Source organism: Ictidomys tridecemlineatus, chromosome 3 (genome assembly GCF_052094955.1).
Source record: "Ictidomys tridecemlineatus isolate mIctTri1 chromosome 3, mIctTri1.hap1, whole genome shotgun sequence".
Classification (NCBI taxonomy): Eukaryota; Metazoa; Chordata; class Mammalia; order Rodentia; family Sciuridae; genus Ictidomys; species Ictidomys tridecemlineatus.
In genome coordinates, this window is record NC_135479.1 from 184,463,924 (window position 1) to 184,596,222 (window position 132,299).

At 35.5% G+C, this 132,299-nt stretch overlaps 1 long non-coding RNA gene across 1 annotated transcript; it reads right to left on the reverse strand.

Moving 5' to 3' along the window:
- Nucleotides 1-43,550: 43,550 nt before the first annotated feature.
- On the reverse strand, nt 43,551-117,297 carry LOC144376457 (uncharacterized). The gene is made up of 2 exons (XR_013436960.1): nt 117,116-117,297; nt 43,551-46,333 (listed from the first exon to the last, which is right to left on the reverse strand). It is a non-coding gene; the product is annotated as an uncharacterized LOC144376457 (long non-coding RNA).
- Nucleotides 117,298-132,299: the final 15,002 nt, after the last annotated feature.

Here is a 132,299-nt window from a genome sequence, read left to right on the forward strand (position 1 = left end):
GGGAAATCTGAGGAGACATCAGGCATCCTCTTTCTGTCTCTTCAAACATTTTATTTAATCAAAAAAGAACCTGCTGACAAGATATGTCCTAAAATAACTTCTTTCCTGATGCCAATAATTTAAAACAATCCTAGATTGCTAAAAAACATACCAAGATTTCAAAAACAGAGGTTCTCCCACTCAGGAAAAAAAAAAATAGGATCTGGTAGGGAAGTAAATTTCAGCCTTTAGTTATGGCTACTCTAGCTTTTCCAGGCTTATTTCTTCTTCAGACAAATTCCATTCCCCCAGAAGCTACTCTATCAAGAGCTTCTCAACCATGCTATTAATGTGAAAATGAAAAATCTGCTTTACAGAGGCAGCACTCATGGCAAGTAGCATGCTGGCTCAGTGAGCTTCTAAGACTCTTGATTACCTGGAATTCCTGAAGCCTTTGCAGTTGCTAATGTACCTCTTGCAAAATAATGAGATTTCAACCTTTTCCAAACATAGTGGTTTTGCTTTTTCTTAGACAAACTCTTGCACACATTTTACACTTCTAACTCCAATTTCCTCTGGCCTTCTTCCCAGCAATTCCTACCTACATTCTACCTGCATTTGATTTTAATCTAGAAACTAAAATAACAATAATTATTCTTTCATTGGACAGGTGATGTTTCTAAATATATAGCCCAGGAGAGATATTCTTCTTTGACTATTCCAAGTTCAAATGCTGGTTAATTCAAAGAAAGAAATTGTAAAATTTAACTTTTAAATTTATCAAATAATCATGCAAAGAAATAGGTGTTTAAGGAGATCCCTACTTCTTGGTAGCCAAAGTTTGTTATGGTTGTTCACCTTGATTTCAGAGAAAGGAAAGTTTTTACTGAATTCAAATATTTGTAGATTTTGTACCTTATCTTACTAAACTTAGCTTTCCTTCCACATAATGAGAAAAAAAATATTCCGATAGTCAAAAATATGATCTTAATGTCTGAGATCTCTGCCAAGGCATAGCATGTTCTTTGAACTTCTATATTTGGGGTTTCTTAAAATTTTCAAAAATTTTCCCTTGATTTTATTAGAATGTTTGATGTTTCTCAAGCAGAATCCTAGAAGGATATACCCTTATATGCACAAAATTTCTTTCACCTTGAGCATGTCACTGAAAGGAGTTCAGGGTCTGATGTTGTAACTTTCATCAATGCTTAAGGTTTGGGAGACTAACCAAAAATCGTGGTTTCTCTGTCTTGGTATTCCGATTTCTTCATTTCCCTTCTGCTGATTTCCAGGGTGTGCTACTTACAATTTAAACACAAACTGAATTTAGAATGAAAAATATATTAAACCTCAGTAAAATTCACCATAGGAGATCTTTAATATGGAAGATGAATACGAATTTGTGAGTAAAAATCATCAAACCTCATTTGATAGCCTGGAAAATACTAGGAGAAATATGGATGTCTGATCATAAAAATATACTAGTCTGTTTTTGGTAGAAACTGGTTATCTCTAAATTCCAATTCATAGGAATTATAAAATACATATGATGGCAATATTATAATCTTTAGAATGTTAGACTTTATACGTTTGATTCTATTGTTGAATGGATAACCAAATGTAATTTACGTTTTTACATAAAATGATGTTCTTCTACCCTAGTGAGTGAAGAGTGTTCCACATATGTCAATCTTCTAGGTAACTGAAGCTTAAATTATTATTTTCCTGTTGTTGGTCTAAGTTTTACAGTTATAAAATGAAGTATATAAAGGTAAATCTCCCATTGTTTGTCTGAGTGATCTTAATTTATTCCACTATTTTTCATTTCTGAAAATTAAAATTTCTGTCTTGCAAATTATAGGTTAGACATAATCATTTCCAATTTAAATCTTAAGCATTTTGAGACCAACACTAGTCCATTCAGTATTTCATCACTCCTTTCTGGACTTCCTTCTTCCCTAGATAGCTCTAACTCTAGGGAAGGTTGCGGCAGAAGGTGGATGTAGCATTATGACACGGAGGGAAATATAGATGGGAGGAAGAAGTGGAGAAATGCTATAGGCTTATGGTCATCTCTATCCTCCACAGATTCTGTTGAGTGTGTTTTATCTCCATTCATCCTCTGAAGATGTCTGAGTCCCATCATGGACTCTATTTTGCAAGAATACATACCTTATATCCTATTTGTTCTAAATGCATTCATTAGCTGTTTTCTCTGCACAATCCTGAGACAAATAAGACCACCACAATGTGATCCTACTCTTAGGACCACAGTCAAGGCTACTAGACTGCTCAGGCATCATGATGGAGGTGGGGCTTCTCTGTAAATGCTTGCTGTTTTCTTCAACACAGAGGGCCAGCACACCTAATCCTAATAACACCTCCAATTTCCTTCACACTCTTGCTGGTCTAACCAGTGTCTACTTGGAAGATCTTATATAGTTGTGGCTAAAACTATGCTGAACCTGAGGCCTCAAGAGCTGTGGCTCTTGATATTTTAAACCAAACATTTAGAAATAAATATTATTCGTTTTTTAAGCACATATTTGACGATAGCATTAAAAAAATGTGGGCTTTCAAGTTTGTAGTATCTGCAAGAGAATTTGAAAAATTAATTTCAAATTTAAAGCAAGAATTTTTGTTTTGTCTTAAATTACACTGTTTTAGTCAGCTTTCTCACTGCTGGGACTAAAAGATCTGACCAGAAGAACTGTAGAGGAAAAAAGGTCTATTTGAGGGCTGGATCCATTTCTTTTCTTTTTTTTTTATTTAATTTCTTACATACATGGTAATAGTGGAATGCATTACATTCATAATTATCCATTCATAGCACGATTTTTCATAACTCTGTATATAAAGTATGTTCACTCCAAATTATGCCATTATACATGAACTCTCTTTTTTTGCATTACAATTCTTAATACATCTTTATACCATAATTTATCATATCTCTGTTTGTATATAAGATATGTTGACACCAAATTCACATCTTCATACATGTATTTTGTATAATGATGACCATCACCTTCCACCATCCTTGTTATTCCCCTTCCCCCTCCCTTTCCCTCCCACCCCTCTTCCCTATCTAGAGGTAATCTTCCTCCCATGCTCTCCCTTCCTACCCCACTTTGAGTCAGCCGTTTATATCAGAGAAAATATTGGGCATTTGTTTTGGGGGGGTTTGGCTAACTTCACTTAGCATAATCTTCTCTAATGTCATCCATTTACCTGCAAATGCCATGATCTTATTCTTTTTTAGTGCTGAGCAAAATTCCATTGTGTATAAATGCCACATTTTTTTATCCATTCATTTACTGAAGGACATCTAGGTTGGCCCCACAGTTTAACTATTGTGAATTGAGCTGCTATAAACATTGATCTGGCTGTGTCCCTGCAGTGTCCTATTTTTAGGTCCTTTGGGTATAGTCCGAGAAGAGGAATAGCGGGGTCAAGTGGTGGTTCCATTCCCAGCTTTCTAAGGAATCTCCATACTGCTCAAAGTGAGGCAGAACATTATGGTAAAAAGAAGTGGCAGAAGGAAGCAGCTCACCTCATGGTTATCAGGAAGTAGAGAGGGATTCCACTCACCACATACAAATAGATACCCAAAGCTACATCCCAATTCCCACCTCCTCTAGTCACACCGTAGCACTTCAGTTACCACTGGGTTAATCCCTATGAGGAGATTAAATCACTGATTGGGTTAAGGCTCTCAGAACACAATCATTTCTCCTCTGAACCTTCTTGTACTGTCTCACACGTGAGCTTTTAGGGGACACCTCACATCCAAACCATAATATATATGTTTTCTCCCCTTTAGGAAGTAAATTTTCCTGGTTCCAGTGGACAGTGGAATTATTCCAATAATAATAATAATAATAATAAGAAGAAGAAGAAGAAGAAGAAGAAGAAGAAGAATATAAAAGAAAGAAAATAACTAAAACTTTTGCCATGACAAGTTTTATAAAACAAACTTCCTTAGCAAGACATTTAATTGCTTCCTAAACTAATTTAGTCTCTTATTTATGGATCAGGATTAGTTTTAGTTATATCTTTAAAAATATGTATTCTGTGATTTTAATGTCCTAATTTAAAACTATCATTCATTTGTATAGCATAGTTGAGTAGCTTAGACTTGTGTAAATTAGGAATGACAGCAGTTTCTATTGCATAAGATACTTGCCAGGAATTAGTAAAATAATTAGATAAAGCACCTAGCACAGCGTCTAAATGTAAATGTTCAATAAATGTTAACTATGGTTGCTTTAAAATTATCAACTATATTTGTATCTGGTGAGTGGAGACTGGTGAGTGGATACAAATATAGACCCCATAGCCATGCCCCAATGAACCACCTCCTCCAGTCACACCCCACCTGCCTCCAGTTACCACTCAGTTAATCCCATCAGGAATTAATCCGTGACTTGATGTAGGAGCATATTGAATGTAGGCTCCTACACTGAATAAAGCCCATAGAGGCTTACAGTTTGAGTTCCTCTTTTCCAATCTGTGTTGGCTGCTACTCCCATATTTTTTCAGACCAGGTGATAAGATAAGTGAAAATTAATGAAGAAAGAAAGGCCTTGGATTCAAGGTTGATAGAATAAAAATTGGTCTATGGAGGGCAGTTTTTATACTGGAGCAAGGACTAGACATATTACAGGAGAGTGAGAGCTCCAAACTTTGGTTCTTGTGTTCTAATGAAAGAAAAGTTATACAGGCACAAAACATCAATTAAGAAAATTTAATTTTGAGTGAAAGTAAAGAAAGGTTTAGCAAAGAACATTTTCAAGAGAGTGGATCATCCCCAAGCAGGGAACAACAAATGAAGCAATGCTGCTTCCAAACTTATTACTGCTTGATAGTTGCTTTGAGAGTTGGACCCCCTTTTGCAGTTTTTACCAAGGAGATGTCTCACTCTACCTTTACTTTGGATGGGGGAGTTTTGATTCTAGTTGGTCCTCTCTGGAACTGTCATGGCAACCATCCTATTCAGGAGGACTTCACCTAAAAGTCAATCCTATGTTAATGCAGGAGCTGGGTGGTATCAACACTAGACAGATTTGATCTTAGTGCACCTTTGCTATTAATGAAATTTCCCTCTTGAGATACCTTGAGAAACTTATGGCCATAAATCCTAACTTTACAAGGACCTCAGTAGAGCCTGTCAGGAGTTAACCCCATTGCGCTTTCCTTCTTGATCTTTTTAATTGACTCCTCTTGTTTCCTCATGTTTATTCTCAGGGTAAGTACACCTGTTGTTGTTCTACAAGTTACCTAATCATCCATTAAAGGCAATTTCAAAGAAACCTGTGACCCTGCTATGTTATTGGGTGATGTGTCATTGCTTGTTTTAGTCAGCTTTTACACTGCTGTGACTAAAAGATCTGATGAGAACAATTTCAGGGAGAAAAGTTTATTTGAGGGCTCCCAGGTTCAGAGGTCTTAGTCCATAGAAGGCCGGCTCCATTCCTCTGAGTTCAAGGTAAGGCAGAACATCATGGCGAAAGAGTGTGCTGGAGGCAAGCAGCTCACATGATCATCAGGAAGCAGAGAGAGAGCGACTTCACTCACCAGATACAAATATAGACCCCATAGCCATGCCCTCAATGAACCACCTCCTCCAGTCACACCCCACCTGCCTCCAGTTACCACTCAGTTAATCCACGAATTAATCAGGAATTAATACACAATTTGATTAAGGCTGTAGCTCAGTAATTTCTCCTCCAAAACTTCTTGCATTGTCTCACACATTTGCATTGTCCCCTGCTTTGGGGGGACATCTTACATCCAAACCATAACATTGCTCATTGTTAACTACTACCTAACAGATGATACCTTAATTTTGTTCATCATAAATTATTGCAAATACTGCATATCCTGATTACTGATTTTTTGGACACTCTTTTACATTTTTGGTCAAAGATAAAATCATCTCACACTAATCCCAACCCAGTTTGAATACTTAAGGAGAACCGTGGGTAGAACCCTAGTGCAAAAAAGAAGACTCCTTACATGACAGGTCAGAACAAGAGCTGCAAACTCACATATAAAGAAGCAGGTATAAATGAACCAAATAAACTTAGAGAAGGATAGAGAATAGGAATGAAGTAAACTTTTGAAGATCTAACATTCCATTTCAGATTTTTAAGACACTAGCCAGTCAAAAAAGACTAACGGATGAAATTTTGTGAGTGTGGCTTAAAACATTGGGTTTTTTCACTCTCTCACCTAAAGTCTAAAGGAACTGGGTTGAGATTTTTACTGTTTTGCACTTTTAATAATAGTGCTAAATCCTACAGAATGCCGTACTAGGGAATAAAAGCTTACATTATTTCCAAGGTATGTCATTGTGTGTCTTCCTGTGACCTTGAAATGGAGAGGTTGCCATATCTGCATTGAGCATTAATACTTTCTCCTCAGTAGCTCATACTGTTGGCTACAAATATCAGTTAAACAAGCAGTAAGATTTATTTTTAATAAAAGGAGTGGCTCTGAAATCCAAAATTCCTTCTATAGATAAAACTGCACATAATTCAAAAATCTTTCGCCATCTACTTTAAGAGATACGATACCACTTTAGAGAGAATATGTATAGTTTTGAAGTGAGCTCTATCTGGGTTTAAACCCCCATTCTGCTGCTAATTAATTGGGGGAAATTCTTAGAGGTGATTTTAATTCTATTTTTCCCATGTTTCTCATCTGAAAAGAACTACAAACTCCTATCTCACAGTGTTATTGAAAAAACAGCAGAATATAAATAAAATGGTTTGCACATGACAATATTTGTTGGCACATAGTATTATAGTTATTCAGAGAGGTATTTTACTTACTCTTACCTCTTGATTATACTACAAATTGATACGTGTGCTGACTGATGACCACTGAATATCTGATGGGCTAATGTGTATTAAGAATATGGAAAACCATCTACTATGTATGATTCTAGATGTAAGAGGAAGACAAATCATAGGCAATTCTATTTTTAAATGTAACTTTAAACAAATTGTGTGGGCAAAGCACATTATGTTTAAAATACATAATTACGTCTCAACTTTTACTTTGTCAAGATTATGCTTTTGGACTTTCCTTTGAGGGTAAGTAGAATCTTTCTTTAAAAGTGTAATTTCCCAAAGTCATTACATATTATATAATGAATATTACACTCAGTTCATAAATGTGTTGGTGAGCCCTTTAAATCATAGATTCATAAACAAATATTCACTAAAAGAATCGAGAGTTCAAAGTACACCCAATTAGAATTCAGAAAAGAGATGAGTTTTTAAATGCAATTTTAAACTTGGAAAGAGAATCTATCAGGAGGTAATTGATTCCACGAAAGAGAAGTAATGATTGAAAATGTTCTGTCACTAGAGAATCCTCTGGAATATAAAAATGCATGGAAAAAGCAATAAGTAGGTTACACATTTGAAAACACATCAGAAAAATAAAGCTTTTTAGTGTATTCATTAGCAAACATCAGGAATCCCTAAAACAGTGTGTAATTATTCAAACACTTTTTTTTTTCTTAAGCAATATTCCAAGGAGAATAGTGGGGTGGCAAATAAATGTATAATCAATTAGAAGTGTCTTCAGCTACATGAGTACACATTATGGCATGTCTTGTTATACTAGGGACATTCCAGCCCCTTGTAAGCACAGTAGCTGGTTTTACAAGATACATGATGATATGCTGCCTTGTATAAGAGAACCAGGTGGGCACTGTAGGGGTTAGAGGGGTGCCTAAGGGACCAAAACTGTCTGTACCTTTGTAGATCTCCATAGGAAAAAAAAAATCTTGCAAAATTTGGAAAGAGTGGAAGCACTGATATGACTAAAGTATATTTAATTCTGGTCTTTTCCCCTTAGATTTCTAAGGTGAGGTTTCTAAGGTACCAGGAAGTATTATAGTAATCAGAAATAATTCTCACTAAAAGAAAAAGAGAGAATGTTTAGTTAATACATTAAAAATTGAGGGCTTATAACTTCTAAAAAAGTGGGCTCCCTTAAAAGGTTTGAGATGTCAAGGGTTATTTTGTGAGGGCACTTTCAGAAATCCATTTTTGTTAACTAAATTTAAAATGATCTTCCTATTTGATGGTGTTTCTCTTTGCTAGTTTAAGGCTTTGCCCTTGCTCTAATCAACCCTTGTGCAAGCACTCTAGTTATAATATTTAAAATGTTATAAATATTAAAATATAAAAGGGTTTCTTCCTCTCTTAACCTACAGTTCCTCTACATACCTATCTCCTGCCCAAACCAATCATCTTGCCTCATCTCCTTTGGCCTCCAGAGTCACTGTTCCCAATTCAAAAGACTTCATTAAATGTGATTTGGAATGCTGTACCAATGTCTTCTTTAAGGGAAAATATACTAAAGAAGTAGATATAAATAGATGTATAAAATCGTATTGGAGAAGCTCAGAAGTGCTGCACTCAAGAAAAGCACGGCGATTGACAAGCAATTTAAGCTGGAGTGTGAAAGGATGCAGAAATAACAAGATTTGCATGAAAAATATTGAGATCATGAGAACATCAAATTTAAACGAAAAACTCATGTGCCTCATGATTTAGTCATGAGGGCTGACATTACGGTTATAACTTTCAATATCCTTGGCTTTTGAAATAGTTCTATAATGAGGGTGGAGCATATCCATCTATATAGAAAACTAGCATTATTTTATCCAGTCAGCTCATTACTATGAGAAAGAAGGTTACAAGAATCTTAAATCTTTTTATATGGGGTGGGGGAAGATCCCAATCACTTGGCTGTGACGGTGACCTTATTTTGGGACATAAACTTAAACCAAAAGAGGAAAATTAAGCTGGGGTAAGAACAAAATCCATTACTCAATCAATTATGATTTAGCCAAATCACAAAAGAAGAACTTTAAATTGATGCTAATATCTGTTTAATCTTATGAAAAATTTTAATTACTGGTTAGGAGCAAGGAACTGTCCACAGAGAAGTCATTTAAAGGGCTCCATGTTGACCAGGTAGGTGTCATTCCCATGAACAAGGCAGCTGGCTTAGTGTAGGTCTTATTTTATTTTCCCTTTTATTTTTTATGGCATAATAGGCAGTGTGAAAGTCTAGTTGCACTTGTTATCTCAGAGGAGAAATGCAGTTCTGACTTCTGTTTATACTTTCATATCATAGTGTATCACTGTGAACCTGGACGGCACTTCCAGTGGGACGCCATGTTTAGCCCATGAATGAGAAGACTGTCACAATCAAAAGTGCTTCAGGCACAAACAGATTTGAAACAATCTTCCTACTGACTGGGAAAAAAAAAAAGGCTGGTTCTGAAGATCATTAAAGGTTCTATTGATGTGGTTTTGGGGGCACACATTTAGATTTTCAAATGTGTTTTACATTTGGAACAGTTTTACTTGCATGAAAGCTCAGCTGCTTTCCCTGACAACTCTCCTTCTTGTCATCATTTGCAGAAGCTTTCACAGAGAACTTACTGTTCCAACTGGGAAGGAGGTGGGAGAGGTGGGGAACGCAAAGCAGGCGATTGAACTAGCTCTCTTGACTCAGAGATGCGAGGATCACCTGCTCTGCAGCATTCTGCAGTGTGAAGCACAGAGATGAAAGGGGCCACCTGCAGTGTCCCAGAAAGGGGAAAAAAAATTTTTGGCATTTAAATGTGCTAGCAATCTCTGATTGAAAAAGTAAAAAGACTTTGGATCGATATAAATTAGATTGAAAGTAATTAGACAACAAGTTGCTTGGTGTGTGTGTGTGTGTGTGTGTGTGTGTGTGTGTGTGTGTGTACTCATTAGTTCTTGTGACATACTGTTGACCATGTCATCCTAAGGACATCTTGTTATACAATGTTTTGTTGTAGGGACACTTTTCCACACGACATCTTGTCATTGACATTTTATCATCAATGTTGTCAGGTCATTTCATCATGCAATATTCCACCATTGACATTTCATCAGAAAGGCAGGGCATGATAATGGTTCTGGGCTGACAGTTAGCATTCTAAACTCCTTGGTTACATTATTACACGTCATTAATACACATGCTGGTTAGTTTTCCTGTCCCTGACATAAAAATTTCTTACATCTCCCTACTCTGAATCTTTTAAAACAATTGAATTGTGCTTAACTAAATATTCTATATCAAAATGTTTTCCAAGATCACTTGAAAAAGAATAGAGCCTGAATTTCTGCCTTTCAACAAGCGTGCCATGGGAGTTTTGACCGAGAACACACAGTTACAACTGGGGAGAAGGTGAAAAAGGCAGGGAATGCAAAACTCCAAATTCACAATAAAATAATTTGAAGAAAATTCGTAGCTCATCTGATTTATTCTGATGCTTAATGTCCTCAGTCTCTTTACAAAAGAAAGTAAAGGTAGGGTATTCATTTATTCATTACCTAGCCAATTAATTGGCCCTGTAGCTTTGATGAAATTATAAATTAAATGATACACAAATGACAGATGAGAACATTTAAGCTTTGGAAAAATATTGTCTGTTAAAATTAATAAATAGCTGAATATTTTTAGAAAAATCCAAACAAAACTGATAAAAAAGTAATCATTGAAATTCCCTTTTTGCCCAAGTCCTCTATTTCCATTTCCCAATGGCAAAAAAAAAAAAAAGTGTATCCTTCCAGAATCTGTTTCTTTTAATCTCCAAGGATTTTCTCTGAACGTTTCGATTTATAAGGTCTTCCTACGCTTTCCACATTTACATTTCCCCCAAATGCTAGATGAATTGCATATTGAGACTCATTCAGCTGCCATGTTGACTAGGAGCCAGACTCTGCTGGGATACAACCAGAGCCCAAGAAAGAATAGCTGTGGGCTGCACTGGAAATCAAGAGGATTTTGATACAAATATTTTTTCCCACAATTTTTGACTCACTCCTTTTTTTTTTGTCCCATAGTCTTTTATCTTCTTGGCATTTCCTTGCTTTAAAAACTAAAGATTTTCTGCTTCCCCAGTAGATTTCTGTTTTCTCTTCCCCTTTCTATTTATCTCCATTCTCTTTCTTCCTTTTGATTTGATTGGTTTTTGAAACTCAGATAACCTACACATTCTCCCCTCAGTCTTGTCACCTCTTCCAAGAGTCTTTTTCCATGACTTCTTTAGCAATAGATGCTGCTGTGCCTCCTCTTCTGTAAACTATCTCCTGCAAAGGTATTTTATATCTGCTATAGACATTTATAGCAATTTAACTAGTAGCTTTTTTGCAGAGCAGGACATGTGCCAACATTGCTTTGTCTACTTTTCACATTCATTCACCTTCTTGAAATAAAAGATATTAATATAGTCTTTCTTTCCAACACCTCAAATTAATAAACCATAAAATGTTCTGCAAAAAGTATCACTTATAATGTTATATTTTTATTTTAGAATCTATTTTTTCCCTCCATGTTATTGTCTACTTTGGCTTATCCAGTTGCTGAATAGTATTTTTTTATCTTTTCCCATCAAGTGATGAAACTTTTGACCCCAGTCATATTACTCTGCTCAACTACATTTACATACATTTAGTATTCACCTGTTAAATAAATCTGCATTGGTGAAACCTGGTTCTTCTACATCAATTGACAAATATTAGCTTACTATTTTCAATTCACCTTATACAGGTAAAAATTTTACAGAAAGGAAATTATGCACCAGAACATGACTCATTATTGCTCTGCTTTCAGAAGCTTCTCTTTTCATACTTTTTCTTTCTCTTACTTCCTATATTGTACATTAAAAAATTGTCACCAGCGTATTTTATTAGAGCATATTTCTCATCCTCTTTCTCCAATTCCCATAATTTATAATTCTAGAGACTTTTAAAATGGACACTCTTCTGTTCTTTGTTGGAAATGACAGAAGGGTTAGGGGATTTATAGAAAAACTGCCATCAAAGGGAAAAATAATAATAAAGCAAGAGCAAGAGGGTGGCTTAAGGGAAAGAATGTGTAAAAGTACAAACCCAGAGCCTGCGAGTATCATTAGCTTCTTTGATAAGAGAGCCATGGTGACAAACTAAGTGAATGGTATAATGTAAACTTGCCAAAAATAACGACATATGATTACTACAGTCAATAATAAGTTAAAAGTCAGATCATTGTTATGTTTATTTCCTGAATAAAATCACATGATGATTAATAGAATGTTAGGAGAGAGCTTCATAGCTCTCTCTAGTGTATAGCCTACAGATGAGAATGATAAGGGAAAGGTTTGTTTCTTGTAATCTACATGGATAAGAGAAGAAAAAGGAGAGGAGCACTCTCTCTTCTGCCTGTCATTTGCCTGCCTTTATCTCCCAACTTGACTGGAATTGGTCCCTTGTGCCTCAGTTGTACTTGGTACAGTTCTCAATTACATAACTTTTCTCGCTACAGTGCGGCTGTTTGTGTACTTGTCTGTCAGCCTTACTAGACTAGGAGACACATCAGGAATTGATCCTAATTTATATTTTCATTCCCCTAGCACCTACCTTTTTTTTTTTTTTGAGGAAATGTTTGACACGTGAGTAGGTGAAAGGATGGATGAGAGAACAAGAATGAATGACAAAATGATCATTGTCTTACTTTTGCTATGTTAAGAAGTGATTAGAATATAATAAATGTATAAGTTACACTATATTGTTGCTACTCATTTTATATTCTTGTGTGACACTAAATCACAGAAGCTGCTCAAAAAGAAAAAAAAAAGCATGAGAGAATAGACCTCTTTGTATTAAGAGGAAATAGTTGCTAGGACTAGGACTATGATTCACTAAAATAGTAACAAGCAACAACAATAATATAGTATTGCTATGTTTACATAGTCTGAATGTTTATGCCCCTCCAAAATATCTATTTTGAAATTGTCATCTTCAGGGTGATAGTTTTAGCAAGTAGTAACCTTGAGAGGAGATTAGGTCACTGGGCAGAGCCCTTAAAAAATGGGATTAGTACCCTGACAGACCTGAGAGAAACCCCTTACCACTTCCACCTTGTGAGGTTACAGCAAGGAAGTTTCTTGCAGAATCCAGAAAAGCAGGCCCTCACCAAACACTGAATCTGCTTGCACTTTATTTACTCTTAGACTTTCTAGCTTCCAGAACTATGAGAAATAAATTTTTGCAATTTATAAGTCACCCAGTATATGGCATGTATATAGCAGCTCAGACTCTGCAGATAGCTAAAATATATTGTTTACCATATGACAGATGCCATTGTAAGCACTATATGAATTAGGTTACATTATTTTCCACATTATACCCCCAAAAAAGAAAAAAATCTGAAGCAACAACTGTTAAGTAATTGCCCCAAAACATAGCTAGCCAAAGAAGTTACAAAATAATAAGCCAGCATCAACATTATCAGATGAGATCTATCATGATACTAATACTTTATAATTATACATTTAATTTTTAAATATGAGACTAATATGTAAATTAAAAGAATGTGTACATTTCTACAATGATCAACATTTCATAAAAGTACAATCCTTTCTGGTTTTACTCACAAAGGACCTAAGACATGGTCGGCACTCAATATTTCTTAAACTGTGTCTTAGTTTTCTATCACCATGTCAAAACACCTGAGAGAATCAAGTTAATAGGGTAAAAGAATTACTTTGGTTCATTATTTCAGTGGCTTCAGTCCATGATAAATCGTGCAGCCTGTGGCAAAGCTGTACATCGTGATGGGAGCATATGGGAAAGGAGACTGCTCACCTCATGATACCCAGGAAGTGAAAACGAGAGACAGAACAGACTGAGGTTTCAATACCTCATTCAAAGATATTCTCCCAGTTGCCTAACTTCTTTCTACTAACTCCACCTCCTAAAGATTCCACCATGTCCTAAAGGTGACACAGATTGGCAACCATGGGCCTTTGGGGGGACATTAGAGATCCAAACGATAGCACATGACAAGGCTAGCTTCTACTCAAAAGCCAGTACCCTATTGATGTGGTACAATGTAAAAGTTTATTGCCTAGGAATTCCAATCAGCTAAGCATTCTTTGAACGTGAGGATTCCTTAGTAGCACTTTTGGAAGGAGGCCTGAGGCTTAGATAAGACACACATGAGACTTCCAGTTGTATGTTCTGAACAACTTGGAAATCCCCAAACACAAGCAACCTGACCGCGGCACATTAGTTTTCTTTCAAATTGGGTGGAAAGACACTGAAGTCTCTTCAGCCTTTCTTTCTGTCTTTCTTTTTATATGTTAAAGATATCATCTCTTCACTTTTTCTAGCCCATTCTCTTCTGCTGCCCACCCCCAACCTTTATTCTCATCTCATCTATCCTTCAGCACAATTTCCTTCACATATTCTGAAACTGAAAATTTCTCAGTACTGGAGTCCAGTCAAAATGAGAGTCCTGCCTACTCAATTAGCAAGCCTCTTTAGATAGGAAGGGTAGTTTTGTCCTTATGTCAGAGTGCTGAAGTTTTGCTTATGTTCTTTTACCTCCAGTGGATTTTAGGGTCATCCTGTTGACCTGGCTCCCACTGGTCCCATGCAGGTTTGGTGGTCCCGAGGTGAGGACAGCCAGGACCCTAGCTGGACCTGTCATCCTTCCTCAGACAGGCCTGGCATGATTCAAAGGTCTCCTGCAGCGCACCACTTGGAGCTACAGCCATCTGAAGACCTAAACATCCCACTTCCTGACCTGATGCAAGAAAATCAAAGTGGGGCAGACCTGAACGGAAGGCAGGACTTGAGAATTGACCAATAGTGTTAGGCTTCCAAACCCCAATTAGCATAAATTTGGACCAATAGCGTTAGTCTGTTTCCAAACACTAATTAACATAAATTTGAACTAATAGCTGTTGGTACTTCTCTCAAACCCTAATTACCATAATTTTGGACCAATAGCAGTGACTCAAGTGCCATAGAAACCCCCTAGACTAGTACACTATCAGAAGAAAACCTGCTATTCTGTCCCCTCTTACACAGCAGGAGTTCTGTTCGTGTTTTATTCTTCAATGAATCCTACTCTTACTAAACTCACTCATCCTGGTCTGTGGATTTCACTCTTTGAATTCATGAGACAAGAGCCCAGAATTGTTCATATTAAAATTCTGGTTTCTGAAGTAGTTGAAGGACTTCTGTTCATCCCACCTCATTTCCACGTGCATTCTTGTAACCCATCGTGTCCAATGTGAGCTGTGTTTTACTCTCTGGACCATTAACATCACAGTGCTTTTCAATCCAGGTCTTATTACTTTCTGCATCTGCTTTAATTCTGGAGAATTCAATCCAAATAAATATTTTGCTTTGCATTGCTGTGCAGAGGAGGTGGCTCCATTGTGATTTTTAAAATGTCTAAGTAAGAAATGAGTGGAAAGAATTAACAATTCAGATAGAAGGAACTCCACTAGCAAAGTCAAAAGTATTGTAGAGTCCAAAATGCATTAAAATTCTAGTAGTTAGACAAAGATAAATCTGGGATCATGGATTGTTAAAGGTCTCTCTCGATGGGAAATTTAGACTTTATAACAATAAGAAGGCATCAAAAAGTTTGAGTAGATATGTGACATAATTAAGACCCCAGTCTAAGAAATTATGTTAACGTTATGTATAACATGCAAATTCGAAAGGGGTTAAAATGGAGACAAGACGTCTAATTTTAGTAGTTTAATTGAGAGGAAGTCTGTATGAGGGCAGTAGCAGTAGAAGGGAAAGTGGGGATGGATGAGAGGCCCTAAGGAAGTAAATTGACAGATTTTTAAAAATTAAGGAAGAAAATAAGTAAATATGACACTATGTTGTTCTGTACCTGAACAGGAAAGTCCTTTCAAATTCCTTTGATGGTCTGCACTTTTTCCCCTGGTACTTTGTCCAAGGAACTTTCATTATAGTCCTTGCCACCAGAAGTCATACAAACTTCCCTGCCAAAGGCAAATTGCTATGGAGTAGTTCACATGAAAAGAAATGTTAATCTTCAAGCTGAAAAAACCCTAAGCTCTAGGAGAACTTTAGAGAGCCTAAAACACCTCTCTTCTTTTGTACTTAATAAAATTCAGGTATAGAAAATTAGCAAATGCCAATACATCTAACACACGACTACTGTCTTTTGCACCAGGAATATTTCCATTCATTTTCCCTGTTTCTGTAATTTAAGAATCAACTTCTTAGAAGAAATTAGTTAACAGCCAGCCAGTATGAACAAAACCTAGACACAGAACAAATTATCTGAGAGAAGAGACAGACCTAAGTAGGGAGAGTCCTGAAGGTGGAACAAGAGGAAGGGAAATTAGACAAATAGAAACCATTCAATATGTCACATTGAGACCCTTGAGGAAGTGCCTGTCAAAATTGTGTCATAACTTCAGAGCTAATGTCTGCTGCTAGAAAGCATTTCTTTAAATCCAATCAACCATCCAAGCAATGTAAGTCTTTGTTAATATGGAGAATGATTATTTAATACCCTTTTTAACTTATCTCTTCAAGTACCTTATGAAATACTCTCTTATTCCAAATATATTGCCATAATCCATTGATTATTGTCTTACAAGATGTAGGTTTGCTTGTCTTCTCTATTTCCTCCATTGTTTTTGAGCTTGCTCAATCAAGTGAAGAGAACAGGTTGTTAGACGATGTTTAAACAGGGTCTCATCCCTATTGAGAAAAGATGGCTTATTTCCTGAGCTATTATTGTCTTACATGCAACATGCTGGGAAAATTTTTCAACTGATCATTTTATTAATTTATCCCTTATCTTTATGTAATTGCATTTTTTCTTTTGACCACACGTATGCCTTAGTAAAAATATTAACTTGCTCTGCATCATGTTAGGGTCCCCATATTTTTGCATTATCATTTAAGTTTGTATTTACAGTTAATTACTACCAATCTCATGGTAAAAACAAAACAAAATAAAATATTTGACATGAAACTTGATACTGGAACTCTTTACCCACCACCAACCCTCACCCCTTCCTGACACATGTTGGGCTGAACTACAGTTCACCTTCTTTATACTTCAGTCTTTAATTAGGAAAAAAAGGAGAGGGTAGAGGAATACAAAAAATGGAATTTTCTATATGTTTATTATAAGTATCTTCACACAGTCAAGTCAAGATTACAGTTTATACTGAATTTTTTAAACATCTTTGAAACCGTGGAGTGTGTTCATGGTTTCCCCTTTACTTCTATTCTACCTCTCGGCTTTACCTCTCTCCTTAATTTCTGACCATAAGCCCAAATACCTACTTACCCATTTCTTTATAGATGTTCCATAGGCATCATAACTAATCTTAATTTTTCATAGTTTTATATCTTCACAAGTTACCTCAGCCCTCTGACTCTTCTTTTCCTAATCTATAAATTATCAAGAATAGAACTACTATGGTACGACCCCCAAAAGCTCATGGATTGAAAGCCTGGTGGCCAGTGCAGCAAATTTAAGGATACAGTTTTTAGGCAAGGATTGGATCATGGGAGCTTCGACCTCATCCTCCATCCATTTGATGAATAATCCATTAATAACTGAATGGAGTCCTGGGATACTGGGACCTAGGTGGAGGAAGCAAGTCACTGGGAGTATGCCCTGGAACGGCTTATCATCCTCCAACCTCTCCCCCGCCATTTCTCTGCTTCCTTGCTGCTATGAGCTGAGCAATTTTCCTCCACTATGAGCCAAAATAAACTTTCTTCCAATAATTTGCTCTTCTCAGGTATTTTGGTCACAGTGATGCAAAGCTGACTAACACAGCTACCTACTTCATAGGATTGATGTTAGTATGAAATTTGGTCATAATCATAAAACACAAAGTATTGTGTAGAAATTAGGATATAAAAGATACCCAATGACTCTTCTTCCCATCCTGAATATTCTTTCCCTTGGTTTCAGTTCATGCCAATCATTCTGTTTCCTTTTCCAATACCTCAGAACCATCTTACTCTTTGTTTCCCTGACCCCTCATTCATGAGTTGCTGTATATCAGTGTCCCAATAATAATGATGCCACCTGTCCTCCCACTTCCTCACCCACCAAAACCCACCAGCAACTATTTACAAAAAAAAAAAAAAAAGGAGTGGATAGCAATGTTTTTAAGCTTTTTTTTTTTGGTTATATTTATCATTGCTTTTGTATTCTTTTGAGATATATTTTGCTGTGTATATAACACTGATGGTTATAACTATGCTTGAAATTTCAGCACTTTCCCATTATAACTGAACAAAACTGCAGAACATTAGTTTCTACTTTGAATGATGCTATGTTAATTATTGTAACCGCCTAATCTGCATATTCTAATACATTACTTTGCTAATCCATGACTGGGCTTTTTCTACATTACCCTGAGAAATTGAGAATTAGCTACTCTTTAATAAATGTCAAAACTACATTTGAATAAAAAGAAATTATTTACCCAACATAAGCGACATCCTTAATAAATACACAGATAATGAGCACTAATGATAAACTCCAGTACTGCAATGAGGCAGCTTAAAACCCGTTTAGGCTTTCCTTTCAAAAACACCACTCTCACTAAAAAATGAGAGAAGTTTTATCAACAAAGAAACTCTTTGGACAAGTGGAAACGTCTGCAGCTATGCTTGCCAAGTAAAGAAAAGATAATGCCCAAGACATTCATTTCCAAGCATGTTGGGTAAAGAATAGATTTCAAATGTGTTTCCAAAAACATTCATTACACAACAGTCAGGTTTACATTTTTGAATTGTTAGTTGCTAAGTCATATAAAAAGTTCATATACCAAAGATTTTTTAGCTTGCTGTGAGCAAAATACTGTGTGTCAATTCACATTTGACACACTAAAATACTTTTAAAATATTCTGAATTGGCCTTTTAAAAACAATTCAGGCATTCAACTTTATGTATTCACCTCTATTCCTACTTAAATATGAACATGTGGAAAAGAAGTTCACCAGGGGAAAGATAATATGCAGCAATCTGAAGCTAGGAAACATGACTTGACATCTTGTCTGGTTGACAGAAAACCAAATAATAGACAGCTCACAATAGCAAAAACTGATGCTAGAACTGTTTCGGAGGATTATGTCCTGAAAGCATAAGTAACCCTTTGAATCAATTTCTAAGACTAGATGCAGCAACCTAAGCTTTTGCTTCACAGCCAATAGATACCAGAGGAAAAAATAATCCTCGGTTACACCCTTTCATGAGCTGCAAGCTCTACAATGGCTATATGGAAGTACTGTCCTCTAAGAGATAAAATGTCTTCTAGACTCTATAAGCACTCTGAGCTGGTACTATCATTACCCCGTGGTTTTCCTTGCCAGAATTGGGGTATCCCCTGTGCTCTTTCATGTAGCCAACATGTATTTCTTCCCTTGCCCAGCTAAACATCTTGTTGTACATACCCATAAATATCAATAAACAAGAATGGAGGTGGGATCTCACAATTAATGCACATATGTCTTAACTGTACAGAAATTTAGATTCAAAGCATATTTGAGCATAATAGAATTCATTCATTCATTAAATAGGTTTTATTAAAGAGCTTCCATGTTCTGCATCTCCAGTCTTTAAATAAGATCCACACTTCCTACAGTGAAGGTTTATCTAGTGGACTATTTCTCTCAAGGAATGACCCTGTGCATTCCTTGTTAGGTGATTTAACTCTCAGGAAATATTCCTTTGTCATCTAGTGGAAATATATATATTTATCTTTCTTAGTATCACCCTTTAGAGGAGACAATAAGTCTGTTTCTTCTATTTGAAACTTTGTCAAGTATTTGAAAATCTTGATACCATGATTATGGGGGATTTTTAAAATTTTTTTTTTCCCCTCCATTTCTGCTTTTGAATTTTAAGGCCAAACTTCCTCAGTTTGTAGTAATCATTTCCATTTTAAAATGCTTTTCAAAGCCTCACCACTCTGATCACACCTCTGGATTTTTTCTGATTTATCAGCATCCTTTGGTGTTGTTCAGAATGAAAGCAGTATTAAGCATACTGCAGTCCAAGAGAAGCATCATTCTCCTGAATTTGGTTGCCACAGTTACATTTCTTTTAACGTGACCCATAGAGCATTAGCTTTTGAAGAGTTTTGTTATGTTTGGACTCATGCAATGTTTTGAATAATGAAAATTTTTGAAAACAAGATCATGGCTGTATCCCCAACAGAAAATAATACTTGGCACAAAGTAGTCACCAAATAATGGCTAAGAGCTGAAACAAATTAGATACCCAATTTTTCTCACATAAACAAAAGTCCAAAGATAGTAGCCCAATGCTGGTACAGTAGTCCTCAGAGAATCATAGATCTTTCTGCTCTGTCGTGTTTAGATTGTCTGTTTTTACCCGTATATGTCACCTCATAATCACAATATGACTACCATGTCTACAGTGCAGGTAAGAAGTAGAGAGACGGGCCAACAGACAAGTCAACCTAGTTTACCCACTTTTATCAGGAAAACAAAAACTGAGCCAATCCATTGTTACTTACCTCTCATTAATCAAATCTGTGTCACATGACCAATCTTGATCTGAGAACTGCCAAAGAAAGGGCTGGCTGTGTGGGTGTGGGTGTGGGTGTGGGTGTGTGTGTGTTTGTGGGGAGGGGGGTTATGCACACATGTATACATGTAGTATATGTAGTTAGGATGTGTGTCTATTCCAACTCCATACACAATATTAAAACTGCACCAACTACAGTGACCCATCTAGATATTTACTTAAAAATAAAACCTTAAGGGGGCTGGGAATGTGGCTCAAGCGGTAGTGCGCTCGCCTGGCATGCGTGCGGCCCAGGTTCGATCCTCAGCATCACATACCAACAAAGATGTTGTGTCCGCCGAGAACTAAAAAAACTAAATATTAAAAAAAATCAATCTCTCTCTCTCTCTCTCTCTCTCTCTCTCTCTCTCTCTCTCTCTCTCTCTCTCTCCTCTCACTCTCTCTTTAAAAAAAATAAATAAATAAAACCTTAAGATAAATGTTCTTGATAGGATGGAGTAAGACAGACATCAGCTGCTCTCATCTGGCTCTTCTTAAAATGGATTTTACATTTTATTCTATTTTATAAGGTACTTATTCCAGGCATTCTTAGAACTACCAGCTGAGCCCAGGAAAACTATGAAAGACTACTTTGTAAGATTCTGATTATGTGTTGGCCTTGAAAGAGCTTACAGTTTTACAGGGAATATAAGAAGAAAGCATTAAAAGGAAAAAGAATATTTTTTCTTTACAGTGTATTTATGCTTAGATGTAATTGTATGGTTATCCGTACACAATATATTTCCTGAGTCGTCCTCCCAATTGAGCGCAATAGGCTATGGCCCATTTTCTTCTATGAATAGCTGTCTTCATTCTGTTGAACACTTAAATAATAATTCTCTTCAAGGTAGCTGACATTATTATTTGGGAGTTACCCAGCATTTTTCATTTCTCTGGACTTCAGGACGCCTTCTGTGCCTATCCAGAGTCCTCCACATTGTTAGGAATTGTGCCAGGTTTTCTGTTATATATTCAGTTGCATCTGCTCCTTCCACACATTTGGGATACCAGGAACACAGATGTTCTTGGCTCCCAGCCACTTCCAGCATTGTTTCCTCTGCAAGTAAATTTTTCATTACATATTTATCAAAGCACGTTACTTCCTGTTGGTCCTCATCCTCAGTGCGAGATAAGCCATATTGCAGCAATTGCCCTTTTTGTTCTGGTTTTCCTCTGCTCTCTTCTAGCCATCATGAGTAAACAAAGACCCTAAAATCTCCCCTCAGAGAAGATTATAGCTGAACAGAGGCAACTTCCATTCTGCAATGAAAGGATCCCATAGGGATGACAATGGTCGTTGTGGAATCCAAAGCCCTAGGAAGAAGAACGTGAAATAAATACTGATATTCACTTCAGAATATCAAGTGACTGTCATTAACTTGCCAAATTATGGGGGAATAATTCAATATTTACCAAACTTAATCACCTGGATACTAAGAATCACCTGGAGATATCATTACATACTGATCCCAAGCACCATCCTGGACTTACTAATTCCAAATATCAGAGAAGAAAATGGAAACCTTTATTTTAAATTTATGTTTTAATTTCTATGATCAGAATTTTGAGAAAGGCAGTGATACTTGAACGTTCCTTGGCAGCACAGGTGAGATCAAAAAAACACACTTTTCCTTTCAGCATTAAGATGACTACCCTGTGGTGCTCAGATAAAATGCAGATAATGTAACAATGGAGAGTAGCTGCCCTATGTGGAGAGTTCTTCCCTTGCTGTTGAGTCTTAAGATTTTCTTTCTTTCTTATGTTTTTTCATATCATATCAAATGAAAGATTGATTGGAAGCACAATAAGAGGGGTGAAAGAATACTTCATAAGGGTTTTCTCAGGAAGGAAAAGAAAACCCAAGGGAAAGAATCAGAATGTCCTTCCACTTGAGTGAGCAAACCCTGCTGATCAGTAAGCTGGCTCCACAGAAGTCTAAGCTTTCCCTCCACAGGACGCTGCTCTGCAGGAGCAAGTACAGGGCCACACACAAAGGGTGGGGTTTCTGTGAAAGGACCAGAGGTGGGATGCATGGGGAGTCAACCCCAGAGGAGGGAAATCTGCTCCTTTAATCCTTTTCAAAATACTTTTCAGTTGAAAGAAAATCAAAATCACAATATTCTGATCCTCCTCTTTCACACAAAATTAATAATATTATTTATTATGGCCAATATGAGAATATCACTCAGCCCCTTAAATTTATTTAAATGAAACTATTCCATTTGATTTGGCACTAATGCTCAAATGGTTTTAAGAAGTAATAATAGCTATTGGGGGGATTTTAAATGCAGAGTTAGAAAATCTCTGCTGGTACAGTGCTTTCTATTAAACAGAGGTACAGAAGCCTGCTGTCCCCATTATAACTGTAACTCACCAGGAGGCAAAGAGCCAGTAATATCAGCTCTGCTCCCTGTGGAAATCTGCAGGGCGAAACAAAAATTCAAATATCTTCTATATAACTTTGGTTGGTAGATATATACGAAAATTTCAGGACTTACTGATAATAGATGATTGATAGATAGATAGATAGATAGATAGATAGATAGATAGATAGATAGATAGATAAACACATTTTAATTGTTATTCTGACATTCGGCAGTCCCTGGTAACGTATGCTTCTTATCTGTAAGCTCTCCAAATCTACTTTCAGCATCTCACAAAGAACAATAATTGTTTATTGATCTAAGTGTTAACAACGTATCAATGAGGTCTAGAAATGAGACTCAAGGGCAATAACTGCTCAGTACAGTGATCTTCAGGTAATTCTCTATTATCTGGTAATATAAGTTTAAGTAAACAACGTGTGTGTTTGTGTGCACATAAACACTTTTTTAAAAAATCTCATGATTTTTGTTACAAGTTACTGTTGAAACTATGGTAAAACTTAGCATGAGTTATCATAAATGAGTTACCTAGCTCCTTTATGATCATCCTTTTCCTTTTGAATAGAGTAAATACCTCTGTTGGAGAATTCTTAAGGCAACAGATATAAAATCACCATGAAAATGTAAAGTGTCCTTATTCGTTGTGATAATAAAGTAAATAGCACCTGGAACCATTTTGTCTGTATGAGTCATTCAGAAAATATTTTCTGTATTAGAGGGAAGATGAGAATAAGAACAAGTTCAATTCTCCCTAATCTATGCCACAGAATACAGTCACCAAGTATGTTACAAGGGAGAAAGCCTGATAACATCATATATTCAAACTATGCAAAGATTTAAAAATAAAAACATCAAGCTGAGCACATTCTTGCACATCCTATTCCCAGGAGCCTCCGGAGGCTGAGGCAGGAGAATCCTGAATTCAAAGCCAGCCTTAGCAAGTTAGCAAGACATTCAGCAACTCAGTGAGAACCTGTCTCTAAATAAAATATGAAAAGGGCTGGGGATGTGGCTCAGTGGTTAAGCACCCCTGGGTACAATCCCCAGTACCAAAAAAATAAAAATAAAAACACCAAATATCTCTCCAGGTATATTGATTTTTGGTTTGCTATATATGCAGCAATGTACAGAGATCTACGTTTTGATAAATATGGCTTTCCCAATATGCTTTCTTGTACCCCTAATTCTAGAAGGAGTATGCCAATCTTTCTTTCTATTCTGCTTTCTCTCATACAATATAGTAAGATAATCAGTCACAGGTTGGATCACCTTCTGCCAGCAGAGATGAACACTTGATCCAAGTTCTCAATCCCCTAGGGATGTAACTGAGTGGATTGGGTGGGGAGGCATAGAACACTTTGGGGATGAAGTGGAGCTCCTGTATAGAAGATCCTATATGAATACTGGAAGGAAAGGGTTTCTTTTCTGTTTATACTAGAGCTGCTTATAGCCATGTTTCCATCATATGAAAAGAACCAGTCTTTGGCAGGAGAGAATAGAGGCAACACACAGAATATGCAGAGGCAAGCAAGAAGAGAAAGAAAAGGGAGATGGGTGAATGATACAGAACAAGAGAAAATGAGATTGAAGTCCTGAATCTAGCCATGCCTGAAGATGTCCTGGCTTAAGCTTGTTTGACTTCAGCATATTTCACTTGTAAGAAAAAATGTTTGGACTAGTACAGACACAATAATCTATCTGGATAGATCTTTATACACATCTGCCTGGATAAACATTAGGAAACAAGTTTTTCTCTTCTCAAGACAGAAATTCTGCAGAGATGATTTCTTTGAGATCTATTTTCTCATTTTCCCTTTCCTCTAAAGAAGATCATTAGGTGGGTTCATGTCTCACTGGGTTTCCTTTAATGAGACAAGAAGAAGAAGAAGAAACAAGATTTGGGGGGAAAAAAAAAGAGCAAGGCACTAACACTGCAAAGGATAGTTCCCATGGTTCTACAGTTTTGCTGTGAGGCCCATACCAAGAACTGAACATGTCATTCTCTTAGAATTAAAATGTAAAAGGAAAAGAAAAAAGAAAAGGAGGGCATTGAGAAAGAGACAATTGTCAGCCACAGAGACATCTCACTGAAAATGCCCCTTTCTTTCTTCCTTCTCTTTTTCTTAGTCATTTCTTGACAAGTCAGGGAAGAGGAAGGACCAACGCGGTGAAAGAAAAACCCAAGCAAGAAAAGAAGTGAGTCTAACTTTCACGATAATTAAGTTTCTGAAGTCCTAAGGCATTTCCAAGATTATGTCAAAATTAAAGTAAAAGTCACATGAAACACCCTTCATATCTATGTCCTAATCCCATTTGGGTGCCTGACAAACCTTGAGAAACCAGAGTGACAATTACTGATTTACCTTTCTGTGCTGAAAATGGAAATTGAAAGTTAAGTGGCAACATAAAGCTGAGCACCTCAGAGACTGAGTTTCAAGTCTGGACTAGACAGAAATGACAGAAAATCATTAAGAACAGAAGGCATTAAAAGGTCAGAAATAAATTGTTATCAAGCCCTGTTTGACTATTTTATCAGTCAGATTTTTTTTTCCTTTTTGCTCTTAAGAATGCAGTAGTATTTTCTTATCTCTGGAAATGAAGAATGATATTATCAGGGTTGTAGGAACACACTGATAGAGTCTGAGAATGTTTTCTGGAAAAAATACTCATACACATACATACATTGTTTGCAACAAAGTGAGAATCTCAAATAGGTTTTTCAGTTGTTGTTTTTTAGGTTTGTTTTTTTTTTTAGGTTTTTATTTTTTTGTTGTTGTTATTGTTTTAGGTTTGTTTGTTTTTTAATACCCAGTTTTCTTATTCCATCTGTCTGGAATGTTACTTTGTATGAAGATGCTTTGATGTTTATCCTTGGTGGAGGAGAAAGCCAGTCACAGCTTCATGGGTTTAGGTTTCAATGAGGTTTTTGGTGGAATAGAAGTTATGTCAAGATCATTGTACTGTCATGTGTAATGAATTAAAGCAAATTAAAAAAAAATAGAAATGTTAACTCCAAATCAGAGTCCCAGGTAAGCAGATGAGTCTCCAGCTTCCCTCCCAGCCCCTCCCCTTTCTCTTCTCTTACTCCTATTCTTCTAGTCATCTATCCATTTAAGCAAGGATCCGGATTTGCCATCCAAAAGAACAGGGAACCTCATGCTAATCTCTTAGAAACAAAATTGATCTTCAGCTAAATAAGCATGTTAGCGAATCAAAATATGGATAATCTGTATTTAAATTGTGGAAGTGGAAAATGATGGGTTAAGGGATTGAGTAAAGGAGAGGAAAGAGCCTTAATCATTTTAGCAATTAGTATGTAATGTCCTAAAATGATTCACTAATCACTCCACAGCTGGTATGCTGAAAAAACACAGGGTACAAAAGCATTCCTTAAATGTCATAGTCCATGGGAATTCACACTTTGTGGAGCTATAGACTTGTGCTCTGAAATTATGTAACAGAATCCCTGACTAAAGCCATGTGACCTATGGCTTAGTTTATTTTGAATAACATTATTGTATTTTCATGAAAGCTACTTACAGTTTCCCTATTATTAAACAGGGTATACATTCACCAAGAGGAATACTTATAGTAAGTAGTCCAGGGTCTTTTCCCGGGCCTCTTCATTCACCATCACAGAGGCCAGTTCAGTATTACTTCTTTGGATCTACTAAAGCAAAATCTCTAAATGCTACTTAAGTAAACAGTTGTATCCACAAGATTGTCCAACCCAGAAAGGAAGAAGGAAAGAAAAGCAAATGGAAGTGCAGAAGAAAAGAAAGAGAACAAAAGGGAGGGAATGCCCTGAAAATAATATTCAATGATTACACTGGAGTTTTTGCTTCATGTATCACAGAATATAACATACTGCCCAAAAGATATGTTTTTCTTTTAGAAGTTAATAATTTGAAGTCACCAAGAGAAAGCTGACAAAAATGGAAAATTTAAATAATTTTATACCTCTTATTACCCCATCTTGTTCCTCAGATGATGAGCACATTAGGGTACTTTTTATTTTGTTATATATTGCATAGTAAGCTTACCACTAGCTTCAGCATATTTCTAAATCTACCAGGCTCTCTGCCTTGCCCCAGAGTGATCAAAAAAGAAAAATGTTCACTGGTCAATAGCTATTTGGCTCTGAGGTTGTCTTTCAGACCACTTTATTATCAGAATTGGTATCCATTTACCTATTATTTGTTTGTGACAGTGACAAAATTTATAGGTGTTATGCAAGATGTATAGTAGACTGACAGTTGTCAAGGTTGCTTCTATGGCTGTTAGGAGCCATACCTAACTGTGCATTGTAAAACTGATCCAAATTACCCAGAAGCCCAAAGATTGTAATGATTGTTCATTTTTAGATGTGTCTTTGTTCAATAATTCAAAGTGCTGTGCTAGAAGTCACTGTCACAAAATCATCCTGACTAAATTACAGAGCTGTGTATGTATATATAGTTAACTCAGGCAAATAGCATCTAAGTTATCAATTCATGTGAAAAAAATCTAGTATCATATTAATTATACAGTGATTTTTAACGTATGGTAGACAAGTATGGTTTTTCTTAACTTACGTGATTTAAAAAACAAAAAGATTAACACATGCGTGTTCTCCCATACATTTTGCCACACAAGGCTAAGAGCAATTCGTAGATATTCTTATAGTTGAATTAACCTACAATGCATGCACTAGAGCTAATGGGTTCCTATAAATCTTCAGCTAATTTATTCTTCCTGTCATCTGAATAAATAGTATGAGTCATTTCTGGAGAGAGGCAGTACTTCTCTCCTCCTTTTTTTTTTTCCACCTGTTTTGCCTGAGGTGTGCTTCAGTGCCTGTGGGTCCTGTCACTGGAAGGAAAGAGATACTCACTCCTTTATAAATAAGAACACAAAGTCTTTCTCTTTCTATTAGATCTTTTTCTCAGCTAAATGGATTATTTTGGCCAGACTAAGTTTACTTAGAACTAGAATAGCTCTAACTTCATTGATCTTTAGTTCCTTTAAAGAAGGAGAAAACAAATTCAGAAATGAAGGAGACAGTTCTCCATTCCATGCATAGAGACTGCAGGAATTGGAGGTGAAGAGGACGCAGCTGCATTTCCTAACTTTTGAATGAAAAGCAATTATGCCAAGAGCTTCATTTTAGATTGTCAGCATGGGCCTATGTCATACCCATCCCAACACTCCCAAACTGAAGATTTTAAAGGCCTCCTGCCTTTGTCATTGAGACACCTGTCACCAACTACACTGAATCAGCATCTCTAGATGCTGGGAAATACATATTCAACATGAATCTATGTAAGATGCAACAGTAGGGAGGCTGGAATTCTTCAGAATCCTTAAAGGGAAAAAAAATGAAAGAAAAATTTAGGCCTAAAAAAGAAACTGAAGTTATGAGGAAATTTTCCATCCTGTAAAAATACGCGTTTGATTCCATCTTCACTTGTTTGTGATTGAAATCACCAATCTTAATGTCAAGTTCACAATAGTAATTTCTGCAATCTGTTTTTAAAAGTATATATTGTCTACAGGTATTACTGGAAGAAAATCTTAGGGAAAAAAATGCAGATTTATCCTTTGGCTCTATAGTCATTAGGGTAATTGTTATAGCAGGAAATATTTCTAAAGACTTACTTTTATTTTATGTTAGAATAATATTTAGTAATGTTGAATAATCTATGAGTTGCATATTCTATTCCTTAGTAAGCAGTATTGAAACAAAAGAAACTGACTCTTCAGAACACTGAAAATTTTTCAGTATTCTCTACATGTTAAATCTCATTTTCAAATGCATTTATTATTCATTCTTACCCTCTTCATCCTTGTCCTCCTGCTTAGGATCACATCTATGAGTCAATTGCAAAAGCAGTACTCATTTCCTGCTTACTCAAGTATATCAAGATATTCAATTTATGACTTCTGAATTCAAAAGAGAGACATCCCCAGAACTCCAAGTGACACTCAGAAGAACTCAGAATTTTATAGTTCACCAGTTTAGATATCTTCCTAAAGAAAGGCTAATGATTTCTTTACACCTTATTAGCTATTTGATGGCATACTTGCATAAATGTATTCAATGTGAAAAAATTGTGTAGAACTTATAGAGTAACAAAATAAAAATGCATCATATAGTATGAGCCATTACATGAAGCTGTAAATCAAATCTCCTAAAACATAAGATTTTATGCATATTAAAATTAGAAATATGACAGTACATGTAGTTTCTCCAATGGTAGGTTATTTTATCTTGGCAAATCATGACCAGCCAAAATATTTTAAAAATTAATTTTTCAATAAAAGAAATATTTAAGGCAGTCATCTGAAATGTGCCTACTTCAAATTAATTCTAATAATACCTGACATCAAGTGCAATAATGAAATTATAGTATTAGATCAGATTTTTGGGCTTCAGATAAACTCCAACAGAATGCAGAGGACATAGAATAATACATTTATTTACACAGCAAAACCAATGTGAGAAAAATTGAGAATAAAAGAAATTTTTGACCAAAAATTATTGTCAATTTGTCTTAAGCTTAAAAAAATTATAGTGTAGACTTTAATCTCCATCCATTTTCTCCTAGCTATGACAACAATCTATAAACTAACTAAAACACCTTACTGGTTCTCATTTGTTCTACTTTTTCAAGAGAATCTATTTAATTGAAGACATTAATGTGATTAATGTCCAGCCACCACCCTGTGAGATCATAGACTTGATACTCTCTGATATTAAACACTTTGCATTTCTTTCCGAGGAAGCTAGAACTTTCCACCAAATAGTGAATTAACAAATGGGATGATTCATTTTTCCCCTATCTACCTTATTATAGTAGACAAGAGTTGACATGTAATAGAACATTCATGTATCCTTCTTTTCAAGGCCACAAGGGCCTTGAAAATTCTAAATGTCATTTTGAAGTTTGTTTAATGACTAACTCAAGTACATACCAAAAACTGTAGTGACCATAAATTAATGACTAACACTTTAACTCTACCTTAATGTTAATGAATTCATAGCCAAGAAATTATAATGCAATGTTTTGATTTAAAAAAAAACTTTCCAAAAAGTCCTCTTAGTTAGCCATTATAAGTTTATTATCCAGGTAACAAAATTGAAGACTAGAAAATGTACACAGTAAATGCTCAGCCCTGGCATGATTCAACCCAGGACAATTGTAATTCCAGTTATTCCATGACACAAATCATTGCATTTTCTCAATTTTTGATTTTCTTTGTTTTGGTATTGAAACAAGGTTCTGTTTTTCTACTTTGAAAATGAAAAATTTTATTTTCGGTGTACAGTAAACAAAATAATGATCCCCTCCAAAGATGCATATGACCTAGTCCCTGAAACCTGTGAATATATTACATCACACGAAAAAAGGAACCTCACCTTTGCAGATATAATTACGGTAAAGGAAATTGAGGTCATAATATTCACCTGGATTTTCCAGATGGGCCCAATGTAGTCATAAGTCCTTACAGGAGGAAGGAAGGAAGGTCAGATTAGGAGAGGGATTCAAAGATGCTACCCTGCTGGTTCTCAAGATGGGAAATGGGACTCTAAGCCAAGGAATGTAGGTGGTCCCCAGAAACTAAAGAAGCCAGAAAGCAGATTCTTTCCAAGAGTTCCGGCAGATTCTGATGACTTTGGCAGGCTCTCCCTACATGATTTTAGCCCAGTAAGATTTGTTTGGAACTTCTAACCTCCAGGACTGTAGAATAATACACTTTTGTTGTTTTAAGTCACTATATTTGGGGCAATTTTTTATAACAGCATTAGGAAATACTTGTAGTATAGGGCTATTTACAGGGTGCACTTTCCTGTGGTCTTTGCAGTCATGAAGCCACTAAAAGCTTATAAATGTCATAATTTGTATCAGTACTCCCACCAAGGATATGGGGACAATCCTAGTTACTAGTGGATCTCTGTGCAGCATTTAACTCTGCACTCCACCTCATGTCACGGAGGCCACTTTGTGCTTTATTATAATACTATCCCCAGAACATATTACAAATTGGAACTACCAAAACATCAGCTCTCTGTATCTACTTAGATACAATTAGTGAGCAAAAAAGAGATTAATCATACCAGTTTTAACTGCTTGGCCTTTAGATTAGTGCAACTTTCTGCTTTCTTACTTTGGAAGGTCATCATAATTCTACTTTAAAATCCTAAAAACCACAAAACATTTAAAATGCTTCTCTGAAAATTTTGAAAGCTCCCAAAACCCAGTAAGGTTAATAAAGAATTATCATTTAATATTTGTTAAGCACCCACTGTCTGGAAAATATCACACCAGATAAAGAAAAAGAGACAAACATGGTAAAGAAATTATGAGCACTTCTTTTAAAGAAAATAACCCTCACCTGTAGGTCCTGGGAGGCGATAATTCTGATTGATCAGAAATAATGATTCTGCAACCTGATTACAACCAACAAGACATGATGAAAAACCCACACTAATCTCTATTCCTGGTTAAATGTCGAGGTCTATGATTAGACTACAGGTGTCAAAGATCTGAACTACTGTCTGATCATTTTGAGAGAAAGGTCAGTGTATTACGTTATGTGTACTTCAGTAATAGCCTTGCAAATTTTTTGAAAATGATTTTCACATCCCCTGTACTTGTGGCCAATCTCTGAATTATTTTGGATACCAATGATGACCAAATCTTTGTGCTACATATCATAGGGAATACAATAATTAATAAGAGATTTCTTTTGAGGATATCACCAAATAGAAGAGAGAAAAATGCTTGTGTGTGTGTACTCACATATACAGATACATATGCACATGCTTCTTCTGTTTCCTCACAATGCTTAGCAGAACATTGCCTCCTTTTGCTTTATAAAAGAAGATCCTTAATAATGACTAATTATATAATTATGCTATAAGGTAAAATGTGATCAAGCTTAGTTAGAGGCACAAAGTGTTATATAGTAAAAGTTTCCCAATATTTGAAGAACAGCTAGCTTGTATAATTGCCATTTGCTAAATGATAAAACTGAATTTTCAACTTATATAACTTGCCTAAGGTCAAAACCTTTTAAGCTGAAACAAAAGCAAAGAAATTTTAAAAATTTAATGAACTTTTGGCTGGACTTTAAAGAAATCCCCCACTTAGATGTGGTGACAAGATTTTTGCAACTCCTCCTCTTTATATCAGAGGAGAATCTGAATCCTAGGAATTAATTTGAGGCTGATGCCATTCCCATCCAACAGAGAAACCAACCATTAAAAGCTACTGTGGTTCTTTGTGCCAATGCCAGACCCCAAGCACTCCATTGTGCGATCCTACAGACCCTCTGGCACCTCACAGTATTGATAATAGAAGAAATATTCTTTCCTCAATTTAGTTTTAAATCATGCTAGCTTCAAGATAGAAAAAAATAATTTAAAATATATTGAATGAACAAGTTTATATATCTAGTGTACTACTTGAGTACTATAGATAATAAAATTGTACTGTATTTGGAATTTCTACTAAAAGAGTAGATTTTAGCTGCTTTTAACACAAAGACAATAAAACACGGGTTAACTATGTGAGATGATGAATATGTTAACTTTCTTCACTGTATTAACCTACTTTACTACCCACATATGTTATATCTTATAACATTGTGTTGTAAACTTTATGTGTACAAGATAAATTTCTTTAAAAGTCTGTGTTTCTAAGATGAGCTTTCTTAAAAATTTGTATAACAATGAAAGTAGCAGTGTAAATGGAGAACAGTAAAAACTGCTCTTTCCAGGGAACCTGGAATGATGTCCACATACACATCCACTGTTATGGTTTGGATATAAGGTGTCCCTCAAAAGCTAATGTGTGAGACAATGCAGGAAGGCTTAGAGGAGAAATGATTGGATTTCAAAACCTTTGATCCAATCAGTGAATTAATCTCCTGAGTGGTAACTGAAGGCAGGAGAAGGTGTGTACCTGGGGGCATGGCTTTGGGGTATATATTTTGTATCTAGAGCATGGAGTCCGTCTTTGTGTCCTTATCATCATGTGAGCTGCTTCCTTCTGCCACACTCTTCCACCATGATGTTCTGCTTCTCCTCGTGCCCTAAGGAATGAAGCCTACTGTACATGTCCTCTGAAACTGTAAGCCCCCTAATAATTTTTTTTTTCTCCTCTACAATTGTTTTGGTCAGGTCTTTTAGTCACAACAGCAGAGAAGCTGACTAAAACACTCACCTATCCCAAGTGAGAGAACAGAAACTATAGGACTCAGGGAGGACACAGCTCAATCCATTAGGAGTGTCAGCATTTTCAAGAGGGAGACTGAGTGGAATTTCAGCAAGAAACCTGAAGGAGTAGATAAAGAGGATAAGCCAACAAACCTAAAGTCAGGAGAGGAGGAACTAACTATGGAAGTTCCCACCCATCTTAAGATGTGTCTTTAAAGCCCAGACAGGCAAATCATAAGGAAACCGTACGTCTAAAATACTGACTTTTTCTCTCCAGTGTTGTCATTTTCTTATGAAATTTTTCTGACCACATATACCTGCACTGGATGTATTAGTTTTTTGGAGACTACATAACACATGAAAGCAATGGAAAATATATGCCCCATCCAGTCACTCCCAGATTCCATAAAGAAAAACCATTAGATCTCCAAAAGGACACTGACTTGCAAGCACCAGTGTTAATCAACAGCACATAAAAGCTGTCCCAGAGAGGATGAATGGAGACACACATAGCTACAGAGGAGCATTCTGAGACAGACGATGAAGAGACATTTAAGCTTAAACTTCTAAAAACCTAGTAGAATAAAAGAAGCTATTCCCACTTCCCAAAAGTAAAGGGAAGACACATGAAACCTCTGGTTTACATAATATCAATAGTAGGCTTCCATTTTGAAATAGCAACCTAAAACCTTATAAAGAAGGGGACTGGGTGATCATTTATCATTATCAGTAATGTGTTATGGGGAAGACCCTAGGGACTGAACACAGGAGCATTTTACACTGAGCCCCACCCCTACCCCCTTACCCCCGCCGACTTTTGAGGTTTGAAATAAGGTCTCCTTATATTGTCAAGAACCTGCAATCTCTTGCCTCAACCACCCAAGTAACTGGGACTATATCTCAGCAATGCCTTTTACTGTGGTACTTTCATTACTTCCATAGTTAAAATTAGACCTCGAGGATGAAATTCATAAATTTAAACAAGAGTCAAACTAGGAAAACAAAGTGTTGTATTCTAGGTCTTGACTTGCAAAATAGATTTTTTTTAAATTTTTTAATTTTTTTTTTTTTCATGTGGAGGTAGGAATTGAACCCAGGGTCTTGCGTATTCTAGGCAAGTGCTCCACCACTGAGCCAGGTCCCCAGACCTCAAGATAGATTCAGAAAGTCCAAAGAGAGATCACACTTTTAAAAGCCTCAAAATTGGTTTGAATGAATCTGCTTTCTTACTAAAATTATTTGAGGTCTTAACTGGCTCAGAGATTATAATTTATTATGACTTTCCCACCCACAAGTATATAAAGTTCAAACCAACCAGAGGAGAAGGAGTGCTGAGGTGACAAATGTGGCAATATGATTGTCTTTTATGAATCTTGAGATGCTTCACCCCTAAACTGAGCCAGTAAAGTGTGTAAGTTTATTCTGATGTGCTTTCAATAATCTCCTTATTTTTGTCATATGGTTAAATTATCCTTTTAACTTTAATTTAGCATCTCTTATTTTTTTGATAATAGTGTTCTTTTGACCATGTTTTGCTTCAATCTTCTGATCACATTTCTGGATAGCCTACTCGATGTTGAAACATAGCTTAAAGGGAGGTATCTCAAAATTAAGGGGAAAATAGTTTTTATGTTTTATAGTAATGCCAGTGCTAACAGGATTTCTGATGCTCATTTTTCACACAATAGTGAGACTATTGACATCACAGCCTAAGAGCTGTTATAAGTTATCAAGTTTCGTCATTACTTTCTGTTTTCTGTTCCTTCGGGAGCACTCTTCATTTCCCTGGTTGCTGGAAACCCTGAGAGAAGCAGAGTTGCACACCCTTTCTTCTGATTCACTGTGCTTCTTAGGATGTGTGCAAAGGGCACCAAACGAAAACACAACTAAACCTGATCTAAACAATAAAAAGAGACTCGTTGGTTTTGTTAGTTGGAAGGTCCAAAGTAAGGTATTCTTCAGATGTGAATTAATCCACTGCAGGGTGACAGGGTGATCTTACCAGGAACCTATTGTTGATTTTTCCTCTATCATAGATTTGTCTGCCAGAATTTCTGCTTCATTCTAAAGCTAATTTATACAACACAATATGGTCACAATTGTTTCTCAGAACTATCTGCTTCCTAATCTCATCCCATGGGGACAGAGACTGTCACTTTTGAACATTCTCTCAAAGTCAGACTCAATTTATCTCCCAGAAGTATACAGAAACTCTTTTTTTTTTTTCGTGTCCCCTTAGTACAAAAGAAATCACACAACTACTCCTGATTTTGTGTCTCAAGAATCGGTCTCTACTGATGGACTTGGGGTTAAGTCTCTAGATGCAGAGATAAACCAGCTACTTCTAAAACACTTAGTCTTTCTTAGATATATGGGATTTACTCAGATAAAAGAATGGATTTGTAAAAAGAATCCCAGTGACCGTTGTGTATATTCTCCTTTGGCACTCATCTTGCATGTCCTTGTGTTTTAAAAGGCATGTCCCCTTGTCCCACTCCTCTCCAATTCAGCTAAGGGTAAGAAGGGGAGGAAAACATTGATGTGACATAAATACTAAGAAAGCACATAGTGTTTTAACATCCAAGTGATTTGCAATTGTATAAATAAGCTAAAGTGTGATTCACATAATGAAGCATAAATAAGACATAATTAATTTTTAAAACTCTTCAAGCTTCAAACCTAAGGAGTTAGTTTGAAATTTTTGCTTAAAGGGTTTTTTTTCCTTTTCTTCCCAAAGGAAAAAAAAAAGAAATATGTTTTGAAAATATTTTTGTGGAAAATAAGTTAATATAAAGGTCAACCTAAAGAGTCATAAACAATCTATAGACATAAGTCAGGACAAATAAATTCCTTTGAATTTTACTCATAATTTTTTTTGCTTCCATTAAGATAGCCAGGAATGTCAAAATACAACCATCTAGAGACAACCTGAAGTATCCGGACTAGGGTGTTAGCACCCAAGATAGAAATGATGTGGACAGGTTATAAATAAACTAGAATAGATTATATTGGGCAAAATGGAAGGATTAGACATAGAAGGTTGTAAAAAGAGAAGAATCAAGATGAACTCTAAATTTTTTTTGCTCATAGACATGTGATTTCATTTTTTTGATCTGGAGTAGAGAGGGGATTGAGCAGGTATTTGCCTTGGACAAAATGTTTAAGATGATGAAGAGTGAAGATGTTGAGAAGACTATTGGCTGTATAAATCCAGAGGGATCATGGCTAGGAACACATTGGAAAATCACCTACATAAAGATCACATTTTGTCATTTTTTGCTATAGGACAGGTCCATCTGAGCAGAGAGTATGTCAGAAGGGAGATCAAGGGCTCAGGAAAGAGCCCTGAAATGTTTTGTAATTTAAAGATACATTTTGAACCCCAAAGAGGTTCAAAATGAACCACTAATGAAGAAAGAAAAAGAAGGGTGTGTATGTCATCAAAGTACAGAGAAAGAAATGTATTAAAAAGGGAAGGCGGACACTAGTAAGTTCTGCTGAGGTCAAGATGAGGACATAGAAGTGACCACTGGACTTGACTATGAGTAACCATGACACGAACAGTATGTGTGGAAAAGAAGGAAGAGAGCTTGGAAAGTTGAGAAGAAAAGGAAAGAGAAAGTTTGACAATACACACAAACAATTGCTTTGAGACATTTTACACTATAAAGGAACAGAAAGGTGGTACAGTAGCCAGCACAAAAAGTGAGAGATAACATATCACAGCACACAGACTGAGGACAGGTATCCAGCAAAGGGAGAGAAATCAGCAACACAGGAGATACAATGCTGAGGGCCATTGCCAAGCCCAGCCAGACTGCGGCAATACAAGACACACATTCATAGAATGACAATCATTGAGAAGGCCTAGTCACAGAGTATTGGTCTTGTTCTGGAAACTGTATTCCTGACCACAGGCCTGTTTGAAAACAATTAGGTTACATTAATCACGTTAAATCAGAATTCTTAAAATGTTTGATTTGGGACAATTATATTTCTATAGTTATGTTGACACTGAACAGGTTTTTTTTTTTCTCTCCTACCTTATAAATTATAATGAAGGATTGAAATCTTGAGAACAAGGAAGCATCAAATCCTAATATTCTAAGCTGAAGAACAAATAATTGGGGAGCAGACATCTTGATTGTGGCAAACCCACTTTGCTATCCACACCATCAATCCCTACTGCCCTATTCTTTCCCCCAAAATAAACAAGGTTATACCTGCAGTCCCTTTTAATTCTCAAACATGAGCTGTTTCAGACAATGAAATTTATAGTCACACTATTCCACAGTAAGCAAGGAGTAATTCTTCCCAGGAGGGGAGATTGGCAGCTAATTTCCTGGATAAACGCTGGTTTATGGCATGAAACAGTTAATCTTCCTCCGGAACCTATTTTAGCAGGTAGCCATGAGAATTGCCTAGAAAACTATAGTAAAAAGGCAAAAATGATGCAGCAGCCTGAATTTCCATGAAGGAATTTTCTATGAATTAAGTGGACATTACAGAAGGTAGCCAGGATTGAGTTACCCAGTTACCAGTGAGGGATGGCCCCAGGGGAAAGAGAGGCAGTGAGAACAGAGTTGGAACCCTGGTGTGAGGGCAGACAGAGGAAAGGCAGGGAAGTGGCTTGGACAAAATAGAACCAGTGACTCTCCTGGCCCTGGGAAGCACTGCCTGGTGGCCTTCAAAGAATCATCCCTGTGCTCTGGAAGAGCAACGGGTCTGATACCTGCTGGACAGGGGACACCCACTGCTGGCCCTTGTTATGTGCATCAGGACTCACAGCAGTGAAAACACACCAGGGAGGCTAACAGACTGTTGCATGTTTCTGTAGTGCCTTCTATGGCCACTATCAATGGAGCGTCAGATCCAGAAGGAAGAGAGAGGGAGCAAAGCAGTCTAGTGAAAATGCAAGGCTCCTCCGTCAGCACTAGAGGAGAGAAGCTGATGAAATTGAAGTTTTAAATTGGACAAGACCAGATTGCACTTTTTAATAACTGAAAGTGACAGGAAAGCTATGGTTCTCCCAGGGTGTCATTAAGTATCAGGAAAAGATAATCAATGAAACATGGTTGAAGAAAATGATTGGAGAGAAATAAAACTGTCTTGGGTTTGTACACCAACAGCTGAGATTGCCCAATAAACATATTTGATTAGCAATTCTTCAAACCTACCCCCTAATCATTTCATTATTACAAGCTATATTTGGGGCTTCAGGGATTGGTGTGTGTACAGTTTGCTGTGTAAGATCACTTTTTAAAATATTTGACTTTATGGGATTTAAAGGGTGATTGGCCATGAACTCTGAACTCTAAATAAATCATTTCCCTTTCTAAAGTATAATATATTCAAACATCAAAAGCAATAATATCTGACCCAGAAGGTAGAAATATAAAAGCCCGATACCTTAGGAACCTGCATTTCCATCTTGCCCTGAAGTGCACTAAATAAATGCAGAGGTTTCAACTGTTATCCATTTTAATTCTCAGATACAGAAGGGCAAGTCAAGTAGGTAACTAGCTTGTATAGATCTCTCCAAGAAAAACTGAAATGATCAACTTCAGGCAGCTAATCTAGCACTGGATCAAAACCCCTCAGGGAAATATTTATGTTTTACTAGTTTACTCAGAGAAACAGCTCTAGGGATCTGCAGATATCCTCTGTGATTTTGACTGAAGGAAACACTGATGCCAGAGCTGAAGCTTGTGATTTAATCATAGAAGCAATTCGGCCTTTAGCAATCCTATCTCCTAAGAAATCAATAGCTACACTTTCAGTTCTATTAAAGGATTTTTTTTAACTTCTCCACCTGACCAAGATATTAATTTGTATATGTTCTATTGTCTGTGTTTCTGGTTGATACCTTGAAATGTTGAAAGACTAATTCGATGATCCTGGTAAAGATTCTTTTCCCAAAGGATTTCCTCTGTCATCATCATCATTATTTAAATTATTTATTGATTCACATACTGCCTTTCAAACACGGAGAGCTTTGAAGAATTATCCACAACATCCAAAGATAACATTTCACATTAGCCTCCCAGTCCGTTGGAGGCGGCACAAAATAGCCTCCAGAAACAGGGATTTCCATTCAATTTAAAAACAACAACCAATAGACAAACAAAAATTCAAACAAAGAGGTAGAGATATTAGGCAACTAAAATTCACTCCCTGAAGACAGATCTCCAAGGCCTGTCATAATGCCCATTTTGCCCTCTGCACTGAAGTTCTGAAAACGTCCACAGGGTGGAGATCTAAACAGTGTATGCATCATACAGAGACACTGGTCTTCTACCAAGAAAACATGGCTTCCTGCCCCAAATTGCTTGAATCGTTGTTATTTACCTTGAGACATTTCATTTCCCATTAAATGAATTGCAAATTAATAATTAAGTAATTCAAGTATGTAACATTTGTGTGTATTTGTAATTCATTAAGTTATAGAGTATCCTGAGCACTATGGGCACACTGAAACAAATATAATGAGCAGCCAGGAGGTATGGATTCTGTTCCAGGGACTAACAACGTTTCATGTGTGCTTACTTAGCCGCTTAAACACTCTGCATCTTATTTTCTCATATAAAAATGCAAGGCCTTGAAAATAATGATTTTCTAAACTAAAAATTCTAGCTCTAAAATGTTAAGATTATTTGATGCCCATAAATTTTATATATTGCCATTAGAGCAAAGCATTTTCTTTGTAATGGAAGCTCTGCAAACAGCTCAATAAACACTTGATTTCTCTCTTGTTGACAATATTCATAATTACATGTCCTAGAAAATGTTTCATTATTTTCAATCAAAGTTCAAACTGATTTATTAGAGAAAACTGAGTGCCAATAATCATATCAGTTTGACCTCTGGACTTTGGGGATAGAGACCAACACTACTCTACATGCTAGGTCTTGTAATTAGTTTGTCTTTATTAAACACCAGACTAAGAACTGAATAAAAATATTTCAAATTTTAGCAGAAAGAGTGTTTACTGAAACAGCATAGCATGTGTATTAGTGATTTTCTAGTAATTTAGGTGTAAAAGCTACAAAATAGGGACCATATATTTAGTTTCCATATATGAACTACCTTAGTTATACAAACATGTGTATCCATCCACAAATATTTATTATGTCTCTACTATGTGTGAGCCACTGTACTAATTATTGAGGAAATTATACCTCTCTCCAAATCCTTATCTGAAAAAGACAGAAAGAAACAGAGACAGAGATAGAGAGAAGGTAAAAAAGTGTGGATGCTTAGGAATATCAGTAGAAGAATAATTCCCATTTCTTGATTAGTTTCACTCGCAATATACCTAATAAAGGAAGACATACATTTAAAATCACAAAGTATGAGAAACAATATTCAATTAGAAGTAAACTTGTGTTTGAGAGCTGAACTCTTGGTATATCACTATCTTAAGGGTATGCAATAGATCTGGGTACAGATTGATAATTGATATTCTAATCTCTCTGACAGCCTTGTTTGCTTATTTATTAAAGGTCATGTAAGGGCAACTAAAAACACAATTTCATTTTTGAAATCCTTAATTTGAATGATTTTTTTTCTATTTTTCCCTAAACAATGGCTTATGTAGGCGCAAGTTACAAAATGTTTATGTTACAGTTTTCTCCTCAAAATATTTGAATCTTACAGTTTTATTAACCTATAATTTAAATCTGTTTTTGGTTACTTTTCACACTTCATTTAATTTTACATAAGGAAGTAATAATAAATCATGAAGGCTGAATATAAATGAAGAAATAACAAATCATTTATTAAGATCAAGATATGGACTGTGACCCTTCTTGTTCCTAAGGATATAAATTTCTGCACCTTCACATGTATTTTGAAACTGTGACTGCTTGCATCAGATATTGAGCATATTGCTGGGAATATGATGGCTGAAATATGGTCCTTGCCCCCACCATCACAATTAACATGGAGAAACAAAGACATAAACAAAAGGGTAAGATACAAACTGATGAATTCAGCAGCACTCTAAGTTATACAGGATCATGACAAGGAAACAGGAAATGTATGAATAACCAGACTCCAAAACCTTCAAAGAGAAGACTTTTTTCTTGCCCTTTAAATAATAAGTAGAAATTCACCAGGTAGAGAAGAAGAAATTGATGGCAATTTTAGCCAATATATAAAGATTTAGAAATAGGTAGGTAATCGTGAGTAGTACAGAATGGATAGATATTAAATTTTAAATGGACACTAAATACAATAATTCTTGCAGGCAAATTTATTAATAAATGGAAGATAAGTTAAACTATTCCATGTATCACCTTTTTGAGACTTTAATATTAAACAAAGATCTTGATTACTGTGGATAATCTTTAGAAGATGCTAGATTTTATAATGTTTTCAGTATCCCTCAGAATGGTCTGTTGGTGCCACCATGTTTTCCTTTTATGATTCCTCTCTTCCAAAAATCTGGATCTTCTACCCAAAAATTATCTCTATGATTACTACTGAGATTACAAAAAAAAAATATATCTCTATGTCAAGGTTATTACTTTGTACTCTGAAAATGTTTAATATTCAAATTTTACAGGAGGAGGAGGAGTCATTCAGGTCAAGTCATATTTTTTTTTTTTTGCCTAGTACATTTATACTTAGTTTTATTGACTTCCCAATTCATGTTTGTGTCCTACTATGCAACCAGCAAGAAAAAAAATCTTACATTGGTTCATTTTCTTCAAGCTGCATTGATATTTTCTACTACTTATATAGGGGAAGGAAAAAGAAAGGAGAAGGTAACACAAGGAATGGAACTGAAGGCAAGGTCTTATGATAGAAGAGTTTTATTCCTATGTTTAATAGATCTCTAAAGCTTCCAAAAAATTCCTGCAATCTTTCTCCTCAGACAGATCAAGGAGGCATTATAAGAAACCTACAGCAGAAAGAAAATGTCAAGGAAACATCACAGATATAAAACAGATTTTTTCCATGAGCAAATCGTTTCTAGGACACATTTTCTATAAATGTCCAGCACTTGCCTTGTGCAGGTGTTCTTGACAAATAATTCAGACACAGAAATTTTAGAAAGTTAAAAATCTGATTTTTGATATAGCTGTTCAATACAAGTGAATTTTAAATTCAAGTTAAAATGCTGATGAAGTATATATCCTTAATTTTAGCTTCTGTCATTTGAAAATGGAGAATTTAAATGTCAATACAAATGATTTTATAAATATGCAATGCTTTGGAAATCACAAATTCTGAAAGTTTTTGAATGCAAGGAGATGTCAGCACTTTTAAAGATTCTAAAATACGTCATTTGCTCTTATTTCTGTTATATGGTTTTATAACTGTTTTAAGTAGCTAGAGACCGTTTCTCTAAATTGAGTTTCACAGAAAGAGGTTTTTTTAAACCATAATAACAACAAATTTATTACTAAAGAGAAAGGATTTATTCCCTAAGTTTCTTTGCAAAAGTCAATCATGCCTGCAGAGGAATTTGATTAATGGTGCATAATCTACAGATGTTATGGAAGCATTGTAAGTGAGAATGTTAATTATCTAACTTTTTAGCAGAAAGATAAGAGTTTAACCTTTAGAAAAGAAAGACAGGGCTAAATAACTCATGGGAATTAGTAATGGGGTAGTGAGCTTTTTATATTCACAATGGCAACTGAAATCTATCCCAGGTGACAAGTGACAGAAACACATGAACATCAGTTTTTACCAAGGCTGACACATGAAGTGTTGGCAGACTCTTCTGCTTCATCCTAAATAAGAGTCTACATCTCTAAAGTGCTCAAGAATACTAGCGCGTGCACACCGGAGGACATCTATTACTGGGCCCTTACTTGAAGACAATTGAAACTCTTAATAAAGACTCAAGAATTACCAACCTGCTAAACCTCTAAATTTTCTGGCTCCTCTGTAATGTAGCCGTTTATGAGGAATCACAGCTTTCCAAAATCTAATGCACATTATTTAACATCCTTTTGGTGTTTCTATGTTCCTTATTTAGGAGAGATATATACTGGTTTGTTTTACTTTGTTTTTAATGAAAGGCCATTGAAATATTTCTGTGTACTAACATTCAAATTCCCCTTTCTGCCTGAAGTCAAAGTTGACATAAAACAAAGAATTGCAGGACTCAGTGAGCTGAATTATGTGAATGATGAAAGGAAGGAAAGATTTTATTTTAGCAATGTACATGATTCTTCATGAAACAGATATAAAGGGTGCTAGTTCTCTTAAAATGAAATGGGTTAGCCCAGTTACACAAGGCCTTTAGGCTTAGGCCTCCCTAAAAAGGTTTTCTCGGTATTGTTTAAAGAGCGCTTTTCTTCCATTTATTTGAATTTTGATGTGCTTCAGATATTTTGCTCTCAACTTTTTTTTTCTCTCTTGCTCTACATGTTACGGTAGGAATCTGATTCTTGCTAAGCTTTCAGCTCCCACAGATACATTGACCACTTCCACTCCAATACCTACATATGAGTTCCACAATTTGTATCTCAGGATAGCATATTCAGTTATCTACTGTACCTAGCAAGTATGAATTCCCACCTACAAGATGGCGTGTCCAGAAAGAAATGAATTTTATTAATTTTTGAACAATTGAGCATAATCTCTCATTTAAGACAATAAAAACTTAATTTTAAAACAGTTGAAGGAACAACTTATCTTCTCCCCAATATCACATTTAAATCCTGGGGACATGGTAGGATGGAAAGACAATCTGTTCACATGTTCACTTTGCCATTTGTTGAAATGTCCCTGTACCTGGTTTGGATTTTGCTCGTTGATCCACAGATACCAGCACTGCAGCGCCTCTTCCTTGAAATCATGAAGCTTGGCCCTCTTTCAGCCTTTTAGTAGACTTCTCAGGGTACTTGCAAAATGCTCTCTTGATGCCAAAGTACTAATGGCTGTGGCAGAGTTTGTGAAACTCTCTGCACTGTCTCCTAAGACATAGCAGAAATGGTTTCTATTCTGGTCTTTGCTTGCTGTGAGAAAACATGGTAATTTGCCCAATCTCCAGACTCAGGAGTTGAATTAGTTCCCTTTCTTCCATTTAAAGCTTATAATTTTTTCTCTCTATATTCTAGGGAGAGGGGGAGAGTGTCAGAAAAAGAATATTTTTATCTTTTATTATGATGCATTTCTTCAAAATCTTTCTCTATGGCAAGGCCTATGCTTATGGAGGCGAACTTAAGAAATAACTCTTTTGACCTCTTTTGTGTTAATCACCTCTTGTGTCAGTGGGGAGGGAATACTAGCTTCCCAGGCCAGGACAAGTCCAGTCGGCTCCAATAAAGACAACTAAGATACCTTGATACCTTGGAATCTTTGATACCTGGAACTGTTATCCTACTTCTTCATTCTCTTCCTATGTGTCTTCCACAGATAATATACACTCGATAGGTCTGCATCTTCCACCCAAACCTAATAGCTTCCTGCGTGCATCCCTCAGTGAATGGCCTGGTTTTCCATCTGATAACCCTAAAGAGAACTGTCTCAGCAGTCCATGAGTACTCTGCCTCCCTTAATGGGCAGGAAGCAACAGTAATAGCAGATAAATTCCTTATTTTCCCCCTACTGCACCAGAGTCCATGGATTCATCCCTCTTAAAATTTTCTGCATATTATTGAGACAGCACCAAACTGAGCTACTGCCTCCGCATTTGGTCTCCTTGTATTCATTTTTTTTTTCTTTTTGTACCAGAGATTGAACCCAGGGACATTTAACAAGCTACATTTCAGTCCTCTCTCTCTTTATTGTATTTTATTTAGAGACAGGGTATCACTGAATTGCTTAGAGCCTCACTAAGTTGCTGAGGCAGGCTTTGAACTCACGATTCTCCTGCCTCGGCCTCCCAAGCTTCTGGGATTACAGGAGTGCACCACCACACCAAGCCTTCTATTCATTCTTGATAGCACTGTAAATATTTTGTGAAAATATTATAGGAAACTACTCAGTAAATACTAAGTCTTTGTTTGAAACTCCCCTCCTCCAATTGCTACCTGTCCCCTAGGAATATTCAAGTGAGAACTCAGAAGCTTTTCCTGATTGACCATTAATGCTACCACACTCTTTCTCAAATACATTGTGACATAATTTTTGGTTATTTCCTCTTTATCCACACTATAATGTGACATGTAAGGATTGGAACATATTGAAAATGAGTGAGTTTATGTCCAAAGGGCATAACACAAAATATACTTCATGAAACTAATTGAACCAAAGTGACACCTCACCTCTCCATCAACGTAACTAATTCTGGATTCTCCTGCTCCATCCCCAGATTGTTTTTCCTTAAAGTTTTTTCTCAGTCTCATGAATGTGGGTGCTCTTATCCTACTAAATATCCTATATAACTCAACACTGTATGTATTCCCCAGGGTTTCAGTGCAATTAACAAAATTTTTCACAAAAAAAGTATAATTAATGTCATGAAAAACAAAATCATTTCTGGGAATAATAGTTAACTATCCTAAATGGCTCAGCAGTGAACAGCATTTACATAGTGAAAACAATACAGATTTCATATAGTAATCATCCAATGTGACCAAGACACTACCAGAGATTTAAAAAAAAATGTGTAGGGGAAAATATATAGCTGGAAGTCAAAGATAATACCTAAAATTGAAATGTGAGGAAGGAGAATATTAGAGTGTTATTTAGAAATACAGAGGCATGTACTGGGGCTATGAAGGATAACCTGGAGGGAATCTAGGGACTCTAATGGCTTTAAACAGACTTTTGACAATCCTCTTGGCCCACCCTTCACCTCCACTTCTTCAGGGCTCTGGGCTAGCCAACTTCTGAGCCTTTTAGTAATTCTCTAATGAAATCGAATTGATTGCCGGCACTCCCACTGTGTAGGATTCAGACTTCTTGGCTCTTGTTACCACTTCTCCTGCTGCTTTCCAGCCTCTAAGGCTTTTGCTGCTGGATCTGCTATTGTCTCCGCTCCATTCTCTTTGTCCCAGTGGATTTATTCCTTTATAATATATGTGTATTTACTGAACTCTTAGTGGGCATTTTACGTAGAGAAGAGGTAAGTCTGTAGATGCACACTGCCTCTTTTTCTGTGGGTGTCTATGATGCTTCGCATCACTTTCAAAAGTTCTCTGTCACTCTTATTCACAAAACATTTTTATTCAGGTAATTAAGTTGTGCAGGACATGTAATAGCAAAATTCAGAAATTCATGTAAATTAGCATTCATTCCTTAGCTCAGCTCTGACATTCTTCCTTGGGACCTGCCCATGAAGGAGTCTGCAGGTCAGGCTTCTTCTTCACCTCATGCTTGTCTTGTCTTCATCCCACCATTCATCACTGAGGTCCTGTGGGGACTGGGAAAAGAGAAAAGGAAAGAAAAATAAATAACAAGAAAGGTCTTACTGTGCTGAGCTACTGGTACCTGAAGAAATTGGTAGTCTCTCTACACCTGTGCACTCCAAGGGGAATCATTCCTTTGTGGTTTTCCTATATAGAGTCTTTGAAAAACACTACCCCACTCCTCATTCATACACCCTGGAAACATCCAAGGGCAGCTCAGCTGGCCTGGCAGTGACTCCCCTCTGTGGTGTTGCTTACCTCTTCCTCCTCAACCTTCAACAGTCCACCCTGTACAGATTCTCCATTCCAGCCCAACCTTCTAGCACAACTCTCTCTCTAGAGCCCAATACAGTCTGTGGATCTTTTGACTTCCAAATACCGTCTAGGGCAGCCTCATCTCTTCTGTGCCTCACCAGAGCACCTAAGGCTTTTGCTGCTGGATCTGCTGTCCCGACACAGCCTTTTCCTCTAAGGTTTTCTAGGAGTGAACCCGGTCACATCCTTTTGTCTGATGCAGAGGCCCAAGTCAAGCTCTCCTAAGCGTCCACTGCAGCTCCTCAGATTCAACAGGAAGTGAGAGAAAAACACTTTATTTCTTCACTCCCTGGGTGGTGAGAATACTATCAAAATGCAACAGATTTCTCCAGAGAAATATTTTCATTAAGCCCTTTCATCTCAACACTTTATTTCTGCAAGTGAGAATTCGGTTAAAAGTTTGAAAATCCTAGCCAGGCACAGTGATGCACACCCATAATCCCAGGGACTTAGGACACAGAGCAGGAGGATCTCAAGTTCAAAGCTAGCCTCAGAAATTTAGCAAGATGCTTTCTCAAAATGAAAAATAAAAATGGCTGGGAATATAGATTACTGGTAGAGTGTACCAGATTCAATTCCCAGTACCATCAACAAACAAACAAAGCTATAAAATCCCATTTGGGATATTTCAGCAAGTTATGAATAAATGATAATCATTCCTCATCTTGAAATGATTTGCTTATTATTGTATCTTTCTCTTGTCTTGGGCCCTAAATCAAACAAGAAATTCAAAGAGCCAGATATTTTATGCCCTATTGTCCTCTAAATAGCCACCATTAACAAATCACTTAACCTCCATAAAATGAAAAGATCAAAAGTAATGATCTATGAGAGTCTTCTCATCTTCAAAAAAAAGCAAGTTTACATTTTCTTGCATGATAGGTGAAAAGTATCAACACAAGAATATCTTACTGTAGGAAATAATAGAAAATAGCTTTAGATATATTAATTTAAGTTTTATCTTCATTTAAATCTTTTAAGACTCACACAAGAAAACCAAGTGCTAATATCATCTGGGATACTTATTCACTGATGGTGGGACAATAGAGTAGTACAATTACTTTGGGAAACAATATGATGTTATTAAATAAGCCTGAAAATTCATGTGGTTTACAGGTTTAGAGTTTCACTCATAGTCATATGTTCTAAAGAAACTCTTACCTGTATGTACCAGGAGACAGATATCACATAGTATACTTTATAGTAGTGTACTGATAAGGATGAAAACTAAAAATGAACTCCTAAGTATATCAATATGAGTGAATCTCTCAAAAACATAACGTAAAAAAAAAGAAGAAGAAGAAGTCACAGGAGAGAAAACATGTGTGATTCCATTTACATAAAATGGAAAACTGATAAAAGTAAACATATAGTACTTAAGGGTATATAAGACATAAAACCATTAAGGAAAAAGGAATACTATAGTGATTACTTCTGGGGTTGGATGGGAGCCATAAACAAGAAGGAGTACTCAGGGCTTCTAAGGTTCAATGATTAGGCAATAAATATGAAAAACAAGAAACCACTACAAATAGTTGATCAGAAATTTAATCAGAAATTACTGATGGAAGAGTTGAGAAACCAAACGGGAAAGAGTAAGATAAGGCAGAAATTAGCGAAAACAAGAATCCCACTACTAATTCTGGGTCAAAGACAGAAGAGAAGAAAACAGTATCATTCAAGTCCAAAAGGGAACATCAGGAACTCTGAGGAACAAATAATCACCATGAAGGAAGTTAGCCAAGGTGGGTAGAGGAAAAGAGACAGGGCAGCTTCTCCTTCCTCCTGCCTTCCAGTCACCTGCCATGGTTCTTTCTGGCCTAACACAGGAGCAAGAATACTTGGTAAAGTAATCTACAAAGATCATCCCTCCTTTGACACCAGAGCAATGTATCCCAGGGCCAAGAGGTACAGGACAGGCATGTCAGAAAGGTCACTCTCTTCCTTAAGCAAATGTCAAATAGGTGAGTATCAGTTTTATCATTATTCTTTCTCCATATACATGTGCATGCTCTCCTTTATGTGTGATACACTGTGTAATATTTTTTAAAAATTATTCTGCTCCTAGCATGAGGAGAACTATTTTGCTTAGTGGATTGCATCAGTAATTTTGGTACCCTGCAAGAATATCTGGGTTTTCCAGACTGAATTTTTTAAATATAAGACCTTCTAAAATTCTAATCAGTCTCCACATAAGTAAAATTGGCATAATAATACCTATTTTGCAGTGTTATATTAATGCTAAGGGAGTCAGTAGCATGAGAGGCCTAGCATCTTGCTTGGCCTCAAGGAAAGAAATGATCAAGCCCTTTTCCTACTGTAAACTGTGAAAAAGCTAGTGAGGCTATTTCTGATTTCAGAACTTGACCAGAAAAGAAGAAATAATCATAAACTTCCTTTCTTATTCTTATGGAGTGTAATTAATATGGTTCCATGAGTTTTTCACATTGTATTTGAGCTTTGCTATTGGTATGTTTAAAAGCAGGAGCCAACTTGAAAAATTATTTCAAAAAGATGCCACTGTTAGTGTGCCCATTGTTCAAGGGGTTCAAGGAGAAAATATGCTAAGCACATGAGGAAGATTGGCCATTCCTCCCTAAAGAAAAGATTTTAAAGGAAGCAAGAGAGACTTAAAATCGCTCCCCATAAACAATAGCAGGAATGTGTAGTTTATCGAGGGCTGAAATAATTCCCCCGCAGCAGTGCATTGAATTTTCATTGATATATAAGTGGTTACCTATTATTTGCAACAATGAAGAGGACTAATTTAACACAAGAATGTAGCAGGAGAGGCAATGCTGGCTTAATAATAGGTTCATTCTCTGCAGGAATCCCTATGAGTGAGTAGGGGAAATAAGGATTGTTGCAGGGTGGGGAAGGGAAGGCAGAACAAGAAGACGGTAAACCGCATGGCCTCTTTGCTTAGAAGTCTGTTACATGAATGTGCCAAGAAGCTGTTTCAGTGCCCTACTGTGTGAGTCAAGAAATGTGACTTCAACTTGACAAAGTACAAAAGGTAAAGACTGGGTAAAGCTGACAGACCTCAGGGATCTCCGTTACTGGCTGTTACCTTCAGAGTGTCGTTGGCATAAGATGAAAGTAGCCCCTGGCACACATAGCTGCAGGTGCACAACCTTCACTTGGGTACAGAGCAGCAGGGGAAGGAAAGGTGTGCCCTTCACTGGAATCCAATTTGTTAAAGGAAACTGTACATTCTGTGAAACTATTTACCCTGATTTGGAAATTAGTGGTTGCCTTAGCAACACTTGAATCCCACGAGGCTCACACACAGTGCTAATTTCAATTCATGGACACCTTCACGGGTGAAAAATGCAAACAGTAACTTGAGCATCCCATTTGGCATGCCTCTCATAGGAAATGAGATTTTCCTCGGCCTCTAAAAGTATCCTGATAATAACTCCCATTTATTGATACTTTCTACACACCTGGTGATATACTGCCGGCCTCACATTTGATCTCATTTGATAGTCACATGCCAGCCTGCAAGATCAGTGATATGACTCCATTTTACAGATGAAGATTGAGCTTCAGATAAGCCACATAACTCCCCCAGGGTTATTCCGTGGTGGTTTGAGAATTTTATCTCAGATATGACTAGTTCCAAAATTCTTTCAGCATTTCTAACTTGGTTTATTAAGCATAATTTAAGGTTTTAAAGCTGCATAGTGTATTGTGGATTATTAAGCACAATATCCTTGATTAAAACATAATAATAATAAACAATAATAATAATATAAGAAGGCCAAGAGATTCACTTGAGATAACATGGCCAATAATGACAAAGCTGAGAAGAGAATTTGGGTTTCAGGATTGAGCATTTGTATAATGAAGGCCACCTCTAAGCCACCTATTTGTGCCCGACTCATTTTTGCTTGACTTTTTCTTTCAAAGATGTGCAATGAGTGGTTGTTGAAAGAAGGAAGAAATAAATGGCACTTTCCCACACATCCCTCATTCATTTCTCACACAAATGCCGTGGTATAGGTGTAACAGGGTGGGATGACAGTGAGGCAAGAAAGACACCCAGGGTGCAACATTCAGGAGTGACCCACAGTCAGGGTCACCTCACCTATGGCTCTGAGGTATAATTACCTTTGCCTGCCACAGTTGAGCAAACTGTTTCAGTATTTTTTGTTGTTGTTGTCCAAAATAACTAAGCAAGACCAAAATCTTGTTCTGATTCCCATTTATATTTGCCTCAACGCTTCAGTTTCTTCACAGATCAACAGTTTTTTATTATTAGATGAACATAGTAAGGTCTTTTATCCTAATCTTAACCCCCTTATTTCTATAGCCTCCTAATGGTTTAAATCAGGGTATTTAAACAGGAAAAGTTTTCTTTGGAAAAGAAACCAGTGCTCTGTAACAATGCTTTTCAAAAATGTTATGTGCATATAGGTATTTGGGGGGGAGGAAGGTTATGTCACATGTAAATTCTGATCCAGTGGGTCTGGGGTGAGACCTGAAACTTTGTATTTAAAATAAGCTTTCATATGAGGCCAGTAGTGTTGTTCTGTGGAGCACACATTGGGAAACAGGATTTATAAAAAGACTACAGTATAAAAGACACTCCTGTCATTAAGCAATTCCTTTTATATGAAGCACATTTTCCTAAAAATTGCTATTGTCCTTCATTCTTCTATCTACCAGTAATAAATTTACGAAGGGCTTTGCATCAAAAAAATCTTGACTTCACTATGTGTATGAAGCTCTAAAATATTCATATATATTTGATCAGACATTTATAAATGCAGAGAGATAAGTATGGTAATAACATAATTCTCATGGGAACTATGCACTGCAAGAAAAATAAAACTGAACTTTGAATCTAGAAACCAGAACCCTGGACCAGCTTATTGCGTTCTAGCTGGGACACTTCCAGCATACCATGTAATGTCTCTTTGTTTCCATTTTCTCATCTATGAAATGAAGTCATTGAATTACCTCATCCATCGGCCTTTTCCAGCTCTGATATTCTAAGTTTCACGCTGTGTTACGGATATTGCATGATCTCACCAACTGTAATATTGGTAAAGCAAAAGTAGATAGAAATAAAAACTGGTAGACTTATGTTGAGATAGTAGAGTAAGAGTTTAACATTTTAAATCCAAAACATTAAAGGTTACTGATTCATATTTCCAAGTTGTGTGTCTGCTCAGCTGTTCATGTCATAAAGTGCTCTCAAACACATTTTCTTTCCATAGTGCGAGGACTCACATTTGTGAGGGGTCCCATCTGTATCTGCAGCACTCCGCCCGTAGTTGACAGGAATACAAGAGTCAAATGGCAGATTTACTTTGCCTCTGGGTTTTCACAGGGCTAAATGCTTTTTTGTGCCACTGTCCCACTTTCATGGGCTGACAGTCTCTTCCCCAAATCACCAGAATACCAGTGCCACTACAATGTCATTCTTGCCATATTGTTATATAGCTATCCAAAGTCCCCTGCTTCAAAATCCCATTAAGACCTGGCTTCTTCCACGGGTATCCTTATGCTCCCAAATTACCTTTCATTCTTTCTCTCCCTATCCTTATCAAAACTTCCATTTCCTTAATTATTTCAGCAAGTCATTTTAAAAAGATATTTCTGGTTAATTTTGAAGCAAAATAAGAGAGGTGATCTTTACCTAAGATTCCTGATGCATTATGTAGTGAATTTTTGTTTTGAATCATTCACTGTCCTCCTATGGATTAGTATCTTTTTAATTCCCATATGTAAAAGTTTGCCCTGTTTTTTTTTTTTTTTTTTTTTTTTTTTTTTTTGTTGTTGTTGTTGTTGCAAATACTGTAACCCAGTGCTGGTTTCAGACTTCCAGGACTTTGATAGGTGTTCAGCCAAGATGGGAAAAGCAGAACTGTGTGCAGGGTAAAGAAATATGTCTGGGGACAGAAGATTCAGGAAGCATGCCATCAAACTAAGAGAAACTGGCTTTTGTTCACAAGGTCATTGAATTGGTCAAGACTTGTTGACCCATTCATCTGTCAAACATTTACCGTGTGCTTACTATGTGCTGAATACTGGATTAAGGTGCAAGAGATCTAAAAGCAAAAATGAATAAAGAATAAAATTAACCTTCAAGAAATCTATAATGTAGGTAAAAGGACAATAGATAGTTAATTACAATTCTTTATGATGAGAGGCAATTTGGTGAAAAGGTGGGCTTAGATGTAGATCAACCTGAACTTGAGTGCTGTCCCTGACACAAGCTCTGTGGGCCCCAGCAAGTCACTTAACTTCCCTGAGCTCTAATTTCTTCATCTTAAATTATTTTTTAAATATATGTGTGCTTTGTAGATTGTATAGAGGGAAAACATATAAGGAATCTATTCTAGTACCAGTGTGCTTTTCCCAGCAGACATTATGTGCCTGGTAATCATAATCATTGTATTATTATAATAATAAAGATAAAGCTGGAGTATATTATACATACATTCACAAATGAATCGAATTAATGCATCCAGGGAGAGTTACAGAACTTGACAATGACTTTAAAAGACAGGTATAAATTTGATAAAGAATAGTGAGAAGAGAGTAGGATTGTAATGGTTGTCAGGCAAAGAGGGCAGCATGTAGATGCACAGAAAAACATGCTCGTTTAGGGACTACTCGTGGGTCTGCATGACTGTAGCAGTGCACCAGGAATCTAGCCAGAAGTAAGAGACCAGACCACAGGAGGACTTTATATCCATGGTGACCATATGTCCCCATTTGCTTGGAATAGACCTAAGTTATTTCTTTGGTGCAAGGTAATTAATAATTGTGTAATCTCTTATTCTTTCCTTTTTTTTTTCTTTTTTCTTTCTTTTCTTTCTTTTTTTTTTTCTTGGTACCAAGGAATGAACTCTAGGAATGAACTCTTAATAATGAGCCACATCCCCAGCCCTTTTTAATTTTTTTTTTTTTTTTTTTTGAGATAGGGTCTCACCAAGTTGCTTAGGTCCTTGCTAAATGCAGAGGTTGGCTTCAAACCTACCATCCTCCTGCCTCTGCCTTTCAAGCCACCAGTACTACAGGCATGCACCACCACCACACCCAGCTCTCATTCTTAATCTTTGATGATAAACCTGATGGTCACCCAACTTACATTGTGAGTTGGGAAATTTTGGTTTAACCTAAAACCTATAAAGAGTTAAGAAAGTTAAGACATTCACAAAGACATGATCAATTCTGGTTTTAAAGAGTAAATTCTTGCAATTGTGTGATCAGGAATGGATGATGGATTAAGGAAGGTAAATTGGAGGCAAGTAGAATGTGAAATCAAGTCAATATAGGCTGCCTTTTTATCACAGGGTCTGGATGGCATTTATAGCTAACATATATCTCCATCTGCTTCTTACTTTGTGGTAAATTCTGTTGTAAAGATTTCATGTATTATCTCAATTTAAACTTCTCCATGTCATTACAAGATGGCATGGTCTCCTTTTATAAAATGAAATAAATTATTCACTAAAAATCAGGAGGATATAAAACTTACAGAATCTATCATTAGATCCCACGTTTATAACCACTAAATTACACCGCAGTGATACAGGATTTACTCAATGATGGTCAATGTCAGGATCCCAACCAATACTTGTTTAGGTAATATGAAGACCAGTTTTTATTAAATTCTGTCTTTATTTAGCCCTATTATGCCCCCAAAGTATTATCATTCATTGTGGAGTGAGGTTTTTTATTGTTATTTTGTTTTGTTTTGTTTACTTACCCAAAAGTTGGAACTCAGATAAATTCCCATGACCTATAGTAGACTAGAAATGTTATCCTGGATTCAGGCTGCTCAGGAACCTTCTTCCCTCCTCCTCCTCCTCCTCTTCTTCCTCCTCCTCCTTCTCCTCCTCTTCTTCCTCCTCCTCCTCCTCCTCCTCCTCTTCCTCTTCTTCCCCATCCTCCCCCGACCCCTCCTCCTCTCTCCTGCTTCTACATACTATGAAACCAACTACAGAAAAGCTAAGGTTTAAGTTTTCCATTCCAGGAAAAGAAATCATGAGTGAAATGTCTAACTTTTTAAAAAAGGACATTTTTGACAACTTTCGCATATCTAAAAATGAGGCAAAATTGTCTGTCACCACCAGTCTAATGCAAAACAAAAAAATCGCTCCTCACCTTTGTTCTCATCCCTATTCTTACTATTCCATAATTAACAACCCCAGAATGATTGAAAGTGGTAATACTTAACCTTTTGTGAAACATGCATCCTTACTATCATAAAATATGGTGGCATTGTTATTTTTTCCTGAAGTCTAGGTTACACCATACTTTATTCATTGTCACTTTCATAGGGAAGGAATACTACTGCTGGATTTGGAAAGAGGATGACTGATCTGTGATATTTGGAAATAGAATCAAGAAGATTGAGAACTGATTGCATGTGAGAAGTAAGTGAAAGGAAAAAGTCAAGAATGATTCTGAAATTTTTGTCTTGAGTGTGTAGATAGTGATTTCATGCAATTAACTAGGGAACATAGTCAGAGAACATACTTAAAACGACGGACAAGGGGTAATGAGTTCAATAAAAATTTGTTGGTATGAATGGATGGGTGAATGAATGTAACAATTAAAGATAGCATCACTAAAATGAAAAGATGATGGAGAAGTTAATTTAAAACAGAATCAGTTCAATCAATTATTTCAAGGTTACTTGACAAATTTGAAGAAAAAATGATTTGGGTGTATTCCATTAGCTGAATGATGAGTAGGACAAATGTGAAATGTTGACATATGTGCATGTGAGTATGAAAACATACCCATCATCTTAAAAATGTCTAGAAACTGATTACAGTGGATATTTAGAACACCTGCTTGATTCTGTTTCATGAAATGATCTATAATTGTAATTTTGGTCAATTAAAAATATCACTTTTATTTATTTATTTATTTATTTATTTATTTGCTTTGTTTTAATACCCTGCCTGATGCTTTGTTAAGAGCTTGGTCTACATCTACTCTCCTTGGCTAAATTTCTCAAGTGTGTTTTTTTCATTAATTACTAAGTCTATGAAAGTCTTAGCTAAAATTATAGTGAAAGTCTTTCTATTTCAATTATATTTTCTGTATATTTCTAAAGATACGTAGATCCTTGGTTTAGATGAAAACTTGTAAAGTTATTTCTAAAATATCTCCAAATTTTAATTTCCCTAGATATCTTTCCTCAGCCAATGAAAACATTCTTGCTGACAAACTCATATCATCTATTTCTGTCCCAAAGGTGATGAGGAGATCTGACAGATAGAGACACATCAGCAGCCATGCCAACTGGCTGCCAACTTGGACATATGTACAGAGCAGAGAGCATACTAAAGTTCCTAACGCAGAGAGCCAAGAGCCCACTGACATTCACCAATGACTGAAGAACATGTCAATATCACTACAGCATAGTCCAGTTTGGAGTGAGCCATGCTAAAGGTTCTGGAAGGCAGAAGATGACCACCTGGGTAGGGCACCCCTCTGCTGTGTGTATGTGCCTCATTTGGCATCCACTTTGCATGTCTGCTGCTGGGCTTCCATCTGTCGAATCTCAACATAATGTCAGAGATAAAAACTGGAGACTCCATGGCTTCAAATTGCATTTTTCTGCTGGCTGCCTGATGACTGTCTGGGGACTAAAAATTTAGAAAGCATTCCTTTGCTGACTGACCCTCTTATATGGTATGTACATTTTAATCTTAACTCTGCAGAATGTCTACTTAATCTAATCAATATGTAGCTTCAGAATAAGCTTTGCAAATTCAAAGATTCAAAAGTAGGAGGACATAGTCCATCATTTTATCGGAATTAGATCATATGTAAGTTTGAGTTAAATTTTAAAATATTTTTTCTTTGAATGTGTACTTAGAAAAATATAGTATTCACTAAAATGGAATTCTAGTCAATTTTATTTTTTTTCTTTTGATTCCTATAATTTAAAAATATTCTTATTTTTCTTTTCCATATAGTTGTGGATAATTTACCTTTATTTCAAGTGTAGACCAGAGATATTTAAATGCATATTTTTTTATGTACAGGGAAAGGCAGTAAGTTCAATCACAGACTAAGAAAAATTGAAAAGCCAAAGAACCTTTTTTACAAATGGCAGTGGACATCCCAGGATCATGGCTAGGTTTAGGAGTAACTCATCTTCTCTAGGTAAATATAACTTTATACTCTATCTTGAGAGCTTGATTATAACAGGGTTGCAAACTCCATAATGCTATTATGATTTTTAATTGAACTGTTGATTTGCTATCTGTGTCTGTTGATAATGCTTTTTTTTTAAAATTAAAAAAAAACTAAGCAAAACAAAACAAAAACTGCATTTTAAGTATTATGGTCAACCTACTCTAGAATTATCCCCAGTCAGCTAAATTCCAGTGTAAATACTTCCGCTAAAGGGTGGGTGGAGCCTGTGAATTTATTTAACTGACAGGTTATGGGATATTACTAACATGATTACTGTATATTACATAAGACTATCTTTGTAGTCTAGAGTGACAATCATTCTCCTGATGGTCTCATAAAACCAAAGAGCCATGGTGTGAGCTTGCCGGCAAGAAGGCACCAAGCATGGAGCAGCAAACTACCTTTAGGGGCTGAGAACAACCCCCAGCCAGCAGTCAGCAAAGCATGGGGAAACCTAGGCCATATAATCACAAGGAAAGAATCTGTCAACAACCTGAAAGAGCTTGGAAGTCCATTCTACCTCAATCAAGCTTTCCAAGAAGAAAGTATGCAGGCGAATACCTTGATTGCATCCTTGGGAGGAAACTGAGCAGACGACCAGATGATCTGTGCCTGGACTCTAGACCCACAGAAATTGTGAGATAATAAGCCTGGGCTATTTTAAGCTGCTAAATTTATTTCACAGTACTAGAAGCCTAATATAAGCTAATACAATTCCTCGGAATTTGTATTTCAATTAGCAAATAGATTGATAGGATTATTATAAAAGAATACCACAAACTGGTGGTTTAAGCAACAGAATTTTATTGACTCGCAGTTCTAGAAGCTAGAAATTCAATCTGAGGTTATTCACGGCTGATTTTTTTTTCTGAGGTCTCTGAGGGAGAACGTAGTCGAGGGTTCTTTCTTGGCTTTTGTATTTTGTTGGCAAGTTTTGTCATTCTTTGGTCTGTAGATATATCATCCCAATCTCTACCTCAGCCTCACATAGTGTTCTCCCTGTGTGTAAAGTTGTGTCCAAATTTCCCCTTCTTGTAAGTATACCAGTCATATTATATTAGGGGCCCAGTTTACTCCAATATGACCTCAACATAACTAGTTAGATCTGTACCTACCATATTTCAAAGTTCACATTCTGAATTAAAACTTGACATACAAATTTAGGAAATTCAAAATCGAACATGTAGTAGGTATTTAATTCTTGCGGTAAAAGAAACATCTGACAAAGGAAGGAAACACCACAGTTTTAAATAAGGTGCTATTTTTTCTAAATAATAATCCTTCCTTTTACCCCTTGCTTTTTCTGTCATGGCTAGAAGACAGTGGAGATCCAAAGCACTCAAATATCCATGAATCTTTTCAATGTATTTCTTTAAACAGTTTTTACAGGGACAGGAATTATGAATATACATTATGACATTTAAAAGTTATGGTATCAGCTTCACTTATTAAAATGCAAAAGTATGGTCAGGCTCAATGGCACATGACTTTAATCTCAGTAGCTTGGGAGGCTGAGGCAAGAGGATCACTAGTTCAAAGCCAGCCTCAGCAACGGTGAGGCCCTAAGTAACTCAGACCCTGTGTCTAAATAAAATACAGAATAGAGGTGGGGATGTGGCTCAGTGGTTGGATGCTCCTGAGTTCAATCCCTGGTTAAAAAAAAAAAAAGACAAAAGTATTTATTTTGTTTCATGAAAGTCAACGCACTCAAGTATTTTGACTTTGGAGAGTACTAAAAATTTGTAAACTACCAATAATTCCTTAATAGCAGCTTACTTTACACCATACATTTGGAACAGGAAATATGAGAATACCTTTGATATCTTAAATTTAAAGACAGCATCCATTTCCAAATATGAAGAACTTAAATAGTGAAGAGAATCTTATGGCTATAGAAACTACTATTAGCAATGAAGCACCTCATACCTGTCAAGTCATGTGTTCCGGTAAACAGTTTATGCATTTTTTTTTTTTTACAGAAGTCTTGTAAAATAGATGTTAACATCTCCATTTTATAAATTAGGATAAATGACAAGTCCAAAATCACACATAGAAGGTTAGACCTAAATTTTACTCCTATTCACCCTCATTTCAAAATACTTTGTGTTGCTTTCTCTTGATAATTTAACATTCATATATTTCACAAAATCTGAGTATTTTTCAGTGCTTAACTTACATGCTTCCAGAGCCACTCTGCTGATTTTCTGTTTTTCAATTTCACATTTTTTAGCTCCTTTTCCCTTATTGTTTTTCCTTACTTCTTGATCTCAACTATGAATGGTTTTGGTTGTGTTTGGGGCCTTCATTCTAAAACAGGCTATGAGTTATCCAAGTTATAAGGGATTCAACTCATGTTCCCAAGCCCTAAAAATATCCCCACACATTAATAGAAGTTAGTTACTTGAGAAGGTTTCCACGATTTAGTATCTATCGCCCAGTAATCAAATGATCAGATCTGTTTCCTTCATCATCACAGCATGACCTGAGAAGCAGCAATCTTTCTCTCTCTCTTTCCAAGCTTGGGCTGTGATTAATTTGATTGGTTTCAAAACCTGTTGTGTATTTCCTCTGTGCCCTGCCTGAATATTGGCACAATATGATTGTGGTAGGTTGCTTTATCCCATTTTACATTACATACTTGAATTTCAGGCCACTTAATCCCAACATGTAAATTTCTGTAATATTAAATGCCACTGAACATTTTAAGCCAAAAGCCCTAGCCTTTTTGTTTTTTGTTTTTTCGTTAAGACTATGTTACTGCTCTAAAATTAACATGCAGCATGCTAACACAAAGATATTGCAAATAACAACATAAATGACAGGAAATTCAAATGATTCTTAGAAATAAAATTCATGCATTTGGTTCTACCATATGTCATGTCCTGTTTATTGTAATATCAATGCTGATCTCCAATCAGTATAGCTGAAAATGTGGTGATTTTCTATGATTACGTTTCTGAATTAAATTGCTACATTAATTAAAGTGAAACCTGTTTCTTAAAAAAAAAACATACATTTAGGACCTATTATAAGGCAGTTATTCTTGGAAGAGCAAATGAGTCAATAAATATGATAGTCATAAACCTTACTGTTAAAGAACATATAATTTAACCAGAAAAAAGAAATGACTAACTTCCCTCTAATTGCTGTGCTCCAACTTTGTCAGTATGTTTTAATTGTTTGTTTGGTTCTTGAATTACTAATTATTTTATGGGGTTTATTTTGCCAATGTCTAAAGATTATTGATATTTTTTTTCATTATTTTTAGTCAATGAAAATAGCAAATCTAGGTCAGGTTTGCACTAGACTTCACAAATAAATGCTGTTTTCAACAGCTTTAAAATTTAGCTGCTGAACATAAACCTTGAAGAAAAAGATACTCTTTATGGAATGCTTAAAAGTTTAACCCCAGTAAGGAGTAGAAAGGCTCATAAATCAGTATTTTTCTCTCTCAAACAAAAGAAAATAATTATATCACTCCTATTGCTTTAGCCACTTGTGATTTCAATTCAATAGTCTTCTGAGAGCGAATTTCTAGATACACTCTTGGTTTGACACATTCAAAGTCCTTGTGATGGCAGCTACAGACTTGGAGGACTAGCGGTCCTGTCACCTTTTCCCTCTGCCTGCTCTCCCACTGCAAATTTTCTCCACTGCACGTCAGATCTGTGTATGTATGTATGCATAAAATAATTAAAAGCTTACAAAGTTTGCCATAGACAAATGACACTGTTCTGTTTTTCTAATAAGTGCTATTTTAATGCATTTTATTCTTTTTCTTGATTTCAATCCTATTTCATAATTATCTTTTTATACTTTATCATTATTTTCTATTATTTTTCTCTGTAATTTTTAACATTTACATGTGATTGGCAACATAGAGCAATCATGGTTGAGAATTATGATTTCCAAACATAAGCAATACCTAACCACTTAGTTTTAAAAATATATAATATACCTTTTAAATAGATAGATTTACATCTAATGAGATAAACTCACTTTGATTGTCATTACTTTAGATGTCTTATACTTACTTTGATTGTGTATTTGTCACAAAGTAAGACGTTACTATTTCTAATGTTTATTTTTGTGAACTTGTGTGTTGTAGCTGTAAAATTATCATTTGTATATACTGCAACCAGCTGTAGTAAACAAAGAAAATACAATAACATTAACTGCAGATGCTCAAATTTTACAAAATGAGTGAATGACAATTGATGATGGAACAGTGAACATGATTAACTTACCAAGAAACTAAAATACAAAGAATAATGGTGTTATCCTTCTGTGTCACTCAAAACCATACAATATATTGACTGAGATTATTCCATTATTAGCCATGTAAGTATTACTATATTTTTCCTACAGAATACACACAATGTGGTGTAATCAGCCTTTATACTTTCAGAAACAATAGTCATAGAATCCCCATTTTATGTATTCCACTAAAAAGAACTATTTTTGTTTGTATCTTGAAATTTGAAATGTTTCCTTTCTTCTTCAGATGTTTTTAAACTGCAAAGTAAGTAATAATAAAGATAAATAAAAAATACAGTAGTAAACATTAAAATAATTTACTTTTAGCACTAAAAATTGATCAATAAATTATCCCTTTTTTTTTGAAGTGTCATTTAAACTAAGTAATTAAGTTTCTGCTGTCACAAATGGACTTAGCAGTTTGGAACTATTAATACCATCAACAGCAAGGTTGTTATATTTTACAGGAATATTGGAGTGTTTCACATATTTTTTTAATTAGAAAAATAAGGAACTTAAAGTTTAAGGCTGCTTTTTAAGAACTAATACCAGAGTACTTATAAGAATCATAACCACAAGTACCCTATCTTAAATTATTATTTTTTAATTTTTTAGCAAGAAGATAGATCTTTTTAAGAAAGTCTGAAGTTCTGAAGCCCACCAAAAAGTAATGTGTGACCTCCCCCTACTGGTTTAGAAGAATAATAAAAATAAGAAAACCCCTTATGAGTATTCTTAAATACTAAAATCTTATTAATTTTAAAAAATTAAGAGACACAGCTTTGGGAAGTTATAAAACATCTACCAATAGCAGCAATATCCATTCATATATTAAATGCATAGACCTATTGAGGTTCATAGACAATTAGATGCCTCATTCACATCCCAGTAGATCCCAAAATGCATTAACCCAAGGTCACATACAACATGCGTGCGCACACACACACACACACACACACACACACACACACACACACCACACAGAAAAACATGCAAGAATCCCCTCTTGCCTAGTGCTAGTTTGAATCTTTGCTTTCCTCTCACTGGTGTTCTGCAATCATCTCTAGTCCATGCCAACATGGGCTGGTTTCCAGATCCCATCCTCTGCCTACTGCCTGTTGGATCTTGTATCTGAGCATGTACCTGGAGCTTCATGTGCATCCTGGCAGTCATTGCTACCGAGAAACTAGTTCAGTATTAAATTATATATTTTAAATCACTTAATTATTGTTGCATCTTATTAAAATTAAAAATAACCCAATCTGATGAACCAAAAATAATAAATGCATATTTTATATAACTTTGAATAAAATTTGCATGTTAATCAACTAATTGCTAAATGCCAAGAAATAACTTTTCTATTGCCTCCTCTTCCCCTACTTTGCAGTGAGTGCCAAATAAAGATGACCCAAATTAGAAACATAAAACTTTGAGTTACACATAAGAATCAGAACCCCTGAATACAATACAGTTATTTGGGCTTCATTCTTTCAGAAATTGCTGCAAGTGAATTTGCCCTTTCTAGAACTGAAGTAATGTCCATGTAGCCAACTAGTACATACATTTTGTAACTGAGTCAAAGGGTCTGAAATAAATCAATATTTTTTTTTTACATTCTGTGCCTTGTTCTGTTAATAATGTGGCTAAATAATTAGCTAGTTTAGCAGTTTAGTAACTGATCTGCCCATGATTAAGATTACATTTTATATTAATTAACCCATCCCTAAAGTAAAAACATAAGATAGTTACTGTTGCAGATGGGCCTATGTCTTCCAAAAGACATGTTAATGCCCCAATTTCTGCTTCCTATAAATGTGACTTGTTTTGAAGCAGGGTCTTTGCAGATGTAATTAGATTAATGTTGTAGGCTGGGTTCTAATTCAGCACTACGGTTTCCTATCAGAAGAGAAGAAACACAGACACATGCACAGGAGGTTGGTTGGAGTAACTGATGTATGTACCACCCAAAGACACCAAGAATTGCCAGTAACTTCGAGGATACTAGAAGAGAAGTTTGCAACAGATTCTTTCTCAGAGTCTCCAATAGGAACCAATCCTGACAACAACTTGCTTTCAGATGTCTAATCTCCAGAACTGGATAAAATAAATGTCTTTTGTTTTAAGCCACCCAGTTTGTGGTGTTTTGGGTATGACACCCTAGGAAACTGAAAGTTGTTTAATACAATATTTATTGGAAACCTACCATAAGCAAAGGACTAGGCCTTCAAGCCTGTAGAATATAGTAAGATGTTTGTTGGCCTCTCACTCTGGGACACTTCCCCTAATGGATGACACATAAATGAACCAACCATTAAAATTAGGCATGAAACTGTTTTCAGTAGGTATCATACAAGCATAGAAGAGCCTTACCTGAGTCTTGTAGGGGTAGGAGCAATATTCCAGAGAATATGATACATCAGCTAAGGTCTAAAAACAAATAAAAATGAGCCAAGAAATCTTAGGAGCCCGGTAGGCCTGGAGGCATACAGAAATGGTGAAATCATTCTAAGTTGAGCCAATGGCCTATTAAAAGGCTCAACAGAGAAAGAATGGGCCATATGAACAATTTGTTAAATTTCCCAAACTCCAAATTTACTTACTGGGAGCTAAGAAAGACTTCTTTTCCTTTACATGATTTGAGTTAATAAGACAGTCTACCAATAACAAGATGTGATGTCTCCTATAGAATTCTTCAGCAAAACATCTTCATCAAATGAGTGATCCTTTCTAGTTAAAAGCATTTTCTGAAAATTGAAACTCTTAGGTCCACACTTACTTAAACAAATATTCCACCACCACCACCATTTCTTTGTTATGCCCAAAGTCTTTCTGAAAGTGCTTCTAAATTATTTCCACCTTTAAAATGTCCCAAAACATTCAAGGCACTTGGTCCTGATTATAAACAAATTGTCTAAAAATACTCAGATTTGTATAATCAGTAAAAAATCATTTTTCCTTTATAGTTTAAAGTGCAAGAGAGCATCTGAAATCAGTGTAGCTAATGGAACAGTTCAGATAAAAAACTACTCTGAATCTGAGGTTACATAAGCAGAGTATTCAAAGTATAGTTACCATGGTAGTCTCATTTTTTATTGATTAGTAGAGAAAACAGTCTTACAAGTCTTCAATAATTTGTTGACAATTTAGGATTAACCAGAGTAAAATTAAACTATAAAAATCTCTTTTTTAACAAATATAAGAGAAAATTAGTGGCTGTTTTCAAAAGAAAGGTCTCTATATACTTACATAAAGATTAAATTGTCTCATTTAAAGTACTGACTTAGCATTCATGATATTATATAAGTTTAATAGCTATGTATTATTGAAAATTGCTTGAATGCATATGTTGAGATTCTTCCCTTTTTTAATCATCTAAAGGCATACCTGCCTATGTTGGCTTTCCATTAAAAAAAATTAATGGGATTAATACAAGAATTCCAAACAAATATTGCTATACTACAATATAACTTTTCATATACCAACTGTTACTTTTTATCAGCATAAATAATATTATCACATTCTATATACATAAAAATTTTGCATACCAACAGAACATCTGTTAATGTCATATTTAAATTTAAATCAATAAAGAGGTAAATCATTTTATCTTGCATACATAAGAAATTGCTGAGGGCCATTGCCAAGTAGGAATGACGCATCGAAATTTCCTTGCCAGCATACCCCATGTTGCTTAGAGGAAGGACTCGTGGAAATGGACTTGCCTTGGACATTCGCTGTGACATTGCATGTGTGTTTGAGAAAGGTGACCCTGATCAAGGACAGGGTGGATTCAGGTTTAGGGTGTAGACTGCAAGTTTTAGGAAGTATCCCGCTCCTTGGGTTTAGGGCGTTCCCAGTTTAAGACAATCTGGGTTTAGGGCAGTTCTAGGTTTAAGGTTATTCCTGCTGGGAATAGGGCGTATCCTGCTGCCTGAGTTCCCGTTGAGTTCTTGTGGAATTCAGAAAGTATTTGGGATAAAAAGCCTGGTGGAGTATGTGAATTGGGTGGCAGAACTTGGATTTCCCCAGAATGTGTGTAGAGGCAGGTGTAAGTTCGGGAATAAAGAATTGCTGTTTGAATCTACAAGGTGTGAGTGGCTCGTGATCTTGTGCCCAGCCAGACTGCAGCAAGAAATGTTAAAACAAAGACTAAAATTTTCGGTCAATGGATAAATTTGTTCTCAACATTTTCTTTCAGGAACCTCTTTTTGAGGACCCTCTTTATATGTATGTGTAAAATATGTCTGAAATATTCCCTGAACTCATGTTTCGCAGCTAATGTTCTTGAATCAATCGTTCCATCTTGCCTAATAGTTTCTCTTTCTAGCTATCAATCTCTAAGTAAGTTTTAATTCTCATTGTCATTCAAAAGTTTTCAAGTATTTTCAGAATTTTATTTAATCAACTTGTAGTATTTTTGGAAGCAAAGGAACACCTGTGCTTAATTCTCTTTCATTCATTTATGACAACTTCAGTAATAATGCTACGTCCAATGGCTTTCATTCCAAAAGACTTTTAGGCCATTTACTTGCACTACTATTTTATAATTCATATGATATTTGTTATGTACACACATACATATAGAAAGCATATAGTCATTCTATGTAATTTAAAGTGGATAATAATCTTCAATCTTCAGTAAGTTTGTAAGGATACTTAAACACCTTCATACACACGCACACATACACATAAGCATTCTTGTCACTGCAAAAGAAAGATTCCAAAGTAAACAGGTGTATCTTATTTAAAATCTCAAACATCCTTCTATTTTCTCAGTGCATGCTTCTTCCTGAGGCCAAATGCATTTGCTTTTAGACTCAGGAGGGAATGAGGTTTGGCTCAAAAGGAAATGTTTTTAAGTCAGAAGTTCAGATCTAACCCATTTGCCATCAGTAGATTGCATGACCAATACTGTTATCTAAACATTCAAAGAGTATTTAAAGAAGTGAAACTAAGAGAAAATCAGTAATATGTGCATCTAATAAAATGAAAAAGTAGGAAATGTTAGTGTTCATTATATAACTATCACACACCAGCAATGTGCCTGCTATTTCCAATTCTATTCAGGAAGGCAACTTTTTAATTATTCAGGAGGCTGGATATTTTTGTTCATTTTTCAATATTAGCTGGTGACAGTCTTCTAAAGCATAGTATGCTCATGTAATTCTCAGTTACCTACTCTGTATTCCCATAATTGTCTTCCCCAGATCTTTAAAAATGGGCTCATTTATAGGCTCAGTTTCTTTTCCATTTTTCTTTCTGAAATATTTACTCTTTAGTATCTTTTACTATTTATTGAACACTTGATATGGGCCAAGTATTTAGACAAAGTGTCCTATTATTTGTCAGAAAAGTAAATAATAATATTACTCTTTTTTAATTCTGGGGAAACTGAAGTCTACCTAGAGAGATTGACTTCATTGATTTAGTGAGGATGGCAGTTATAGACTATATATAGAGATGTGTAGAAAGTCACTTAAAACATAGACCTCTTTAAGTCCAAAGCCAAGGCTCTTAATCTCTCTGTTAAGAGTACTCAAACTTCAGCCTGGTTGTAAAAATGCTGACTGTTGGACACAACTCTCAAGAGTTTCTGAGTCAGGGTCTTTGCATTTCTAAGAAAGTCTCAGTTAAGACTGTTGCTGGTAATCCTAAACTATACTTTAGAAACCTTACACTATACTACATCTCACCTACCACCCCCACCATTATGTAGCAGTGGTTCTTACCCAACTATACCTTTGTTTGAATTTCCTAGAGATGATTCAAATCTCACATGTCCAATTCAAACATCACATATCTATATGTCACTGATTTTTGCCTTCCCAGGCTTTTGGCGATGCCTGGGAGGTATGACTGGGGACCTTGGTGACTTGTCACTGTTTCTACCACCCTGGATACTGCCCTCCCTGCAGCCAGCTTCCAGCCAGAGAAACATCTGACCACTCTTATTTAAAAGAAGATCTGCCACTGTTACAGCTACACATAAAGGGGGTTCTCAAAAACACGACAAAATACATGGGAGAAAATGCTGAGAACATTTTACCCATTGACCTAAAAGTTCAGTCTTTGGTTTAACATTTCTTATGTATGTAGGATAGAATGATTTACCTTTTTAATTTATTTATATTTAAATATGACATTAATAAGTGCTCTGTTGGTATGTGTAATTTTTATGTATATAGTTTAGAATGTAATCATGTCATTTTTGCTGAAATAACAATCAATGGATTGAAAATTATACTGTAATATAGCAAATTTTGATTTTGGATTTTGTTATTGATCCCATTAAAGTTCTTTTTTTTTTTTTGTACCCCCAATGGAAAACACAACATAGGTAGTTATACATTTAGAAGAGTTTAACAAGTTCCATCAGGGTATCTGGGGGTGGTACATGGAAATCAGTTATTTTTAAAAGATTCTCAGGATTTTTTTTTTTTTTTTTTGGTACTGCCAGTGTTGAGAACCAACTAAAAATAGTGAAAAGAGCATGAACTTTGCAATTAAACACTCAAGAGTTTAAAGTTCAGTACTGAGCACTTCCAAATCATGTGATACTGTGAACATTATTAACTTCCCAGTTTCTACATATTCGATTTATCTACCAACTTTTAATAGTATTATATAGGTTAAATGAAAATGGATATACAATGTCTGGTAAGGACAAAATTCTAGATAAGTAGTTTGATACTACTAAGTTAATTACAAGAAAAAACAGATTGTATTTTCTGGATATGCCTTCGCCTCTCCTCACTTCTCTATTGCCGGTCTTGGAATAAAGCCATGTTCCCTGACTCAGCCCTAATGAACCTTTCCTATCTCTTTATTATCAGAATGTTGTAAATTTCAGAGCACAAATGGTGTCCATGATGTCCTCAGAGTCTAAACACACCCAGGCTTCTCTTCTTCTTCTGTCATCTGCCTCTCTGGTCCCAGGAGGTAATAACAAGGCCTCTCTCTTGTGTTCTCAATCTCCTCTCTTCCTGGTTCTTCAAAGAGTCACCTTTAGATCTTGTCTTGGAAAGTCCCTGGCTTGTGCTCCTATGGATTGTCACTGAGGTCCTTCAGCACCATCTTACCTAACTCTTGATTCTCCTCTGCAGTGCTCTAACTTTTTTTGGTAAGTCAACTGTCAGTATCAAAGACTTTGGAATTAAAACTTGGAAAGTTGTACTAATGGAAACCTTTGCCCAGAGACCCACTCTCTGCCTCCTGTACCTGCTTGGGCTAGTTTTGCTAGGCTCTGCCATACCCTATGGAAAAAGAATTATTCTGACATGCATTCTCTCCCTATCATTTCTGTGTTTCCAGCATCCCTGTTAAAGATACCCACTGCAATCCTCCAAATTAAATAGTGAAATTGACTTCTCTATAGGTTGGAACTATAGTGTGTGTTGAGAGACTACATTTTCATAATTTAACTACAGGGTTTCAAACTTTCTAAATAAACCATTCCATTTTTTTCATTGAACCATCCATCTTGCAACTATTTTCTGAGTGCCTGCTATGTGCCAAACACTCTTCTATGTGTTGGGAATACAACAAAGAAAACAGATTTTTTAAAAAATCATTCCTATCAAAAACCTATATTCTGGTACAGAAATACAGATAATGAAAATAAAACATGTCAAATTTTAAAAACCTGACAAGTATTACTGAGAAATACAGAGATGGGGTGGCAGGAAGAAAAAGAGGTGAATGCTATTATTTACAGGATTTTCAAGGATGTCCTTAAAGAATTAGTGACATTCATTAATGTCAAGATCAGAGACAAATAGGAAACAAACCACAAAGTTATTTGGAGCCAGGGAGCATCTCATCCAACTGGAAGAACACATTTGGCCTGAAGAAGCAGCAAGAATGGCCTAGAGGACACTCTTCATTGAATAAGCCACGTGTATAAGGTTAGAAAGAGGGTTGGATTTCATATCTTACATACCTCTACAGCTATTTCAAACACACTGCTCTTTACTCTGCCAAGAAAAGCCATTGGAGAGTTTGGTCAGAGTGACATGATCTGGACCATGTTAACAGTATTATTTTTGCTGTCATATGAAGAATAGAATACAGGAAGCTAAGTATGGAGGCAGGGAAGGAAATGGTAGTGATAATCCAAATGAGAAATCACACTGGTTTGGGTAGTAGTAATGGAAGTGGTCAAAGTGCTCAGTGCTTCAGTCAAAGGACTGAAGGACTCTTCTAAGATTTGGGGTCTCAGCAACTAGAAGGAGATAGAGTTGCTGTTGACCAATAAGGTAAAGAAACAAGCTTGAGGAAGAAAAATTGACTTCAGTAATGGACAGGTTAAACAGAGATAAAAATTTATAAATTAAAAGCTACTGGCAAAATGACACTGATGTTAAAAGAGGATGTTACAGTATGTTGATACAAATGTGCACATCAGATTGGAAGACACTAAATGAGATCATCTAGGGAATAGTAATAGAGAAGGGACCCTAGACATGAGCCTGGGGCACTCCAGCGACCGAGGAAGAGAGGACAATAAACACATATGTTGGCCCACAAACCAAGCAAAGAAAGTGTTTTCAGGACAAGGGAATGCAGCTGACAGGTAGAGTGGTGTTCATGGAGGCCATGGAGCTCACTGGAAAACATGAGAATAATTTTATCAGAGATGGAGGACAAGAGCCCAAGTTTTGGTGGGCTTATCCATTTTAAGTAAAGTTAACAGAGCATCCTCCATTTTGTTTTAGACTCAACATTTTCAAAGTAGGTCAGACATGGTTTGACACTGATATTACAAAGACAAAGAGGATCCCTCAAAGCGATCATAACCTAAGGAAAACAATATAAATAAACAGATTTTAATTATTCATTATATATGAAAACAGAGGGATAACACAGTGATGCAGTGTGATGACGTCAATGAAAAGAGAAAACCATCTTTTCTCTTTCTATTTTGGATTTTCATATACAGATTTCCTTAAAATGTGCTGTTTCTTTAAGTGACATAAGGACAGCCTCACTTACCAAGGAGAAGTGGTAGGCAAGGCACCTAGTGTCTGAATTCCAGGAAGGCGGTGATTCCAACACCCACACTACATTCTGTCCTGATCAGCAAATTAAGGATATACAGCTGAGACAATGTTGGTGTCTTTCATCTCTCCAGTGTTGAGCTCAAAGTAAAACAATTTTTTTTTTTTTTGGTCATATCCACAGCCAAACTGAAACCCAGTGACAGAAAGCAGATCAGATGCTGCACAGGTTTTGTCACCCAGACCCATCCTTTGTCTTGATTGTTTGTTTTCTTCTCAGCAAACAGAGTCCTTCCTCAGCCCTTAAGAGATCCAAAACTTAAGTGGAATTCATGGCTGGGATTTTTCTTTCAAGTAATACTGCCTTCAGCAAGGGCGTCCCTCAAAATGGATCAGCTCCTCCCTCTGTAGGAACTCCTCACTCTTCAACTCTCTAGCTGTCTTTCCTCATAGGGGGCCAGGGGAAGGTTAATTGGTAATTTCTCTTTGAATATGAAGCCTATTTAGCTAATTACTTGGGGTTTTTTGATGTTATTTTTAGAAAGCTGGTTTAGAGGGGAAAAAAATTTAGAGGTTTTTTTTTTCTTCTTCTTTTTCTTCCATTTACTTTCAGATATGTTATTAAATTTAAAGGCAAATAAAATAAGTCTGATTTGATTCCAAATTAATTAATCAAATGGATGAGCCCATTGTAAGCCTGTAGAAATTAGATCCTCCTTTTATAGAGGGGGGCCGGAAACAACTCTCTTTCTAAATTTTCAGTGATGTTTGAGACTGAGAAGCAGGAAGCGAGCTGTAAAATATCAGATGTGAAAATTCATACCTTCTATTTAACAGAAGTTGAAGTGAACTCAAGTAAATGTCACTTTCTCAGAGTCACCTCCTGTGATCACACTTTCTTTATCATGTCACCTGTTTTTCTGTAGCAAGAACCCTGACACTTTTTCATATAACCTTATTATGGCATGAAGTTAGGCTTGGTAAGCTTGGTGATTATATATTTCCTCATTAGAAAGTAGACTCCATGAAATCAGTAACTGTGTTTTTCTCATTTTCCTTGTAATTCAAACACGTTCACCAATACTTGGAGAATGCTAAGAATTTAATAAATATTTGTTGAACAACAAAAAAAAATGAAAATAAATAAATAAATAGCTCGACCAACCAAGTGGGTAACTCTCAGATTATAATTATGCAACTTTTTAAAATAGTAGCTTTCAATTTTTGGACCATGAGACCAAGGTAGAGAGCATTATATATTGGCATAGTTTATTACATTGTTATAATTATTTATAAACTGTATTTAACTGGAATTGAGGAAAAGGATTAGCCCACTCTCAGTTCTATCAATAAGAATGGTATTATACATTTGCTATAATTATTTAACATATTTATTTTATTTTTTCATCTTCTTTCATGTTTATTATTTATCTTACATTGTTGCTCTCTATTTTCTTATTTTTGCTGGTTTACAAAAGTGCCATACCTCCTTTTTCCTGGCAGGAATGTTCAAGTCCTATTATACTCTTGCTTCCATAATGGTGATGTTCATGTTACCTGCACTCACAATCAGCCTTTATTCTTCACTAGTTGGGAAGAGGAAAATTCCTTCTCCTACCAGCATGTATTATTGTCTCCACAAAGATACTTGTTTCCATCCCTTAGTTCTGCAATGTTCCTATAAGACAATTTTAAAATACAGTCCTGTGCTGAATAATGACATTTCAGAAAAGGATGGTCTATATTTATAAAATCCCGTAAGATTATAGTCACCTCACAGCATCACAGTTTGTGCACGTACACTCTAGCATGTTTAAGCAGGGCCTGAATCACCTAGTGACACTTTTTCAGAATGTACCCCATTCTTGGGCAACATATCACCTTACCAGGTTTCCCCATTTTATCCCTCACCTCCAGCATTCAGTTACTCTAACCACAACTCCTAGATGTTATTGAAAGTTTCTGGAATTAAGAGTTCCAAACTACTGTTGGAATTTCTTTCCTTATATACCCCTTCCATCTTAAGTATATACTTGATTCTAGGCTCATCCATTGTCATTTTCTGAAGCCACAATTACAACAGCCTTTTCTGCCAATTCTATTCAATTTCACTTTTCTAAAATGCTGGTCACATATCCCTAAGTTGATTGTGTCACTCTTAAAAGGATGTGTCCCTTTGCTATACGGTGAGCAAACCCTGCCTCCTTCTTAAGAGGAATATACCCTCTGCTCATACACATCACTGACATCAAGAGGGCTGATAAAAAACACAAGAATCAGCATTATTTCTCTGTCTGTTGAAACACCTCCCCAGACATCAATCCTAGTCCCATCACTGAAATACCAGTCACACCAAAGTAAGGGCTTTAGATTGTCATTTCCTCGATAGACCTCGAAAACTCGATTACTTCCCCCAGTGGGACACAGTGTCTCACCTGGACCACATGCCAGCTTTTCCATTCAGCTTTTCTGCCCCATTCTCCAGCTATCTCATTTAATAGCACATCTCCCCGCCCTTACCTTCAGGTTTGCCCAGATCTTAAGGGAAAACATCGTCAGAAATCTCAAGGAAAAAAAATTTCTGACTTGACAAATCAGGCTATCTAGTTTGAGTAAAATGGAAAAAAATAGTTATTTAAAGATTAGAATGAAATTAATCTGTAAATTTTGTCTCTTTATTCTTTGTTGCTGTTGTTGTTCTGATTTTGATTTTGATTTGTTTGTTTATTTGGTACTAGAAAATGTACCTGTAACTTTACCACTAAGCAAGATCTTGATTATTTACTATTTTTATTGCTTATTTTGAGACAAAGCCTCACTAAGTTACCAAGCCTCAAACTTGTGATCCTCCTGCCTCCGCCCCTGAAGTTGCTAGGATTACAGGCATAAACAATACTTCCCAGAATTTAGCTACTGCACCTGGTGGAATTTTCCCTCTTTTCAGTGTTAAAAGAATATTTTTTAAATGCTCAAAATGATTTTAGGAATCATTTCATAAGTTATCAATTATTTTCAACTATGTTGAAATAACCCAGTTACCTTCTTATTTTTCTACAACAACAACAACAACAACAAAATATACAAATTAGTGGGCTCTATATGCACATTTTTCAATGTATCAGCAGCTATTTCTGCCTCTTTAAAAATAGGAAAATATGTTTCATTGGGATATTAGACAATGCTTCTTAACTTAGGCTGCACAATAAAATCACTGCAGACTATTTAGATAATAATTTGGGAGTGTGACTCCACATGAGTAGATTTGAAAGCTCTTCAGATCATGTGAAACCTGGTTTGAGAACCACTGCTTGTTATGGTTTGGATGTGAGGTATCCCCCTCAACAGCTCACATGTGAGACAATGCAAGAAGGTTCAGAGGAGAAATGACTGAGTTCCAAAAGTCTTAACCCCATCAGTGAATTAATCCCCTGATAGGAAATAACTGAGTGGTAACTAAAGTGATAGGGTGTGGCTGGAAGGGGTGGGAATTGGGGTATGGCTTTGGGGAAAAATATTTGTATGTAGCCAGTGGAGTCTCTCTCTCTCTCTCTGCTTCCCGATCATCATATGACTCTCTCTGCCATGATGTTCTACCTCACCTGGAGCCTCCAGGAATGGAGCTTGCTGTCTGTGGACTGAGACTTGTGAAACTGTGAACCCCTCTATAAACCTTTCCTCCTCTACAATTGTTCTGTTTGGGTCTTTTAGTCACAGCAGTGAAAAAGCTAACTAAAATGCTGCTTTATTCAATTAATTACAGAGGCTCAAGAAAGAAGAGGAGGAAGAAGAAGGAAGGGGAGAAGAAGGGAGAGAGGTGGGGTACACCAGCCTGGATAGACAAGGAGGAAAGAAACGCAGCACTAGGAAAACAAAGCGAAATAAAAATTCTCTGAGGTATAAAGCAAGTGATCTTTTAATGATCCCTCCTTTCCTGACCCCCAAGAAAATATATTTAAATTCACAGACAAGGGAACTAGCTATAAAAGGAATCTTTTAGTTACCCTTGCCTGGTAGCACTTAACAGTTACACTAGAGGGGATGTGCTAGTCAGCTTTGTGTTGTGACCAAAATACCTGACAAAAACAACTCAGAGGAGGGAAAGATCACTTAGGCTCAAAGTGTCAGAGGTCCAGCCGTGATTGGCCACCTCTGGGCTCTGGGCCCAGGTGAGGCAGAACATCATGGCACAAGGGCAAAGGAAAGCTACTCATCACTTGGTGTCCAGGAAGCAGAGAGAGGGAGAGGGGGACACAGAGATTTTAGGAATCATTTATTTGATTTTAGGAATCATTTATTAAGATATTAATTATTTTCAACTATGTTGAAATAACCCAGTGACCACCTTATTTTTCTACAACAACAAAAATTATGTACAAACCTGTGGAGAAGACAAACCTTTCTAGGGCATTCCCCCAGTGATCCACCCTCTCCAGCCACACTCCACCTGCATTTCACCTCTGAACATTCCTGCATTAACACAGGAACTTTGAGGGAACATCTCATATCCAAAACATAACAGGTGAGTTAGTTAAAAAGACTACAGTCTTTGTAAAAGTATCTTATTGTGATTCTTAACGAGATGTGTAGGATGAAATGAAAACAAAATCAGTTTAGAAGATTCTCCTCTTGGGGTTAGGTAAACCTGTAGGTCTTCTTCTTGTACCAGTCCCCATGGCTACCAGGAGTTTCTGAGCTGCAAAGTTCCAGGTAAGAAGGGGAAGTCAAGTTGTAATCATGAAGCATTTCTACGTAAGCATTTCTAATAAATAACCTAAAAAGATCTGACAAGAAGGGGATGTGATTAGTTTTACTTTGTTCTCTCATTCAAAATAAAAAAAAATTCACTTTTATTTCTAACTTTGTATTTATAGTAATGCATTGTTTTCCTCAATGAGGGCCCTCCAAAGTAATTAAAATTGTGATTCCACAAATCTGGATACAGTTTTGTCCACAACTAACATTGCCTGCTTAAAAAAAAAAATTATACAAGAAAGAACAAATAATCCAAGTTACTTTCATCTTACACATATTTTCTGAAATGAGAATACAATTTTGTGCAGTTGCTCAATGAACACATCAACAACACTGGAAGTGTCAAAGAGAACTATAAGGGGAAAGGTAGGTTTCTTTATCCTAGAGTCAACCCTGATATTTGGAAAAGTATAAAGAAAATAGTCTATGTTTTGTTAAAACTGAGTTATCCAAACAATACCTATGACTTCATAATAATTTTTCACCATGAAAAATGAATTAGTTCTTCAGAGAAACAATTAGACATTATAAAATATTTATTGAGTGTTCTAAACCTTGAACCACTGGTTTTCAGACACCCACTCATACCTAAGTAATGAGTCCTCATTAACAAAGAACCATCACACATCATTCAATGTAGTTCTCACAATAAGCATAGGAAGCATTGAAGCTTGAAACACTTCAAGCATTTTTGTCAGGACCTGGGGTCCTTCTCAAGGCCCATGAAGAAAGTGAACCTCCAGAGGTTGAATGAATTGTTCCCAGAAACACATAAGGACATGGTGTGAATTGAAACCTGGGAACTCTAGCTCCAATTTCAAGGTTCCTCCCACAGGTGTGAGACAGCCCTGTTTCCCACCTTCCCTTTACCCTCCACTGCCTTCTCCATTACTACTTCTGTGTGCCCAAGACCATGACAACTATTCCGAAGAGTATGTTAAATGACCTCAGTATATGGAAATGCTTGATTCATGGAGGTGTTGGCTTAGTAAAGAAAGCAAAATGAGTGGAGGCAAGCCAGTGAACATGAAATGGAAAAACTAACAGGAGGGAGCAGCCTTTTTCCACTCAAAGGCCAAATTCATTTATTCTATTCAACTCTCTGCCAGCAGTAAGTACTCAATTCTTGATTCTTTAGCAAGAAGTCAATTTATATATGTTTTAAATAATTACCTCAGAAACCACAAAATATCCATGAAACTAAAATGAGTTACTGTCTTTTCATTAACTTGGAATCTAAATTTGGCTATTTTCATCTATTTAAACGTTTTTTACATAAGGTTTGGCTGTCTAAAACACATTTTACCCTCTCAGACCAACTTGCCCTTATTTCATAACACTAACTCACATTTTGGTTACTGAAGATTATTTCATGATAAACAAAAGATTCAGAGATAAAGTGCCTGGTCCTAGTACTTAATTGCTCATCACATGCTTGAATATAGCAATGTTATTTTTATATATAAAAAGAAAAGAAGAAAGAAGAAAGGAAAGAAAATTGAACATAACAAACTTTGTATGGCCATAACAATGTCAACCTATTACCAGAAAAGCAATATTTTATTTTTCACTTTTCCTTTTCAATTTTCAAAATGTGTCATCTTCATTTCAATTTTTAAATATAATTTTATAGAATTAAATTGAAATTTCCCTTAGAGTTTGTATTTATTTTACCATCCTGAAAACTCTCTTGAACTTTAAAGATGACCTCTGATTTCTGTAATACATGCTTGGTTTCCAATGTAAAAGTGCAATTAAAATTTTGAAAGACTTAATAACAAATATAATATAACAGAACTCTGTGGTATTTTTAGCTTAAAAATACCGAATATACCATGTAGAGAAAAATGCTAAGAAATATAATTGGACTAATACTGAAAGTCTTTAATTACCACAAGAGTGTTAAGTGTTTTTTATGTATATATAAAAACACCAGTATGGTAAAGATTTGCTGAGTAATAAAATTTGAACTAATTTTCCTATGTTTAATTCAAAATAACTATGACGATTAAAATCTTAAAAATTTTCTTATTTAAGAAAGATTAAATGAATACATAGAGTATACAAGAAGAGGGACATAATCATATTTGACAAAAAAATGTTTGACTCTTTGCAAGATTTTCTCTGCAGGAGAGAACAATAATTAGAAATTTTTAAAATTGTTATTCTTGTATGTGCTTTAATTTGGAAGGCAAATTGTTTATTTTAAATGTTATGCTTTCACTATGAGCCATATGGTGAGCAATAAGTGATACTATAACTAAGTTTCTAGTATATAAGGATCTTTTGTCTATTTTTACAGTATACAGGAGGAGCTAAAGATCAGCTATCATTTTATACACTAAGTTCATGATTAAGGTCTAAGGCTTTGTTTAAGGAAAATTAGATACGGGATTCAATAAGAGGATAATTCATTCATTTATAAACTGGTAGCACCACTGGCCTTTAAGCATAAAATTATCAAACAAGAACTGAGTTATCATGATTAGAACATAGAGAGACTGACTGTTCCCAGCCCTAGTTACCTATATGGAAGTAAAAAGAGGGTCTGCAAGTTAGATTTAAGTAATTGAACAGGAAAACAACACACGATTACATATCATCAACATGAAATAAAGCATAGAGACCAGAGTATCAAAAATTTGACCATGAAGCCAAATACTTTCATCTAAAGTTGTCTATTATGTAACCAAAATAACTTAACATTAAAAGTCAATTGATTAAAAATCACAGCTTCAAGACCCAAAAAACTCTACCAGAAAACCTCCAAATGCAGCAAACTAGCAGGATATAAAATTACAGTAGATGGGGTAGAGAGAGAAGATGTGAGGGAAGGGGAGGGGGGATAGTAGGGGATAGGAAAGGTAGCAGAATACAACAATTACTAATAGGGCATTATGTAAAATTGTGGATGTGTAACCAACGTGATTCTGAAATCTGCATTTGGGGTAAAATTGGGAGTTCATAACCCACTTCAATCTAATGTATGAAATATGATATGTCAAGAGCTTTGTAATGTTGTGAACAACCAATAAAAAAATAAACAAATAAATTTTAAAAAATAGTTAAATTTTACATTAACCATGTTTTTCAAAATAATGTCATGAACTTAAGAAAGATAACCCAGATCTGCTGTGTGATGCAATTTAAAAATAATAATGCTACTATTTCATACTCACCTTTATGATCTATCCATTATCCTTGGAGTTAGAGAAACACACTAATAGAGCAGAGATCACATATTTAGATGTAGACTAATTATTTTCACCTACTAAAAACAAATAAAAATGTACAACAACTATAATTATGCCCAATACTTGCTAGCTTTTTATGAATGATGAATAATCCTCAAAAAAAAATATACTAATTAAGGAACGACCTTTGGGGCCACCCTGGGTGGGCTGGAGTGTCCACTGCAATGCTTGCTGACTATTTTACCTTGATTGGGGTCAGTGGCTTTTCTGTGCCCACAGATTCATCAACCTGTAAACAGGGGTGATAACATTATATACTTCATGGAGGGATAGTTGAAAGGCTTGATAGAAATATTCCTGACATGAAAGTTCAAAATTAAAATAGGAGCTCAAGTATTACTACTACCACCGTGAAACATGACAGTACTGTGAAGTATTCCTAGTGTGGACAAGTAAGACCTTTCTATTTAGCCCAACAACTGAAACATTTCATTATAAAGTGCAAATATCAATAATTACTTTTCCTTCAGTAAGTGAGATGTTCAATTAATAATTTATAGTCTGATGTCGTGCTGAAGGATCAGCTATTAGGAAACCTAAAAACTGGAAGCAAATCAACTGCCACAGGGGTGGATGCTATCATTCATGACTAAATGTGATTTCAAATTGTCTTTTTCTATTATTTGATATTTTAAACATCTAGGTTAAAAAAAAAAAAACTACCATGTTTTTGCAAGTGTTCAGTTGGGGTCAATATTATTCAACCTATCAGACTCCCAAGGTCAGTTGATTAGGAACGAAAGAAAAAAGAGAGCACAGGTACCCTGCTTCAGTTTCTGCTTCTCTGCCTCCTCTTGTCAGTCAATAGGCCTATGGAAATGTTTCCTGTAGTTCAAGTAAGAATTTTATTATCAAAAATAACATTTAAAACCCTTATCTTGACACCTCAAATCCCAATCTGCCTTTCCATCTTCATTTCTAGTTACATCATTCTCCAGATTTTACTCTCCATTACTGAAACAGCTCTACTTTCTCATTTCCTTGTTCCCCACCCGCACTGTACTCCTCATATAGAATGTTCTCCTTTCCCCAATTCTAACTACAAAAGACCGACCCTCTATGTGAGACCTTACCAGTCGCTTATGATCCATAATCCCTTCGTGACCTACTTCTCCCCTTGTTACACAATGTGAACTTGAAACCTAAATTTCCAGTGGACTTGTTTCCAGCTTCTGTCATGGATGCAACTGACCATGTATGCTGGTTATTTACTACATGTTGTTCATCACCTAAGTAGTTGCAATATCATAAATATAGCATATCTGCAGGATGTTCTATGAAAAAGCAGAATAAACTAAATCTCTCCAGATTAATTTATGATAGAATACCAAGGAAGTTGACTAAGTCAGTCCTGAAATTAGAAAATGCAGGTGCTATGTGTAGTCTGAATGTTTGTGTCCCTTCGAAATTCATGTTAAAATCTTAACCTTCAAAGGATTGGTATTAGGAGGTGGGACCTTGGGAGGGGTGATTAGGTCATGAGGGCAGAGCCACTATGAATGGAATTAGTAGCATTGAAAAAGAGGCCCAAAGGAGCTCTTCAACCCTTTTATTAAGTGAGGATGCAGAAAAAAAAAGGTATTATCTATTAACGAGGAATTGTGCCTACCCAAACACCAAATCTGTCAACACCTTAATCTTGTATTTTCCAGTCTTAAAAACTGTGAGAAATAACTTATGATTTTTTTATCAGATACCCAATTTATGGTATTTTGTTAGGAACCCCTAACAGAGTAAGAAAGTAGGAGCATTGAAATCCTTGCCAGGTGAAATCAAAACACTTATGGTAATCTTTATTGTCAGGTATAGAAGAAAGCTTTCACAGAGTCTGTAGTTGCATCCCAGTTACCAGATACTGTTCAAGAGTAAAAAGAACACATCTGAAACAGCAACTGAAGCTAGAATTGCAAAGACACTATGGTTATGTTTATGATAATCCACTATCACTCTTCAGAATTCATTTGATATTGCAAACGAAACAGGCAAGTTAACAGGGCTGTGTCTTTCAAGTCTTTGATGAAGGCACAAATACCCACATTTTACTTAGGATGAGATATTTATTTATGTTTGCTACTTTGTAAGGAGAGGAAGTTCAAGGGCTTAGGGACTTGATTTTTTTTTTTTTTGGCACGAATACTACCATAATAGCCCACATACTATTTTGGGGGGAATAAATGCAGTTATTTTGTCAGCATGCAAAAACTGATTGAGTTTTAATATTGAGAACTGGCTTTTCTCACAGCCGGAACACAGAGGCAATGCCAGGTCTGGGGTTCTTTATTCATACTAACTTTGCGTGTCTCACTCTGTGAGGTACTCAGGTATTGTAGACCACCTTCATTCCGTACAGCTTTCAAGAGCTATCCCTTAAGCACATAATATAACTTGATTTCTCTTTTTAATTAAATGAAAACTTGTAGGAATACACCAGTCCTTATTCATGCTCTGCATATATACTTTTGTTTGGTTTAACTTGGTTTGGTTTTACTTTCATTAAAACATAGCATAACTACATTGCAATTATGATCACTGTGATGATAAATTAACATTTTTGATTGGATACTATGAAACATTCACTCTGCTAAGTACTCCATACATGTTATCATCCTACTTATTCTTTAATATAATGCCACTAATAATAGCAAAAACTTACATAGTGTTTTCATGTGCCAGGCATAAAATTATTTGATTTTACCAAAAAAATCTTTGAAGTTCATGTACACTACTATTTGCATTAGTTTACAGATTTGAAAAATTGCGTAATAAGTACCCGATACAAGTACAAGTAACTATGAAATTGATTTAAATTAAGTATACACTATGAAATTGATGCAGTCTGGATAGAGTGGCAATATTCAAAATCAATTCATTATATGGTCTCTCCAGCCTACATCCAATTTTTAAAAATATATTCCTATTTTATTTACATGACCCTTGATTGATTTTCCATGAACTTCCTTACAGTAGTTGTGCTAAAGATGTTCTGTACCATAACCAATAATGAGTTCTTTGAGAACATGGCATAATATTTATTTTTGTATTTTTGTAACTAACACAGTACCATTATTATATTTAAAGTGCTCAATAACTTTAAATTGATCAGCTAATGGTGCTAATATTAGAAAATGTTGTGAGATGAGGATTTGTGTTGGGATGGATTTTCTTACAGACAGGTTCTCATCATAATTGAGAGTAACCAGCTTTGAAAGTTACCATGTGCTGTTAAAGTTCAGACAGGAAATCCCAACTTGCCAACTTTTAATAATTTAAAGAAAGAGTTAGTGTCCTGTGGTAGAGGCTTTGAATAAATAAACTCAAAGAAGAGTTTAAATGTATTTAAATATTTACAGACCACCTTTCATATCTATAGGTTACACATCCATGGATTTAACCAACCTTGGATCAAATATATTGTAAAAAATTCCAGAAATAACCAATAAATAAAACTTGAATTTGCTGCATGCTGTGCACTGTGTTGAGTCTATGGAAATGAAGTGATTCCTAGGCACACCTTGCTGCCATTCACAGTTCCTGGGTCTCTCTCCAGCCCCAGCATTGTTTATCTTACGTCTCATTTTTTTCATATTTATTTTATTGGTGCATTATGATTGTACATAATGATGGGATTGTTACATATTCATACATGCATACAATATAACAATATAATTTGGCCAATATCATTACCCAATATTTTCAATTTTCTTCCCTTCCCTATCCCCTGGTACCTTACCTCTACTTTACTGATCTCCTTTCAATTTTCATGATATCACCCCACCTTTCTTTTCCTTTAGCTTCCATATATGAGAGAAAATATGCCACCCTTAACATTCTGAGTTTGACTTATTTTGCTTAACATAATGGCTTCAAGGCTTTATCAATTTTCCTTCAAATGACATAATTTCATTCTTCTTCATTGCTGAATAAAACTCCATTGTGTATGTATACCACATTTTCTTTATCCATTCATCCACTGTCTTGTCTCATTCGTGTATTATGCATTTGGGCCTATGATAGTTGCATCTATATTGAGCATGTGCAGACATTTTTCTTATCATTATTTCCTAGTCAATACAGAATAAGAACTATTTACATTTACATAACATTTACATTGTATTAAGTAGTATAAGTAATCTAGACATAATTTAAAGTATACAGTAGGATTGTATGTGTTTACTATACCTTTTATATAAAACTTGAGGATCCTCAGATTTTGGTATCCTTAGGGGTTCTGGAACCAGTGTTCCACGGATACGAAGGGATGAATGTATGTTTCACGGCACGCTTAATTTAAACTTTGATCATTATCTTTAATCTGATCCATTATTGCTAATCTTGTCATGTATATATTTATTTTCAGAAATATTATCTGAGCATTCTTGATTACAATTACCACCTACTATAACTAAAGAATATAGTATGCCAGGCATCTCTTACCAACATGACATTGCAAGGTTAATAGGATGACAAATACAAGCACTTAAAGATTAACATTTGCATTAATTCAAATGAGAGTTTATATAATATTTTTTGACTTATAAACTTATTGCTTTTAAATATTCAAACTAAATAACATAGACCATCATTGACATTAGCAATTTATAAGAGATCCAGAAGAACTCTGCAGCTTTCTGTTTTAAGATAGATTTAGAGTATAAGTGTGTGCAAAATGAACCTCCTACAAGCAGATTTTTAATACCATCTCAAAACAGAAATAATGCATTTTATCTTTTGAAGCACAGAAATTTAACTCACTGCTCCTCTAGACACTATTATGTTAATATAGCTAATTTGATGTTGTGATCAAAATGAAGGAAGGACTATTTTTGTGTTGGGGAACTATCTTCAGAATAAATTAAACAAAACCCTAAAGGTGCAAAAGCTTTATTTTCTATGATAATAGATGCAATTGGCAAATTATTTTGAGAACCATGGGTGAAAGGAACAAATCGGTGTTATTATTAATGTTACCGGGATAGTAAATTTGCCAGGGTAGTAAAATGGGATGACATTAATCTGAGGATCAGTAAATTTGTGTCCTAGTTCTGACTTTCCAACTGATGAAATAAATTTATTAGTATTGGATAGTACTTTCTTACAAATATTGCTGTTAAGATAAAAATATATTCAGATGAATGGAAAAATATATTCAGATGAATGGAAAAAAATGTGATATATAATACAATGGACTATTACTCAGCCATAAAAAAGAATGACTGTATGGCATTTTCAGGTAAATGGGTGGAGTTAGAAGATAATACTAAATGAAGTTAGCCAATTCCAAAAAACCAAATGCCAAATGTTTTCTTTGATATAAGAAGGCTGATTCATAGTGGGATAGGGAAAGGGAACATGGGAGGAATAGACAAACTCTAGATAGGGCAGAGGGGTTGGAGGGGAAGGGAGGGGGCATGGTGTTATAAATGGTGGTGGGATGTGATGATCATTATTATCCAAACTACACATATGAACAAAAGTTGGTGTGCATATACTGTGTATATAACCAGAGATATGAAAAAAATTGTGCTCTATATGTGTAATAAGAATTATAATGCATTCCACTGTCATATATAAATAAAAAATGTTTAAAAAAAAGAATGAATTTATGACATTTACTGGAAAATGGATGGATCTGAAGATAAGCCAAAACCAAAAACCAAGAGTCTAAATATTCTGATATGTGGATGCTAACACACAACAAGGGGATGGGAGAGGAGAATAGAAGTTCAGTAGATTAGAGAAAGGGGAATAAAGGGAAGGAAGAAATAGAAAAAACAGTGGAATGATTCTGACAAAACTTTTCTATGTACATATATGAATGTACCGCAGTGAGTCTCTACATCATGTACAAGCACAAGACTGGATTCCTAATTAGAATAAGATGCACTCCATCTTTGTATAAATAAGTCAAATTATACTCTACTGTCATGTATAGCTAAAAAGAACAAAAATTTAAAAAGAATTTAAAATATACTTAGATTAAATATTTGCTTAATTTTGTAATTTTATTATAGTAGTAATAAATATATGAATACATACATGCATATATATATATACACATATATTTGTATATAGGTACACACATATACCCTTATATGTTTGTGTGTGAAAATATAAATATACACACATTCTTTCACATATTTTTGTGAAGGAATCTATAAACTATAAAGTGCTGCGTATTTATTCTATTTACCCTACTAAATATTCATTATAAAGTCTGATTTTGTGTTTAGATTTAGCTACAAAGAAAATAAAACAGTTGGCTTTACGTGGCTAATTAAGTGAAAATATTTAAAACAATAAATAATAAAGACCAAATTCTCAAGGTCTGTGACAGAATTGTGTGTCAAGAAAGTCACAAGAGAAAGAGCTAAATTCACCACTTCATAGGTCCATGCTGGACACCTTCCAAGAGCTTGGTAAACTGCATTCAAGTAAAAGACCTTGTAATAAGACTGTCTTAACGTTATGGCAAACAGATTATAGAAAGCTGAGGCTTCAGTTTACTAGAACTCACATATAATCAACTTTCCACACACTTCTGTTATTTCTTCATTGAACCTAGAAAGCACTTTTATGACAATTACCTATAGCATGCATTTGTTTATGTATTTACCTTTCCCAATTAGGTAGTAAGCTCCTTGAATACAGAAACTTTTTATTCATCCTTAATACCTGGAAGAATATATGAGTTAATAAAACAAACAATTTTTATACAGTATAAAACTAAAAATACAACAAAAACAATTAAGGTAGGACTCTCCATTATGAAATGTTTAATATAGTGCTAATGGACCAAGAGAAATCTCAGTTACCTAAATTTTCCCCCAACCTGAAAGAAAACTAAGCCTTTGTATGTGTGCATGTGTGTATACATAAATGACCACATTGATTTTAATATGGGAAAGAGTATAGGCGTTGAAGTCGAGTAGACTAGGGATGGGGTCCAAATGTTATATCCTTAAATGAGAGTTCTCAGAACTTCCATTTTTCCCTTGGAATTTAGTAAAACCAAAATTGGAAATCAGAGGCTTTTATTCTTGTTTTAAGATTTAGCCACAGCAGTGCAAGACTATGGCAGTATTGCAGATTGTCACTGAAATTGTTTATTTTCCATTAAATTTTATAAATAGTGCCTTTGCTACCATTTTTCTTCCATTTCTGACCTTTGGACTTCTCTATTGCTAACACAACAGTAGCAGCTACTTGCAAGTCTTTAATTTGTGGTCTTTGTTAATATAAAAGTTGACACTAGGAAAAGGTGTGACTTCTTATTAGTAAGTATGTTATGCAGTGAATTAAAATAAGTGTCTAATTCCTGAAGTAGTATTGATGATGTATTCATATATACCTATGCCTGAGGAATCCCTCACTTGGAGGATAAAAAGCGTTCAAACTGCCCTTTTACCTTTTGCCTAAGTTCAGTGATGCTTTATTTTTGTAAAGTCACATTTTAAGAATTCTGCCTGTTCTATATATTAAAATTATAGATAATATCCTGTAATTCCACCTGAATATGTACCAAAACATTTCTTAGTAACACCATTTACAGTGTCACATCTTTTCCTTTATTCCTCCAACACTTAAAGTCTCTGCCACTCATTTTGATATTTTATAAATGAGCCTTGCATAGGTAGACTGCCTCAGTAAATAAATTGTAAATTCTTTGGGGGCAAGTGTCACAAAGCATATTCCATAACAAGGATAGTGCTTATAACCAGAATTTTGTAGATAATGATGTTGGGTCACATTGAAAAAAAAATCTCATAAATTTTCTTCTCAAAATTAGTTTTTTTCTAAACTAAATTTGCCTTAGTATCCTCAAAGCACTGTGGTATGTATTCTGGAAACAAAGAGACAGAAAGTATATTCCCTTCTCTAAAGAAACTATAATTTAGTTAGGAAGACAGAAAATTTCATAAAAAGTACACTCAAGGTGACATATAATTGTCAAATGAAGGTTTAGAAAGAAAATTAAACCCAGAAAGGAAAACCTATATCACAAAGATGTATGTGGAATTTAAGAATATAAGCCTTTTTGTCATAACTTAGAAATTTGAGCATAGGAGATTCTAATTTTACTGAATCTTTGGCTAAGAAAAGTACTTTGCTATCAAAATGGATGGAAAATTCCACTTATTCAGCCTAGAACAGGATTTTCAAAGATAAATGATCTTAGAGACAGTAATTCATCAATTCTGTGATCTGATGAATTACTCTACCTACAGATATTGTAATTAATCTTATTTTTGTAAGTCTCTTAGGTGCAGAATTCTTAATATTTTTATTAAAAATATATAAGGAAATTAAATATAATATTAATAACAAAATCTAGTAATATGATGTGACTTTCTGCCACTCTAAAAGTTCACATAATGTTAGTGAAAACTGTACATGATTATAAGTTAGAAAACTCTGATCCCCTGTTACTAACAAGTTTTGTGACTTCCTATGTGATACTTCCATATTTTAAACTCTATTCTTTCACCAGAGCTGTAAACTGAAAGGCTTCCAATAATGTAACAATGCCTAGTTAAGATAGTCCTGAAAAAGTATGTGAAGATTTAAGGATTTAGACTAACTGGCCTTAGATAAACTGTGAAGTAAGAAATCTGTTGTTCTCAAGATTCTCATGTGCTTATAAAATGTTCTTTTCTCCCAAGAAACTCTTCCCTCCGTGGTCATTGTATTATTTCCTTGTCAGATATGACCAAAGAAAGAGAAAAATTAAATTAGGTTCAAACTATGGATATCAAATTGAGTAACTTGGATTTATCCTATAGTTGTATGGTTTCAGACTCTAGCATCTTGATATACTATTGTAGCAATAATTTGTTAATGTGCAATTAACTGGCATCCCAATTTTAGTTTTTAATAAATGACTTGCTTGACTTCCTTTTCAGTTCCTTCAATTTCAAAATGCTTTTTCTGAGAAGAAAGAGAAGAGAAAAGCAAAACGCTAATGACACTAAACTGTGTCCATGATGGTTTGTCCTTGCCCTCAACCAATTTTTGGAAATGATTTTCTGTGATTCAAACCTCATCTGACTTTTTGCTATCACTGTAATAATATCCTCTTTGGTCCTAGTCTTCAGTCTCTAAAAGAGGACAGAAACTCAGTTTTTAATAGGACAAGGCAAATAATTAGAAGCAAAGTGCTATTACCCAAGTTGATTTCAATAAATAAAATCCATTCAAGTAATTTTAAAAATAGATTTTTGACAGATAATTAGAGAGAAATTTCAGTAGAATTGAGTTCACAACAAAAACTATATGGCTAAATCTTTAAATGGTTAATTTTTAATGAATGGGCTCTTTTTATTAATGTTTGCATTAAATATTCACATATAGAAACACTAGAAGTTTTTTTCCTTAAGTAGGCCAACTAGTCAAACTTCTACACAATTGTACATCTTCTATTTAAACCATTAAATTTGACTGCCAAGTCTCCATTTCTGATGGAGAAACTACTTCCTTTTTTCTATCTAATACTCCTCTGTTTCTAGCAAATTGAGTAAATCATAAAATAGTTACCATGCAGATGTTGTCTTCAAATTATTAGTATGACATTGAATAATTAAATTATTTTACTTTATGATTATGAATAGAATAGTTAAAAGGTTAATATCTTTCAAGATTAAACTGAAGGTCTTGCTTAATTTTCTACCAAACTACACTCTTCAAGTTTAAAATTTGACTTTTAACTTTAAAGAATGGTAATAAGTTTGTGTCCAGTGGTGATTAATTTGATTACATAGGAAAATGACAGATATGTCCCATTTTTAATCAGTTGTTTTTTAGCTGAAATTTCTTTGGAGAAAAAAAGTGATTTTAGGCTTATTATTTCTTTTTAACAATCACAACTGATGGGATAAATTGAAGAAAAAAACTTCATTTTGAAGATTGGTTTATTTGTCTTATTAGGAATAGTTTTGCCTGATTCTGCATAAAACATGTGGCAGTCTCATGATTTTTTTCTCCATTTTATATAACTAAACTTTCCATAGTGAGTCCATATTATGAAGTCTAATTTCAAAAATTACACTGCTCACCACTATGAAGATTTCTCAAAAAAAAAAAAATGAAAGCAAATTATCATATGATCCAGTATTCCTACTTCTGGGTATTTTGGGGTATATACTAAAGGAACTAAAAAACAAAAAATATCAAGTGTGTACTCTCATGTTTGTTGCACCATTATCCACAATAACCAAGATATGGAAACTACGAAGTGTCCATCAAGATATGAATGGATAAAGTAAATTTGGTACATATACATAAGGAAATACTATTTAGCCTTTCAAAGGTGGAGGCAGCTTGTCATTTGCAACAACATGGATGAATCTGGAGGACATCATGCTAAGTAAGATAGGCACAGAAAGACAAATAAGTACTCATGTGTAGAAATTAATAAGGTCTAATTCAAAGAAGTGGAGACTAGACTGATGATTATCAGAGGATGGGGACAGGGTAGGAATGAGGAATTGTTTTTATTAAAGTAAATGTTTCAGATAGAATGAATATGTTTTGAGGGTGGGTTGTTTTTTTTTTTTTTTTTTTTTTTGGTATGGCCAAGTAACTATAGTCAACAGTATTGTATCACATATTTCAGAATAACTAAGAAAGCAAATTTCAAATGTCTTACCATAAAAAATGATAGGTAGATGAGGTGATGCATATGTCAATAGCTCAATTTAATCATGCCATATTCTGTTTGTGTAAGTGTTTATGTCTATATGTGTTATACATTCACATACACATATTATATGTTGAATTGTATCCCAGAAATGTATATAATTATATTTGTCAACCAAAAATATTATTAAAATTTTTCTTTTTTAAAGAAATTATGCTTTTCCATAATCAAGGATCAAAAGTCTTGATCATTAACTTTATTATGGCTTAGGTATGTGGTACCCCCAAAAGCTCATGTGTGAGATAATGCAAGAAAGTTTAGAGGTGAAGTGATTGGGTTATGAGAACCTTAACCTAAATCAGTGCATTAACCTCTGAATAGTGATTAACTGGGGTGGCAACCAGTATGGTTGGAGGAGTGCTCAATGGTAGTGTTTCCTCTGCCACACCCTTCTGCCAAGGTGTTCTTTATCCCCTTGTACCCAGAGGGACAGACTCAGGCATCTCTGTGCTGAGATTTCTGAAGCCATGAGAGCCAAGTAAACTTTTCCTTCTCTGAAATTGTTTTTATCAGGTCTTTCTGTTTTACTCATCCCCTCTATACTCAAACTGTTCCTATAAATATTGGTCATAAATTACAGGAGATTGTGGAAGTTTTTACTTGGACAGGTACTAACACAAGATAGCATTTTAAGAATTTGTCCTCAAAAATATTTAAAGCTTGTGTGGACTCTTTGGAGGCTATGCCTCCTGAGACTGCCTGTCTACTACATTTCTTTGAGACTCTAATTCCCCCTTCAGCAATCATCCCAAAGGTGCCCACTTCATGCATGAACTACAGCAGTCAGATTTCCTGTTGCCTCTCCTGGAGTCCTGCCAGGCAGAACTCCAAATGGCTCCAGAACAGGACTGCCATTTTTGTCATCGATGCCAGCTGTACAAGAAATGTTTACATGAGGTTTTTTTTTCACTTCCTCTAGTGGGAATACAATTATATTACAAGCCAACTCTTTTCTCAACTACTATGCCACCTCATTCATGGCTTTCCCTGGAGGGACGTCAGGGCATTTGTCAGATAGCAGAGTCAAGTTCCCCAAATTATGGGGACATATCCCAAATTCTCCAAATACTCCCAGTGAAGCTCTTCTGTTTCCAGGAGAGGAAGGTCTCTTGCTCCTCATCTGTAAGTTGGGTGGTGAGACTTAGAGTCTAGCACCAGCTCCCTTCAAAGAAATCGCCTGCACATACTTTCCTCTCTCCACTTTCTTTCTCAACCCTTTCATATGGGCATTGGAGATTTCATCCAGGTGTTTTTCTTAAATGATTATATTTTGCTCTGGCATTTCACTTCAGCATTTTACATCTGTGAAATTGTGGTAACTTCGTCTAAACTTCCAATTTTTACATGCCGTTATGTTAACATTGGTCATTTCAATACTAAAATATGCCAGTTAAATTTCTAAGTAGCAAATGAAAATAAATATTCTCTTATTACACAGATACTCTGTTTGCCTCCAAATTTTGCATGACGTATATGTCCTTTTGCAAAGAAGAGAGCGTAAATTTACAAGCACACACTCTGTAGTTTTATTCAGATTTAAGAAAGATGTGTCTTTTACTCTCTGCTTCCTCTTCTTCCAAGCCAACTAGCAATCAATATGCAGATGCTAGATTTACAGACTCTCTCAGGATGACAGATCAATAAAGAACCCTATTGAAAAATGCTTGCCTGGAGGAGGAGAATATAAACTTTTTCCTTAATCTCTATAAGGCTTTGCTCCCAGGACCAAGCACTTCTCGTTCAGTGTCAATAGTACTGAGTTTTCTTACTGCTTTTTCATGTCAAAGGCATTCTTCAAATATGTACTTAATTAAGCTTCTCTTTTAACAGAGGTGGCCCCTTTCTCATCCCCCAGCCTCCTTTTCCTGTCTCCTGTGTGGAGAGTTCTCTTTGAAGTCATGCAGGAGAGATGTGCAGGGATGAAGGAGATGAGAACAGAGCCAAGGGCGCTTGTAATGAACTTTTGATGGAAAAGAAGTTTAGATTAATTCAGCTATTCTAGCTACCCTCTATTTAGAATTCTTATATGAGGAAATACAGAAAGATAATGAGTTAGATTTTATGTTAGCTCTGAAAGTCCTGCCCTTTAAATGCATTTGTGAGCATCCTGTGGATTCCTGAAGATTTAGAACCCTGCACATTTCCAGTTTTATAGGACTTATTTATTTTGTATTATGCCTGGACTCTTTATGTTTATCTCTTATGATTGCCTTGAAGCTCACAGCTGGAATTTGACTTATTAAAAGTACCTATTTGTCTGAATACTTCTCCTTGGATTGATTCTTGGAAGGAAAGTCCATGATCATTTTTAACTATGTGTATTATCCATAACTAAAGTCTCAGAAATTTGAGAAAGTGTTTTCTAACTGCTTCCCATATAGAGGCAATTTCAATAGTAGAATTGAATCTGATGTTACTATACAGTGGCTGACAAAGAATTCATTTTAATTTCTTATCTCTGGTTATCTTAGTCATTTCCCAGAAAATTATCTTCTTAGATTGCTTATTTAAAGGTTTACGAAAAGATGCAGCAAATATACATAACATAAATAACTTAATGGTCATAAGTTTCATAATTATAGTAACTTTTTCTTCATTGAATTCTTGTTCAGGCATGCTGAATCTTCTTTGGGACATTAAATTTCATAGATTGGCTCATGTTGTGTTATTGCAAAGATCATTTTGATTTTTTCATGCATTGCAGACAGGATATAGAAGTAAAGTAAAAGCCATATTGCATACTTGATTTCCAATTTACCTGAACTTATTAAAAGAACTGTGGAGAATCATTTTTTAAGTGCTTATATTGTTTTCCAGGTCACAGATACTCTACTCAGCAGTGAAATTGTCGTTACCAGTTTCTACAAGATACTGATTTCATTTCTTGTGATATTTTAATACATTTATGCTCAAAAGTGCTAAGGTTCATATTTTCTGATACTTTTACCAAGAAGAAGTTTCTATGTTTTCATTATTTGTTCAGGAATTCCTAATGTGCATTACTGAAGAGGAACTTCAGATTTTTTTTCCTTTTACTAAGCCATTTTCTATGTTATTTAATTATGTTTATGTCTATTAGATTATTCAGCTAAACATCAGACCTCTCTAAGTTTATTATCCAATCATTCCAGCCCTTTTCTGTACACTCAAAAATGAAATCAGAACAATTCATCAGATTTCATCAAAGGCAATTAGTTCCTATTGGTACCCACCAGACTACACAAACTTTTAGTTAACAGTACTTTCGTTTTGCATCGCAAAAAAAAAAAATCTAAACTTTAAAAATCATTATGCTGAACATATCCCTTGTTTGAATCCATTTTTGTTGAGACCATTTTGCCAAAAATTATGAAACCTGCATACCTGATTCACAGAGCGTCAAATATCAAATCAAGTGAAGATAAAGATATGAATACTTCAATGTAGATTTCCCTATAGAAGTCTCAATTCTTCTTATTTTCATATCACCATTAAGCTATTTATTATTTGCAAATAACTAGTTTGTTATTGGAGAATAACATATAGATGGCATTCAAAAATGATTGTAAAGACTCCCAAGGATTCGGTTACTGTCTCTGTACCTAAAATTCTCTCCCCTCAGCTTCCTAATGTCTGCCTTATGTTTATCACCCAGGTCTCTGTTTCATATGATCCTCTCAGAGAAAAATTGGGAAGCAACCTCTCTAAAGATTTCTTCTTCCTGCTGAGTCACTATTTTATGAGTCTGTTTTCATTTCCTTCATGGTGTTTTTTTTTTTTTTTTTTTTTTTAAAGAGAGAGTGAGAGAGAGAGAGAGGGGGACAGACAGAGAGAGAGAATTTTTTAACATTTATTTATTTTTTCTTAGTTCTCCGTGGACACAACATCTTTGTTGGTATGTGGTGCTGCTGAGGATCGAACCCGGGCCGCACGCATGCTAGGCGAGCGCGCTACCGCTTGAGCCACATCCCCAGCCCCCTTCATGGTGTTTTTCAAAATCTGAACATTTTCTTATTTATTCATTTATTTATTTATTCATTTACTTGAATATTTATCAACTAAAATACAAGCACTGTAGGACAGCAAATTTGTCTTTTTCATTCATTACAGAATCTGTAGGTAACTGAACAGTGCCTGACTCATGGTAAACTCAACAATAAATGTGTTCATTCATTCATCTAACACACATCTGTTGAATGAATGAATATGCTATTAAATTAAATTCATAACTGTCTGTTTAAAGTCAGGCAGTTGATATCCATACAACAGTACAGAGCAGAGAAGAACTGATAGATAACATAAAGATTGTGAAGATTGACAGTCATCTATAACTTCTAGGCAAATGGAGCAAAGGCCATGAAAAGCACTAAGTCTTTTTGGCTTTTACGTGTTAGTATCACTGTTGGGAAGCAGCACAATGTAATGTTGAAATTCTCCATATACTATAAAATAGAATTTGTATACACAGGACCTAGTAGTTATTAAGTATCCTAAATACTTTCATTGAACCTACCCTAAAATTCTATTCAATAACCATTACACACTGGGATATTCTTTTTTTATATGGTCATTTTTTTAAGTGAACACCTGCAATGTGATGCACCTATCAGTAGATAAAATTATGTGTGTTAATTTTCATTTTGGAAGGAAAAGCATCACATCTAAAACAACAAGTTTGTTTTCAGTCTTGGCTTGGATGCATTAAAACCTTTACAGGGTCCAACCGTATTTCTTAAAGTGAAGACAAAGATTCTGTACTAAAGATATTCAAAATATACAGTTAAAAATAATACTTTAATTTTTTTTCTTTTGTAACAGATCTAAATAAGCATTCCAGGCTAGCAGGTGGCTCGGCCCTGTGAGATTATTCAGAGACTCTAGTACCTTACATTGTGCTTCCTCCATCCACAAAATTGGTCCATCTGTGTGACTATAGCTGGAAATGAATGCTCTAGCTCTTGAGAAAGGGAAAGTATAAAGAGCTCCTTTGCTCTCTATTTTAAGTGCCTGGGAGTGTCACTTTCACTTCTAGTCACATTCCATCAGTGAAAACAGCCAGAGGACCTCACCTAGCTGAAAGGGAGTCTAAGAAATATAGTCTCTATCTGGGCAGCTATATATATATATATATGTCTAGCAACAAATCAACTGTGAATGAATGGGAGAAAATGTATTGTTGGACGACTAGCTATTTCTACCCTCAGGTAAGGAGAGCATGAGGATGATGCTGGTTTGAATGTTGTATCATCCCAAAACTCATATGTTGAAATTTTAATCTCATTAAGATGGTATTTAGAAGCAACACCTTTGGGAGATAATTAAGTCATGAGGGTAGAGACTTCAAGATAGGATTAGTTCTCTTGTGAAAAAGAGACACCAGAGAGCTCTCTCCACTCTTTCCTCCATGTAAGAATATGATGGTAAGTCAGCAGTCTGCAATCTAGAAGAGGGCATATCCAGAACTTTACCCTGATGGCACCCTGATCTCAGACATTCACATCCAGAACTGTCAGAAATACATTTCTGCTGTTTATAAATCACCCAGTCTCTGGTACTTTGTTATAGCAGCCTGAACTGACCAACACAATGATCCAGGAAGAAAGTTAGCAGGTACTAGAGATTGTGGTCCAATAAGAAAAATAATTAAGAGTAAGTTTTCACAAGTCAGGTGCTGCTAATGCCAATTTTATACTTAGTTTTATTCATATTGAAATGGTAGCATATAGTACAAAAGTCTTTTTTTATAACTATATCAAAGAATTGAACTGAGAATCTCTGCCATAGTGTCATGTACAAAAGCATTTTTGTTTGTTCTATATAAAGGAGGTGTGAGGCAAAGCATACTAGTGTAAAAAGTCAACTCCCATATGTGAAGTGTGCTCCTTAATAAATACCATGTCATGAACTGTCATATTTTAAGTCTACTTCTAAATTTAACTTTCTGTTACTCTGAATTCAGTGACTCTTTGATCTTTTAAACAATGTAGCCACCTAGCATTTTCTGATTTTCTGTGACCCTCTCTCTGTGTTCTCATAAAAGTAGAATACATACACTTCTTTAAATGAAATTAAATTTTTAGTGAATTAATTTTGATTGGGTTATGCAGTTTTAAGATTATTAAATTACTTGAAATGATTGGGAAGTACTAAATTGTAGTTCATGTATTTCTTCTACAAATACTTGCTTGTCTACTGTTGCAAGATGGGTACAGAGGATAACAAAATGAACGACAGAAACCCTGCTTTTAGAGAGGTCAAAATTATGAGTTTTTAAAAAATAAGAAAAAAAAGACTTATATGGACTCACAGGTCAAGAAAGAGAAATTTACCCAAAATTAATTAAGCTAACTTAATTTTTTAAAGCAAATAATCTCTGTATTGTAAATCCAAATGTATCTTATTCAAAGATCTTAAAATTGGATTCTTCTCATATACCACTCTTACTTCTTATTAGATAAGAATACATTTTAAAGCATATGTATATTATTTTTGCCAGCTCTTATGAGTATACTAACTAGAATACTCCTATGTGGCAGATGGATGAGGCATAAAGCAGAGAATCAAAGAACCCTAAAAGTTTATGATTTCATTGTGAAAACTTACAATTCCCCATATTGAGAAATATAGTCAACATTAGAAGGGAAGTTCACTTTGAAGTTTAAAAAGTCAATTGTGTTATCTTTTTAACTTGAAAATATTCTAGTGAAACTTAAACTCTTACCAAAGAGAAATAAAGAATGATGAAGAACCAGTTTTAAGGAGTTCTATAGAGACCATTATCACTGACCATTATCACTGTGTTCACAAACACAGAAATCCATTTTACATATTTATGTCATATTTTGATGAGTACTGTATTTTTTAAATATTTGAACAGGTACTCCATAGACTTCAATTTAAAGTTTTTCTGGCTTAAAATCTCTTATATTTCCATAGACATACCTGTGTCTATCTTTCCCCTTAATTCCTTGATTCTAGATAGTCCTGATAGGGTAGCTTTAAATTCAGTCCAAAACCATCACACCCAAGTGAACACTGACATCATAGGTTAATTCAGAAGTATATAAATAACATAACTACTATCAAACTTGTCTCTAAAGAAAGAAAAGAACCTAAGGTGGCTCCATTTTCTTCCAAAATATCGGTAAAGAGTAAAAAGATCTTTAAAAAAAATTAATTGACAATCTAATACTACACTGAAAGGGCTATTGTTAAAGGGAAATTGTGGAACCTGGAAGAACAGCCTGGTGAGATTTTTGTTAATACCAGGTGAGGATGAAGGCTTTTAAAGTTCCACTTGAGCTTCCTCAATGAGAAATGCCTACTAAATACAAAGACCGAATTTAAATGGATGCCTGTATTAAGGGGAATGTACCAGCCATTTCAGCCATGTGAATGTATGTGAATCCTCCTCTGTCACTATGACAGCTGGCAGTTTACAGATGACACAATCTATTTCCACTTGGGAAAAAGTTCTGCCTATATTAGAACTTTTCAACACCATTTACAAAGGGTATTAAAATGTACCCTATTAAATAAGTTAACATACCTACCAAAATGCTTTTATATTTCCATGCAGGAAATTAAATCTCCTGGAGTTTGTGACTAAGAATCTCATGCTTCATAAAGTATGTACCATTCCCCATTTCTAAGCATTTCTTATCTTACCCTCTTTCCTCCTTCCCTCAATAGTTAAAGACTAAAAACTTGAAATGCTTTTTATTCTGGTCTTCATCTCGGAAGACTGTTTCTTTGCACTAAGCGGATAGTTAAAAGTTTTCAAATATTTTCTGGTTGGTATGCTGGGTGATTAGTCCATTGAAATGTGTTTCCACCGCCTTCTTTTGTAGTTCTTCATTGCTACGCATCTTTTTTAATGTTTGTCTGAATTGAACTATATTTGCCATCTGCTGTTTCAGGCTCTCAAATGATCTGAAACCTTTGAATTTTGTTAAATCATTCCTCATTATTGCTTTTTTAGTAGTATCTATAAAGTCTATCTTTTTCCCTCCACCCTATTTCCTTATGTCTGTCATTTACATACTCCCTAGTCCCTGAGCAACTAAGACAACAAGCAGTTTCAAAAAGCAAACTCCCCAGTTAAACCATAGCTGATCTATTTTGGAAGAAGCTTTTTCTATCACTTTGTCTCTATTCCAGGCTCTTTCTTTTCTTTTTTTTCTTTTTTTTTTTTTTTGTTTGTTTGTTTCTTTATTCACTTGGAGCTGATACGCAGCCAACTAGTGACATTTTGATCCTCTAAGTTTTTTAGGTCTTTGAATTTTGTTTCAAGTATTGATTTAGAAGTCCTTTTCTCTCACAGTAAGGTTCTACTTTCTAGGTCATCTTCATTGCTTTAGGTTTCCCTAACTTATTTTGTTTTTAAGTCACTTCTATATTTGGTGGAAATGAAGGGTTCAGAAAAAAAAAATGTCATGGGCATGATTCTGATTCTAAACCTTTGGAAACAAGCCAGCAACGTATTTTATTTCTCCCTCACTTTTATTTCAACACACACAAAGATGCAGAGCCTTTTCAGAGCACCTTGGCTTCCTTAGGCCATCACAGGTACAAAGGCATTAGCTGGGAATGCCATGAGGCACCAAAGGGTAACACATGCAGAGATGCCCTAAGTAATAAAATCTGCTTCACCTTTCAGAGACTTTTCTTCTGATCAGTTATTACCCTTCATCCTTTCATTCATTTATTTACGAATCTTTCAGTTATCAACTACTATGTTATAAACTACCCCAAAATTAGTGGCTTAAAAAATAATAATTTGTTATTGCTAACAAGACTAGGTTAGCTGGGCTCACCTGTGCTGTTTTTCTGCTCTAAGATGGAATGGCTGGGGTCACTCATGAAACTGCTTTCCCCAATGAGCTTTTCTGGGGCTGGAATCTCCAAGATAACTCCATTCACCTGTATGCTCAGCTGATTGAAATGTTTAGTAGTAATTAATCTCTCTGTGCCAAGTTAAAGGAATACTTTACATGGTAGCCCAGAGATCCAAGATGGCAAAAGTGGAAACTTCCAACCCTATTAAAATGGCATGGAATCATTTCCTTTCTATACACTAATTGAAGAGGGTCAAAAAGACAGCCAAGATTCAGAAAGAATGGAAAAGAATCTCTCCCTGGATGAGAGGAACAGCATGCATGTCTAGGCTTGGGAGGTATTGTTTACTGACCACAATTTGCATTCCTTCATATATAAAATGCATTGTTTTCCCAGTAAGAACACCAAAGTCTTACCTGATCATGACATAATGATTTGGTTCTGGTTCAACCTGCAAGATCTCGTCATTTAAATTAGACTCAATTGAGAATGCTGCTTATCAGATGCAACTCCATTTAATCTAAACACCTTTAAAATTCAAAATACTAGTTACCTGACCTTTATATAATCAATGTTCACTGCCAAGACAGGAACATAAGTTCAATAAATACTTCTGTTCAAAAAAGGAAGAGGATGGGGATCATAGTCATGAATTCATAGCAATTCCAAAATTATGGTTAGCTAAAAATATGAGAAAAGGAACATGGAAAAAGAAATAGATGAAGTAAAACAAAATACAACATGTTTTCATGTTTCCCAATTTCAATACAAATGGTGAATGTTTCTCCATTTGTCCTCACTTCTGTCCTCTGAGAGTAGTTCTGTGGTCCACTGTTCTCAGCTCTGTTCACTCTTGTTTTAGTCAGCATGTTTAGCTGCTGTGACTAAAAGACTGGACCAGAAAAATTTTAGAGGAGGAAAAGTTTATGTAGCGACTCATGGTTTCAGAGGTCTCTGTCCATAGACAGCCATTTCCATTCCTCAGGCTTAAGTGAGGCTGAACATCATAGCAGAAGAGTAAGGCAGAGGGATGTGGCTTATGTAATGATCAGAAAGCAGAGACTCCACACTCCAGATAAAAAATTTATAGGCAAGTCCCTAATGACCCACCTCCTTCAGAAACAACCTACCCACCTCCACTTACCACTCAGTTAAACCCATCAGGGGATTAATTCACTAATTGGGTTGAGGCTCCCATAATCCAATCTTTCTCCTCTAAAACTTCTTACATTGTCTCATACATGAGCTTTTGGGGGACACTTCACATCCAAACCATAACATTCCATCCTGGCCCCCAAAAGTTCATGACCATATCACAATGCAAAATACATTAAGTTCATTTCCAAGAATTCCTGTCATCTCAACAGTTCCAACATGGCCTCAAAGTTCAGGTCCAAATCTCCCCTGAGACTCGGGACAAGCTCTCTTCCTGAGCTATTATAAAAATCAAAAGCAATTTACAAGTATCCAATATATAAAAGTACAGAGTATAAATCTCCATTCACAAAAATGGGGGGTGTAGAATGAATGGAATAGAACCAAAGCAAGACTGAAATCCAGCTGAGCAAACAAGTCCTATAGCTCCACATCTGGCATCTGGGGCACATGCCAGGGTGATGTTTTGTCCAAAGGGTTTTTGTTGCTCCACCCGGTGGCCTTGTTGGTTACAGCCCAAGTGACCTTTCTGTTCTCTTGTGTCAGCCTGATTCCTGCAGCCTTCCTCAGCAGACATTCCAAAGTACTGGTATCTATTAATCTTGGGGATCTCCACTGCAGCTTCGGCTTCCTCCTCAAATCTCTATAAATCACCCTCTCAGGGACTGCCTGCAGGGACTCCAATCCTGCTGCACTTTGTGTGACTTCTCATACAAATCCTTTGAAATCTTGGTGGAAGCCTCCATGACCCTCTCACTCCAGTTTTCTGCAATCCTGCAGAACCAGCACCACGTGGTTGATGCCAAGTTCTGCCACAATTTCAAGCAATAGCCAAGACTCCAAGGATCCTAGCTACAGTAGCCTCTGAGTGCCTAGGGATCTGAGCATGCTGAAAAAACTTCCTAGCCCCCCTTGTGCAAGAAGTGTACCCCACTGTTCTCTTCTCAAGAGAATTTTTTGAACTTCTGAGATGCCCTCAAGCCATCTTTCTTATTGTCTCTAAGCAAAGTCTTTAGCATTGCTTTACTGGTGGTAATGTCTTTAACAAGTGCAACTCCTTAGTCCCAGTTTTACTCCCTCCTTTCAAGTCCAAGTTTTTCAAATCTGTTTGCTTTGATTTCTGCTCCTGATTATCACACTAAATTTAGCTAAAAGTTGCCAACAATATCCATGCCACTATGGTGCTATGCCGTCTAGAAAATTCTTTTGCCACATTAAGAAGTCCATTGCTTCTAAAATCAGCCTCACAGAAAGTCTCAGGACACTAGCAAAATGCAGACAACTTCTCAGCTAGAGCCTTACATGAATGGCCTATACTCCAAATTCCAAGAGTCCTCCTCTGAAACCTCTTGAGCCCTGTTTTTACTGTTCACAGTCCTATTGGCATTATGGTCTTCTGAGCTCCAACTAGAAGCAGCCATTAAGCTCCACTTAAAACAATCTAAAGCATTTCCAGCTTGCACTGCTAAACACCTCAAATTTGTTCCCCAGAGTTACAAAAAGCTACAAAATCTTCTGAACTACATGGTAAGGTTAGTCATAACAGTGACTTCACTTCTGGTACCAATTTCTGGTTTAGTCAGCTTTTTAGTTTCTGTAACTAAAAGACCCAATCAGAACAATTTTAGAGGAGGTAAAGTGTATTCGGGGCTCACAGTTTCAGAGGTCTCAATCCATAGACAGCTGGCTCAATTCTTCAGGGCTTGAGGTGAAGCTTAACAGCATGGCAAAAAAGTATGTTGGAGTGAGACAGCTGGGTCAAGTGGTGGTTGCATTCAAAGTTTTCTAAGGAATCTCCATACTGCTTTCTAGAGTGGTTGTACCAATCTGCAATCCCACCAGCAATGTTTGAGTGTGCCTTTTCCCCCACATTTTCACCAACACTTATTGTTGCTTGTGTTCTTGATAATTGCCATTCTGATTGGAGTGAGATGAAATCTTAGTTTTGATTTCCATTTCTCTAATTGCTAGAGACATTGAACATTTTTTCATATATTTGTTGATTGTATATATTCTTTTGTGAAGTGTCTGTTCAGTTTCTTGGCCCATTTATTAATCGGGTTGTTTGGTTTATTTGGTGTTAATTTTTTTTTTTTGAGTTTTTATGTATCCTGGAGATATCTGATGTGCATGTGGTAAAGTTTTCTCCCATTCTGTAGGCTTTCTCTCCATATTATTGATTTTTTGCTGAAAAGAAGCTTTTTAGTTTGGATCCATCCCATTTATTTATTCTTGATTTTATTTCTTGTGCTTTAGGAGTTGTATTAAGGAAATCAAGTCCTAAGCTGACATGATGAAGATTTGGGTCTACTTTTTCTTCTTGGTTTATACACAAAGGACTTAAAATCAGCATACTACAGTGACACAGCCACATCAATGTTTATAGCTGCTCAACTCACAATAGCCAAGATGTGAAACAAACCTAAGTGCATTTCAACAGATGAATGAATAAAGAAAATGTAGTGTAAGTACACAATGGAATATTACTCAGCCTTAACGAATGGAATTATGGCATTTCAGGTACATGGATGGAGCTGAAGAATATCATACTAAGCAAAATAAGCCAGCCCCCAAAATCCAAAGGCCAAATGTTTTCTTTGATGCTGATCCATAATGGGGGTAGGGGAAGAATCCAGGAACTTTGGATTGGGCAGAGGGGAATGAGGGGAGGGGAGGAGGTGTGGGAGTGTAAAGAATGGTGGAATGAGGTGGACTTTATTACCTTAAGTGCATGTATAATTGCATGAATGGTGTGACTCTGCATCATGTACGGCCAGAGAAATGAGAAGTTGTGCTCCATTTGTGAACAATGAGTTGAAATGCATTCTGCGGTCATGCATAACCAATTAGAACAGACAACAAAAAAATAAAAGAAGAGGGCAGGGAGAAGAGCATGTTGGAGGGAAGAGGGTCACATGATGATCAGAAAATAGAGAGAGAGACTAAGCTTAGCTCACCAAATACATAACCCAAAGTCACATCCCCAGTGACTCAGCTCTTCTAGCCACACCCTACCCACCTTCGGTTACCACTGGGTTAATTCCTACCAGGGAATTAATTCACTGATTGAGTTAAGGATCTCACAACCCTATCACTTCACCTCTGAACATTCTTTTATTGTTTTATATGGGAAGCCGTTCTCGCACGTGATTTGAGTTACCTTCCTGGCTGGGTGTGAGGTGCTTAGACACACTGTGTCAGAGCCTTCCCCACCCTGCCCCAGGTGTGAGGGCTTGTCCGTGTGGGGGTGTGCCTGACCACTGACCTGAAGGCCAATCACTGACCCTGACCTTGGAATGCTGCCCCCCTCCATCTTCATTCGATGGGATTTTTCCCCTGAATTTTTTGTTCCCCAATAAATGCTCACTCCCTGGCGTGTTTCTCTCTCTTTTGCTGGCCTCTTGTGTAAACCTCGCTACCACCTCAGGTGGCTAGAGGAGGAGCTGGGAGGAGCTGTCTCTGAGCTGGGCATAAAAGGTTAATTGAGAGTCAAATCTCTTTAATTTGAACTCATTAGTTAATTTCCATGTTTCAAACCTCTATTATGAAGCTAGAGTGCTGGTTGTGTGGCTGAGTTTTACACATGAGTTTTTAGGGTACACCTCACATCCAAACCATAACAATTCTCTAGTCTTATTAACTCTAAGATAGCTTTCCTTTTTCTTTAAAATAAATAAATAAATACCCATTTTTCCTCTGAGTAGCTGTTTGAGCTTACTGTCTCTGCCTATAGAAAGTTGAGGCCCAAACACTTCTTTTCAGTCAGAAATGCTTTTGTTCTTTAGATTCAATTGCATGGTGTGCTCTCCAGTAAAATTTTCTTTAAAACTTTGTGAATTTTCTGTAAATATTATTGAAGCTCACTTCTTGCTTCCAAAGCCTCATGTCAGGATTTGTCATGGTAGCACTCTCATTGTTTGGTAAGGGAAGCAGAACCATTATAAACACAGAGATTTATTAAAGGATTCACACTCAATAATGGGAAGAACTGGAGTACTGAAGAGTCAAAGGGAAAGTTTAAGAACTGAAAAATCACCAGTTGGTCAATCTGAATGACCAGACACAGCCAGCTACTGATAGGAGACCATGAAAAGATAGCTACTAACAAAGAAGTTTATTGAAAGCTCTTGCTCCTCTGAATATCCATCTATGCAAAAGGTGATGATATTGTGGTTGTTGATGGTCCACTGAGTCAATACTCAGGAAGAAAAACTAGATTCAAAATGGAAGAGAGAAAGGACAAACCAAGATATACTAATACCTCTGTCACTATCTATCACCACCATTAATTGTGATAATCTGTGGAGAATAATAGCTGCTGCTTCAATTCCACTTTCCAAACTTCACAAAAGTTTCTCTTTCAGAGAAAGATACAGGAAAAAGATTTTAAGAAATAATGCTTCCAATATAAGCAAGTTTATAAAAAGAGCCATCTAGCACAGTCAGAAAGAATAATTATTGTTTCCAAAACTATAGTGATTCCTAAAGGTAATCAAAGCTTTCATGATAAACCAATATGTGAGCAATTTTATATCTTGACATTTCTATGGTTCATAGATATCACTGAGTAATAGCTCAGAGCTCAGATTTTAGTGTAAGATAGTCTGAATCTCAATTCTAAATATTCAACTTTCTAGTAATATGACCTTATGAAAGTTATTTAATCTAAAATTTTCACTTAAATCATCACAATAATAATGGTATTAATGCTGCAAAATCATGTGTCTAAAATAATTAATGCAAGACTGGTACATATTAAGTACTAGACTTTTCTTAGCATCATTATTCTCGATATCATAAGATATATCAATGTTTTTAAACTATATTAGTCTTCTAGGTGTTTAATATCAATTGCCATACTACCTAGAGGCATGAGTGTTTTTCCAAAATATGATCAGATTTTGCTATATTACCTCTTACCTTAGTTAGTGACTCTTGCTTTGTAATCCAATCAGTTCTAGGCTTTGTTCCTGCCTACAATCCAAATCCTCTCCCAGAGGCTATAAAGAACACAGTGCAGTAGTTGGACAGGTAACACAGGTTTGCATGTAAATCTGATGTATGGAGCTTTTTTGGTGGTTTTCTGTAAAGGCAGCATTTATATAGTATACCTGGCTTATAGACCCCTCAATAAAACCTTTAAAAATTTCTAAATTCTGCCTCCCTATTGATAAGGAAACAAGGCCTAAGGTCTTTGAAGCATCAACACAAATGTCTTTTAGAAAAGTCTTTTATGATATAATTCAAGCACAAATCCGACATCAGATACCAATTTCTGCTACAATGATTGTACAGCCTAAATGCTTAATCCTCAGACTTCTAACCTAAGTATTAGCTGACCCCTCTTGCCTCAGTAAAAGACAGGTCTAAAAGGATATCCCAACCCCAGAATTTCCATTAGGCTCTCATAGGCCTTTGTTATGATTGTCTCTCGATTCAACTTTTCTTTCTTCCTAATCTTGCTTCACTCACCCTCTGACAGCTATTTATCTAGAGAATGTTGGTCAGTTAACTTCCTCCACACAGTTCTGTATCTGAAAATCTGTTACCTGGAAAAATCAGCCATGTCAGAGATTCCTTTACAAGATAGAGAGGGATGGAGAGAGGACTGGGGAGTTCATCCAGGACCAAATATGTTAAATTATCTATAAAAATCTCAGAAAAGAGTCAAAACAGAGATATAGGATATAGCATTTACCAAAAAAAAAAAAAGTTTGAAACAATCTTTAGATTAGATTGCTTTACTATACCAATAAATGCTATTAGTAACATATAGATTGAAGATTAGATACATTCTATTACTGTTTATTTTGATGTATGAATATTGCAATTATTTACTTCTTCATTTTGTACAGGATTCACAGCTAGCAGTGGCATGGTATGAAAGAGATACCAACCATAGACATTGGCCTCCATATGGTACTCAGCAGCAATTTCACTGTGACAGAAAATAAGATTTGAAGTGTTTTTAAAGGTAAAACAAACTAAGAGCAAAGAGAGACTGATGATGTAGTGAAACGAACAAAAGTCACTGAGGTATATTTCTCTTTTAGAAAAAGAATACTATTAGTCTCTGAATCATCCACTTAGGCATTCAATTATTATAGGATTTAAACAGCAAACTTATAACAGCATTAAAAGCATAGACAGAATAGATTGAAGGTGCTTCCATTTGAAATGAGGGGCAATACCTTTTTGTCTGTCTAACATCAAGAAAGATGAAGGATGAAAATATTTAGACTACCTAAAAGGGGTATCTGTACCCCTTGATCATTCTTGTTTTATTATTCGTGATGTGCTGAGAAGTGGTATGAGTCAAATATTAGGAATTTGTTGCTGTGAATCACATAGGAATATCCTGAGAAAATCTCAGGCAGAAATACATATTTAAGCAATTTTTTAAAACTAGCATGTTTACATTTTAGAAATGACTCATCATATTCTATTGTGTAAATACATATTTAGACTAGTAAAAGCTATGAATTAAAGCCAAATGTAAGTATTGGAGTTAATCTTTTCTGCCTGCTTTAAGCGCCATTTTGAATGAGTGGGGTGAAATTGGACATTGTGTGTGTATAATGATGAAAAATGGTGGGCTACAATAGGGAATAATTCTTTTGATTTGCAGAGCATAATGGCCTATGAATTATGTTTAAAATTAATGAAAGAGAAGATAGAGAATGATTTGAATCTCATCAGTAGCTATTTTTCTCTTTCTCTGAAACAGCAATGAGCCTTTTTCGAAGGAATTTGAACTTTTGTGTGAAAGTCCCTCTAAGCATCCAAAAGGTCTTAATTTGTGGCTGAACCTTTTTAATGATGGTTTGTTTCACTTGAAAGAACAAACAAATAAGCAGTTGGACTTCCTGAGAGGTTTTCATTGTATAAAGACAGTTTCTTTGTAAACCTAAATAAGTTTTTAACATTTGGGAGATATATACATTACAGCATATCCTCTTGCCATGAAAGATCCTTCTTCCTTCAGCTTCACAAACAGCCATGAAAGAAGTTATTTTTCCACAGAAAGCAACTTGGATTTAAAATGAGAGAAAAGGTGATTGGGAAACATTCCCCCTCCCCTGTGGCATTCACCAATACCACATAAAGAAAAGCAACTTATTCAATACAGTTAAGTCAGATCTAGAACTATTGTTTTATGCCATAAATTTGTTTCATCTTCTACTGGAACATGCATTCATTTTTTGTTCAGAGAAAAAAATTTTTTAAGGAGACAAATATTCCAGTAGTGATGGAATATTATGGTATCAGAGATGCTACTGTGCGGCAAGCAAAATTTCTGCTACAAATTTGAAAAGGGAAAGGTGCATTTCTCAGACACTAGACACTCGGATGCAAATATCCCAAATCCAAGCTTAAGCATCAGGAGATCATCAGTTCCTTCTCAAAAGTACATCCTTCACCTTGGTTCTACAGTTTATAAACAGACTTTTCTGTTTATAATACAGTATGTGGAAGAGTGGAGTTACTCATAAAATCACAGGGACATGAACTTTGAGATTTGATGATAAAACAACTACATACAATTTGGGGGCTGAACAAGAGATTAGTCAATAGGGTGCTTATAAATATCTACCAAATAGCTCTCCAGGAAAAAATAAATAAAGTTGTTAATTTTCATGGTACAAATACTCCCACTATGACCCATTTTCAATTATGAGTATGACATCACTGAATGCAGAATTAGGAAGAGATATGCAATAGTATATTGTCTTGGTCCTTTTAGACGGCTCTAACAAAGCACCACAGGTTGTATGGCTTATAACCAACAAAAAATTGTTTTCACAGTTCTGTATACTAGGAAGTGCTAGATAAAGGTGCCAACATAGTCCATGTCTGGTGATGTCCCATTCCTGCTCATGGAAGGTCTATCCTCTTTCTGTGTCCTCAGAGTACAAAGGCGCACATTAATTCTTGGGGTTCCCTAATCCTACTTTTGAAGGCTCCAGCTCATGACCTAATCACCTTGCACTGTCTCCAATCTAAATATCACAGTGAGGATGGGGTTTTTAAAATTTAGTTTGGCAGGGCCCTTAATATCAACCTATAGCATGTACTAATATACAGTATTTCTACTATGTATACATAGGTATGTACACATAACCTTAATCATGAATCATGGCAAAAAGGAATAAAGTAATTATAAGGTGATGAGCTGTTCACCTTTGGTTTTAAGTATAATTCCTTTAACTGAAAGTTGTATAATTTAATTTTAATAATGACAGTTAAGCAACCAACTTACAAATTTCCTGAAACTTTAAAAATTCGATCTTGTAATCTGCTATAAACCAGATCCAGCAAATCACTAGATTAATGGAAGATATTATTCCTTCAAAGATTTGAAGATACATGATGGAAAGGAGAAGACTTTAGTGTTTTATTCCAGAGGCCACCATGAGAAGATTCAGACCTAAGATGGTAGATTTTTAGATCCATTGTAAGATCAGACTTTTCAACAGTAAATTTGCCAATGTGATTGGCTATTTGGGGCATTGAAATTTCACTGAAATTATCCAAAAAGAGACTTTATACTGAAAAGGTCCAAGAACAGGCTGAATGACCTTAGAGGTTTTATGAAAGGAATTCAGAACTGGAAAGAAGGCTGTATTTGTATATGGCTTTCCAAGTCTAATGTTGAATTATTGTTTTGATTATCTGATGTTTGCTTTTACAGGTTTTTTGATTTGTGATCTCAAATCAACTATTTCAAAATTCATTCTTGAAATTATTTTTACTGAGCCCCAATATACTGTGCTTTGTTAGAGCAGTCTAAAAGGACCAAGACAATATACTAAAACTTTAAATTATTTTTACTGGGTGCAGGACTCTCTAACTACAAATTGAGTAGAACAGTATGCTTCTGAGGGTCTTCACTGATGGCAAAAGCTTCCAAATGTCAGAACTGGCATAGATCCTGTCAGACCAGTGAACCCCACAGGAATGAAAGGAAAGCCGGTAGGAAAATAAACATTTTTTTTTCCCAGAAGTACTCTAAAAAGAACAGAAAGAAGGAACAGGAAAAGCAGGAAAAATAATGTGTCTGCTCTTCCCCAAAGTTGGTTGGTCCTAGACTATCAACTTAAATATGTTTGGTAGGAATAAAGGTGTGAGGTTTACAAGGGGGAGTCATATTTACGAACTTCTTTATTTGCAGACATTTATAAACTAAATGCCCCAAATGGAAAATATTGCCAGAATTCATGGCTCTGTCTACATTTAGACAGAAATTTGAGAGGCATCCATAAATGAAGATCAGCTAAAAATAAAGCTGTCATTGCAGTAATTTGAATATGCATGCACTTTATCTCCAGCTTCTTCGTGACTTCCAGAGTATTTTAGTACCATGTAGACATTCAGTTTTCAAAGTCTTGAGATGATAATATAGAGGATGAGAGAGAGAGAGAGAGAGAGAGAGAGAGAGAGAGAGAGAGAGAGAGAGAGAGAGAGAGAGAGAACAAGAAAATCTGGTTATAGTCAGAAGAAAGAAGAGAAATCACGGAGGATGCTAGGATGGTAACCAACCTCCTAATTGAATAAAGATGTTACAGGCAATTCTGCATGCTTGATGCACTTTGACAACTTTCAAGCAGATGTCAAAGTTTACTTGGTCAAAACAAATAACCAATAAATATATAGTCATGTCCAAACAAATAACTAACAAATACAGATTCATGAGGCTGGTTTACATCTCCCTTTCATCTAGTTTTAGAAACATCAAGTTTTAATTTACAACTCTCAAAGCAAATTTTTATTATCTTGATAAATTAACCACTAGCATTAATACATTGTTACTCAAGCTGTGATAATGATATGGGTAATGAGACTAATGTTTTATACCTTACTTACCAAAGAGCCCTGCAACCATTTCCATCTTAGTACAATAAATGTAACAAAGGAGAGATCATAAATGCCCCTGGGAAATCATTTTTGGACAAAGTAGCCCAGAATTATTTTGAAGTCTAATGTCTTACAAATTTTACTGAAAAAAAACTTGTGAATTCTACTCCATAATAATCCATATCTTTGGAATAAAAATAAAATTAAATATAAAACTTTTTCTCCATTTTTTAAAAATTAGTGACATGATAAGGAAGATGGGCCATGTGTATCCCCAGCTTTATATATGCCCTCGAATCAGACTCTGTATTCCTGGGGTTATTCCTTTCTTGGTTTAAGAAACCAAGATTGAAAAGCCATCTCTTAATCTTGCATATGAACAGTACAGTTTCATGAGTATTTTGGAATTTTTACAAAAAAGAAAAACTTACCAGAAATGATTGTCTACAGTTCATAAGACTGAAAGGGACATCTGAAGGCTACCTGGTCGATCTCTGTCCATTAAGGATAATCCACATTAAATTATCACAGATCGTTCTATAACCTCTGCAGAAGAAGAATTTCATAAACTATCTTGTAAACTAATCCTACTTTAGTATCAGGAAGTTCCTTCTTCAACACAGACAAAATACACCTTAATTGTAGGTGTCTTGAGAGACTTGTAAAAAATAAATTCAGATAATTTAATTTTAAAACAGCCATTTACACTAGAGGCCATCAGTTATATTCTATAAAAGTTGGCAACAATTTTATTGGACTGTCTCTAGAACATACATGGTATTGATGGTGAAATTAAAATGTCAGTTTAATTTTCTCTTGCATTTGAAGCTTGATGTTTCACCTTAAAGAGTCATCTTACTTGACAGCTATAAAGTGAAGAGTTTTATCTTACAAACACCAAGCAATATTTTTAAACAAAAAGTAAATATATGCCATATTAATAAGTTGAATTAGCAGAAAGGTAAAGGTATATCCACTCTAATTGTGGGAAACATTAAAACATTAAACATTAAGAAAACCTGCTGTGTTTGCAAAAGAGTCTAGTTCTGCACTACCAGTGCTGTCTCTTTATTTCTTCATGATCTCGAATATAAGAGGGGCTCAACAAATATTTGAGGAATGAATGAATGAATGAATGAATGATGCATATTCAACTCTGAAGAAAAATTTTCTTCCATGGAGGAAGTAAACCAGGCCAAAAACTGAAAAATAAAATTCATTGATGGCTATACTCAAACACTTAAAAAGGAGAGAAAGACAAAAAGAATTAGCATTGTAAACATTTGTGTTATACTATGTCTGTGCACAAGTACACTACAATGAAGCATACCATGAAAGGGAAAAAAGGCATTAATTCAAGATGTTAACAAAGGACTGGGGATAAAGCTCAGTGGCAGATCAGTTGTCTAGCATGGCCAAAGCCTTGAGTTCAATCCACAGAGCTGACAAACAGAAAAAAATCAAGATGCAGACAATAACTTTAAAATGGGAATAATTAATAAATAATTAATAAATCAGTATTCCTGAGAATATTTTAATTTTTAATATAAAAGAGGCAATAAGATAGTCTAAAATTTTTAATGTACAACAACTAAAATTCAAATCCCAGTATAAGAGCTAAGTAACGATGAAAAACCAAAAGGACATAGCAAAGAAATATAAAAACCTATATTGTAGGAAAGAGTCTCATGAATACAGGTGCACAGCACAGATTTGCTCTTTTGTTTTAGTCTTTGCAACATAAATTGGAATTTACTACATTTTCATTACAGTTGTTTTAATGAAAACGAATCTGTCCTTAATTTTTGAAGACTGGGTTGTGGTCACATATTAATTCTCAATCTTATGCACATTTCCATTTAAATACACGAAATCAGGTATATGACTTCCTATTGTCCTTCTAAAGTAACAGATACATGTACAAAACTTTCATCTAATGAGTTCCATCTTTGTGTTTCACAAATACTCTAGAAAGTTGGTATTACTCTACATACTTTGTAAGTAAGAAAACTGAGACTGAGAAAATTGTAGAGATTATCAAGCAAATAAGAGGGCCTGCAGGATTTGAATCAAAGATTTATTCAGTACTCACGTCCTTTCTCTAATATTCTAATATTTTTCAGGTGTTATTAAACGGAATGCAAAAATAGCATTAAAATTTTCAGAAGCTTCAGTTTAAGCTATGTTAATACAATTGTAGAATATAAAATCCATGCAAGAGGCAAAATAATGTCTGTTTACGCCTTAAATATAAAGCTGAGAAGTATAGCTAGTGTCATCTGAACCTGTAGACACAAATGAAGTTTTTTAAATTACTTTTTATTCACTTATTTTAAAATATTGATATACTAAATAGGAATAGTTTTTTTAAAAAAAAAAAACTGTGGTTTCATGGGTAAAAACAAGAAACAAAGTTTCATATTTAGACTTGACCTTATCCAAAAGTGTGAAAAGTGATAGTATCATATTTAGAAGAATAAGGAAGTTAAACTCTCCTATGACAACTCTAAAAAGAAAGGAATGCGTCATTGAAAGACAAAATCAAGATATTTCAAAAAGCAAGTAAATAAAATAGAAGTCCAAAATAATTGTCTACTTTTACATCTAAATTTTTAACATTTTTTAGTGTTCCACAGAATAAATTTCCAACAAAAGTGCTAATTTGAGATCCAATATATTTAGGAAACACAATCACATAGGACTCCTGGGAAAGATATAAAAAAAGATGTTTTAAAAACTGAGAAGTCTTTCACCATGAAGAAACTTAATTCCTGGTCTAACAATATTTCTGAAATGAATGCAACCTGGAAACTTCTTTTTTTGGTAACATTTCCTAACATTTTTCATAAAAAGTGCTGGAAAATATTAATTAACTTATTTAGTCCTCCAACAAATCCTGTGAACACATGACCTATACCCTACTTTTTGGTGTGTGACTCACAAAGTAAGGATTTGCACTCGGGTCTTCAGACCAAGTCCAGAGATATCTCTTTCACCACTTTGGCTATAGTTCTTTTTATTCCCTTCAGTACCGTCATGCTCCATTTATTTTTAACCCATGTGTCCCATGCTGGAGGAAATTGCTTGTGCTGCCACTTCATGCAGCACTTCAGGATTTTGTTCCAATTTTGAGAGAGAATTCTTGATAACAGAATTGCTGTGTTAAGTATTTGTTTAAAGCTAAAGCAGAAAACCACTCATGAGTAACACAGGCAGTTAAATGGTACCATCTGGAGCAAGAGGCATCTGTAAGTATCCTTATTTAAGAACCAGTTTACAAATAATAACAGACCCCTGGAATTAAGCAGTTATCTCCTTTGTCATGGATAACAGCATTCAAGGGAAATAGTTTGCTTTGTTGCCTTTCAATCCTCAAAAACAGAAATAGCGGGGTATTTTAGCTGTTGCTTTAGAAATATCAAGGTGAGGATCTCTTAAATCAATATTAAGAGCAACAGATAATCCAGTTGGCGTAGTTCTCTTTCCTTGACATGGACAAAGAAGAACATTTCATTTTTAAAGAAGGAAATTAAACTGACCTACATCACAGTTCAAGGAATAAGGAAAAGATGGATTGGGGGCAGGGATTCCTCATAACAGATAAAAATACTATATTAATTAGGCAAAATTCTTCTAGTCATTACTTGTCACAAATTGTTTTCACTTTATATTTTGCTTATCTGAATAGCAATCATCAAAACTGTATTTTGATTAATTTTTACTGTGCATGTTTATTTTATGTGCTCCAGAAATACTTGTAGTATTGATACAGATAAAAACAAAGATAGAGTTTTAGAGGTAGATAGGACAGAGAGTATAATTGAAGATAATGTTTTTCAATTTAAGAATGAGAAGTAACTAGATAGATAGAAAGTCAGGATTCCTCAGTGTTTTCCTGTCTTAAACTGGTAATAATTGCATTACACTCTGAGGTAAAGAGATATTGCTTGTGACCAAGGAGGACCTCAGGGCCACTCCATCCACCCAACAGTTTGCAAGACCATACCCAGGCCTGTGGGGACCTGTATCTCTCAAAGTCGAGAATATTCTTTCTCTCTCATTTGCCCTCTGACAATTCCATCTGTCGTCTATCAGTTGTATAGATCTCATTGAGAGCTGTTTTTTTTCAGTATGAATTTACTTGTGCACCTACCTTTATTTAGCATTGAATACAAGTATTAAAATCATGGATTCTAGGCTCACTTGTAGAACCCATAAACACCTATTAACTAGTATCTGTTTTCCTTCCAAAAGGCTTTCATGTTACAGTCTACTAAAATCTCTCACAAACACTCAAACATACACAAAATTAGTCTGTAACTGTATGAATACACACACACACACACACACACACACACACACACACACACACACACACTGGCCAGTAGTGGTGGTGCGTGCCTGTAATCCCAACAGTTCCAGAGGTTAAGGCGCACCTGGGCAACTTAGTGACCCTATCTCAATATAAAAAAGACTGGGGATGCAGCTCAGTGGTAGAGCACCCCTGCCTTCAATTCTCAGTACTGAAAAAAAAAATTTAAAAAGGAAGATACTAAATTCAACTTCAGTGATTTGTTATAAATTTTTGCATCTATTTTAGTATTTCTAGGTATAATGTAAATCTCATATCCTAGACTTAAATATTTTTCATTGGGTTTTGCAAAAGAGGTATCTCATCTGTGTCTCTGAGAGTTAAAGTGAGCTAATGAAGATGAGAGATGGCATGGAAACTACAAGATAGGCTACAAACATAAGTACTGCAGAGCAAATGTCCAAGCCACTAAGGATAAACTTTATATGTATATGTGTACTGGAAAAACAATATTGATTATTGTTTCTCAGTGTCCTCACCTTCATGGATAAAATGTTCAATTGTCTCCTGGCTTTTTAAGTTAATTTACAATACTTAAGTATAAAAATATTATAATAAAGTTATTTATCTAGATACAAATTTTTATTTAATAGTAGCTGTCTGCTGGCTCTTCTGGAATATTTCCCCAGAAATATTTTCTGTTGTCTATATGGTGTGTGTGTGTGTGTGTCTGTGTGTGTGTGTGTGTGTGTGTGTGTGTGTGTGTGTGTGTGTGAGTATGTCTGAGAGGATGTCGGCCCTACCAATGTACTCTCCATTGGACAACACTTGAGAACAGATGTCAGAATCAAGTCCATTTTCTTCTTGAAGGTTTAGAAGGATGAGCATCCTGTCCTTTTCCACATTCAGTTCCCTTTTTCTTTTGCTCCCTGATTGCTCGGTCCCTTGTAAAACTCCACTTCCTAGGCATATATAATATAAGGGCCCTTTCAAACCCTTCTTTGTTCAAAAATTTTTTTTCTTTCCTATTTACTAAAGATGGTGGTTAGTTTAAGACTAGGTAAAAAGAGATATAGCATCATGTTAGCTATATAAATGCCATGTCTTCTCCTCAGGTTCTGTCCCATCACTAAGATTTTGTGCTTTCTTATGCAAACACAATTTGTAGAGTGAGAAGGAAACAGGAGGAAGAATTAATATGTCAGTCACTGTTCAAAATATGCTGACAAAATAATTTGGGAGATCTAAGTAACTGCAGCTTTGTCCTGTTTCCTCATTGAGTCTCTTGCCTTCCATAGATAACCTCAGGGAATGTGAAGTGCCAATAGTTGCTTTTGGAGCACAAAAATGGTTGGGCTGGGAAGATTTCCCCAAAGCCTAGTTCTATCAAAATACACTTCCTGTTTACTAGTTGTGTTTCAATGATTAGGTGCCACTGGTGACTTTTCCATGATAGTCACAAAATGTGCTTTTCACTTTTTCAGACTGCTCTCCCAATTTTTTCCCATTTGATAGTTCCACCTATCCTTGGGCACCTGGTGTGACTATATCATATATTGTGCTTCTCGTAGCTGACACAAAAACTTTCTATTTTAGTAGCATTTAAGATGTCCTTTGTATGTTATGACACACTTTGGCAATTTAGGCAAAGAAACAGAAAGCATTCACTAATATAGTGTATTTGCAAATAGGTACAATATGCTTGCTTTACATAATGCTACTAGGAATCAAAAGGTTTAATTTACAGAATGAATGACTGCATAATGCAGCCTTTAAATATACAGGAAAAAAAGCCTCTAAAAATGAAAAGCAACTTGGGCACTATTTTTTTCTTTTTTTCATAAATTCCTTAGAAGCTTTCATAAACTCATCTTTTTTTCCCAAAGGTAATTATGTTTAAAAGAAACCTGTAAAGAGCTAAATACTTGATCTGTATATTCTTAAATGAAAACAATTTAAACCTGTTCGTCATGGTGGGGTCAGGGGTAATGGTAAAGGCATGAATATGATTAAGATGTTTGTTAATAGTTGGAAAGATGATGTTAGTGGGGACATTTCCTGATGTTCTTGTAATTTGCTCTGTAGCAAAATTTATATATTAAATTATTCAGTGGTTGATTGTGGGGGTTGTTTAATTTTGATGTGACATTTTTGTTCTCCTACCAACTCAAATCTTGGTATTAAGTTGTAAAATAGAGTTCTAAAATTATAATTCAAAAATAGGCTTCTTTGGAATGACAGTAATATAACCAGTGTCTGAATCATCCGGAAACCATGTCATTTCCACAGAAGACCTGGCATATGCAAATACACACACACACACACACACACACACACACACACACACACAACTGCTTTAAAAATCCTTACATAATTTTGCATGTGGGGAAGGGGTTTCATCAGATCACTTAGTTTCTAAATTATGCCTGATCCCAACACTGCCAAAATCTGGTTTAAGCTGAAATTAAAATTTTATTTGAAAAGCCTGAGTCTTCTCAATTAATGTGAAAATTATGCATTTTTCTAATCTATATGAAGACAATATATTCATGCTAACAAATACTAATCACTTTTATAATACTTAATATGTGCCAGACTCTACCCTGAGCATTTTACATGTAAAAAGCCATTCTAGTACTTGGAGAATGTAATGAAATGTGTTCTACTGTCATTCTTATTTTATAGATGAGGAAACTAAGGCACAGAGAGTGGATTTAAAAATTCAAATTTTGTTGGATTTGGAGACCACACTCTGAACATCATGCTGTACACCTCTCTGTACCTAAGGAGCATATGTTATAGCAGGAAAGTCTTAACAAGCTGAAATATTGAAAATATTCCTGGTTGTCTACACAGTAAGTGAAGGCTAGAGTAAGTTCCAAGGGGGCTGAGATCCTGTCTGTTTTATTCCCTCTGTTGTTTCCTATTATCAAGACCTAGAACAGTACATAAAATACTGTAAGCATTTGTTCCATGATGGTGAATGTAAAATCCCACTGGATAAGCACATTGGAGTGACAGTGTCAGATTTTTACCTATGACCATATTGATTCCATTGGTGATAAAAAAAAAATGAAACTGTCAGTTCATTTTATAAACCTGAATTCCTGGACCAATCAACAAAAAGGAATAGAAAGAGAGCAAAGAAAAATTGCAAAGTGTATGCCTTTGGGGCTGGGATGTGGCTCAAGCGGTAGCGCGCTCGCCTGGCATGCGTGCGGCCCAGGTTCGATCCTCAGCACCACATACAAAGATGTTGTGTCCGCCAAGTACTGAAAAATAAATATTAAAAAATTCTCTCTCTCTCTCTCTCTCTCTCTCTCTCTCTCTCTCTCTCTCTCTCTCTCTCTCTCTCTCCCTCTCTCACTCTCTCTTTAAAAAAAAAAAGTATATGCCTTTGTCCATATATACAGATCACTCTAACTCTAAAATTCTAGAATTCTAGGAGGAATAAAATCAGATCAGTTTCTCTCTCAGTTTGCTCTCTCTTCACCCTTTGATCTTCCCTTGTTGCCAACCCTATGTTTTTGAACTAAATACTACACAACAGCTAGTCTTTCTCTTGTACTGTTGTTATATTCCCAAAAAAGAAAACAACAGAAATTCCAACTGAGTATTCCATTTATTCAGACATACAACAATTATCTATTTTACCTTTTCAAACCTCTTACAACCTCACCCTTAGTTCACAATTAAACTAAACATTACACTGAGCAAATGGTGACAATCAGATAAAGTCATCTTATTTTTGCAGATTTAACAGCCATTGATCCTATGTGTCTGGACTCCTCTGTCTTTTCTCCTACCGAGGCACAGCCTTTCTTGAGATCCAAATTCATCCTTCTTGAACCCTTGATTTCTGTGTCACCAAGACCCTTCCCCTTCAACATACAAACATGCCTTAGTTGTACCAGAAAAAAAAGAAAGAGAGAGAGAGAGAGAGAAGGAGAAAAAAAGAAATGACTTGATCCTTGATCTCTGCTCCTCTTCACAACAAAACTTATTAATTGAATATATCAAAAACTCTCAACTCCTTCACTGCCTGTTTCTAACTCACAACACTAACATGATTAAAACTCTTTAATAACTTGTATTGCACTTAGAAAAAAATCCAAATTGCTTAGCATGACCTATAAAGTTTTGAGGAACTGACCTCTACTTATCTCTCTCATTTGATCACATACCAATTGCACTTACAATCTTTACACACTCACCTTCTGTCTGTCCCTTCAAAAGCCAAATTCTCCCCTGCTGCAGAACTGTCCACTGCTACTGGCTCTGTCTGGAATACTTGAATCTTAGAATGCCAAGTAGCTTGGGTCTCCTCATGTAGGTCGCATCAAATGTAATCTCCCCAAAAAGGCTTTGCTGACTTCTTTATAAAGAGACCCACTCTTAGTTCTCTGAAACTGTCTAACAAGTTAACCCCAAACATAGTTATTTAGAATATCAATCATCATGTATTTTCTTTCATCACATCTGTCAGGAATTCAGGAAAGGCTTGGGTGGGCGTTTTAGTTGGGATATCTCATTCAGATGTCAGCTGGAGCTGCAGTTCTCCAAAAGTCTGATTGCCTCCTGTGCTCTACTTCTAAGGTAGCTTGCCTACATGGCCAGCAAGTTGAAATGAGCATATTTCTTTCCAGATGGAACTCTCCAAAAGACTATGTAGCTTTACCTCATAAAGGTTGTTCTCTCAACCTGCACAAACAATCCAAAAGATCAAGGCAGACATTTAGTTTTTTGTGACGTAGTTTCAGAAGTCACATGCATATTCTATTGATTTTATCAACCAGCCATTATTGAAAGTAGGACAAGTATACAGAAAGAAGTGAATACTAGGAGGTCAGGTCACTCTAAATTTTGGCCATCACAAACCCCAATCTCAAAACCAACCTCTCTTTATCGTGTGTGTGTGTGTGTGTGTGTGTGTTTAATTTTTTCTTAAACTTACACTTCAAAATTTGTTTATGTGTTTATTTGTCTTTGCATTTACAGTCTTCTCACTCAGAATGTAATGCAAACATGTTTAATAAATTAATTATTTTAAGAAGCACCAGTCATGTACTTAATACTTTACTATGCATTGAGATAACATGTTGAATAAAACAGGTCTGTATTCAAGGAGATCATAGTAAAATAGAAGACAAAGGTAAGTAAAGAAGAAAAATCACAATATAAAAATTGCTAGGGAAAAGCTCTGTTATTTAGTACAGAAAAGAAGTGTCATGGAAAGGAGAACGTATAGATGGGGAAGGCTCCTGGGAAAAGGAAATGCATTTACAAAGGTACAGGAGCAATAACCAGGAAGAACAGCCAGTAATTGGATCCTCTGAAGCATGGGGCACATATGGAGGGAATTGTCAAGAAATAAGCCTAGAAGGATAGGCTAGGAGAAGATTTCAAATGAGTTTATGTACCATGCCAACAACATGATCACTGTGGCTAGATTGCAGAGGACAGATTAAATGAATAGCAACCTTGCAAGAGGAACACCAGTAAGGAGGCTGTCTTAGGATAATGCTAGGTGTTATAACAGATAATCCTAGAGCTCATTGCTTCATCACAAAAGAATGCTGTTTTGTCTTTTTTTTTCATATAAAATCCAAAATAGGTATTACTTACTGGTGGATGGAACTTCATGATTACTCTAGGATTCAAGAGTAGGCTGCATTTCCAAGTCTCCATTTGGTTTTGCTTTGTTACATTTTGTTTATTTTTCTTTTATTCAAATCTTGTCCATCTGTATTCCATTATGAATAAGGATTCTTTGGTAGTCTAGTAAATTCAGCAATGTGGCAGAACACAATAGTGTATTTTGATTGACACTTATTTCAATTCTTAGCATGGAAAGACTAAGAGAATAAGAAACTAGCATTTCCCAGATTCTCTTGCAGCTAAGATTTAAGATACGATTTCGGTTTCTCCATCCAGGCATACATAGCACACATTTCTAATTTAGAACTGAGTTACATGGAAAATATAAGATCCATATTAATGACATATCATATTTTTGATATGTTCCTGCAGAAATGGCTATTCTGGAGGTAGTTACAGGAGCAGCCTCCCGATTCAACACATTTCTGATCATAGCAAAAGCAACAACTCCTTGGCTCCTCCATGTCCATATTATGCTTTGGGGCATTCAATTTTGTGTTCAGTTCTTCTAATGATTTATGAGTTACCATTATCTTTTAATAAATCACTTTCTGCTTTCATTAGCAAGAGTGGATTTTGTTATCTGTAACTGAAAACTCTAACCATTATGAGTTACATTAGCTGTATCAGCCAAAATAACACCTAAGCAGTCAGGTAAACTATTGCATGTGCAAATACCTTATAAATAAATATATATATATTAATATCTGTGAAGAGCAGTGCCTATAGTACTCCTCTTCCCCTTCATTCTGTCTGTTTTTTGATTTAGGATTTCTCAACTAATGTTTCTTGTGACTCTCCTATCACCAGTTTCCTTCACCAACTTACTCAATAACAGAGTCAACTTTAGCAAGGAAGACCATGATTAACAACTATGCCCACCCATATTTTAGTGCACAGATCCCCTATTTTAGTGCACAGATCTTACCAGAAAAGATGTTAATCCCAAATTCAGACTTTTTCTACCTCTCCACCCACTTTTTTTTTTCCTTTACCTCAGAGTACTACTAGATCTTTGCCTCATTTGTAATAAAATTTCCAGGAAAGTCTCAGTTAAGTTTCATTCTGAAATATGCAATCATCTAACTTCAGTACCCACAAAGCCATCATTAGCATTCACCTGTTCATAGATAAAGCTAAATAGCAAAAAAAATAATATTTACCTAATATTTAAGAATATTTAAGAATATTATTAAATATTTAATAATACCTAATATTTAGGTGTCTATGTATTCTCAGGAAGGGAGCAAGAATAAAGTATTAATACCAAGGCAAGAAAATTGTTTTACCCAATTTTAAGTTAGTATATTCTTGTCATTATTAGCCATTATGGGGCCTAGAGGAATCTTAAAAGTCCCTTGTGTTTGTTTATCCACATGATATGTATGAGACTATGCAAAAGAGTAAAACAGTAACACCTGACCCACTGTTTCCTGTAATGACAGTTTGAAGTGCCGCATGAAAGGCCATGGCCTCCTTGTTTCTGCCCAGTGGGGTAGCTGTTTTCAATTTGGGTTCTCTCCACCAAAGAGACCTTAAAACACTGCTCTCATAGCCACAACATTCACAAAGAAGGCAGACAAGGATTTCCAGGGAAGAAACGACAGAGAATTGTGGTATCACACAGCTCTAGCTAGCATTTGGTAGAGCATAATAGAGAAGAGTAAAACTTCACATAGAATTCAATTGATAAAAACTCAGCACTTAAAGACTGCTTTGAAGCTGCATATCATAAAATACCAGTGTAATGGGGTGCCTGGAATGCCTGGTGAGGCAGGGCTTTAATTTGTTTTACTGAGCAGAGAACCAGCTGCTTCTCTACTTAGGCAGAGGTTAAAAAAAAAAAAAAAAGAAAGAAAGAAAGCCATCTTAAGCTCATCTTCTCTACTCTATGCAGTTATACAGTTATTCAAACGTAAGGAATAAAGTCACTCCTAACTGAACAAATCTTCAGTTAGATTTAGCAGGCTGCACCTAACTCTTGGTAATCAGTGTCCCCAGAAGTCCACCAGTTTGCTTAAGGAAATTTTGACAAATGGAAGAAGCAAAGTCTCCACCAATTTTCCTTGAAATTAGAAATTAACAAAAACATTGAATGGAAAATGATAAACTTGATTAAATTCTGCTGACAACCAAGAACCCTATAAGGAGTTCCCTAGGAGAAAAGAGATTATATGGTTGGCTTAGGATCAATGGGATTCCCTAAAGAAGAAAAGCTAAGATTGTCCTAGTTTATGATTACAGACAAAGTGACAAAAAGCTTTGATCTTGGAACTCAAATATAGAATGACAGCATAGTTTGTAAGAGGATCTGAACCCATTCATGTACCATCACTAGTAAACCAATCATGTTCAGTAGTAACCCTTTGGTAACAGAGATGATATTCCCACTCCACTAGTTTTTCAGAAACAGGGCTAAATTGTAGCAGCCCAGGTCAGTCTTTGCAGGTTCAATGTCTTCCTAGCCTAGTTTGTACTTGTGTACCTACTGTGCATGATTATGTTGTTGAAATATGATGGTACAAGGTGATGCTAATGACAAAGTCAAAATTGTAACCCAGAAGCTAAATCTAGGAAACATACTAAAGATGATTTTTAAAGTTGTATTTGTATCAATGACATTGAGTCCCATAAACCTTAACCATACTCCAAAACTCTGAGTGTGTATGGGACCTATACTAACCAACAGAATATTGCAAAGGTAATGGGATGTCACCATTGTGATGATATTGTGTTATGTAAGACTGCACAGTTACACAGTTGGGCAAAGTTAAGGCTAGACAGATTCTCCTTGCTGGTTAATGCACCCTGCTGTTGAAGTCCAAATGGAAAGAAACTGGAGGTAGTCTTTAGGCACTGCAAATGTCCTTAGGACCTGATGGTAGTTTCCCACCAACAGCAAGAAAAGTGAGTCTCCATCAGAAATCTGCAAGGAAATGAATTTAAACAACAGGATCAATAAGCTTCTAAGTGGATTCTTCCCTAGTCAACCCTCCAAAGGAGAACAGGGCACAGTGGAAACCTTGTTGGTAAGCCTTATGAATCCTTTAGCAGAGGGCCCAGTTAAACTGTATCCAGACTCTTATTCTAAGAAATTATAAGATTAAAAAAAATCTATGTGGTTTTAAGTCACCAAGTTTGAAATAATTGTTTGTACAACAATCGAAAAAGGGGACACCATTATATTTGATGAACCCCCACTGAAGAGTTCCCTATCCTAGAAAGCTCCCCCCTGGACAGACAACTGACCCTTGATAGGATACAAATATGTAACTCTGTAGTACATGATACGTCTGAGTGCTTTTTCTTTCTCTTTTTTTCCTGTCAGTTTCCAAACCGCCAAAGGAACTCATTGACATCTTTCCTTTAGCATAAGGGAAAACAGCTCCTGAAGTTATAGAGGTAGAAGTGAAACATAAAGTATAGGAAAAGAACACTGAAATACTAAAGAGGAACTGCTCACCTATTCTTCATTCCTATTTCTTATAGTTATTTTCAGTTAAAAATTTTGTAGCAATCCTCAAATCATTGATGTGCCTAAGCATCCCTCAGGACCCTGTGTTGCATACGATAAGAGAATTTTAAAGTGTTGTGCGAACAAGGGCTTCGTGATCATTTGGAAATATCAGCCCATGGTGGAGGAAATCTACATAATAAAGAACTAGGGGTGGCTTCTAGGAACTACAAGTGTATTTTCAAACCTGAGGTTAGGTACCAGACAACAGCTAGAAAAACCAGCATCAGTCATATAGCTGCAGAGAGGAAGAAATCTGACCTAGCAGGTACATATTCTTTATAGAGAGTTTATATGTAGTCAGTTGTATGTAGTTACATTATATAATCTTAATAATTTTCTCCCAACATACATATATCATCACATCATGATCAAGGTCATTTCAAGGGCTTAGGATGGGAACAAGCCTCAGATTTCTGTCACTCAATATGATCCGGTTCCCATCCTCATTTATTTTCTACGCTTATGAGAAAACTCTAGGGAAGCCTCTCCTCCTCAATTATCTGCCCTTCCCTTCCATAAGCTTAGGTAATAAAAAGGAAAACAAAAGCAAAAACATTTATCATTTGTCCTTACACCCATACAGGTGGTTAAGAACCCCCGCAAAGCAAGCAGTTCACTGCTCAGAACAGAAAACCAAACAATCCACTTGAGTTTTAGGGAGAATTGAGCAAAAAGACTTCTCACATCTTCCAGGTTCATGTGATAAGAATATAGTACATGCTAATTTAATATTGGTAGAATGTATTCCCCATTCATCCCACATTAAATATTTCTGAAACCATTTTAATATGTGGATACCTTAACTGGTGGCTGACACCTCAGCATCAGCATCAAGGATCTGATATGCAGGGTGACAAAAACAGGTAAGCATGAAACACTAACATAAATAATATTGTTAGCTCCACCTATATGTGCCACTAACTATGTAGACTTGTGAAGTGAAGAGGATTATTTCATTAGAAATAGTGGTTAGTGCTAAAGAAATAGAAACAGGATGTAAATTCTTTGAGCTGGAGAATGGAGGAGAAAGAAAACCATCACGCCTCCCCCACACCAACCTTCTATCCTGCTGCTGTATCATCACCTAGCCTTTGACCTGTCAGATGACTTTAGCAAAATGTATGACCATTGCCCTTTTGGGAGATGTGGGTTAATAACTGTTCCTACTACCCAACCTGGAGGAGAAGGAAGTCTTCAATTTCAATTGGGGAGATGATTTTCTATTTCACCAAGCTGGATCTCTGATTTTTTTTGTTTTCTTCTGAATTCATTTTTGTCCCAAAGGAAACATTGTTTTTCAAGGTGATTCAGTTCTACAGACTGCACAGATTTTGTGGCATTATTGGATTAAATAGGCTATATGGGCTTACCTTGGGAACCCAGATGCCATTTATAAAATTTCTACAGGGAAAATGTATTTCAAATTCTAAACTACCAGATCTACAAAACGCTCATTAGTAAGCCAGTAATGCCCTTTCTTTTCTTTGCCTCTCCTTTGCCTGTGAGAGAAGCAACCACACTGGCATGAACTGCATTCTTTTAACTATCTTCTTTTATCAGTTGGAATGCTTTTGTCTATAAGTAACAGAAAACCCTGCTAAATGCAGCTTTAACAATAAGGACATTTATTATGACATTCAGCAAGAAGTCCAGAGAGAAGGAGATCTAACAAGTGGCTTAGCAGCCTAACAATGCCTTAAAGTACCTAAGCTCTTTCTAACCATGGGCTTTACCATGTTCTCTGCATGTCATCAATCTTCCCCATTTCCAACCCCTAGGCAGCAAGAACTCTACCCATCAAAACCTCATCACCATAGCCAAAAACAGGAAATGAAAGGGGTCTGCAGTATTGTTTTGGTATTGTTCCCCGCCCCCCACAGGCATATTTCTTTTATCAGGGGAAAAAAAAAAGCATTCCCAGAAGTCCTGCCACAGACTTTCTCTCAGGTCCTATTGGCCAGAATTCAGCCAAAGGCAAACTTCAAATGAAACCTTGGTGGAAGTAGAATAAGATTATGGCCTGTACTCTTCATGTCTCATTTGGGCTGGATGTATGACTCTTATTTGCTCAGCACATTTTCTCCAAACTTGAATACAATTTGGGTTGATCAGGGAAAAAGAAGACTGGTTGCTGCGAGGTAACGATAGACTATGTCACGGGATAATTTTAGCCCTCTTTATTTCCTCTTTCTTAAGAGGTTTACTCTAGACCAGTAACATATGGCACTGGGCTACAAAAATGAAACTCTAATGGGACACAAAACACATTAACAAAACACATGCTAAATTACAATGCTATGGTTGTGCTACAAACGTGATGCTGTGAAATTGAATTCCTAACTAGACAGTATAAATAGTGAAGTGTCAGTTGGATGTTAAAGTGATTCATTGGGCTTAAAAACTTAAAGCATCGAAATCTCCCTAGCACTAGCAATGCTCCCTTTTCATTGACCTCTGTCCAATGAGCCAAAAGATAAACCATGTGGAATGCCATCATAAACAAGAATGTTAGTTAATATGCCTCTTACTATACATTCAAATTATGGCAGCTTTTCAATAATTAGTGACACAGAAAATCTTTGTCCAGGGACTATTAGCAATAGTTTTCTCAAAGCAATCTCCTCTGAATTAGAGCCAAACACTCCCAACAACACAATCACCAAATATACTCTTTTTCAGGCATACTCCCAGATATTCTGTTTAGAAAAGATCATTATTCCTCTTGTACAGCTCATACTCTCTTGTCATGAGGCTGTGTAAAATTAATTCACAATCAAGGAATCAGAACTTAAATTACCTTCTTTGTCTGAACAGGATATTACAACCCCCACCACAGACCCTAGAAAGGAAACCTGTGCTCAAATACCAACCAAAATCTACTGAGGTAATCAGACATAGGCTGGGTTACAGCTAAACTCAATTATCTAATGTCTAAAACAAAGCTGTGACATTCAAATACAAAGAACCGCAAAGTCAGCAATCTTCTAGGATCTCTCCTGATAATACTGCAGTCCATGGAAGAGAAGATGACCCTTCTACAACTGTATCCCTGCTTGGAACTTTAGGACAAGATCAGGGTCTGAGAGAGGTCATGTGGTCCACATCAACTCTCTGCCTTTGAAATGTCCTGGAGTAATGCTAACTGTATGCCATTACAACTTTCTCCCTCTGTGGGGTTAGAGGAATGAAGGCTGGAATCCCCACAGTTCCATATTGAATTTCAATATCTTTCTTCCCATACTTTAGTTGGAGAGGATATAAAAAGATTATGAGGGGGGAAAAAAAGACAGTCTTCTCATTTCACAGTGTTGAAATGTGTCTGAAATTGCGACAGTTATTAATGAGCATATGATGTATCCTTTTTTGCATAAACAAAAAAAAAGACAATAAAGAGAAGTACAAAAAACACTCGTGAATAGGAAAGGGATATTTTTTAACTGTAGTGAAAATTGTCTTAAACATTTGAATCGATAGCAGATAAGGTAAACTGAAAATTCAAAATAAACAATAATAAGGTGATCTATACCTATCCATGTCATGTCTATTTGAACCCAAAATGACTGTATTGTTTTCAAAGAACATTCAAACACTGCAATGACCTAACAAGTTTGAATTATGATCTTAGATAATAGTCAGTAATTATTTATTGAGCATTCAGTACTAGGCTTGTGTCAGTGTGATGGAACAGAGGGACTTTAAAACACAAACCCTGTTTGAAGGAGTGTATACCATAGTAAAAGAGATGATTATCATCCTTGAAAACGTAGGGCACAGTACAGGTAACATATAAAATTACAGGCTAAATTTACATGCAATATTAAATGTATACATGTTCATATATTTTTAATATTTTATTTTTCATCTGCTTTCTGCTTTTGACATTCTGAATATGCAGTTCCTCTCCATTAGCTTGGCAATTGATCTTTTTAATGTGGGTAGAGCACCAGGTCTGATGTACTGTAGATTTTGTCTACAGCTGGTATTTGAAAACTTCTCTGGTTTTATAAAGCCCAAAATCAAATTAAGCTAAAATACTCCTGAACTTTTAATAATGTGCATAACTCTCTGCTTACTGCAGAATTGTTTAGTATTACTTCTCAGGAAAGAACAGACATTGGTGACACTGAAGACCTAATTGGGTTTTCTGCAGTTCTGTCAATACCTAGGAAAACTTCTGTCTATCTAGATACTTGCCAGAAAACAACAAAAGGTTTTCTGTGACATGTGAAAAAAGAGTTCAAATAATTTTTTGGAATTCTATTTCAGTTCTAGGCTCACTAGCTGAATTTGTCTTCTCTATCTCTAATTATGTTGTTTTATGTATTGCAAGGATTATTTTTAAAAAGAACATATACAATCAATTGCAAATGTAAATTAATATCTGTGCTTAATTGGAGGATGGATAGAAGTAACTTACTGTGATCCTTAAAAAAATAAAGTAACTATGATGTTTGAAATCTGAAAAAATAATACAGAAAGTGAAATGCTAGCTATAATCACATCCTTTTCCATTCAAGAATTAACCAGCTAGCTAAATATAGCCATTATTAAATCAATTCTACATCATTTGTAAACTTTAACATGGAAAACTTAACAAATCTTCTACTGAGAACCTATTAGAATGTTTTCAAAAAGATTTTCTTTCTAAAACAGAAATTTAAATTATAGATGCATAACAGCAAAACATCAACTTGATGTTATGGAATTGATAGACAAATAGGTAGACAATGTTTTAGTCTCAGTTTCCCTTAGTTACCATCCCTTATCTCCTTCCATCTTACTGTGAAGTAACATTTATTTCTGTGAGATTAATTGTTCAGCAATTGCTATCTTACCTATAAAAAGAAATTGCTTTTTTAAAAAGTAGGCCAAATAAAATAGGCCAACTTGTTTATGAAGCAAGGTATTTTCATCCACTTACTCATAGTTCTTAGTTTCTGACAAGATGTCTCTGACATCTGAAATGAAAGCATTCACAGTGCAATTATATGAAATTCATTTATATATATATATATATATATATATATGTTAAAAAATTTTAGATGCATCTATTTGAATAGTGTAGGCTATAATTGAGGAGTTTTTTCCAATTGTATCTGTTCTTCCTAAGCATATCCTTATATGACATTGGAACTTTTTTCTACCAAGCATTTGAATATAGTCTTAAGGTTATAAAACTTCTGTATACAGATATATCTTTTGGCCTCTTATGCTAAGTTAGTTCCTAGTAGAACAAAGGTAATTTATGTTCTGTATTATGGTACCTAATAACTAAATTATAAAGAGATTACAATGTTCAAAAGTGATGGATGATCTAAATAGGAAAGCAATTTTTAATTCTGTGCTTTAAGATAACAAAGGGAAATTTATAAAACGTTAGTTGTGGAGTAGAAAATTTTAAATGATTTAAAGCTTTCCTATTAAAAATTATGTAGCCTAATTTCCTTTTCAATTTGAACTTTCTTGTAGGTTTTACAAATTTAAAAATAGTTTCCATTGAAGATTATACTTTTACCCACTAAAATCTAATCATTGTTACTGATACATATTTATATTGTAACATTTTATTGTAATAATTTCCATAGTCTAACACTTTCTTCATTTATTATTTACTGTTATTTGGAAAACATGTAGCTATCAAAATGTTATAAAATAATGTGAGTATTCATCAATGACAGCTATAATTATAATAGATAACACTAAAATTTCAATGGCTTAAAGAAATAAACATTAATATTTTTTCCCTCTCAAAAATATGTGGGTCACCTACACAACATCTCATCTCAACAGGGCTCAACATAGTTTCAACTAGGTTTGATTAGACTCTAGGCCTTGGCTTAGGTTCAAATTTATTCCATCTGTTTTCATCACTAGATGATACTCAGAGCATATTCTTTCGATGTGAGATGGTACAAACCCAAGAGCTCAAGCATAATTACATTACAACATTTAAAACCATATTGGTGTTCAGATTGCTCACATTCCATCGGCTAAAGCAGGTCACATGGCCAAGTCACACATCAATGCTATAAGAAATATACTAAATATACCTTAATAGAAAGGAAAGAATATAAAGTTACTTGGCAAAGGGCTTGGGTAAAATAGTCTGACAAAGAAGGAATAAAGAATTAGAAAAAAATTATCTTCCATAATTCTACAATATTATTCATTATTTTTAATTTCATAAATATATTTGCATTTTGAAGAACAACCTCTTGATTATTAAGTTAAAATAACTCACTCATAGTTTATGATTTATAGTTAAAAACATTTAAAATGATATATTTATGTTGGGAGTTTAGATGAAAATTTATCAAGTAATTTGACTGTTAACATATGAGTGTATTAGGCTATATTTCCCAGAACAAACCAAATCAATATGATAATGTAACTTGAAATACTTAATAATTTAATGATGACATTGTTTGAAGAATGTACCTTTTACTTTATAACTGTAAATAATATTTTTTCCCTAGCATAACTTTAGGGCAGATGGTAGCCAGTAATAGAAACCTAACATTTTTTCTTATGTGTTAGAGGAAAATACTTTTCTAATATGATTTGTATGATGTTCTACTATAAAACTGTGTAGCATGAGTCTCCTTTTTGAATGATAGTAAATGTAATATCAATTGAAACTCAAATATGCTGCAATATGAATTCTATAACACTATTTCAGTACCATCGCTCTGTGCAGCTACTTCCTTGAGTACCCCCCTCTAGGGCTGAATGAGAACTTCAATAAACAATCCATTTGATTCTTGACATTGCTGCTCAGAATGATGAGAAATAAAAAGGCTGATATGTTTTGTTTTTGTTTCTGGTGTGTTTTCAGTGCAAGAGATTCTAAACATCGAGCACATTATTTAAGAATAACATTTAATAGCTCTAAGTCATATTAAAGTATAATGGCTAAAAGGGAAAGTAAAAATACTATATAGTAATCCTCTACTTTAAAATCTTCAGTGGCTCCCAAATTACTTACAAAATAAATAGCTTTTTATCCATTTACCTTTTTGCCTTTATTCTCCACTAGTCCCCTATTCTCCAGTCAAATTGAGCTTTTCCCTAGGCTCTGCCACCTTTGGATTTTCATCTAGCTGTTCTCTCAGTCTATTTTTCATTTTGGTATAAGTTCTCTGAGACCCAAAGCTATTTTATTCATCTGTGGGGTTCTAGCATATTTTTTTTTCACATAGGAGGTGCCAAATAAATATTCATTTTTTTTAAAAAAAAGGAAATGGGAAAAGTCTCAGTAATTTTTATTTATTTTGTCCACAATTTCTCATAAAATGATATAAAATTTGACTTTAGACTTAAGCAAAAGCACCTGGATCACAGATAATAACACTGTAACAGGATCATTAGAAGTAATTGGATCTATTTGAGCCAGAAAAAGACTGTCCTATTTACCTTTAGGTATTTAAAATCAAAGGTAGAACCTCATGTATACAGTATAGTGTGAGTGTGTATCTGCATAACAGTTCTGGCCCCCTCATATATTACTCCGCTATATTAAGGACTTTCAGTATTCAGACAGTAAATGATAAATCCACAATGAAGAGAATATAGACACACTATCCTATAACACTTTATTTATGATTGTACATCTCTGCCTAAATTATTTTTACTAACATGAAATAATAAAGCTCCTAAAATGTTATATTTTCAATGGTTTTTTTATCATCTTTGATCTTTTCCTGTCTTAGTTAACTACAGCTTTTTTGGGGGGGTGGCATGAGGGATTGAACTTAGGGGCCCTTGGCCACTGAGCCACAACCCCAGCCCTATTTTTTTTTATTTTATTTATAGAGACAGCATCTCACTGAGTTGCTTAACACCTCACTTTTGATGAGGCTGGCTCTCAACTCACGATCCTCAGCCTTCCAAGCCACTGGGATTATAGGTGTGCACCACCGACCCCAGCCACTAGAGCTTTACTATGTCTATAATTGCTCAAAAACAGTGAGTGGTCCAGTATTTCCTCATAGACATAGAATTTTAAAGCTAGAAAAGAATAGAAATCATTGAGCGTTATCTGTTAATTTCAGGCAATATCAACTGAGGCCCATGAAAATCATCGCTGAAATCTCAAGTTATTAGAAGTTAAACTGTGGCTTGAATCCAAGTTTCTTAACTCCTGACAGAATGCTCTTTCTTTTTTTGTTTTTTAAGAGGTTTATTTCTTAAAATGTTTTATTATTTTTTTTTTGTAGTTGTCAGTGGACCTTTTTGTTTTATTTATATGCCGTGCTGAGAATTGATCCCAGTGCCTCACACCTTCTAGGCAAGTGCTCTACCACTGAGTTACAACCCCAGCCCCAGAATGCTCTTTCTAATTTACTGTTCTAGCTATTTTTAAATTCTTTTTTCCCAAAATCTCCGTAATCTTGCTTATAATTACTTGAACTTAAGTCCTAACTGTACCCAAAAGAAAAAATTTCACTCATATAATACATATGTTTATCATGAAGTCTTTCCTTTAGTTCTCTTCTGCCCAAACTCAAAAACTGATTTTCCCACTAGGGCTCAGATCCTGGAATACAGATTTTGGATTCCAGCAGGTGAAAGAAGATACAAGGCAAAGCTAGGATAATAGACATCCTTTATTCCAACTTATGGCAGCAGCCCTCTACTGATCCCTCTCCCTGCCCTAGTAATTTCATAGGCCTTGGCCTTTTTTTATTTACAAGTCAAACAAAGAAGGTACAATGTCAACAGGTTACATAAATAAATGCAGGCTCACAACCAGATATTTACGACCTTGAGTACATATGCTGAATCAGGGTGTTTATGACCTTGATTATATACTAAAAACATAGCTCACTAGAAGTATCAGTAAGGGAGCCCAACTATAGTCAGGTGTTTGATATATACTGAGTTCTAAAATAAATTCACAACTATAGTACAGAGAATATTACAATACGTACCACAAATCAACATGCAAGTTCAGGTACAATAGCAATTTAATGTTTAATTATACACTGGCATATTGCTCATTAATTGTTGCAACTATTTCCAATATGAAACAGACTCTGTTGTAACACTCACAATATTTTGAGTTTTCAAAAAAGTATTCTGTATCTATACATATAAAATTCTGCTGCCCATGGTACTAGAAGTAAAGACTGCTCCAAAGCAATTTCTATTAGAGTTGAAAAGATGAAATATGTTCATGCAAAAGAAAAAAAAACATAAGAGTATTGTAGGAGGCTACAATTGACTATAAAATCATGAAGAGTGAGATCAGTTTCAGCTAAGGACATCAAAAAAGCCTAATGTACAGGTGACATCAAAGATATGTAACTAAAGATGTTAAAAATTCTAGGAAAAGGAATGGACAATCTGAGACAAAAGTTAAGTATTGTACCAAGTCAAGAATTTAAAAATGCAGGGCTAGGGTTGTGGCTCAGTGGTAGCGTGCTTGCCTAGCATGCATGAGGCACTGGGTTTGATTCTCAACACCACATACAAATAAATAAAATAAAGGTCCATCAACAACTAAAAAATATTTTTTTAAAAAAATGCATACAAAAACAGAAAATATAACATGCGGCTAGGCCTTGGGTTTGATTGCAGGTGGTGATGAGTAAGTTAGAGATGTCAGGGGGAGGCTTGGTCACAAACAACACTAATGAGATAGATAGACCACCCATAGGGAGCCAGGAAAAGAGTCTCAGAGAAGGAAAGGATGAATAGAGGATTAGGAAATAAATGTTCTGATTCCAGCTGTCCTAGACACAAGGACAGTTCTTTAACAACCTCTAGACACACACAATCAACCACAAAAGGTACTTCCTCTTGTGCCAACAGATCCTCACGCCGACAATTGTGCTAATAGAGGCTTAGGAATCACTTTCTCCAGGTTTTCTAAAGAAGACAAACTAGAATTGATTGGCCCTTTTCTGATTACCATCCAACCAAAAAACTATAGGGACAGATCAAGCCCATTCAAACCCCTAGATAACAGACATGCATTGGCATTCCTCCCTGGAGACACCCCTCTCTGCTTTTGGGAGCTCCTTCTGATTACTCTAATAAATCCTGTTACTTTGCTTTCACTCTGCGTACATGGATTTCATTCTTTGAGTTCATAAGACATACACCCTCCATGTTACACTAATTTCCTTGAAAAGATGCTTGGGCTTCATTTTGAGTTTATTGAGAGCATTTGAGCAAGGCAATTTCCTCAACAGAGTTCTACTAGGAACATTAAACCAGAT